The sequence below is a fragment of the Chenopodium quinoa genome, unplaced genomic scaffold, assembly GCF_001683475.1.
Source record: "Chenopodium quinoa cultivar QQ74 unplaced genomic scaffold, ASM168347v1, whole genome shotgun sequence".
NCBI lineage: Eukaryota > Viridiplantae > Streptophyta > Magnoliopsida > Caryophyllales > Amaranthaceae > Chenopodium > Chenopodium quinoa.
The window spans coordinates 5,043,542-5,174,506 of NW_018743850.1; the positions used below are offsets into that span (position 1 = coordinate 5,043,542).

The following is a 130,965-nucleotide window of genomic DNA, read 5'->3' on the forward strand; positions in this document are numbered from 1 at the left end:
CATGTAGGTAATTGTTAGAATCGTCTTAACGATGTGTAGCTTTTAAATATCAACTTTTTATCATTATACCCATAAATAATTAAAGATATGGTTGGTCAAAGTACAACTCAGTTAAATCGGGGGCATTTATTTTGAAACAGAGAAAGAAACTTTATGTTTGGTCAATGGACAACTTTGATTTGACTATTATTAATTTTAATTATCTCAAAGTCAAAATTGTAAAAGTTTGATGTATATTTTGAAATATACATTTAGACAAATCTAATAATATTTAATTAACATAATATCCCTAGTACGTATCTCTACATTAATAGAAAAATATGGTTTAAGTTATACTTACTCCATTTCTTTTTAGTACGTTGACACTAGAAGTGTCCACCATGCGAGTTGTGCGAGCTAGGTTAGGGTTAGATGGGTCGCGGATTGGGGTTTCATGACACACGACATGACACATGTAAGGTAGGGTGGGCCGGGTCGTGGGTTGGGTCGGAGAAGTTAGACACACCAGGGTTAGGTTCGTGGGTTAGACGGGTCATGGGTGGGTCGATCTGGGTTCGTGGGTTAGACGGGTCGTGGGTGGGTTGAGCTGGGTTCGTGGGTTAGACGGGTCGTGGGTGGGTCGAGCTGGGTTCATGGGTTAGGGTAGGTCAAGTTGGGTTAGTGGGTTAGGGTAAGTCGAGGTAGGCTAGGGTGGGTCGAAGCGTGGGTTAGTGGGATTGGTGGGTTTGGGTTGAGCTAGGTTCGTGTGTTAGGGTCGGGTGGGTTCGTGGGTTAGAGTCAGGTGGGCCAAATGGCTAAATGGGTTGTGTGGTGTTTTAATTTTTACAAAATTAACAATGTGATGGCTTGCTCAGTTGCTCTTAAGTAAGATGTCTATGTATCCTTATATCATAAATAAGGAATCAAAGCCAACGTAGTTCTTATATTGTACTTCTTTTGGAATTTGGGGGGAGGGGGGCTTGGACCTATCTTTAGAAAACTAAAATTTAATTTTGCAATTAAATTGTAATTTTCGAAAAATAAGTTGCCTACGTATCCCGAAAGAATTAAAGCCCACGTAGTTCTCGTACCTGATTTAGACTTTTCTAGCCACGCATGTTTGTTGCATCATCATCCCCGGAAGCTACATCATCCGTTGACGACTCCAATATCATCACTAGATCATCTTCATTGTCTTCGTCTTCCTTTAAACCTTGAGTTTTTCCTTCAGCTTGATCACAATCTTTCTTACAAACACAAATTTGAATGCTTAGCTTTCCGGAGTTAAGCGAGATCTTTTTTCATCTAACACTCTTCTACCTGCACTAAAAGCAAACTCGGAAGCAACGGATGAAGCAGGAACTGCAAGTATATCTTTTGCAATTCTCGACAAGTTAGTCTCATGTTGATATGACAATTAATCATTAATAGCAAGTGTTGAAAAAGATGATGATGAGAATGATGTAGATGCTTTGTGTGTTTTTTTTTTTTCATAACTTTATCAAGAAAACCAAATCTAGAATCGGAAGTGCTAGTAGTAGTTGGTGTTGCTAAATCAAAACCATAAATTGATGCATATGATCATAAAGTCTCCCAAAACAGATTTGCATTTGTTAATATATTCACTAACATCATAATCAATACTTAAACTTGTATAATAAAATTCTAAAAGATTTTCCAAACTTTCAGCTTTGACACCGGGGTCAAGAATAGCAGCAATTCCATAAATAATTGGAAATTCACTAAAATAAGTATACCACTTACGTTTCATGCTATCAAGAATGGGACGGAGTCCATCAATCTTCATATGCTCTTCGATGGTGTGAACAACTTTAACACACTCAATTATGACTAAATAAATGTTAGGCTCATAAATATAAGAGAAAATATAAGTTGCATTATCAAAAACATTTAAAATATCACGAACAAAAGAAGCATTAGTCCAATGACTTTCGGTTATTAACTCAGTAGGATCAACACGAGTCTCATTGTAAAGTTGGGTCAAAATGTCACGATACTTTATAGCATCATTCAACAAATTGAAAGTAGAATTCCAACGGGTAGGGGTATCAATAGACCATTGTCTTTTCTTAAAACCTCTCTCTTTACTCATAGCTACGTACTTTCTTCTAACTGACTGAGTAATCCTAATCCATTTTATAACTGTTCTAATTGGGTTTAGCAATGGTTGCAACTCAGCGAGACCCTCTTGAACAGAAAAATTCAAAATATGAGCACAACATCTAACATGCAAGAGACTACCACCCAACAACAAATGCAACTCGGAGTCATTTTTCAAATAGTTAATACACCTTGTGTTTGCGGTTTCATTATCAAGAGACAAAGAAAAAACTTTATTATTCAAGTGAAATTCTTTTAAAAAAACCAAAATACAAACTTTGATGTTAAAACTGGTATGCCTTTCTTCCATAGCTTGAGAACATAGTATACGTTTTTTTAATAAACCAATCATCATCCACCCAATGAGCAGTGATGCAAAGAAAAGGTTCGCCAAAACTAGAAGTCCATGTATCACTTGTAAAACTAACACGACCATCAAAAGTACGAAATAATTCAATCAAACCACTCCTATACTTATTATAAGAAGTTTGTGTATAATGTCTTAGGGTATTTCGGGGGACACGAGTAAATGCAGGTTGTAATGCAACTTCATTAAAATGCTCAACGTTTGCATTTTCACCATAACTAAAAGGGTATTCATTAGAATTAACTAAAGTACTCGATCACTTCATCAATCATTCTATATTTATTATAAATGAAAGGTGTACCTCCGCTGGGTAAATGGTTCATGTATCCACCCAATTGTGTTTGGACGGGCATCCCACCCCTCGAAGGACGGGGGCCATTTTCGAACAAGTCGTGTTTATTTTGCAAATACCGACTCAAGGTTCCGGTTCCATCTCCCATTTTCCAACTACATGACTTGACATTTGCACCTAGCGCCTTGCAAACTAAGCATGTACACGTGAACCTCTTTGGTTGACCGGGTTGCTATCCCGAGGGTGTGACCTCAACTCATTCAAAATGTTTCCACACCCAAGAAAATTGTGCTCGACCTCTACTTTCGCCGCCACCACCTTTCATAAATCAAATTATTGAAATTAATTTTTAAACGCTATTCATGAAAATAAGCTTTTTAATTTTAAATATTTTAATTATAATTATTTAAACGCATTTTTCATGGTAATTATAAATCATAGAAAATTGGCAACTAAACTAACTTTATAATCATTAATAGTAGTTTTTTTAAATACTCATAACAATAAAAATTAAATTAAAAATTACCTTGAGATGAAGGTTGAGATGTTGGTTGCAATGGAGGTGGCATAGTTGAACTCGATGATTGGTGGGAGAAATGTTGTGGTGGAGACGTTTGAATATTTTGCCCATCTCCTAAACCATAATCTCCATATTCATTGACAAATTGGTTTAAATTTTCCGTATTAATTTCATACGAAAAATTTGCACCACCACTCCTTTGGCCACCACTTCGACCACCACTTTGACTCCTTCCCATTCCTCCTCTTGAGCCCCCCCTTTTTTTTATGATTACTAATTATAATACGGAGAAGAACTTTTTTTTTAGAATCTTAAGAATACTAATAAAAATATTAAGGAGATTTTTACAAAAACAAAACTCTATATAACACTAAATAACACTTGAGAATTTGAGAACAATTAAGAATTTTTGAGTAAGAGAGAAAGAAAGCTCGAGTTGTGTGGAAATTTGAGTGAAATGGAATTGGTATTTATAGGAAAAATTGAAGGGATAATCATACACTTAAAAAAATAGCCGGTATAATACAAAAAACTAGCCGTTATTTTTGAAAAATGGTTGTTAGGCTAGGCGGGCCATGCGGGTTGGGTGGGTGGGACGTGCAGGTTAGGTGGGTCGTGCGTGTGGGTGGGCTGAGTTGTGGGCTGTGCGAGTTGGGCATGCAAGGTGGGCTAGGTTGTGCGAGGTTGGGTCGGGTTAGGTGGGTTCACAGGCTAGGTGTGTCGAATTAAATGGATCAAAATGGGTTGTGCGAGTTGGGTCGAATCAAATGGGTTACAACGAGTTGGGTTGAAATGGGTTGTGTCGAAAATTTTGGACCCACGACACAACCTGAGTTAAATTCGAGCTGTGCCGGGTTGAAATCGGGTCGGACCCACTTGACCCACCAGGCATGCGGATTCTGGTGGGCTGGGTCTAACCCGGCCCACTAGCCACCTCTAGTTGACACATTTCTTAAGTCATGTTTGTTAAAGCACAAATCTAACCATAAATATCTTTAGTTACTGATAAGCAAAAATTATAAAAAATTGATATTTTAAAAATATATATCGTGACGAATCTAACAAGGTTCAACATGACTATATTTTTCATTATGTATGAATCACAAAATACAGTCAAAAGGAAGTGTGTGAATTGTGATAAAGTCAAAACGTGTCAACTAAAAAAACGGAGGAAGTACATACGAATATGCAATAGTAAATATGGAACAATTGTAAATAAAATGAAGGAATATAAAGAATTATCGGAATTGGATGCAATCTACAATGATTTTTTTTGAACGAAAAGGTAAGCAAGTAGTTAGGATAGTCTTCTCTCAATATTATACCCTAACTTATCAGAATAAAAATAAAAAAATTTACATATTTAAATGAATCGATTCTTGGTGAGCTTATATAAAATGACCTACAAGCAGAAGCAACGTAGTTTGCCTTTTCTATTACCCTCAAATGTGGCGAAAATTAATAGAAGTGAAATTTCGAAGCAGCTCTTAACGTCTTCTGTCAATACCTGAATTTTCCACGGGTACTAAACTTATATGCCTATGCCAGTTTAAGACCATTACTAAGGGTGGTAGTTTCCCCAATAAGCAAAGTACTCATACCAATATTAAAAGAGCGACTACAAACATTGTTTTCCTTGTAATCTCTTAGAACAATGCTTACAACCCCTGAATCACCTTGAACAGTACTATCAAAATTTATTTTAATAACACGGGGGGGGGGGGGCAAATACTCCTAACTAGGGGTAGGACAAGAAGAATAAATGAGAACAGGAGTATCCAAAGAGCCAAGACAAGAACAAACAGAAATGCCCTTCATGGTAAAATTTTTTAGCACGAGAAAAAATGGTCATTGGAGAAAAAGCAGTTTCTTTAGAAATCATCGAATTCCTAGATTTATGTACTCCACAAAGAGGGAAAAAAAATCTTTTTTTAGGGACATAGTGAAATTACCCTTTGAAACTTTAAAAAGCAAATAAATACCAATAGTTAAAAGGACCTGGCCAAGCCAATGTGTATTAGCATAACATATAGTTGAACCCTCTAATTGGAATGAAGCCAATTGCAATGAATGTGCTTTAGGAACACAATTAGTTCCCATAGACTAACACAAGTTCTTTATGATATTCTATCATATGATCTTTATAAGAAAATTAAAGTGTATCTTTTTGGTAAGGATAGTAAATCAAATTCTTATAAATCAATTATGAGGAGTATCTTACACCATATGCACTCACTTGAGTTAAAACAACTCCCTACACCTACACTATACTTAGTATTGGCCAATATTTCAAAGCTTAAGAGAATATATAAGAGTGATGTCTATTTCTTGAAATGTGAGTAAGAAAAGGAAACATAATGAGTTTTCTAGAGCATACAATAGTGATGTAAATTAAGCCACCAACAACTAGGTTTTAATTAGACCTAACACAACTAATCTTAATGACTTAATCGTTACTTGAAATTAAATAACCTAAAAAATTGACATGATATGAACTAATGCTTTTGAAATTAGATATGATTGAGATTGATTTATAATCCATTGATCCATAATAAATCAATTGACATTACAATCAAAAGTTACTCTACTTGAACTCACTTGTACTACTCAAAGTATAAGACTTAGCATCTAAATCCAATGAATTCAACTATTATATTTAATCTAAGTATTATTCTGCAACTGTTAAAAAAACAAAATTCATCTATTCGATTTCGTTTCTTAAAATGTTAACCAACAAAGCTAGCTAGTCTTTTTTTTTTTTTTTTCTTAAAGAAAAATACACTACGCTAGTTAAGAAAGTATTCTCTCAAAGCTATATTGTACATTATATCAAGAGGAATATATAAATAAAATTTACTGCAGAGTAACTAAAAATAAATTTATATCTTGATGGATTTGACAAAGATGACCACTTGGTGAACATAGTCAAGACCTTTTATGAGCACCCTAAGGAAAACCAACAATGAAGAAAAAGGGGAGGAAAACGAATAAAAAGAAATAGAAAAACAATAAAAGTAGCGTACTTGGGGTTTGGAGAAGATGGTCAAGAACTTGTATGTTGACCAAACAAACAAATATTCAAATAAAAGAATTGGTAATAGCTCTTCTCCCCAGATGGTTAAGAAGGACAATGCCATAAGATTACAGAAAATCTACAAATCTGAAAGTTGGCAATGTCAGTTGCTAGCCTAGAGCTAGCAATTAGCATAATTACACTTAGTACTTTTTTAATATTTTTTTAATCCTAAAGTTCACACATAAGAATACATACAATCAACTAGACTTTAATTATTTTTTATAATATCACACGTACAACTAGTCTTATAGTCAATTATACTAGTAGTCTGGTACGAAACAAAGTGGTAATACTCCGGAGTCCGGAGTACTAAACCTTTAATGTTGCGTAAATAATGTTTTATTTTTATTTTTTATTTTTTATTTTTTTTGGTGTATCATCCGTTTCATCCTTTGCTTTGGGCAAATCCGAATTCAAGGCTCAGTTTTGGATGTTTAAGTTTTAATCCCCTCCCAATTGATGCGGGGGATCGAACAACCTTCCTACCAAGTGTAAATAATGCGTATTAATATACTTCCTTTGTTTTTAGCTGTTTGTCTCATAGGCAAAATGAGTTTTACTTCGTACGCAGTACTAAGGATTGCACTAAGACAATATATTGTCTTTTTAACTTTTACTAGCGTATGCAAGTGAGATTAATGACGAGACATTTTATTATACAGGTAAAAGAAAGTGAGACAATGTTTGAAAAATTTCCCTAAGTGAAATAGCATGGGACATAAATAGGGATGAAAGGGAGTATGTTACACTGCTATATACTTACAGGTATGTAACTTCTGTAATGTTAAAGGTTAACTATGCAATATTCTTCTTACTAAGAATGTATAGTAAAATTATGCATCAATCAATATAACTAATGTAAGGTTTCGACTCTTTATTCAGTTCAGTTCCGCTTAAAAAGAACATGGCGTTAGTGGCAAGGAGGATAAATACATGTTTTTTTGGTGTTTAAAAATTACAAAGGCGGGTAATGAAAATCGATTCCAAGATCTCTTAAAATCGGGAGGGGTGCTCTAACCACTTGAGCTATCCCTCATTCTCTTAGGAGAATACATACATGTACATCATCAATTATTTAAGTAAAAACTTGTGATTAATCCATTAAGGTAAACTTTGGTCTTAATTAAAAGCAATTAATTATGTTGACAGTAGCAGTGGCGGTGGTTAATCATCAAGAGCTCTCTTTTTAATGCAGGCGTGGGTATAAATGCAGGACCTTTGCCATTACTCTTTCTCTTTTCTCTCTCTAGCTTCTCTTCTTTCTCTCTCTACTAAATTTTACATTAACTTTTGCTTAATTTTCTTTTCTTACCAACTAATTATTTTTTCCTGGACTTTTAGTACACAAAATATCAGCTTCTGGGCAATTCAAAAATCATATAAAATCAGAAGAAAAAGAAAGAGGAAGGTGAAATTTTGAAGCCCAAAAAAAAAAAAGAAGCCAAAATTCAATAAAGTTTCTCCAGTAAAAAGCTTCAACGGAGGTCAGAGTACTAAAAGTAGCTCAGAATCTGAAATGGGTATCTTTTATCTTCCCACTTTTAGTTCAATTTCTTTATGATTCAGAGAAAAAAGAGGGGTATTAATTTGCTCTGACTAGGGTTTATGTTAATTTTAATTTTTATTTTCTTCAATTTCTGAGGGTGTTACGAGTGTTTAATATGCTGAAATCAATGAATTGGTACAAATTGACTGCACTTATAGTCTTTTTCTGCAATTTCTGGGTGTTTGAATAGATTCTTATTGAGTATTAATTGGTGAGTACCATTTTTAGTTGCTGTACATGTTTAGTTCAGTCATTGCTTTTATAGAAGTTGTTGTTTGGCTGTTAACATTGTGGTGTTGATCTCAGTACATGAGGTGGGTACACTGGGGTTTCGTTTTAATGATGTTATGTTGCTATTAGACTTGGCAATTCGGGTAAACGAGTCGTGTTTGTGTTTGGTTTCGTGTTTTATTTCGAATAGATAGGTACACTGGGGTTTCGTTTTAATGATGCTATGTTGCTATCACTTCATTGATTGAAGTAGGTAACATGACTTTACTCTTTCCTTCTATTATCTGGTTTTGCTATAACTAGTGCCGTAGCAAGTTTGTCAGTCTACAATAGTAGCATTTCTTTGGGTTCATTGAGCTTATTATGGTCGTTGTGTGTGGTGGTGGGGGACGGGAATCTTTGTCATTGTCTTCTTAAACTTTTTTTTGCTTGTTTTTTAAACTTAATTTCCAAATGGTTCTTTTGTATTGTTTCATTTGATTTTTGAGTTTGAATTTTTGGTGGGTTATTGTTGGCTTTTCAGGTTTCTGATCTTAATTCAATTAGGAAATTGGGTTTCTTGTGAGGGGTTTTTGGTTCTTTCTCCTGCCTGTTTTTGAACTTAGAAGTTAGAATTATTGGGAACAAAATCCGAAAACCTTTAAGGATTAAAAAGGGTAGGGAAGAAGAAAATAGGTCTATTGTTGGTTTGTTTAGGACTGTTGTTGATAGTTTGAAGTTGGTATGGAAATGAATGATAAAGATAAATTGGAAGTTGAGAAGAGGAATGAAGAACCCTTGAGTTACCACCCCCCTGGTATATCAGCTGATTGGCGATATGATATTCCTAATTATGCTAATTCATCAATGGGTTTGGTGTCGAGTGGGAATTCTATGGCTGTTTGTGGAGATGCAGTTGGTCCTTCCTGTTCCTCCGGTTCAATGGTGGATTCATTTAGTCCAACAGTTTGGGAACATTCTGTTAACACAGCGCCCTTAGGCTTCAGCGAAATGAATGTTCATAATGGTGCAGGCGTTTCTGATCCACTATCAATGCTCAAAAGTGGCTTATATTTACCAAGCATGTCAGGGATGTTGCCTCATAGCCTATCTCAGTTTCCTGCAGACTCTGCTTTCATTGAGCGTGCGGCTCGGTTTTCTAGCTTCAGTGGGGGGCATTTTGGAGATATGTTGAATCCTTTAGGCATCCATCAGTCTGATAGTCCTTATGTTCGAGGGGGGGCAATGATGCAAAGTCCACAAGAGGTCTTGCCAGGAAATGCCTATAAGACCTTGGCTGGTGGACATCCTCAAAATCCAGAGGCAAGCTTAGCTGAAACCTCCAAAGATGTTTCCGTGACTCCAGAACGTGGGGCTGTGGAAGGGAATTCGCCCAAAAACGAGACAATGTTAGAAAGGTCCCATGAAGAGGCTAAGCAAGCTGTTTCTATGTCTGGAAATGACTCTGATGAACCTGAGTTTAGTGGTGGTGCTGCCCAAGAGGAAGGGGTACCTTTAACAGCTAAAACTGCGGGTGCAAAGAAAAGAAAAAGGGGTAATCAGGTAACAAAAGCTACTCTATGCTTTAGTTTTTGCTGCTTATTGTCGATTTATATTTTATACGGTATTGATTTGCTTTTCACTTTAGGATGCTGAGGCTGAGCGATCCAATGGAACTCAGCAGCATTCCGATGAAACTAGGAAGAACATTTCAGAAATTCAACAGAAGGGAGAACAGAATTTAACACCAACTGGCAATAAGTCAAATGGAAAACATGTCAAACAGAGTTCTCAGGCTTCTGATTCAGCAAAGGAAGAATATATACATGTGAGAGCACGAAGAGGGCAGGCTACTAACAGTCATAGTCTAGCAGAAAGGGTAAGGATTTTCTTAGTGATTATACTAGTAGGATATTAGTGTCTCTCTATCTTTTTTACTGATGGAATGATGATCAATGATCATTTATCTTGATTATAGGTTAGGAGAGAAAAAATCAGCGAGAGGATGAAATTTCTTCAAGACCTTGTTCCTGGCTGCAGTAAGGTAATTTCTGAACCTACTAATCCCGTGGGTTTCATCTTTTGGAACTCTCAACTAAAGCTCTGTTTTGCAGGTCACGGGTAAAGCAGTTATGCTAGATGAAATAATTAATTACGTACAATCATTACAGCGGCAGGTTGAGGTACAGAATTCCGAATATGATTTATCTTATGATTTTTACCTTGTCTTACTTTCAGTTCTTGGTTGTTTCTGTATACTTCAATGCACCAATGTGTTATGTCTTTGGCTCCAACACTGACCTTTCAGGATATTGTTTTTCTTTCTACTGGTTTGATAAATTTTGTATAATTATTCTAATGCATGAATTTTCCAACTGTCTGCAACTATCTTCACATATATTTCTTCAAACATCATGGCTTATGTTTCTTTTGTTCTGTTTTTTAACCCCAGTTTTTATCAATGAAACTAGCAACAGTTAACCCTAGACTGGACTTCAATATTGAGCGTCTTCTCGCAAAAGATGTGAGTACAATCAAATGCTTTTTAATTGTCTGAATGAAGTGCATTTGTGAACAGACTTATAACAAACCTGGTTTTCCTGATGCTATATGATTTTTTTTTAATTTTACAGCAGATGTTTTCAGCAAGAGCTGGTCCTTCTTCTGGTCTTGCGTATTCTCCAGAGATTCAAATGCCTTACCCTTCCCTTAATCAAACTCAGCCATCCATTATGCCTCCCAGTCTACCTGGCTCTGGAACCTCTTCTGATATACTGAGGAGGGTGATTAGTTCGCAATTATCAAATATGGGAGGAGGGTACAAGGAATCCGCTTTGCAGGTAAGCGTGTTCTATCAAGTGAATGTCTCAATCTGACCCATTTCCAATTCCTGATCTGTCTGAAACAGTGATTCACGCAACGTTAATCCAAACTGTGCCCAATTTTACAAACACAGATATAAGCAAATTGATCCAGAAAATATATCGACATATCATTATATCATTGCTCGTTTTATCATACTGTGATTTGTTAATTGATAACAAATTCAAATATTACCCGACCAAAATAGTACTCCCTCCGCCCGGGATTATCTGCACCAAAGGACGGTTTTGCGGACTCCTAGGCAAAACTTCTTAAGCAAGATTATTGAAAAGTAAGAGGAGAGAGAAGGAATAATTAAACCAAATTAGATTAAAACATACAATTAAACAATGAAGAACAACCACCACTTACGAACACCGAACCACCGCGCCACCCTAAGAACCACCAACACCCCACAAACCACCACCACCAAACCCCCGAAACCCACCACCAAACCCTCGCAACCACCACCAAACCCTCGAAACCCACCACCAACACCCCCGAAACCCACCACCAAACCCCCGAAAGCACTTACAAACCCCCGAAACCCACCACCAAACCCCAGAAACCACCACCAAACCCTCGAAACCCACCGCCAACACCCCCGAAACCACCTACAAACCCTCGAAACCCACCACCAAACCCCCGAAAACCAACACCAAACCCACAAAACCCACCTCCAAACCCACGAAACCCTCCCCCAAACCAACGAAACCCACCGCCAAACCCACGAAACCCACCGCCAAACCCACGAAATCCAGATCTGGAATTTCGCGACGGTGGCTGGGGTAAGGTGATGGAGAATTGGCGACAAATTGCGGTGGTGTTGGTGGTCTGTGCTCGTCTGGGCTGGTGGTAGGGCGGCGAAGGTGGCTGGGGTAAGGTGGGGGATTAGTTGGTAAGTCAATGTCATTAACATATTAAAAACAAAGTTAAGATTTTTAAGTAAGGGTAAGATTGACATTTTGCTGTTAAAAATTTACTAAAAGAGGAAAAAAAAAATTTGTTGCAGATAATAGAGAGCACCCATTTTTAGTAAATGTTGCAGATAATTGCGGGCGGAGGGAGTATATCAAACGACCTAAAATTGAAGCAATTTAACCATCATATGAATACGACCTGGACCAAAGAGTGGCCTGAACCAAACTTGATATTGGATCTGTTTTCCGCCTAAAGATAACACATAGAGCCTCCTTTGAGAAATCTTTTTGGCTGTCAAATTTTTGGTACTAGTTTTGGCCCTTCTAAAGTTGGTTATTAATATGTATGTGATCAAACAGTTACCTAATGCGTGGGATGGCGAGCTTCACAATGTTGTGCAGATGGGTTTTAATGCCAGTTCACCCCTTGACAACCAAGAAACAAGCGGTAAGAATTCTTAACCCTTGGAATTGTTCTACCACTACTGTACTTGTCTGACGTTTCCCTCCAATATCTGCAGGTTCCGCACCAACAGGTCAAATGAAAGCCGAATCTTGATCTCTGTTTTTTAGCAACCTTTTCATCAATATAAACAATTAAATGCTGTTCATAGGAGTTCCCTTGCCCACTCATACCGGAGGGATGCCAGACGTTGAAGGAAAACCGTGATTTGAAGAAGCTTCACCAGCTTATCGCCTCAAGTACAAGTTGTATATTTCTAACAACTCTGTTTCTTGGAGAACAGATTCCATCACAAGCTTTTGATGCTCTATGTACATTAAAATTTGAAGAATATAATAATGCCTTTTAATGGTTTAAGCACAAGTCAGAAGTTGGAGAAGCATAAGGTGAGGCTTACCTTGATGTACAACCTCTAAAATGCCGAAACGTTACAGAAAATCATGTGGCTAGTTATGGGGTTATTGATCCTCTTTTGCTTTGGCATGAGAGGAGGCTCAGGAGGGGGGATTAGTGTTCAAAATTTTTTCTTTCTCATCAATTCATCATATTTAGGTATGGAATGTAAAATATATTTATCTTTCTCCTTGTTAGTGACAGTCGAATGGTGTATTATTTGGTTTTGAAATATAGTAGTCATGCACAGTTAATTTGCTAATCCTACAAGAACCGTGAACTTCAGGAAAAAAAAAAAGAAAAAAAAAAGCAAATTAATACTTCTTTTGTCTTATAATTAGTTGTCATGTCTCATGTATGGAGCTGTCAATTCGGGTAAACGGGTCGGGTCGGGTAAGTGTGGGTCGGGTCATTTCGGTTTAATGTTGTAACCTATGCGGGTCTGGTTCGGGTTGAGTCATACTTGAGTCAAGTAACGTCGGGTCATACATCTTTTTGGGTTTGGGTCGGGTTTAGGTTGGGTTAATAACAGGTCCGGTGAATAATAGGTCGGGTTTAATTCGGGTTTTTACGGGTAAAAACGGGTTAGGATCATTCTCGGGTTCGAGTCAAGTTCGGTTCAAGTCAATAATTTGTGGGTTATAATCAGTCGGGTCATTCTCGGGTTTGAGTCAGGTTCGGTTCAAGTCAATAATTTGCGGGTTATAATCAGGTTTGGTCATTTCCAAGTCAGGTCATTCTCGGGTTCAGTTCAAGTCAATTATTTGCGGGTAACAATCATGTCGGATCATTTACAAGTCGGGTCATTTTCAGGTTCAAGTCGGATTTGGTTCAAGTCAAAACATTACAGGTTATAATCAGGTCGGATCATTTCCAAGTCAGGTAATGTTCGGGTGGGTCTCAAATATTGGGTTAATCTGGGTATCGGGTCATATCAGGTTCGGGTACATTTTTTGGGTCGGTTTGTTAACGGTTCATGTAGTGACATTCACGTTTACTCATTATCAATTACTTCGTTTATTGTAAGAAAAATAATTTCAGATAATCTTAAATTCGAGGTAATAAGTTCTAATAAGTTTAGATAAGATAGGTTTAGTTTAAATTTTTAGAAGATAAGTTCAAACCCTATTCTAATCTATTCACATTGATTCCACTTATTTTAGGGATAACAATTTCAGATAAGTTCATATTCGAGATGACATGTTTAGATAAAATATAATAAGTTCATATAAATTCGGATAAAATAGGTTTAGTTTAGATAAGTTAAAATACAACAATTTTTTTTCTAAACTTATTTTATTTGAAATTATCTAAACTTGTTTATTTTTTATAAGTTCTTATCTGAGTTCATGTTTTTTTTAATGGCATTTTTTTTAAACTTTTAAATGGCATTATTCAAAACATTTAAATAAGATTAAATAGGCAAATGAATAATAAAATTAGAAAAATAAAAGACCAATAAATGCCTTTTAACCGCTCTTGTTCGGGTAAGTCATGATCGGGTCCAGGTAAATTATTTGGGTCAGATTATCATAGGGTCATTGTCATATACTCATGCTCGCATTCAATCGTTATCACGTTCAATTTAATCATTATCCGAAATTATTAATTTTTTTTTAACTTTTTCTTATTTGATTTGATTTTTTTTTATTTTTTATCTTTTTTATATAAAATATAAGATAAAACGAACAAGCCTAAGATCAAACAATATTTGTAAACCATAATTGACTACATTAAGGCACATGCACCTACAAAGTAGTAGTATTCATAAACCATAATTGTTTAATTGAAATATAGAATGAACTTGCACCTAAAAAGTAGTAGTATTCGTAAATCGTAATTACTAAATTTAAATAAAGAATGCACATGTATCCAAAAAGTAGTGGTATTCATAAATTTTATAGGTTTTTTTTGAGACATATAAATTGTAATACATTTGATAATAGAGAATTTTATTGAAAATATTTGAATAAGCTTAAATAGAAAAATATCTCATAGAATTAGGGAAAAAAAAGATATGGCGTAATCCTAAATTGTTAGTTATTTGGAGAAAAATGTAATACTTTAATACTTTATGACTTAATTAGCTAACAAAATAAAAGAAAATAAAAAAAGAAGAGTGATAAGGGGAGCATTATTGGAGTCATTATCACGTTCGATTCAATCATCAGTGATTCACTCTCAATCTCAAATTCTCACTCCCATATTCTACCTTCATTAGAGTGTAGCTCTCCTAATATACTAAAATTCTCAGTCGCAAATCTCGCCATTAGAGTCTAGCTTTCCTAATATACTAAAATTCAAAGATCCACCCTTGGCTATAATTCACCACTGCTCAGCCTCTCCCAGACTCACACAATCCCACTCTCAATCTCGAATTCTCACTCCCATATTCTACCTTCAACAAGGAGTCAAGAAGTGAGTAATCGGTCCAATTTTCAGGTTGGCCTTTTACTCATAAATTATGGATCTAAACATTTAATCTTCCTGATTAATAATTATTCAACATTTTTTTTCGACAATTTATATGTTTAATCTGTTAATTTTTACATTTTAATATTATGCTTAGCATTTTGATTTTAAATAATTTTAGGGATTAAAACGTTTTGGGCAAATTTTTAGATTTAGATATGATAATTTTAGGGGTTTAATCTGTTAATATGTTTTGGTGTTAAAGGGGTCAAACTATCATGGCTGAGGATGAATTTGATTACGCAACTGAAAGAGGTATGGTTCATTCTAATTAATTATAAATTATGCATTTTTATTGATCTTACTCCTAATCTTTGCCTTATTGTTTGGTGTAGTGGGTGACTTTGAGGTTGAGTAAGCATCAATTACACGCATGAGTGTTGGAAATGCTACACCAACACCTGAACCCCATCAATCAATATCTCCAATTCAAGGAAAACAATCTCCTATTTGGCAGAATTTTGAGATTAATGGTGAACATGCTGCATGCAAGTTTTGCAAAAGATTAATCCAAAAACATAGTGGTACGACTGGTACGTCTAATCTAAAGAGACACCTTGATAGGTGCCAACAATATAAAGATTCAGATAAGTCTAATACATCTGAATTTGACCAAAAAGAATACTGTAAGTTATTTGCTAGAGCTATATTGAAGCATGGTTATTCTTTAAGTATTGTTGAACATGAGGAGTTTAGGGAATTGCATACATATTTGAATTCCAAGGTTAGAACTATTTCTAGAAACATAATATTGAAATGGTGCATGACGGAGCATGATGTGTTAAAGCAATTTGTTCGTAATACGTTTAAGGCCTTAACAAGTAAAGTGTCCTTGACTTGTGATGTATGGACAACTTGTACTACTTGTGGTTATTTGTCTCTTACGGCCCATTTTGTGGATAATGACTGAAAATTACGGTCTAAGGTGCTGAACTTTAGGCATTTTCCACCTCCCCATAATGGTCATGAAATTTATAATCTGGTTTTTAGTTTGATCAAAGATTGGGGTATTGAAAGAAAAATTTGTAGTATGACTATTGACAATGCAAGTAATATGGATTCTATGGTTGTGAAACTCCAAATTGAATTGGATGCAATGGCTAAATTACCTCTTGACGGCAAATATTTTCATGTTAGATGCTCTGCCCATATCTTAAACTTAGTTATCAAAGAAGGTTTGAAAGTCATTGATGAATCTGTTGCGAAAGTTTGGGAGAATGTAAAGTATGTTGATTCTTCTGAAGCTAGACTTATAAGGTTTCAGCAGTGTGTTTCTAGTTGTAATTTAGCTACAGGTGTAAAGCTATGGATGGATGTTCCTACTAGATGGAATTCTACTTTCTTAATGCTTCGTCGAGCTCTTGATCTTTTACCGACATTGAAAATGTTCGGTAGGATAGAGAGCAATTATCACTTGGCGCTTACTGCTCATGAATGGGAAATGTAGAAAAAATGTGTGATTTTCTTGAACCCTTTTATGACAATACTAATTTGTTTTTCGGTTCTGAATATCCCACCTCAAATCTTTATGTTCCCAAAATTTGTAAAATTGAGTCACTATTAGTGGCTGCTTCTAAAGGGGATGATCCAAAACTCAAAGAAATGGCAGATCTTATGCGTTGCAAGTTTGATAAATATTGGTCTGATTACTCTGTGCTATTATCTTTTGCTGCAATTCTTGATCCTCGGTTTAAGTTGAAATTTTTGAGACATCTTTTCAAGGATTTGTATGAAGCTCACATGGTTAAAACAAAAGTCCAGGAGGTGTATTATGAATTTGTTCAACAGTTTAACCATTACAAGGATCCTCTTTCTACTTATTCTTCCCAAGGTAGTTCAAATTCAGATGCATATCGTCCACGCAAGACTAGTAGAGTTTATGCGGTAAGATAACGACAAATATTATCATTATTCAATATGTTAATCACTTTTCTGGGTTATTCTGTTTTGATCTTTTTTATTTGTGATTTCATAATTTTGTTGTTGATGTTGCTAGTGGTGACATGGGTAAATCTGAATTAGAATTATACTTAGAATTGCCTTTAAAACCTTGTAATGTTGATGAGGAATTCGATATTTTAGGCTATTGGAAGGAGTAATCAACAACTTTCCCAAGTCTAGGTCGTATAGCTAAAGATATTCTTGCGATACCTATTACTACTGTTGCTTCCGAATCTTCTTTTAGCATGGGTGGTAGAGTTTTAAACAGGTGGAGGAGTTCACTCTTGCACAAACATGTTGAAGCTTTGATAACAACTTGAAATTGGCTGTATGGTTATGCTGAGTTGGAGAAAGATGGGGTTGAGGTGGAGAAGGAGAAGGACGTGGATGATACTTCTGCATAGCTAGATTTGTAAGTTGTATTTGATTTTGTAAAAATGAATGTAATGTTTTTTTAATCACTATAACACTATTATGTCTCTTACTCTCTTATTTGTTTGCTTATCTTTTTGCAGGTGGATGTCACTCACCCTCATTTGCTCACTGGTTTAAGACCTCAAATTAATCAAGCTTGCTGCCTGCTTGAGCCTTACTATCGTTTTCAGCATTTAAGTTTAAACTCTTTACTTAGTTTATATACTTGTTCAATTGTAATCACCTTGTTTTGGTGATGATGAATTGCTATCATTTGGTGATCTAAAATAATTGGAATTGCTATCATTTGAGCTTTTTTTGCTTCACTTACTCTTTCTACAATAAAGTTTCAGATTGAGATTATTTGAATTCATTCAATTACTGGAAGCTGATGATGATTTCAGAAGATTAGGCTTTAGTTGAGAGAGACCATTCTACTTCTTTGAATGGAGCAATCAAAGATCTTGAAAAAAGACTCTTTGCTTATGTTATATCATGAATTTGGGTGAATAAATAAAATTTGCAATTCTTCAGGTTGATATTGATTATTCGAAGTCTTCAATCAGCTTTGCTGTTGATGTGATGCAGGTAATGGGTTCCTCCGTCTGTTCTGTTTTACCAAAGGTAAGACAAGGGGCCAGTTCAAGTTTCTTGTCCTATTTTAGTGAGCTCTTTAATTATATTTGAAATTGCATATTCTGGATGCTAATCATTTACTCCATCTAGTTTCTATTGCAAATGCATGAAAGTTTGGGATGTAGTCTAGCATAAATTATTTAATCTTGTTATGGCTTAGGCAAACTTTCTTTCATGGTATTTATTTCTGGTTTAACTGTCTTTCTTTTTTAGTTCTTTATTGTGTTATGTGCTTCAGCTTACACATGCTTGCGCTTTAGGCTGTCATCGTGGAAGTTTTTTTTTTGAGAAAAAACTCTCGAAAGTTTTCCTTTTAATTTATTGTAATAAGTTTTTCAAACACATTTTGGATGGATGATTTGCAAATAGGTTTGATTGATATGGACATTATGACAAAAATTAGTTCAGTCAAATGTTTGGTTATGGTTAATGATATGGGTCCTCCTATTTTAAGTGCTATCAATGATGGTTTAGATGTTTTATTGCTCTTGCTCTCAAGTTGCTTTGTGCTACATCATTAAATTTTATTGTTTCTATACACGTTCTCATACATTGTTTTTTCATACACATATTTTGGTGCCTAATTTAAGGCCTGTGTTCGTTTCAAGAGAGAAGACATCTTCATAAATTGTAGTTTCTTGTAGAGGAATGGCTTGCTGGAAAATGAAAGCAATTGGAATCAAAATTGGATTAATATGGTTGTGATTTGGAGAAGCAAGAAATTTCCCACCTAGGAGGTTTTTGCCTGTTACTAGGATTTTCCACTCAGGAAATGGCTAATTAGGTTTTGTAAATGTATTAATGGCAGTTGTTGCTGTAGTTACTATTGAGGCCTTGAGGGTATAAGAATGTATAAGAGGTTTCCATGTAGTCAAGCCGAAAGGGCTGTATTTAATGTTTGTGATAAAGATGTGATGTGTCTATATGCTTAGTATTACTTGCGGTCTTCTTTTATTATTGGAATGCTTCATTGTAGCTGAACTATAATTATCAAGTACTTGAATCTAAAACAAATAAATGTTTCTTCTTAATTGATTTTGATGCGTATGTGGAGTGTTTATACTAAATTAAAGAGATGCAGATATGTACATGTATGCTAAGGTTAAGATATGAGACTTGGTATATATATGTACAACAAATATATACTATAATTAACACCTAAATTTGGGGATGATGCTTCTTTCTTTTGCTGGATCGACTTGGTCTCCCTGCATCCAAGACAAAATACTTTGATCAATATTAACATAGAGTAGTTTAGCCTTACGAAGTTTCGACATAACGAGTAGCTTAGAATATATATAGCATATATCTTTATTCAGTATCTGATCTACAATAATAAAGATGTACAAAATAACAAGTCGAGTTGATTTCAGGTCAGGTCAATGACAAATTGGGTTGAATTTGGGTCGGGTCAATAACAAGTCGGGTTGATTTCGGGTCGGGTTAGTGACAGATCGGGTCGGGCTAGTAATAGGTCGGGTTAAATTCGGGTCGGGTTAGGAATAGGTCGGGTTATTAACAGGTCGGGTTAAATTTCGGTTCAGGTCGGGTTCAGTTCAAGTCAATATTTTACAGGTTATATTCGGGTCGGGTCATCTCCAGGTCGGTTCATGTTCGGGTTCGGGTCTCAAATACTCGGGTTAACTCGGGTCTAGGGTTGGTTTCAGGTCGGGTCATATCGGGTTCGGGCCATCATTTTTACCGGGTTTAGACGGGTCGGTTAATAATCGGATTCGGGTAGGTATTTCGGGTCGGGTCAGTTTTTAACAGCTCTACTCATGTATACTATTTTGGTCAGTCTCTAAATGATTATGCAAAATATTTATGGAAAAATGATTTTGTATGGAATTTTTTTTAAGGTAAAACACAATTGTAATAATGATTTTCTTTTGTTTGCTTCAAGAAAATTTTAAAGGGAGAGGAAATTTGATGTAGAAGGAAGAAGATGGATGAGAGGAGAAGAAAATGTGTGCAAGTATGGAGGAAAACGTGACATTCTTTCTAGAAACTAATGAAGTTTAGTTAGGCTATCCGCTACCTAAATGGGCAAAACATAACATTTTTTCTTTTCACAAGAAAATGTTTAATGGGAAAATCATTCTCTGCACCCAACTTCTTTAACTATATTACCATTAAATCTTTCTCTATCTATCTAATTTTTTTTCTTCTAATTAATCCACCGTATAGTCGCATACTAGTAAACCTAAGTATTGTTTTATCATCTAATTTTCACAAGTAATACGCATACTCAAATCTAAGAGGATAATAATTTGAGAACTAAGGGGGTAAAGAAAGCAATACTTTTATTAAATCTAAGTAGCAAAATGCGTTTCAACGTCCAATCTTGTATACACATGGCAAAAATTTATGATCTATACTATTTTTAGTAAGAACATGAATTCATTTACTATATTTTTTCTTTCTTTCTCGTTTTACCTCATGAAATTCTACCATATGAGATGATACTTGGAAATATTATAACAATTTGACATTCTAGCTTCGTCCATGTAGCGATAAGAGCAGGCCTTTTTCTTTAGGATTTGTTTATTATATTTTTTATTTCATTTCAATTCAATTAATACTCTCTAAATTCTAATTATATTTCAGCCCAATAGTTGGCAGCTAGCATATTTTATACTCTCTCCATCCCATAATAATTGGGATGTTGGGGTGGACATGTAGTTTAAGAAAACTATAAGTGGGTTCATTTAAAACATTTGTTTGTTGTATAAAAGATTCTCTTTTGTATTTTATATTGTAAGAAAACAACAAATGGGATAGGAGTGGGATAGGTAAGGAGAGAGAAAATGTAAAAAAATATTTTTTTGTTAGTGGTCCCATTTCATTATTAGTAACGTGTCAAGTATTATTTGACGGACGAAAATGGGAACTGTGTCAAGTATTATGGGACGGAGGGAGTAGGTATTTGTCAAATTAGCTATTAGAAAAACATGTTCACTATTTCACTAATAGAAATTTGATTTTAGCACACCCTTAATTAATTTTGGCACCCCCCTATGTGAGAAGAGCATAGAGAACTGTGCTCTCACATTAAGGTGTGACAAAATTAATTCTCTCACTAATAGTGAGTAGTAAATTATACTAATTCGTACTATTTAAGATATCTGAGATAACTTTTGATAAACACTACTTTACAAACTACACTAGATTATTACTTGCATTATTTTGAATCACAAGTAAAAATATTGGAAGATTTTTCAAAAATCGTTACCGAATATGCCCTTAATATCCGCCCTTAGTGACAATATTATTTATAGCTTTAAGCCCTTTTCTTTACTTGAAACAAATTTTCCCACAAAATTCACAAATCCATAAATATAAAAATACAAATATGAAAACCAAATAATATCTCCCCGCCACATTTAACGGTCAAAATACAATGTCAACAACCTCAAACTACTACTCCTCAATCCTCAAAAAATGTTGCGAAACTCTAAACTTTAAACTTGTAAAAAAGCTTCATTGCTTCATCATCAAAACCCAGATACTTTTCTATCAAACACTCTTATCAGCACATACAATCACTTCGGAAATTTGGTTTATGCACGCCATGTGTTCGATCAAATGCCAAAACCAAACCCCTTTTCTTGGAACATTCTATTGTCAGCTTATTCCAAGGCGGGCCGTCTGGTCGAAATTCTGGATTTCTTTCATTCTATTCCAATTAAAGATGGTATTATATGGAATGCGTTTATTTCAGGGTATGCTAATTGTGGGAAATATAATAGTGCTGTGATGGGTTACAGGACTATGTTAGAGAAGGGTACTATGAACTTAAATAGGATAACGTTTTCAACGATGCTTATATTGTCGTTGAATATGGATTGTGTTGATTTGGGTAGGCAGCTTCATGGGCAAATTGTAAAGTGTGGGTTTCTTTCTTATATGTTTGTGGCTAATCCGTTGGTTGATATGTATTCCAAGTTGGGATTTGTTCGTGATGCACAACGGGTTTTTGAGGAGGCACCTGAGAGGAATTTGGTGATGTATAATACTATGATTGCAGGGCTTTCGCGTCTTGGGATGTTTGATGAGTCGTGGTGTTTGTTGCATAGTATGCCATATAAAGATTCGATTACATGGACAACTATGATTACAGGACTTACCCAGAATGGTTTTGATAGGGCAGCTGTTGTTCTGATGAGAAAGATGCGAGAGGAAGGTTTTGCCATGGACCAGTTTACTTTTGGAAGTGTCTTAGCTGCTTGTGGGAGAATGGGATTCTTGAAAGAAGGGAAAGAACTTCATACTTATATAATACGAACAGGATATCAAGGGAACGTATTTGCTGGCAGTGCTCTCATTGACATGTATTGCAAGTGTAATTGCATACAGTATGCAAGGGCAGTATTCGAGAGAATGACCCACAAGAATACTGTCTCATGGACTGCAATGCTAGTGGGTTATAATCAGAGTGGACTGTCTGAGGAAGCTATTAAAACTTTCCTCGAGATGCAAAAGAATTCAATTGAACCGGATGACATTACATTAGGAAGTGTTGTTAGTTCGTGTGCTGATTTATCTTGTTTGGAAGAGGGTGTTCAATTTCATAATCAAGCTTTATTGTCTGGTTTAATATCCTTTGTTGCTGTTTCTAACGCACTCATTACCTTGTACGGAAGATGTGGAAGTATTGAAGATTCCTTAAAGTTGTTCAACGAGATGAATGTCAGGGATGAAATCACCTGGACTGCATTAATTTCTGGATATGCTCAATTTGGAAAGGCCCGTGAAACAATGCATTTATTTGAGGAAATGCTTTCTCATGGACTTAAGCCTGATGAAGCTACTTTTGTCGGTGTTCTTTCAGCATGTAGCAGAGCAGGTCTAGTAGAAGAAGGAAAACAGTATTTTGACTTGATGGTGAAAAAACATGGTGTAGCTGCAACTCCTGATCACTATACTTGCATGATTGATCTTTTCAGTCGTGCTGGGAGGTTAGAAGAAGCCAAGAGTTTTATTTCTGAGATGCCTTACATCCCTGATGCAATTGCTTGGGGTACAGTCCTGAGTTCATGTAGAGTCTATGGGAACATGGAAATCGCAAATTGGGCTGCCGATTCTCTATTTGAACTAGACCCTCAACACCCTGCAGGTTATGTCTTGCTTTCCAGCCTATATGCTGCTGAAGGGAAATGGGAACATGTAGCTCAGTTGAGGAAGGGAATGAGAGATAGAGGCATAAGGAAAGAGCCTGGTTATAGTTGGATTAAGTTTAAGAATAAAGTACATGTATTCTCTGCTGACGATCAGTCCAGCCCGTATTTGGACCAGATATATGCTGAGATGGAAAAGTTGAACCTGAAGATGATTGAGGAAGGTTATAAACCTGATTTGAGCTCTGTTCTTCATGATGTTGAGGATTCCGAAAAGATGCGAATACTGAAGCATCACAGTGAGAGACTTGCAATTGTTTTCGGCATGATGTTTGTACCGCCTGGCCTCCCCATTAGAGTGGTTAAGAATCTTAGGGTTTGTGGTGATTGCCACACTGCAACAAAGTTCATATCTAAAATTACACAGAGAGAAATACTTGTAAGAGATTCTGTCCGCTTTCATTTATTCAAGAATGGAACTTGTTCGTGTGGAGATTTTTGGTGAACTCTGTTATCAAGTATGATAATGAGGATATTGAGCGCTTTACTTGGTTTCTTACATCTTTATTGTGAAGTCTTTGCACCTGTGGGGACAGTGCAATGAGGAAAAGGTTATATGAACAGCCTAGTTCAGGTAACAGTCGAAGCATTTGCTCATGTAAATGCAGTTTTCTTGAGGCTAAAACAATAGAGGAATGCTTGGGGCTTGTCAGAGATGCATGACTCTGATTGCTTCCATTCAGAGTGGTTTCACAATTAGAGTTTGAGATTTGCTTTCAGCTACGCTGTTACTCATGAGTCTGCTCGCTGAACTGGGATACAACCCTGAATAAGGACTGCAAACATCAGTGGACAAGTGAGCCTTTATCCTTGTTTGTAATTTCAGGTCAATTTTATTTCATGTTTCCATAGGTACTTCTCTAGCGTATGCACATAGGTAGAACATCATTGGACTTTCATACTTCATAATAGTGTTTACAAAAGTACACTTTATAGCTTCATTAATACCCTGTTCTATGAAGGTTACCAACACACATTGTTTTGGCACTGAGATTACTGACATGAATAAACATATAATTCTCTCATCATCAATGAAAGCTGATTCAGTCAGTATCAAGAAAATTGTTCAATTTTGGAATACAATGGAGAATGGACTATATAGTATATATTACGTGTTAATAATTAGTTGTCCAATACTTCTTAGCTGCTGTCAAGTAATAGGTCTGTAAAGTGTCTTTTCCAATCAAGAGTTGAATGAAACATCTCTGCAATTGCTTGATGAGGTTTCATATGCTTCAATTTTTCTCTAGGCGAGCTGTGAGTGTCTTACTAAAAAGTATTGTATAATTTAATGATTTGTACATTGCTTGGACAAATTAAAACTGAGTATTAATCTGTTATTTATAAAATAAGTTGATGATTTGAAAATTCATGTACAGATGAATCTAACAAGATTCCGTGTGACTAGGTTTTTAATCGTAAATAACCAAGGATGGTCAAAGTGAAGGATATGAATAGTGTCAACAGTTATTATGTTACAACCAAAAAAAAAAGGAGAAAAGTGTAACTTAACAAAAACACATCTTAAGTTTAGTGCTAATGGATACTAACAAAACTTGCCTGATGGTATGGCCCTAAGTAACTCGGAAATGAAAAATCTGGCTGTTACTCCATTAATAGCTTGGAGCCTTTTTGAATGAAAAGTAGTTTGATGAAAGAGATCAACTGCATTGTATAAATGTAAATAGGATTCATGGTCTCAGTTCCTTCTTGATTATTTATGAGCCTGTTAAGTCCAAAAGGGAAATAGTTTTATTTACAAGGGAAAATAGAATCCCTTTCTCACAGTGATTTCCTGTATGCATAAAGAACAATAAACATCTAGTTAAGTCTCCCAAGTCTATACAAGTGTTATTTTCAGACTAATATCTATTTTTTTCTTTGTCATTCACGTTATTTCTAGGATCACCGTGTACTTAATCTCTCTAATATTCAAAGTGTCACATTCACCATTGGAAAAATCAAGTGGTAAAGGTGCCAGTGAGACTTGGCATCTTATCTAGGTATCGTAGAATGTTTTCTGCCGTCTGTCTTGTGTATGCATCTCCATGATGGAAGGCAGTCACCACTGTAATATAAAATAACTTATCTTGTGATACAAGAGATAAAGATCTTTGCCCACCTTTCACTAAGAACCTCTCAATCATCCAAAATGCTTTCTGCCACAGAATTTCATTCTTATGATATCGCACTGCTTTTAACACTCGTTGTATCGTATTCATCTCATCCAGTATGTTCACACTCTGTTCCACATCAACGTTATCATCCAGTAATGTCGATAATGCTGATAATGCAGCTTCAGCCACCTGAACATTCTGATGATCCAGGCATAATAAGTCTCTCAACTGCCCCTGCTTCAACTAAGAAAAATGTATCTTTTTTGGAGCAAACACCTTTATGAACTACACAAAGTTCCACTTTGGTCTTCCTTGATGACCCAGAGGCTAAAAACTTGGGTTGGTAGAAAAGATTGAAGAACTTCTTTCGCTTTCTTTGTGATGGAAGAACCTGGGATGGCTTTGAGAGACGTACTGATTGTGCTGAGAGTTTCTCTAATCCTGTAGAAGCTAAGATTTGGACATCATCTTTTGATGTTTCCAATAACAAATCAGTTAAAACTGCAGTGAAATTGTGATTTATTGCCAAAAACAACATCTGAGAATCATATAATGTTGCTGTGAATCTGACTAGTACACCTACTAGCCCCTCCAAGTACATACAGGCATACCTGTTTTGTCTTGTTCCGCTTCTTTGGATTTGACTTATTGAATGCAAGATTTCAGGGATTGTGTTCTTACTGAGCAAAGCCTGATTGAGAGTGAGGTTTTGATGAGGAAGTTTAGCCAGAAATGAGACTGATAGAGCTTGCCTTTCAGTGATCTGACTAGAGTTAGAAGGGCTTCGGATAAGACCCTCAGGTTGGCCATTTAATTTGCAGAGTCTGTCAATTAGTAAATGCCCTATGTGGGATGAGAGTAGAATCAGAAGTTTTATTGCTGCTACTGCAATTTCATCACTTGGGTTGTTGATGAGTTCAATAAGTGTGTAGCTTGCTTCACCTTCCCTGACAGCTGATGTAATTGGGTTATCTGACTTCAAAGATTTTGCCATGCAATAGAGGATTCTGATAAGATTCAAATTCAGATCATCCGGGGTGGAATTTTTTATCATGTAGACGATGTTGAATACGACATAACCTGAAACCATGGTATGGCCTTGACTATTTACAGTCAGATTCTCAAATCCGATCCCAGATTCGAGGATATTTGCTAGTATTGCCGAGGCTTCTTTAAGTGAATCCATCGGTTCACTATATATTTTTTTGGTAAATATTTCTTCAATCATATCTCCCACAATTCCAGCTTCTACTAGTATTTTACCACTGGCAGAGTAAGAGGATATTTGAACAAGAGCTTTAAAGACAGCTTTTCTAGTCAAGGGATTTCCGTTGTGCAGCATTTGGATGAGAACAGGAGTTGTTCTCTCTGCCACATAAGTCTTGCTGTCATCTTCAAGTACTATTTCACCTAGGTAGGTCATCATTTCCAACTTCCTCTCCTCAGATCCTGCTCACAGTTTCAAGATTTTACATGGTTTAGATCATGTTGTCTAAATGCATTAAATACTTCTAGTTGGCTAACTTTGCATAGAAAACTTAAGGGAAATTGGCATGATTTGTGAATGGTAACTCAAAACAATGAGAAGTAAATATTGGGTTTACCTTCAATCAGATTGCTAAGAAGAGGTTCCAAGTATCCTATTTCTGCCATGAACTTAATATTGCTGGGACACCGCTCCATATAATTCAAAATTTGACCTGCTGCTTCTGAAGCAAAGGTGTCTATAGATCTTTTGTATTTTGTTTGAAGCAGAATCAGAATTCCTCCAGTGACACCTCCTATTTTCTCTGAGAGAAAACTAGACTTGGAAAACTCAATTAGGAGTAATAGTGCAGCGTGTCTTATTGGTTGGTAGCTGCTGAACAGCATTCTGATTGTTGCAGATATCGCTGGTGTCTTCGCAATTTGCTCCTGCTCATCCAGTATTATCAGTCAGATGAATAAATTAATAGTCTTGTTAAAAAAAAAATTAAAAAAAAAAAAATTAGCTGCTTTTTGTGCATAAATGCAACTGTTGCCGGACAAAAACTATTAGGCCGAATAAATAAGGATTTATAATATCTGTACCATTTGGTTCATCAGCTTTGGATATCTGTATTTCTTACAGCTGATACATTATTCTCTTGGGTCTTTCTGTTAGCTGATCACTTCTCTGTCCTTTTGCCTCTAATATCTACTTGTTAGCCAAATCTAACATTCATTTTTCCTAAGATATTTCAATTCATATATATGGATAATAAAAGGAAAGTCTTCTTATTAGGGGAGGGTGTGGGAGAGGGAGAGAAGGGTACTAACCTTTGCTTCACCTTGCTCAACTAATAAACGAATCATTCCCAATGTTACGCATCTCACAGTTTTGTCTCTTAACTCCAGAAGCCTGACAAGCAATGGTATTATTCCTATGTTGTACACTTCCTTTATTTTCTTGGGATTTCTTTGGCAGAGGTTCTGCAAATCCTTCAATGCTTCGAGTATCATACTCTCTGTGCTACCTATGGACAAAGCTGCACGTATGACTTTGAGTCGTGCAGAATCATTTCTGTCTTTCCACTCATGTACTATGTTTCTTAATGCTATATTGGGACTCATAGCCCTGCTCTGGAGCTTCTCCCTGGTGATAGGACAGTCAACTTCTTCTGAATTTCCAAATTTTTTGAAATACTCTGTGATAGCCCTCCTCTCGTACTTCAGTCCACTACTTATGGTCACTGGGTCATCCATGACCTGGTTAGTAAGTGGACAAATGAAACTCTTATACATTGGCTCCATATGGGTATCAACTTCTGTCATACTTCTTGATAATCTGTTACTCATGTTTCCAACAATTCGATTGCTGCTTTCACTTGCACTTCTAATGGCTTCCATTATCTGTGGAGATAGATACATGAGAGTTTTCTGAGCAGACTACCATGCTGGTTGAATATAGGTCTGATTCTATTGGCATTAGTTCTACATTTGGGTGATTCTCCAGATACGGTTGATTTGTTTTCTGCTGATTGGGCTTGGTTTCTTGTACTGGACTGATCTCAAAACGAACATTTCTCATCTCCTCTGAGAGTGAGCTGATTGTAATATCTGCATACTCTTCATCCTTAAATGCAGATGGTGGTATTAAACTCAAGTCATGACCCATTTGATTAATAATTTCTTCTAGCTGTTTTATCATGTTCTTCACCTCATCATCCATGATAGTCTGTCCATTTTGTTGAAGTTTCCCTAAGATGCCTTTCGCCATATCACTGCTTTGAGATAGAGATTGTAGTATCTCAGTTTCATTAGCTAGGCTGTTCTCCGAACTCTGAAGCCCCCTAATAGCTGAAGAAGTACGGTAGAAATAGCTTGCGACAGCAAGGAAGTTGTTATGTTCTGGATTTGCACTTGGAATGGATTCTATTATTTCTGAGAGCGATGCCAGTAACTGTTTGCTAATTCTCTTGAAATGCTTTACATCTCCATCACACTGAGGAAACAAGAAAATAGAAAACATTACACTGAATATGTGTGATTTCATTCACCCTTTTTAATTATTTTCTTTGTGAATGTACTGTATGAGTTGATTATAAGGCATTGGTGAGCTTCTCTCTCATCCATCTCTTTCATTGTAAATTTTAGCTGCTATTAATGTATGAACATATTGTGGCTACTAACAGGGAAGGTATATGCTCTTGGGTTGGAATTGGTATGATGTGAATTATGAGGGAAAGTTCGACTTCCTTATTTACAAAACGAAAAATATGTTCAATTCCTTTCCTGGAATTTGTCCAACCAAACGGATAGATCCTTTATGTGTTTTCTTATATTTTATAACTTCTTCTGTTGTGGTCCTATTTCAGCTGTATTTTCTTCTGTTTTCATATTAAGATATCGAAGAAACCCCCCTCCCTTTCCTTTTAGTTTCATTTTTTTGTTCTGCTATTGCCTTGTGCTTAACTTACTGCTGATCTGTCTCATCTCGCATAAATCATGTTCTCACATGATTTCTAAATTTTCTTGCTGCCTAATAATAAGCGAACTTCTTTACAAATTAACATATTTTTATCGACACAGTTATATTGTTTCTTGAATAAAAAATTTGTGTAACAAAAAATTCTAATGCTTTTTTTCTGTGAATAGGAAAATGAAAGAAAGATAAGAGTTCACACAGATATATACACACTACCAACAGAGTAGAGGGGCTTATGTTCTGCTCATTTATATTGCAAAATACTCAATACATTCCTTCATTCTCTACCATATTATTTTCTATGTGATTAATGTTTGTAACATTCTACTTATCCTAACCTTTGTAATTCTGAACCAAGTAATGTGTTTGTGAACTGCAGGATAGTTGAAGGAGCAAACTGCATATATAAATGTAGTAAAAATTAGAGAGAAAAGGACTAACAAAAATTCGTACCATAACTTCATCGGATGTGCTGGTTGACATGGCGTCTGTCAGCTTCCTTTATCGGAGCCTATCTTCTCATTTTTCACTCGGTTCTCTCTTGGAGATGCTTCTTAAGGTGAGAGAGTTGTTCTTGAATTAGTCACCGGTTGTTGTTTACTAAACTAATTACAAAAATCTATTGAGGTAACTTGCTGGCACTCATTTTTACAATTCATTTGACTGAGTCGTATCCTAGTTGAGCAAAGTCTAGGAGCTTACTTGTTTTGTTGGCTGTAAGACTTTTTTCTGATTAATCTCTTATTCTGCACTTTACTGTCATCAAAGATGATTGTAAAATACTAATTGACATCAGGCAAATTCTTATTAATAAACTGAAATATACAATAATAATATGAACCTAGCTTGTTATCTCATATCCTGTTAAAGTTTTCATGCAGTCTCACTGTAAACCTATAATATGCATGTCTCGTTAGCAGCAGTATCCATTCTTTTGCTCTGCAAAATATAGTTGCACTTTTGTTGCGTAATAAACAACTCCCTCTGTTCGTGAAGTAATATCACTATGATTTATCATTATTGATTTCTCATCTCAAGATCTCCCATTAGTATATCTTTACAATTCTTATTTCTTTGCATACGTGGATATTACAGCTTCAGCTTCACAATTAACCCCTTCCATTATTGTTGTGAAAGGTCCTAGGCTCTTACCAAGCTTCGGTCTGTTGTGGGCGTCTCTTCAGGTAAACCGTCAAATTGATCTTTAAATTTCATGAAAACATGGATAGACTTGAATGCTTAAACTGAGTAATGAGACTTGGTAAGCACAGCTTTGACATTTTAAGACTTGTCCTATAAAATTACTGTTGTCATGATAATGATGGTGGACAATATGTTTCCAACTAGATTAGCTCATGTCGATACACGGATATAATAAAAAGAAATTTTAATCATGTACATTTTCAACTCATATTATCACTCAAAATATAAAATCTTTGTATAATATAAACAAAACAACAAAAATTAAAACAATATAATCAAAAGAAAATTCATGTCTACAACAAATTTAGTGGATTTTGTAATTAGACGGCGTAATCACATATATACTAGGGTAATATTTGCTTTCCTTAAGATTAGCTATATGTAACTTAAGATAATGTACTGTACAAAAGTATTTTGTAATCAATATTTAGCTTTTCTAAAATATATATATATATATATATATATATATATATATATATATATATATATATATATATATATATAGAAAATTGGAAGAGGAAAAAAGAAAGGTTTAGGCGGGAAAATATTGAAGAAGAAGCTGACACGTATACAATTTGGAAAAAGGATGATGTCAGCAGTTGTTAGTTTAGTATTATTTATTTATAGATAGATTTGTTAATTAGCAAAAAAAATTTTAATGATCAAGTTGCTACCACCTTGTAAAGATGGCACTGGGTCGGGCTGGCCTGAAGCCCAGCACGAAAAAAGCACGGCACGGTACTATGCGTGTGGGCCATGGGCCGCCTTTATTTGGGAGAAGCTCGATAAGGCACAGCACAACTGGCCCGACACAAAAAAGCGTGCTAAAATCAATGTAATTTTGCTTAGGCATGCAAGCCCGGCACGATGGCAAGTGGGCTTGGGCCGTGCCCGGGCCAACCTTTTGAAAACTTCAGCCCGGCACGGCACGAAACTCATGGGCGAGTCATGGGTCGGCCCTAACTTGCCCCAAAGCATGTGGGCCTGGCACGAGGCACGACCCAGCACGGCCCAAAGTCAACTTTACCACCTTGTTGCATTCAGAAGTAGGAATGCATAAGCATGTTTTAATTATTCAGTGTACCTTATCTAAAAGAGGCCTGTTGTCAAATGAAATGAAACTGAGGTAAGAGGCCTTGTACCTTGGCTTATTATTTTTGCGCTTTATTGGGAACCTCTTTTACACATTCAATCATTAATCATTAGTGTATTAATGGCTTATGTTGTGGACGTCACCTATCTTGGGTAATTTAAATCTTGTGAAATATGTAGTACCCATGCACGACCCAGCACGGCCCAGAGCCAACTTTACCACCTTGTTGCATTCAAAAGCAGGAGTGCATAAGCATGTTTTAATTATCAGTGTACCATATCTAAGAGAGGTCCTGTTGTCAAATGAAATGAAACCGAGGTAAGAGGCCTTGTACCTTGGCTTATTATTTTTGCACTTTATTGGGAACCTCTTTTACACATTCAATCATTAATCTTGTGAATTTTCTTTATTAATGTATTAATGGCTTATGTTGTGGACGTCACCTATCTTGGTTAATGAAATCTTGTGAAATATGCATTATTACGCAAGACTAGAAACTTGGGTTTGATTATTGTTTATGCTATTGATCCTTGTGGGCCAAGGCTATCTATAGACCACACAACTAAATTATTGATGGGGTGTCTAAATATAGTTTTATATTGTTATTTAGATTGAAATTATCTTACAGAGTACTTATTTAAAGCACAATACTCTACTTGAAAAACTCTTCATCCCCATCAAAAAAAATAAGAAAAACTCTTCATCAATTACCTAGAAACATACTTCCTAGTTTTCAACCATGATGTCATAGGTAACTTTAAAAACCCTAATCTAAGAAAAGATAAAAGGATAAAAATTTAAACTGAAACAAATTGGGACTTGACCAATTCAATTGAAAAAGATTGAGTGCAATTAATTTTGTATGTCGAAATTAAAAAATCAAATGAGGGTAGTTCTTGGGAACATAAAACAACAATGTCTTTTACATTTCAGATTCAAATTAAATGGTTAACGTTAACCATTATAGCAACTAGGATATTGAAAATTTGAAACAGATAAGAAAAGAAATACCTAATAATAATATTAGGGAAGAGGTCAAAGTATAAAATTTGAAATTACCTGCTTTCATTTGAAATTAAAACTTGCAGGTCCAATAAATATCCTTTACTAGTTCAACCAGCATTACAAATTTACAACTTGTAACTTCGTTCTTCCGTCCCACGTATGTGAAATATGACTAGTGAAATACGTAATAATTAAATACATAATATGTTAATTATTTTGAGATGAAAGGAGTACATAGGGTATTTTTTTTTTTAAACATAATATTGTCGGCCAAGGTGTTCTTCAAATCATCACACCCATGTTAGATAAAAATTGTTTTGCTTTGACATTGTTTGATTTATTTCAAGTTAAACAATCGACAAAGATGCAAAGAGAATGGATCAAATAAATTCATACTTGTTTATGATGGACAATACAATGTTCACATTTATCCTTTCACTATACAAAAAGTAACACACTTCAAGGGTTGCATCAAATTTGATGTTTAGGAAAACTCGAATATTCTTAATACAGGATACTTCCATGCCAAAAAAATTTGTTCCTACAACATAATTCTACATAGCTCAGAAAATTTCGTATAATTGATCAGAGAGGGAGATAAGAACACTATATACATTAGTAGCACAAATGGCGTATATGAATCTATGCAGACAACAATCCAATTCCATCTATGGATATGGTCGCTCTTTATTCTGTGTAATGTCCCATAAATAAGTAATCACTAATCAGTTACAAAAATGCCTGGCACCTAACGTATCTCTCACCTAAGGTGCTTTTTGCATCACCACCTGTTGCTGCACCCGTTGACACATGAACAGCTGCTGTAAAATCTGCTTACTGCAACTGCCATCAAGTTTCCTTTCCTGTTTTCCATCAAGGAGCTCGCCTTCTCTGTTTCTCTTTTTATTTTAGGCTCAAGATACTTAAAAGCAGGATTCCCAGCAAATAAAACACGGAGGGAACAGCTCTAATCCAAGAGACTAAGTAGATCTGCATCATCATCCAATGTGCAGGCAGATGGTCCAAAGAGACTTCTTTCCTTTCGCCATCTCCATTATCACATGTGCGAGGATAGGAATCCAACACTTTCCTTAGTTAATGAACCAACAAATACCGAGATTTTTTTTTATTGGTCCATCATCATCTTTGTGTTTGATCAGGTGAAGGCTATATACTAAATAAATCAATCATGGACTTCCTGTAGTCAGACTAATTGAAGAAATAAGGAGACTCCAGAACTTCTCGTAAGTCAAAATCTCCACGTTCAGGGAGAGGAGGAAATTGTAATGTTGGGAAAGATTCTTGAAAGCTCTCCAACAACTGCACACATATATCCCTCAAGTTATAAACAGATACATCGATGAAAGCAAATATACTAAAGGTTGGCTGCAATGAGCCAAAGTTCAGGTCCAAGGGGTCCATTTGAAGGAACCGTAGATTTCTAGTTTATCAAGACAATAAAATAATAAATAAAGCCCCTCCAAACGAAAGTTCTTTGCCTTTTCCCACTCAAACTGACCCAAATATATAAAGAAAAAGAAACACAACTTTTATGGGAGACCAAATCTTCATGGATCAAAAGGGTACTCATCATATATAAAAACTTACATTCTCGAGTATAGGTTGTTCATAGAGCTCAACAAACTTCTCCCTTAATATCTGGTTCATTTTGTCAACATCACATGCATGTGTCCAATATGAATCATGAACTCCTACAAAAACAAGTGGACCAAATTCCTTGTTAGAGTGAGATATGCATGAATCCCCTTCAGCCAGAATACGGAAAAGTGGAGCATACAAAACAGACCTGCAAAATTCATACCAGCCTGTTTGCAGGCAATGGCAGTCATCATCATGTGGGAACCATCAAGGGAGTGGACAAAATTTGGAGGAAATGCTGTTCTTTGGCGCTTAGCCATAACCTTGCATAAAATACATAATATAATATCAGCCTTATACGAAAAATAAGCACACAACTGACAGCCTATGAGATGGGGGGAATGGGGGGAGGGGGGATACTGGAATAGGAAAACCTGTGGACTATAACTTTACTTCTATAGAGTAAGGGTTACCTTATCAGTATCACAGCGAAGGGTTAAAACCTGAAGAGAAGTTTTTACCTGCAATCATACCAACTGCATGTTAGGAGGAAAAGACGAACCTTCAGAAACAACTAGTAGTCAAAAGGTCAGGAGCTTAGAATGTTACAAGTCGTCTTCCATGATTACGATAAGGTTGAACAACAGGGAGTCCAAGGGGTGTTGACCATCGCACAGGCTGGTTTTCAGATGCTATGATCTGTTTTACAGGCAAACATAGATAGACTGACAAAATGAGTTTACAAACACTAAATGTCTAAAACACATAACATTGAAAAAAAAAAAAAAAAAAAAAAAAAAAAAAAAAAAAAAAAAAAAAAAAACCCTAAACTAGATATTTAACACAGTATATTACCTCTGCTTCATATTACTCGCAACATTTGCCAAAAATGGCCGCTTCACATTACTCGCAACAAAGTGATTCCTTTCCTTTTTTAGTAAGTTTTTTTGTGTGATTTTACAAAATTACCATTACTTTTTTTTAAACACCCTAATCAAAAAAACTGATTTTATCTTATTAACTTAAACCCTAACATTGATTAACTTAACTATTTCCACCAAAATCAATCCCCTTCCATCTAAATTCATCATCATCCCAGCCACCTTCATCATTCAACCACCTTCATTTTTTTTTTTTTTTTGAAATCATTCAATCACCTTCATCATCCTTCATCTTCTTCCTCATTCCATTAATTTTCTCTCTTCCTTCATCATCAAATTTCTTCATCTTCTTCCTCATCCCCATTATTTCTCTCTCCTCCTCCAACCCCATCCTCAAGGTTTTTCTAGAGGGTTTCGTGGGTTTGCGGGATCGGTGGGTTCGTTGGGTTAGTGGGTGCGCTGGCTTGGTGGGTTCGCTGGCTTGGTGGGTGCGCCGGATCGGTGGGTTCGTTGGGTTAGTGGGTTAGCTGGCTTGGTGGGTTCGCGGGTTCGCTGAATTTGTGGGTTTTCGTGGGTTGGTAGGTTCGCGGGTTTGGTCGGTGTTTTGTGCAGCTGGTGGTGGTTGGTTCGGTGTTTTGTGGCTGGGTTGTGGGTGGTTTCGTTGGTGGTGGTGGTGGGTTGTTTCGGTGCGGGTGGTGGTGGTCGTGAGTGGTTTCGGTGCTGCTAGTGGTGGTGGTGGGTGGTTTCAGTGCTGTTGGTGGTGGTGGTGGGTGGTTTCAGTGCTGTTGGTGGTGGTGGGTTAATTATTTTAATTTTTGTTAAATTTGTTTTTTTTTTTTTGGATTGGATTAATACTCAAGTATATGCTCTTATTTTTCAATAACTACACTTAAGATCTTTAGCCTAGGAGTCCGCGCGCAACATGTTTGTTGCGAGTAATCTAAAGAGGAGGGATTATATAATAATAATAATAATAATAATAATAATAATAATAATAATAATAATAATAATAAAAAGATTAATAAAAGAAAAACTGATTTTTTGTTAAGTAAAAGATTTTTTTTTTCAATAACAGTAATCTAACTTACAGCTCAAAATCTTAATTTGTAGCAGACAGGTAGGTCAGAAAGATAGAAATTACAAACCTTAGCACAGTCACCAAGCCAGCCCATTATGCTACGTGCTGCTTCAAACATTTCTTCTAGTGCAGTCATGGTGGTCTGCTCATGCAAAAGAACAAAAATACAAACAAATAATGTGAATATGGCAATTCAGGTGAAAAAAGAATTCACAGCTAAATACCAGTTTGATTGATCACTGGAAGAATACTACACCAGCATGTAACAATCTCAAGATAGGTGGACTATTATCAACTTTACACAAAAATTGTACATGCAGACTATAGATGATAAACCACAGTAGAATAATTCTCGCCAGAAGGGGAAAGACCAATATTATCGTTCATCAATGCTTTTTACATCCTCTCTACTATTCACTCGCTTAAGTCCTGAATACCTAGTATAGTCCATTTCCTTTTTATTTCGTTTCTATGGCCCAATCACATTGAATTCCCCTTTGTCTTTTTCACCAAGTCTTAACAGAACATTACTCCTTTAACCTTGGTTTGATAGTGGGTGTTTATAGTAATTGTAGCACAATACTTGGGCTTCCACAACTCATGAAGCATATCCTATCTTGCCAGATTTAAAGGTTGAACGAGTGTCTGAATTAGACCAAAATATACATGTATAGGTAACAAGTTGCCCTCCCTTGAATCCTTGATGAAATTTAAAACAAAAGCAACACAAAACAAGCATGCCGTAATTGCATTTACTGACCTTAGCAGCATAGCACGATGCAGCAAACAACTCATTATCATCTACAATGGCATCACGTTCTTTCAGTCTCCTTTTAATTTGATCACGAGCACCAATATAAGTGACACCATACACCGATGTCATTACAGTCTGCTTGACCAGCTTCCTATCCACCTAAGTTTTGGCATCAAATTAGCCAAGTGTTATTCCAGGTTATCAGCTATTCAGATAAAAAGAAAGAGCAGAACATAAAATATAGAAATTATATACAGCATAAACACATTGTCTAAAACTATCATAATCAAACGTAAGATTTACGTATTTGATGTCACAAACAAAGATTCTCAAACCAACTGAACTCTTTGAGCAAAAAGCCCCTTGTCAGAGTCGTTCAAAGTAGGATGAGATACCTGATTTAACAGAAGCTTTGCATGGAATGCATTAGGTTCAATTGAAGGATCTTTCTCAGCATCACCACGCATTATTTCAAAAACTCTGCATGGAAGCAATTGGGTGGCAATTATGAGAAAAATTGGCCATAAATACAGAGTTCCTCACAGCTATGAAGAGTACATATCATTAATCTTGTAGTAAGATGAGATCAGATGCATCACTTATTTCCTTTTAACATCTATAATTAGGAATAGAACCCGAAATGAAGCTAGTTTCTCTACACAAAAAGCACAAGCCATCAATCTAATTTTTGTTGCCTACAGAAAACATGTGATCAACTATTAAAAATGATTTGCCAGCCCAATAGACGGAAAAAAATCCGAATCTTGGAGCTAGATAGAAGTCACAACACTGAACACACAAGTACGACTCAGTGATGTCATGTGCAGTAACACATTCATTTAATTCATTACTAGTATTATAAGCTCACATAACTTAAAAGTCCAATTGATTTTTAGGAGTTATTGGCTTACCGAGCAGCAATCCCAGAATAAACATCAGCTGGTTTACCCCCAGCAACAAGATTCACAGCCTCTGCTCCAAGCTGAACAAATAATGATCATCACATTCATCAGTAAGAAGAAAAATTGCATCAGCGCTCCAGGCATAGCTACTTTGCTATTCCTAGATGTCATATTACTTAGAGATAATTGCCTGTCTCACTAAGTCAGCTAGCCATAATTGGCAGCCGGCTGACTGGAGTCAGGGCACATACAGGATATAGCATAGATGATCTACGTCATAATGCCTATTAGTTTGCTTTCCTTTTGACTATTTTTCCTTCGTGTTTTTCCCTGTTATTTTTTTTTTTTCTTTTTCCAACTATCTTTAGAATAAAAACGTAATAATTAATTTCATACTTATATTACTATAAATTACAAGATTTCGTAATTAAATTCCACCATGATTTTATTGACAGCAGATAAACATTCTTCATCTTCTGTATGATTTAATCTGCTACTTCTAGAGGATTCTCAAGCCTAATTATAAAATGATTGAAGCTTTGATATCTGTACCGTTCAGAGAAAAAAAAAAAAAAAAAAAAAAAAAAAAAAAAAAAAAAAACGTATAAAAAAGCTTCGTAAAAAGTAACGCAAAACATGTACACATAGCTAAGAAAGCAAATCTGGTTTTCACCTGACATGCTAAGAAAGCAAAAACAATTTCTGAATTTCGTCTCATAAATAGCATTCATTCATCTAGGTTCTGTGGAAAATGCATCCATCTTGCCATAAAACAGAACCAGAAAAATAAAAAGTAGACAACGTAACAAGAGGCACATTACCTTGTCTCTTCCGAGGGCAGCGTAATGTTGTAAACCATTACATGAACCATCCTTGCGAAAGATAAAAACCACCACAATAAAGAAAAAAAGGAAGTCAAGTCTCATTCGGTAAAACCTTAAAAGACATTTACAGTAAGGAAGAGATGGATTTTCAGCAAAAATACGCTCCTTAAATGCTTAAAGCAGAATGTTGATTCCAGATGAAATGAAGTACCTGATGGATAGGAATATGAGATAGATAGTCTTCCGGAGACGAGCTTCTTAATGCTTCGGTAAGATTAATGCATGCTGCCAGGCACTGGAAAGGATCTTCTGCAGTTAACCACCAGCGTCTACCTTCCAAAGGCCTATCTGCAGAATCGAAAACATCATCCAGACGATTCTCCGTAAATGCTATCCGACCCTCATATGACAATTTGTCAACACCACCAGCGTATAAATTTGCCACATGTACTTTGAGCCAGTTAAGTCCTGACTTTCCAAGAGGACGTCCCTCTGCAAACTCTAGGATACCCCGACATAAGTCAGAACCAAGATGATTCAAATGAGGGTGCATGGGGTATGCACGGCCTCGGAAATCCAGGTTGTGTGGATAGTAAAATCCCTCCTCATCCTTCATCTTTCTGGCCACCTACTCTTATCACAAAAAAAAAAAAAAAAAAGAGGCATGAATATCCAAGTAACTATCATTATTAAAATTGAGCAGGTGACAAAAGTTTATGCAAAGACAATGACTCACAGCTAGCTTGAGTTCTGTATCACAACGTTGAGAGTGCCTTTCTGCATTATCTTTCTTGACATGTTTAACTTTCCACTTCCATTTCTTAATTTCTTCCGCATCATCTGTATCTGGTTCCTCTGGTAAGGGAATCTGCAACATGATTAACATTAGCAACAAGAAGAACAAACCACCTTTCCCAAAAGCAAACATCTTGATAGACAAACATACATCTTCGCGGTCAACTAAGTCGGCAAGGCAACCTCCACTTGCCCATATCCTGTCTATGATACTAAGCACCTTTTTATTGACCTTCCATTTGGTGTTACCAAGTGTATCAAGAGCCTGAATCACCGTAACAGAAACTAAATTACTTTGTCAACATGAGAAACGTAAAAAAGTTGGACAAAAACTAGGAAGAGCATTCCTTAAATAGCATCAAATAATAAACCAAACCTCAAAAACGGTATATAAATTGTTGTCCCTTGCAACCCTTTTAAGAGCATCTCTTTGTTGTTTAACTCCATGAGTTCGCATAATATAAGACGGAAGATATAGGTATGCTCCTTTGTCATACCTAACAAAGCAAACAAGGTTCAAAATCTATAATCTATAACCTATAATACACATTATAAACATTCCTAAAACAGTATACATGCCACATGGCACCTTTCTCATGCACTAGAAACATGCCACACCATTCACAATGAAATTATTACATACTAATAAAAATGCTTTGTTTAGTATTTGAGCTCATGACCAACCATAGAGGTCTTACCATATTAACCATCTTTAATTTATGCTTTCAAATTTAACTCAAATTAAATTTATCTAGCATTGATTGGGGTGTTTATTTTGTATTCTTTTCCATTAGATCCTCTACAGTTTACTAATACTCATTATGGACTTTATGTATTATAAACTTAAGTAATATACAATATGATATTTAAAGTAATTACCCAAGGCATCGCTCAGGCCACACAACAGTGTAGACTAAGATGTATGTTCCGAGAAGACATGTCAAAGATGCAAATTACATAATCTGAAATTAATCAAACATCCTCTGTACCCTTTCCTCTCCACCCAAAAAAAGCACAAGAAAGCAAAAGATGTTTGGATAGGGACATCAATAATCAATAAAATCATCTATAGGTAGACTTGAGAACAAAACTCCCAAATCTTGCACATGAAAAAAATACAGTACAATGTCAATTAGCTGTTGCCATTATCAGAAAAGTAATGCCAGGAAAGGTTATTTCATGAGATTAAAAGAAGAAAAATGAAAAATCAGAAGGGCTTGCTAATCGAAAAAGGTACAGCACAAAACTAAAAATGCATACCCAGTCCAGTTCAACGGAGGAATCAACATTGGCATATAAGGAATCACCATGTGCCTTGCCTGATTGAACAGTCAAGCAAAAAATCAATACCATTATTCTTGATGAAATCAATGCAAAAAAGGGCAGAATGGCAAGGCAACACTTGGGAGCCAGAATGTACTCACAGTTTTTTCCAAACCCCTGCGGACCAAAGGATCACATTCTATAACTCCATACCTCCTACGGACTCCTTTTCTGCTCAAACCAAAAACAGTAGCTTAATGATTCACCTTTTTTTTTTTTTTTTTTTGGGGGGGGGGGGGGGAATGGGCTGGGGAAGGTACCATGTCGAAAATCTTTTAAACTAAAACTTACAGTGATTCTTTACAAACAGTTTTTTGAGTGTGGATGAATGCAGGGCGAATGTCAGGTGGACCATCTGCTAATTGATCTGCTGGAGGTTGTATATATGCTGTGTCTGCTAGTAGTTGAATTAATTTGCAGCCCACCTATGCACCACAAATAATAGAAACATATGAAAGTCAAATCTTCAACCACGGCCAAGAGTCTGTAGCAGGAATTACAAACCTTTACTTGGTTGTCCTGGCTCCACGGCTTTGAATCATCTTGTCCTCTCACTATTTCTCGAACCTGCTGAAGTTTTTGCTTCTTCATCAAAGTTGTGACCTTCTTTGCAAGCCTCTGTTGTGCTTTTGCTGAATCATCCTCATCATTATTGTTAGCTGCAGGTTTTTTCTTTGATTTTTCCAAGAATTTTCGAATTTTAGCCTGACACAAACATCAAATTGAGTTAGCTAGTTCATATACCCTCCCTCCCTTTAGGCCAACAACGTGTACCAAAATAGCAATTTAGGCTTTGTTCTCTTCACCTTCTTCACATTACTTATCTTGTTACAGTTACACCAGACCAACCAGACCAAAAGAGCAAAAAAACTAAACACCTATTATTTACTATTGCTAACATTATTATGATTAGGATTACCTTTTTGTTGTTTTCTTTATTATCAATCATATTATAGTAATTGTTAGCTACAAAATCACTGTTAGTAATAATTATTTCCTCCATTTCTTTTGGGCTGACACGTTTCCTTAGTCACGTTTGCCAATGCACAGATTCAACCATTAACATCTTTAATTACGGATAAGAAAAAACTATAAAATGTTGACATTTTGAAATATATATCGCGACGAATACATGACTAGATTTTCCATTACGTATAAATCACAAAACACAGTCAAAGGGAAGTGTGTGAATCACCTAAAGTAAAAACGTGTCAAAAAAAAAACGGAGGAAGTATTATTGTTACGAACTCCATAATATTTGATCTTCGTCCACTTTTGTTTGCCCCATTTGAATAATTTAATTTTTGCTTGAACGAAGTTGATGAGAGAAAAAAAACTAAGGGACCTAATGTAGTGAATGTGAGAATAAAGTAGTGGTCCCTTATAGCCATAATATTATGTGTCAAACTCAAAGGGACAAACTAAAAAGGGACTAGGGAAAACATAAAGGATGGACTATGGAGGGAGTACTTCAAGATGAAGCAAGGCTGAATCAAATTTTAGTCAGTTATGTTTATGTTTGTGAGAACCATTGAAGCTTACTCGTGACTTGTATAATAATTTGTATATAAGGTACTTTCTTCCATTAATTGATGCGCTAATGAATTGACCCTAAAATAGCATATCCAAGTTATAAGACCACTCTCAATGATGAGCAAAAAAAAATGCCCAACCACTATCTCTCTACCCACTTTCTCTCTCAACAAATCTGTTTTGCCCACGGGCAAATTTTTTTCACAATTTCTCTCCCAATGGTGAGCAAAAAAAAAAAATGCTTGCCCACTACTCTCTCTCTCTTACTTTTCAATACCCCACCATTACTTTCTCTCTCCTACACAACACTTCTTTATTTATTAATTTCATTTATATTTTAACAATATTACTCCAAATAAATAAAAACTAGTCTAAATTTGTGTAACTTATTTTTTTTTATTTGTGTCGTTTTTATCGTTAAAATAAAGAATATGAAGGATTTATGGTATTTCTGAAATTATACCAAAATATACCAAAATGCATGTCTATTTATAGAGAATTACATTTTATGACCGTTGGTAATTTTAATTTTTTTTTTTTTAATAAATTTTTATTTCAGAATTTGCATTACAAAAAATATAACCATTGCAAATTGTGGGGCCCACCAGAGCACTATTCATCCTTTATTTTGCTCATCTTCATTTATTTTGTCATCTCATGGGCAAAATAACAAATGCCCATGGGCATTTTCACTTTTTCTCACCATTGCAAGACTACTTCTACAAAAATGCCCATGAGCATTTTATTTTGCCCACCATTGTAAGTGCTCTAAGAAAGCCTATAAAAGTCACAACTGCAAAGTTTGCAAATTTTTAATTGTTCAACTATGTAATTAAATTGCGTATAAAGTCCAAGTAATAAATGCCCAAGTTTCCTTTGTCCAATTCTAAAATGATCCCTATGCCTCATTGGCTAGGAGGTTAAAACAAATACCAATTGCTTAAAATATATATCCTAGACTTATGACACGATAACTTCAATGATCCAATTTCTCAACCAATGTGACCAACAATAATCTCAAACAAAGGAGAGCAAAACATTTATTTCAATACTCCTTCCGTTTTCTAAAAGTGTTACATTTGCTTTAATAGGCCGATCTTTTGTGTGTGTGTGTGTATTACACTACCATTTGTGGCAAACCATTTATATTAATATTATATCTCTCTCCTCTCATGGTCCTCATCCTACTTTATATTTTTGTTATTTTTCTCTAATCACATCACTTAGTTTGTAACAAAATATTAACCCCATTATATCTTTTTACAATTTTTTTAATACCCCAACTAACCCACTTAATAACAACCACAATCAAAGCATTAATCCCAAAAATAGGGTCGGCTACATGAATCAAGAATTCATCTCCTATACTCGCCAACCATAATCCTATCCTTATTCCCAATGTCATATGCTCTTGCAAATCCAACTTTTTCATGTCCATCTTAATTCCTTCTATTTAGGTCATCTTTGGTCTTCCACAACTTCTTCTAAGATCCCCTCGATCCCAACCCTCTACTTTCCTTACTAGTGTTTTTTTTTATCTCTACCTAACATGCTGAAACCAACGTAATCGGTTCTACCTTATTTTTATCCAAATGTGTCTACAACTACAACTTTCCTTTTGATATCTTCATTTCTAATCCTATTCTGTAAGATCTAAACACACAAATCTATGCTCCTCCCAACTACCCTACATCTGATTAAAAGAAAGTTATAAATATTATGTGACAATGAATTGTAACATTAAAAAAAATTAGGAAGCATTACTTTTGAAATCATGTTAATCTCACCAAAGAAAAATGACTTATTTATTGAAAGGTTTTGTTTGTCGTATACTTACTCTCATCTTTTTTAGTTGACACATTTTGACTTTTGGCACTATACACAAACTCTACTATGACTAGCTTTTGCGATTTATAATTATGATGAAACATATTCATGTAGGGTCTTGTTAGAATCGTCTCAATGTATATTTCATAATATCAACATTCTATAATTTTTGCTTGTTGATAATTAAATATATTAATCAATAAAACCCGTGCGTTAGCGTGATAAAGGGAATGTGTCATAAAAAAGAATGGAGGAAGCATCATATCTTATTGATATATAATGATTAGAAATTTAGAAGTGTTAAGATAAAGATGATCCGAATAAAAGAGCTACATAGCCCAATACCATAATAATTACATGTATCATCAATCAATGTGATTTTCAGTGAAGAGGCCTGATGTAGCACAACCTTTGGTAAAATTAGCCCTTGATGCGGTTATTATAATATAATACCTCCATTACTAAAAGATGTTAACACTCTAATCATTGTTATTTGTTTTGATTATATTAGGAATCTTAATATTTTATATATCTTATTAGTTTAGAATTTTATCTATTCAGGGTTTATGTTGGTCGAATACCCTATATTAAAGTGTCATTGTATTATTTTTGGGAGTAGAGATTGATTATGTACCAAATTGTAAAACCACGTACTTGTTCCTGTGTCACATATTGATGTAGGGCATGACCGAAAACCAATCTAGTATAACAAACAAAGCACCATCGAACCAATCTCTCACTAGTAGACAGCACGGCTGCCATAATCACAATTCAAGACAGCCAGTAGACAACAGGCTTACTACGTTACTATTGTACAACTAAAGAAGTTTTCCCCATCACTTACATTTCAAATGGTTAACCACATTACACATCCAAACAATTAAAAAGTACTAATCTACAAAGTATAACTTCTATAGTTTTCCTTTTTACTCCATAGATATCCACATTAATTGATTCCCAAACACATTATGAAATAAATAGTACACTAAGAGTTGTAAGCTGGGCATTACCTCCTGTTCAATAGCTTCGCCGATTTGGGTAGCCGCCTGGATCACAGTGGTACTACCATTACCAGTGCCAGTCATCAACAAACCCATCAGCTTATGCATTGTGATAACGGCCATCATATCCGCCGGCAATTCATCGAAACACTCACCATAAAGCGGCCGGTTCCTCCCTACCTTACTCGCCTCCTGATGAGCCTTAATTGCATCCTTCAAAGGCTCAAACCAACCCAAGAACAAAGACTTCATGTAAGGCAAATTAGGGGCAAGCTTCTGCTCACACATATCAGCCAACAACTCCTGATACTCTCTCGCCGCCTCGTTCCACGCTTCAGTCTCCACTTTTATCTGTCTCTTCCTAAGGCCATTGTACCTCCCTGCAGTCATCCCAGCAACCATATTGATCGGCTCCTTCCGCCGTATCGATTGCGGCTTTACTCTCTCTAATTTTTTGATTTCATCAACCAATTCACGGATTTCATCATCTTCTTCAGAAGATGCTGTCACTATCTCTTCTGCCGCAGCAGCAGTTGCATAAGAACAACTCATTGATTGGGCATAAAACCCAGAAATACCAAAAGGGTTTGCATAAAACATGTAATTAGAACCACCCATTTCACTCATTTGACTTAATAACTCACCATTTCGCCCAAAACCCAACATTGGAAACCTGGGATTAACACTATTTTGCCCTAAAATTTGCCTGATTTTTGCTGAATCTTGTGATGATTCCTTCCATCTATAGACATTTGAAGAGGGTTTAAGCTCTCCTGAGTTTCTAATCTTCCTCAAAATCTCAGATTTTGAAGCTTTTTTCCACATCTTTTGACTGTTTTAAAAGATCCAGCAGAAATTTGTAGATATAACTTAATACCCAGAAAAAATTAGAGGAAAAAATAGGAGTTGAAATTGAAATGGGAGAAACAGAGGAAAGAGAAGAAGAAAGGAGAAGGCCGGCGCTAAGACGGATATCCGCCAAAACCCTGCTTAAACCTAAGATTGTAGCACGATTTTGGTTGAATACAACATGTCAAAATCTACATACGAAGTGTTTTTTGTTTCTCTACTACGACAAAATATCCGACCCGATTTTCTCGAGAAGTTGAGAAGTGTGCTGTAAGGCTTGTAACCACATGTATTCGGATCTACGCAAAACGCCTATAAACTAGAATTGTCAGCGTTGGGTATGGGCTGGGCCAATATGAAATTACTAATATTAGCGAGATCTGCCGTGATCCCGTTGTAAGCCTGAAACTCGAGGGGCACAACAATGTGTCAATAAATAATCCGATCCGACTAGACTTGACTTAATGTAAAAGTGACCCGATTCAAAATTCAACCTGTATGGACATAATAATTTCGCATGATTTAAACCCGAACTAGACCCGACCCAAGATCTAATAGTATACGACCCAATTACTCGAATTGACAATTTGTCACCTTTAGTCATATGCTTTTGCATCAACATTGTTTTCGTAAATTGGAAACCCACTCATTTTTAACCAATTGATAAAATGTCTAGAAATTATTAAGGTAATTCTATAACATGACATGGCACGTGGGTTGAGTCATGCATAACATTACATATGAAAGATGTCATGAGCCTAGTATGGCTCAACTTTCCCCTACCTTGTTTCAAGCGTGGCCCATCGATACAACACATGGACCTCCACGATCATACCATTGTGATTAACTTATGTTTTTGAAAGGGAAAAGGACCTCTTTTGACCACATCGATACAAATCCAACAAAACTAACTCGAGACATATCTAATTGAAATTGCCCCACCCTATAAATAGAAATAACTAAAAGTGATATACTAAATATTTAATAGCTACAAATAATAATTGACAATATACTCATATGAATATATATTACATGATGTTGCGCTAGAACCAGCCCTCAATCCCCACGGTTTTTTTTGGTCTAGTATTTACGGGCTAAGAACTTGGGAGTAGAGGGGATGGTAAATGAATCTCTACCCCAAGTACCCTCACTTGGTAGGATTGAATTTCAGACCTCTAGGATCTGAGCTAAGTAATAACTTACCAAGTGAGCCAACAATTTGTTGATAATTGATATCACTAGTTGAAATATTAAATTTGTAATGTAAAAAATAGTATCTAAGTTATACTATACAAAGTACACCATTATTGAGACTGGATGATATTATCACCAAATTTAACAATAATTTTAGTAATATCTTCATAAGCACCGGTACACAATAAATAAAAAAAACACTATAGAGTATAAATCTACCAACACTCTCTTCTTCCTCTATTTCTCACCTGAACTTTCAATTTTATCTCTGTTTTTTTCTCTACATTTTCCCCTCAAATTCGACATCGACCTTGAATCAAGCCTTGATTCAACAATGGCGGACGACTAATCCGAAAACTTCGAACCAAGCCTAGGTTCAAGAATGGTGAACGACTAATCCAAGGGGGGGGGTCGAGGCCACGCTGACCAGGGGAAGGGTCTGGACGCGGCCGACACTGAAGGGCATTGGGGTCAGGTTGGGAGTGGGTGGTGGGGTGATTGGTTGGTGGTTTTCTTTTTCTTTCTTTTTTTTAATATTTTTTATTTATTTAATTTGTTTTACTTTTTGACCAATAAACATGTGACACGTGTCATTAAAAAAATTACTATTCATCAGGTTACTGTTTAATTGGCTTGTTGGAGGAAAACTCATATCAAATGTGGGATTATTAAATATTAATAAAAAGTTGGGATTATTCAAAGTAAATCTTCCAAAGTTGGATTTACTAAAGTGAATTAGTTTTTGGCCCAGGCAATGCTGGAGGTCATTGTTTTATTTTAAAAACATATTAATTATTATTTTTGCAAATATTATTGAACATCAAAATTCATTATTGAAATAACCTAAATTTTACATAACTTTAATTTATTTGGTAAAAAGATTTCATTCTCAGTTGTCATATAAAAATTCCTTAATAATGTAAACATATTTTGTAGTTAATAGAAAAAACCTTTAAAATTGTTATGTATTTTTAGGTTACATATTTTTAATACATATAATCTATATATAAGAATTATAAATGAGTAAATAAAAGAAATTAAAATACTTTTATAATCATATTATTGTTGAAATACACTGGCACACATATAAGTTGACAAATTTAATTTTAGATTTTATGAACCTAAATAACTCTTTTTTTAATATGACTTTTTGTCATAAGTTGTGTCATTGGAGCGGTGGTTAAAGTTTAACTAATGTGTTCAAATAATACTGCTAATAAATTACAATTTTTGTTGAAATATACACATTTATTGTGACAATTAAGATTTTAGAATTTATTAACACGAATAACACATTTAATATGACTTTATTGTCATAAATTGTGTCATTAGATAGGTGGTTAAATTTTTTTATGTATTTGTTAATTTAGATTTCATTTGTAGATGTCGGATAGTTTTTTATTAATGAATTGATTTTTTTAAAAAAAAGGTTAAACTTTAATGAATGTAAGGTCATGTGCATGCCTTGTCATTGAGTTTTAATAATACTAGTTGTGGGAGAGCGCGCGACTCGTCCCCTAATTGGTAAAATTAATTTCGAAGATTTCTAATTGCAATTAAGGGTCTTAATCACAATATGATGTGTGCTTAATTATGCATTTGCATTTATTTAATAATCTTTCTATTAACATTAAAATTGGTGTAATGTTTCTTGTGTCGAAGTTAGACAACATAATACTTGCAAAATAGATAGAATTATGCTTAATATTAATAATTTTATTAAGGTTTCACCACATAATCAAACAAATTTGCAAAGTTTCTAATTTAAGTCACTTATTGGAAAATTAAAATATCCTATTTATTTATTTTTTTCAACAAAAAAAAAAGGAAAGAACCTTAACATTTAAAATTTTGAAAGATTTATAAAATGGTGAAATTCAAATTTTGTTAAAAAAAAAGGATTTGATTATGTACCAACACGTATCAGGCCAATTGACCACATTGGTATAAAAGTTAGTAACTTGGTGACATATTAATATTAAAATTAGCACCGACGACAAATTGGTATAAAAGTTAACAAACAATGACAAATTTGTATAAAAATTAATAGCCGTGACATTTAACCTTTTTTCTATTGCCAGAGCAAGTGCTTAATTATTATTTTAGTTTTAATTTTTGAATTTTTTTTTATTTTTGTTAATACTCATTTAATGACAAATAATTCTCTCCTCAAAGCCCATGCTCCTAAGATTATCGGCAAATCATAATAAAAATATAAATGTAAGCTCAAACAAAAATCTCAAAAATTGAAAAGAAAGATAAATTCATATTATTTAACTGTCTCAAAAGTTGAAATTGACATATATATTAGTTGTAATATTTAAGAAGTTGGGAGCAAATTTATTTGCATAATATTGCATATTGCAAAAAATTGAAAGCTAAATGTGATATCGAATATATATAATCAAAGCTTATCTTGTAATTTTTCTTGATTAATTCTTACTACGCATAATCTTAAATATTCCTCTATATTCTTATATATCCTCCATATTCCCTTCTTTTAAATTTTATTCTTTGGCTTTTATGTTGAATTTTAATAGTGTATATGAATAAAAAAAAAGTACAAAAAAACAATAGATTAAAATTACAAGAATAAGAATAAATCATGTGTACAACACACACTTATTATTCTGGTTAGAAAAGGAGTAAAACGTCGTCATTCGCAAATTTTTATACCAATATGTCATCATTTGTTAACTTTTATACCAATATGTCGCCACATGGTTAACTTTTATACCAATTTGTGGCCACTTGTTAACTTTCATACCAATATGTCGTTGACGCTAATTTTTATACCAATATGTTACAAAGATGCTAATTTTTATACAATATGGTTAATTGACCACACATATCATATTACTTTGGAAAAATTAATTTAAATAATCCAACCTTTGTCCCATTATCCTAAAATAAATCAACCTTTGAATATTTCAGAATAATCCAACCTTTAAATCCCATCTTCCCATATCAACCCAACAGGCTACATGTCATTTTCTTATTGTTTATTTTTTAATTTACATTTTTTTTTTTAAAAAAGCCCACTCCACTTCTTTCTCTCTCCTCTCTCTTTCTCCATGACCACCTCCTTCACTGCCACCTTACCTCCCCTCCCACTTACCCACCAACAACATCACTACAACCACAACAACCACCACGAAACCGACCCCAAATCCCCACCCACCTCCATTTCCGTCACCCCCACCATATAACTGGCCGAAATCCCCACCCACCTTCATTTTCGTCACCCCCGAACGCTTTGACCACCACCAACACCAAATCAGCCACTGCGTACTCCCTTTAACCACCACCAACACCAACATTAAAGCTTTCAAGTGTGAGGTTTTGATGGTAAAATTTAACCATGAAAACTCTAGATTTAGAATTTTCATAGTTAAATTTTACCAAATAAAACCATAATCGAAGTTTTAAAAGGTATATTTCGGTTTTTTTTTTTTTGGGTGATTTAGGGTTCTTATTAGTTTGGGGGTAGTTTGGTGGTGGTGGTTCGTGGTGAGTGGGGATTTGTTTTATTGGTGTCTTAGGCGGGTGGGGGAGAACGATGGGGTTGGGAGGGTTTCTTGCGGAGTGTAAGAGTGAGGTGGTAATGGAGAAAGGTGGAGATGGTGTGGGTGGGAGTTTTTGGTTTGTGTTTATGATGGTTGTGAGGTGGTAATGGAGAAAGGTGGTGTGGCGGTGATAATGGAGGAAGAAGTCAGAAGAGAGAGAAACATGAAGGTGGTCGTAGAGGAAGGATGAAGGAGGTGCTCATGGGGGTGGAACTTTGGGTGGTGGTAATGGAGGAAGATGGTGAGATGGAGGAGAAAGGAAAGGGATAAGCAGTTGTTTAGGTAACTGGTCATTCATTTGGATTCATTATGGGAAGAAGAGGTTGAATTATTCTGGAATAATCTAAATGTTGATTTATTTTGGAGAATGAGGCAAAAGTTGGATTATTTAAAGTAATTTTTTCTATTACTTGTTAGATTATATTAAGTTAAATTAATAGGAAAATAAAATAGGATATTAAAAAAATTAACTGAGACATAAGGTACAATCTTAAGATGGACTATTGGATTATCCCAAAAAGTGTTTCTAAAGGTTACTATCCAAAAGTGATATGATTGGAACATTACATCAAGCTCATCTTTGGCTGTAATTTTCTTTATTAACATTGTGTTGTAATTAAAGGTCAATTATTAATTGTAAAATTTAAGTAGTTCTATTTTTATAATGAATCTTGAATTGCTTGGGTCTTGTTAGTACGGAATGTTATTTCTTTCTTTTGATCAGAAAAGAATTTAAAGTAAACACTACGTAAGAATATATACTACTTTAATTTCTTATTATTTGCAACAAAGAAAAATCATATATCTCTATATAGCATCATTCTATTTCAAATAGTGGGGAACGGTCAATTAGTGAACTCGCTATAGTATTATATAATGTAGCAAGGGATTAACTTGACATGGACGAAGATTTAACAAATAAATATAGGTTATAAAGCTGCATTTTAGTTGTAAATCTAATACAAATGGCTAAATTTAGTTTGAGGACTTTTTTTTTCCTTAATCCGTAATGATTAAAATGGACAGTTTATTCATATTTGTAATGATTTTTTCTAATCACAAATGTCCACATTTTACATGTACTCGCCTAAATTCTTTGATCTCGATCACTAACATTGCTAACTTGGGTACAGTTAGAGGTGGCCAGTGGGCCGGGTTGGACCCAGCCCACCCTAACTCGCACGGCTGGTGGGTCACGTGGGTCCGACCCGGTTTCAATCCGGCACAGCCCGGCACAGCTCGGATTTAATCCGGGTTGTGTCGTGGGTCCAAAATTTTCGACACAACCCATTTCAACCCAGCTCAGTTTAACCCGTTTGATTCGACCCAAATCGCACAACCCGTTTTGACTCATTTAATTCGACACACCTAGCCCGTGAACCCACCTAACCCGACCCACCTGGCACAACCCAGCCCGCACGGCCCACCCGCACGAATGACCCACCCAACCCGCACGAGCCAACCCACCTAACCCGCACGCATGACCCACCCAACCCGCACGCATGACCCACCCAACCCGCACGGCCGGCACAACCCGCACGGCCCGCACAACCCGCACGGCCCGCATAGCCCGCACAATTCGCACGACCCGCACGGCCCGCACGGCCTAACATCCATTTTAAAAAAAAAACGGCTAGTTTTTTGTATCTAACGGCTAGTTTTTTAAGTGTATGATCATCCATTCTATTTTTCCTATAAATACCAATTCCATTTCACTCAAATTTCCACACAAATTCAAGCTTTTGATAGTGCAACTCATATTTTCTCTTATATTTATGAGCCTAACGTTCATTTAGTCATAATTGAGTGTGTTAAAGTTGTTCACACCATCGAAGAGCATATGAAGATTGATGGACTTCGTCCCGTTCTTGATAGCATGAAACGTAAGTGGCATACTTATTTTAGTGAATTTCCAATCATTTATGGAATTGCTGCTATTCTTGACCCCGGTGTCAAAGCTGAAGGTTTGGAAAATCTTTTAGAATTTTATTATACAAGTTTAAGTATCGATTATGATGTTAGTGAATATATTAACAAATGCAAATCTGTTTTGGGAGACCTTTATGATCATTATGCATCTATTTATGGTTTTGATTTGGCAACACCAACTACTACTAGCACTTCCGATTCTAGATTTGGTTTTCTTGATAAAGTTATGAAAAAAAAAAACACAAAGCATCTACATCATTCTCATCATCATCTTCTTCAACACTTGCTATTAATGATTATTTGTCATATCAACATGAGACCAACAACAACTTTCAAATTATAAAATGGTGGCAAGAACATAAAAAAGGTTTTCCTATATTGGCGAGAATTGCAAAAGATATACTTGCAGTTCCCGCTTCATCTGTTGCTTCCGAGTCTGCTTTTAGTGCAGGTAGAAGAGTGTTAGATGAAAAAAGATCTCGCTTAACTCCGGAAAGCATTCAAATTTGTGTTTGTAAGAAAGATTGGGATCAAGCTGAAAGAAGAACTCAAGGTTTAAAGGAAGACGAAGACGATGAAGATGATCCTGTGATGATATTGGAGTCGTCAACGGATGATGCAGCTTCCGGGGATGATGATGCAACAAACATGGGTGGCTAGAAAAGTCTAAATCAGGTACGCTAAGAACTACGTGGGCTTTGATTCTTTCGGGATACGTAGGCAACTTATTTTTCGAAAATTACAATTTAATTGCAAAATTAAATTTTAGTTTTCTAAAGATAGGTCCAAGCCCCCCCCCCCCCAAATTTCAAAAGAAGTACAATATAAGAACTACGCTGGCTTTGATTCCTTATTTTATAATATAAGGATACGTAGGCATCTTAATTAAGAGCAAGCCATCAAATTGTTAATTTTGTAAAAATTAAAACACCACACAACCCACCCGACCCTAACCCACGAACCCACCCGACCCTAACCCACAAACCCACCCGACCCTAACCCACCTAACCCACAAACCCACCCGACCCTAACCCACTAACCCACCCGACCCTAACCCACCTAACCCACAAACCCACCCGACCCTAACCCACTAACCCACCCTTCGACCCACCCTAACTCACTAACCCACCTTGACCCGTCTAACCCACGAACCTAGCTCGACCCACCCATGACCCGTCTAACCCACAAACCCAGCTCGACCCACCCACGATCCGTCTAACCCACAAACCCAGCTCGACCCACCCACGACTCGTCTAACCCACGAACCTAACCCTGGTGTGTCCAACTTCTCCGACCCAACCCACGACCCGGCCCACCCTACCCTACGTGTGTCGTGCCGTGTGTCATGAAACCCCAACCCGCGACCCACCTAACCCTAACCCAGCTCGCACGACTCGCACGGTGGACACCTCTAGGTACAGTTAGGGAAGTCCAAATGCCAGCCAATACCCAAATACCTTCACCTGTACAGTAACCAAGCGAGGAAAGCAAATAAATCCCGAAATCTACATCTTACAAGTATGCAAATACATAAATGTAGTTTATCTTATGAATTAGATCTGGTCTTGAATTAATAACATGATCTTGAATTAGGACCTACCAAAATCAGATCCTAAAACATGAAATATAAATCAATTCCTAACAAATTCAAAACCGTTTTATTAATTTCATAGTGTCGAAGAACTAATCTGGAATTGATTCATTATTTCATATATAAATCTACATCCATTGCTATATTCAGGCTACTTAACCAATTGACTATTTGACTCTATTATAGGCAATCTCTAAACAAATATTATAGCACCTATTATAGCTGTAAATAGGCCGCACTATAATAGATTGTCAATGCTCAATTTAAAATTTTTCTGAGCTACACATAAACCACTACATTTATAGAAAGCTCTCGTGGATGCTAGTCACACTACAAATTAAACCACTGACACTGCCAATACAGCTAGTTTATAAGATAATTATGGCTCATAAACTGCCGTTTCATAACAATCCATCAACCTCTAATACCCAATTCTGGCCAATTTCAACAACCGCCGAGCCATCAACACACTAATACACCAGCTCTTTCTTTTTCCTAGCGCTTGGATGAGTTAGTACATTCCCGAAAATGGCAGGCAATTAAAAAAAACAAAGAGAAGATATAACAGTCAAACAATAAGCTTGATTCTCACAGACAATAATCGCAATTCTCAAACAAAGCTTTATATAGGCATGCCAAATTTCCAAGAAAAGTAAATAACACATAATCCACATCATCATTGCCAAATATAAATTTAGTATCATAGGATTGGAAAAGTTGTACTAAACTACTAAATATTTTTTAAGAGAGAGATGCTTCTAAGAAGCTACAGGTTGTTAATCAGCATCATCTTAAAAATGAATTCCTTACCTAAGCTTACATAAATGATTCTCCGAAGTTCGATTGATGAGGTGGTCCTGAAAATTCTTTTGATGCTCAGTCATGGTAGCATACAATATAATCTCTTTTTTTTTTCCAGGGAGGGATTGTTCAACATCAGCCTTCAATCTGCAAAGGAGAAATGGATGCAATATGGCATGCAGCTTAGCCACCACCTATTACAACATACATACTCAGCAGATCACAAAATAAAAAATAAAAAAAATTCAATTAATCACAAAATAAAGTATATCAAAGTTTACAGCAATTTTTATTTTTATTTTTTTTAAAAAGCTTAAATGCATGCCTGAACCCTCCTTTTCCTTCTACTTCCTCTTTCATATTTTTTCATTGCTACACTTTCCAGACAGAACAAACCTGAAAAAAATTACCTCACCATAAATATTGAACAGCCGAACAATCAAGTAACACAAAATAAAGGCTTGTAATCTCATTAACCTTTTCTCAAAGTCCAAATTTTTTTAATCAATATCACATTTGAGTAGATGAGCAAGCACTTAACACTCAAAAATGATCAAAGTGCAAAATCAACAAGAGCAGCATTAAATGCATAGCATTCAAATTCATCAAGTTTTTTTTATAAATTGCTCAGTCACTAAAACACAAATATATTTATTCAGAAGCACCAGCAATGAATAAAATTAAAAGACAGTTTTCTAACAGAGAAGGGTAAACGCACAAATTCTAACTGACGATAATCAGTGTGGTTCATGCAGCATTAAAAGGCTTCTGCACAGTAATGAAGATATAGACTACAATTTTATAGCCAATATCAAGGAGGCTACTTGATGACATACTACATCTATTGCTTAAATAAAGTGCCTAGTTCTTGAGATATAGCCTTGAGCTAATGCCAGCGTGCAAAAAGCCTCAATACTGAAATAAAACAAATATTAATCCTCTACCAATTGACTCTATTATAGGCCATCTTTATTTTTTTTTTAAAAAAAGCTCATTTCCTAAGAGGAAAAATGTCTTAAGCCACCTCCGAAAGTTTTTTATTTTATTTTTTAAAAGGGACTAATCCCCAGAAAACCTCCAAAAGTGTAAGTCACACAAAAACCGCCAATTTTTGTCCGAAATTCTGCAAGTCACATACTGATACAATAATCGCTTTTAACCATTTTGAGAGTATCATACTACATATAAATAATCTTCAAAAAGACATAATCCCTAATACTATAAGATGACTATTGACAAGTCTTCCCGAACCTGCCTTCAAATTTATAAAAACGACAAAGTAGCCTGAATTTGGCCAAGCAAAGTCTTCAACATACTCCCAATCCACAACAGGGTTTTCTAGACTGAGTAGCTTGTCATGGGATACTCAGTCTATTGTCCCTCACTATTTTATAGGTATATTTTGTTTTGTTTTTGGTTTTTTTTTTTTTTTTAAGGAACTTTTATAGGTATAGTTAATAAAGCAAAATGAATATTTGATTAATTTAAGCAATAACTTGCAAAAGTGAGAAGGGAAAGCAGGACAACCTTATTCTATACTGGGTTGATAATAACATTAGTGCCAATATCATCACTGCACAATGCACACTTCCTTAAAAGCAAAGCTCAGTGGTCTCTATTAACTTTCTACTTTCATCTCAAAAATCAAATACTGATGATTTAACGAATCCTCCTTGCTTAGATCACTTTCTAATTATTTCATTATTAACTAATACGAATAGTTAAACCATATAAAGAAAGGACAAGACCCATAAAATTAAAACATATAAAATTTTTGAGAAAACAAAAGCCTTATGAGAAGCATATTTGTAGGGTAAGGAGGATTTGTCACAGGACTCAATGGTATATCAAGTTTAAAAAAATAAAATAAAATAAAATAAATATAAAAAAATTGAATGCTAGATGTCAAGTAATTAGCATGAATAATAGTCTAATAGTCTTAGAAAGCTACGGAGAAGTCACTATCATTCAACAATCAATACCTAACCAAAGATCATAATGCAAACACAGAGTGCTAGTCGGTCTGCTTAGTCAAATTAAAAGGCAATGATGAAATTACCTATGACCCTTTCCACCATTTTTCCAACTTTTATAACAAAAAACACAGCCAACGCAAAGCAAAAACCACAAGATAAACTACATTCTTCTAATAAAGCAACAATTCAGATAAAAAATGCAACATTAATACCTTAAACAGTTTTATGAGAACATCAAGCAGTTGATAAGGCAGAGCAGCAACAGCACAACAATCCAAAAATAGCACCTGGAAAGATCAGGTCCAATTAACATGAGAATAGAACAGCCAAGATGAATAGGCCAACCAAATCAGCTTAGTTGTTATATATGGTACTACATGAAACAACCTGCTTCGAATAATATAGGCTGCTAAGGCCAATCAGAAACAATCACTTACAAAAAGGACATCAACACACATAATTATAAAACCCCATAAATTAAATCAAAAATCTAGTGCTTAATTATAAAACCCCATAAAATCATTAATTGGATCTTAGTAATAATCGTTTGCATACTCTACACTTTCTCTCTTTGGGACAAACTAGGGATTTTAGTGAAGACTACCAGCCTCATTCAGTCATTCATCCTTTCAGGTTGGAATCCTATTTGAAGCACATTCAGGAGAATAGTGTCTAACAAAACGTTTGTTTGTGGACATCAGACTTCTGCTTAAAAAAAGAGTGAAAATTCAGCAATTACAGCAAAACTAAACAGAAGCAACAGATATATTGAACACAAATCTAAACAATTACTGAGCATAGGTCACTACAACAGTTTAGTTAAGCAACAGTTTCAAAGGGTGGAACGAGAGATCTGCAAAATCTGAAATGTATCATCTAACTTTACACAAACATCAACAACTCGGGTCTACTATAGATATTTTCTCCTTCATTTTCCAAAGTAGGATAAGCAGCAACAAGAGCATCCTGAGCTCCAATATACAGAGAATTATATATCTTCCAGTAGACTTCCCTAACTTTCCTTGCTGGATGGAACAAACCCTGCAGACAGTAGTTCAGTATTGCAGCGGCACCCAATGCAACTCTCATTCCCTCAATGGCTTCTGTAACAGCATTGATAACGTGAGGTGAAGTCTCGAAGATATTGGGCCACACGTAATTCATAAGGTGCACCAAAGCATCTTCACAGCCTAGACCTGCAACACCAAGAGCCATATGTTTCACGGCAGAAGCTGCAGTCTGACGATGAACCAGGTCCCGGTCCATAAGAGCATCTTCAAGGAGAGGAGTCACGGCATAGATATAATCCTTTCCCATTTCACCAATATATTCAAAGAGGAAAGACAGAGATTTGAGGACACCATTCTGCACGTTAAGCTCAGGAACACGGTATTCATTCATAAGAGCTGGCAAAACGGTGAAAGGTGAGCAAGTCTCAGCAACGATTGCAATAGCCACGGTTGTACAAACACGGTTCTGACGTTCTTGCACCTTAAGGTTGTTAAGAAGAGTAGCCAAGACATCCTGAGGTCCAATAGCTTTGGCGATGTACCCAAAGGTGTTGACAGTGGCTCTTCGAATTCCTTTCTTGTGAGCCTTGAGCATCTCCAGAAGCTCAAAGCATATCCTCATCCACTCTCTTGCAGGCACAAACTCTGCTCCACGATCTGCAATACGTCCCACAAGATCAATGCAGTTCTCCTGTACTTTCTCATGCCTGTTCTTTAAAATAGGAGTCAACCTAGGTAGCAGATCTTTGATTGGTGGAGTCATCTTGGTCATACCGATGACGTTAACAATTGCTTTCAGTGCTCCCAAGATTGAACCCAGCACTTCTGGATACTCCTCTCCTAGATACTCGTATAAAACCACACCCAAGTGACCCATAAGCTGCTCCTCTCCACACTGTTTCATAACCACTGCAATTCGGGAGATAAGGTCAGCAGCCTGCTGTCTTACTTTTGCACTCTTGTTATTCAAACGCCACTTAATTGTACCACATATCTGGGGGAGATAAGGTTTGACCCTTTGGCCAAGAGCATTGACCACAGCGCCAAAACCATTAAGCATGACATTGGCATCATCACTTGTCTGCTCTTGAAAGGCGTACAAAATACCATCAATCAGAAGCTCCTCCAAGCGAGATTCAATATCAGATGCCCCCAAGTTTGTCACCACTTTCTCTATTGTCTCCATGACCATACGCCTATACGGTTCACTCTCATCTTTAAGATCCTCCACTATCCTACCAACTATATCAGCAACGCCAACCTTGTTGGCTATCTCTACAGTAGTTTCCACAAGTTGCTTGTAATTTCTTCTGTCAAGAGCCATTCTCCTAACCCAAAAGTTCTTAAAGAACTCAGGAAGGATATCACTTCTAATGTAGTCAGCCTCTACACCCTCAGTGCTAACACACTGCTTAACCACTTTCAGAACAATCTTCTTCATTTCTTCATCTGGTGACTGGAACTCTCGAATAAGAATAAACATAACTTCTTTTGTATAGTAGCTAGCATAAAGAGCATCCATCAAAGGAATGATAAAACCAATGGCCTTCAGGAATGCAGCCAAGACTTTTCCACGGTGTGATCTGATACCTTTCCACAGAGGTTTCAATACAGAGTCAAAACTCTCAATACCATACGGGGCTGAAGCCTCAGCTAGAGCTGCCAGAGAAAGTGCAGTAATTGTTCTGACCTTCTGGTTCTCATCATTAAGACCATGTTCTATGATCTCCACCAAAGATCTTAAGTGTGGCAGAACAGCACAACCAATCAAAATGGCTATCTGTTGGACAATCTTAATACCTGTATGCCTAGCTTGCCATGACTTCTTACTTTGACACACTGCCTTTAAAAATGGCAGCAGAGCAGGTATACCTAGAGCTGAAGCCACAACACTAAAAGCCCTCGCGGTTGTATTCCTGACATACTCATCAATATTATCAATATCCGGTCTCATGGCAGCAATCATAGTGGCCAATCCAGCAGCCTTGCTCAAGTTTGAAATAATCTCCCTCCCCTCAACACGGGCATAGTAGTCTTCATCAATTAAGAGTGGCTCAATAACCACAAGAATTTTGTGCACAAAAGGTCGAACCAACTCATCAAGCTTGTACAGCACCCTGTCAATAACTTTCACAAGAAGATGTCGTTCTTGGTCTTCCAATGTCGGCTGCATAAGCAAAGGCAAAATTTGGTTAAACAATGGACCAGCACCAAATTCTCTTGCTTTGTCAGTGAGTTGCCGCAATGCAGTCTTCCTCTGAGGAGGAGTACCATTTTTCACTTTAAGTAGCAACTTCATGATCTTTCTTTCCTTCTGCTCCTCTGGTGACAGCTCTTCCTCGTTTTCATCATTCAACAACGCCTGAAAATATTGATAATCCTCAGGTTTCATAAATGGCAACCCATTAGCAGGCTCCTTTCCAACATCAAACTGCTGATTCCTGTCTTCAACTGGTATTTGATAAAGTGGAGTCCCTATTGGAGTGGGTGTGGCAAGAAGCTTCCTTGCTGGGGTCCTAATTGGCACATATGAAGCAGGAGGATCCAAGATCTTATATCCTTCAGGTGGGAACATGGAATCAAGCTCTTCATCAGTCAAGGGTCTGTTCCTCTCTTCAATATCCTTCTCCCACTTCATCAAGTTATACTGTTCAGGAGTTACCGGGCCACGCAGATTAATCTGCCCATGAGTAGGTGTAGCCAAATCAACCCCACCAACAGGTGTCACACCAGGGGTCATAGCCGCAGGAGTTGCCCCAGCCATGGGTGTTGCACTCCCCATGGTAGCTGGAGTCTCATCCCACCTTGATCTCTGACGTTTTGGTGTAGGTGTTGCCATACCAGTGATTTTTGGAGTGGCATCCCATGTCGATCCAGCAGGAGTGGCACCAGGAGTGAGCCCACCAGCAGACGGAGTAGAATCAGAATCTTGTTCACGGCCAGGTGTTGGTGTCTCATCCCACCTATTCTTCCGAGCAGATGGTGTAGCATCACCAAGTCTCCCTGGTGTGGGAGTGGCATCCCACCTTCCAATTCCAGGGGTAGAATCGGCTAAATCCCAGTCAGAGGAAGACTTCGCTTTCTTTGCTACGCCCTCATCCCCTTGCTGATCCTGAGATTGATCCCACCTATTTCTCCTCTTCTGAGAAGGCTGAGCTTGAGCAGCAACACCACCACCAGCTCCTTTCTCCTCTTCCAAACTCTTCTTCTGCTCCTCCTCTTCTTTCTTCTTTTTAGCAATCAATCGCAACGTCTCCTCCTTCTCTCTCCTCAACGCCTCCTCCCTCATCACATCAGCATAAGTCCTGACACCAACATCCGGGGTCTTATCCCCCATTGCAAAAGCATCATGCCTCGCAGGAGAAATAACCCGATCAAGCCTCCTCCTTCGATAATCATCCTCACGATCAATAATCCTTTGTGGCTTCCTCAACCCATCATCATAGTCAGCCCCAGCACCAGGCATTTCCTTTAAAAGAGACTTCGGAGCCGTGTAAGAAGCCAATTTCCGAGCCACCTCATTATCCATAGCATCGGCATTATCTTCATCATCATCAACAGGGATTGACTGGACATAATCCTCCCTCCCACTACTCCCATAAAGATCAGTATCATAGGTAAGAGATGAAAGAGAGGCTAGTTCCTGCTCCATCTTCTTCCTCTCCTCCTGAGTTTTCGCTATCTCTGGGTCTATCGACGCCATTTCTCAAATCTAAACTGATAACCCTATTCCTATTCACTTCAGCGGAAATCTATACCAAAAATAAATTAAATATAATGAGTTCAACCAGCATATTTAAACACAAACAATAATCTCAATCAAAGAAAAAAATTCATGCTAATCAAATTCATCGAATCATAAATTCACAGAAAATTGCTAGAAAAGAAACAATTAAGCATACAATCAAGAGATTAAATTGAAATTGCAAATCAGAAAAGCATGAGCAAGAATTAAAAACACGAATCTAAAGAGAGAAATAGATACCTGGGAAAAGAAGACGCAGTGAGCGATAATGGTGAAGAAGTCAGAGAGGGAAAATAAAAAAAGATTTAGGGTTTCGAAAACCCTTAAAAAAAATGAAAAATGAAAGATGTAAACTTTTGGTAATTGTTAGTTATGTGGCGGTTTAATTAGTTGTGTGCTGGGTGGCGCTTTGCACAGCGACAGGTCCATTGCGTCGCGATAGTCCTCATCGAGACGCGTCAGGCCTGTCGCAATACGACAAGAAGTTTTACATAGTTCGGACTTTTAATCTTTTTCCGTTCGTTCGACTCTCTTTTTTCCTTATAAATAGAGGTTGTTTTCCTCGATTCTATATCATCAACAACCATCATCATCAATACACAACCCGAAATTCCTATTCCCATGTTCTTAGCCTAAACACATCTTTGATACATCCCAATCATTCACAATACTTCCTTCGCGTGATTTGAATACTCCAAACCATACGCGACGTTGTCTTCGACCTCGGCGTGAAAGGTTGATATTTATGAGGGTTTGGATCAAAATTCATATTTCAATTCCTAATTAATTTTTTACTTTATTGATTTTACTTTCTTGAAATATACTAACATGTTATTTTATAGCAAGAAATTCGAAGCATCAAAGTAAGTAATTTAATTACTTTTTGAATAGAAATCATGTTATTGATTTTATTATTAGTAACATGCTAGGATCGTTATTAATCTGTTTAGTATCATGCCTAGGATCTTACTACTAGCGATATTTTTATGATGATGATTGCGATCTTTTTATTATGACGAGTATTAAATTAATTATATGTTGTTTGATTATCGATGATTTGTTGCTATTGCTTGATCACACCCCTTTTTGCAGGTTTAAAGGGAATTTTAATTGAAATCACGCCTAATAAGATAATCAATAATTGGATTTAGGTTTAACATGATTTTAATTCAAGTGATCACCAATATTAGATTTAATTGTGCCTTAATAATCAACCAACGTAGATTAAACAGGTTTAAGATTAATTTGATGTATGTATGTTGATCGAAAAGCGCGCATTAATATCAATAAGAATCAAGTAAAGGCCTATGTAGGGCGGGTTTGACCTCTTTAAGGTTAAGTTCGTACCATCATCCCCAAATGTCCAGTTATGGTTCTAGACCACTATGGAGTTAGCAATCTCTGTGATTGTGATTGGGGTGTGACCTTCATAATTGTGAATGGTTTACAAGTTCCTAAAACTTGTTGGTGACTCTTTTTCTCTAGCTTCTTTTCCTTGGAGCGTCGACATGCCTACAAACATGACCCACATGTAGGGAGGAGATGAAAAATTCCCTACAGTAAGTAAAGAATCTGAGTCTTACTTTGATTCTGAATTTGATTTAATTATTTTCTTTTTTTTTTCTTTTGGGAGAATCAACTAAGAAATTTGGGGCTTGAATTTAGGGGGAAGGGAATTGAGAAATGGGTTTGATTGAAGGATATGCCGTGAAGGATAGGCTAGGATTGATATAGGGAAGATGAGGGATAGGGTTTTTACGGTGGTGGAAACTAGATTGGGAGGTTAATTGGGGTGGTTGGGTAGCTCTAGTTGCTAGAGAGAGAGGCTCTCTTTTTAGTTAGAGAAAAATGTCCACTTTTTATTTTCTAGTCCATGTAAATTTAATATAATTAAAACCCCATTAAAGTGATTAATAATTTAACTTTATCTTGGTAGGTATACATTAAAGGAAAAATGTTATACATTACTAACAAGTCCTCATATGTCTAAATTCGATAAGATTATCATATATTACTAATTGATTAGAGTTTACGTTGTAATTGTAAAATGGCAATAAATTTGAAACAAGAATCAGTTTTGTTTATAGTGATACTCTTAAAATGAACCAGAGGATCTGAATACTCAATCTACATCTATACATGGTATATGAAGCTAAGTACAAGCAAAAACAATATAGGACTATTTTAACAAGGATAATAATAAATTAACTTCTATCTATCCTGGGTAACAAGCGCTCCACTGGCAACAAATTCAAATTTCAGGACCTAACAAGATCAATTGAACATCACAAGTTAAAACCGGCCCTCTTTCTCTCTCTCTCGACCCCTCTCTCTCTCTCTCACATGCCAAGAAAACCCTTTTGCCTTGGATTCAACGCCAATAGTTTTTGAATCTTGTACTCGTTCTTCCTTAAGCTGTGGAACAAAAAGCAATTCCCAAATTGAATTAATCCCTTTATAAAAATCCATTAAAAAGTGCAAATAAAAAGAACAAGACAAATTTAAAAAACTAGACACATTAATTCTGAATTAACCATGTGTTTAATACTCATGCCTATATACATTGTTTAAACATCACAACATGCATAAACTTTGTTGAGATCACTTTCGCAAGATTGGGGGAGCGCGCACATCAGACTTACCAAATCAATCTATAGCCAGTCCTACCAAAAAAAGTATAACCTACTTAATGGCTTGAAGGGTATCTGAAAAGAGGAAAGAAACACTAGTCCAATAGAGTTCTTTAACGTGGCCTCTTATTTCGCCTATTACACCTACTTTTGATATTGCCTTTTCTCTTATCTCATATCTATCTTTCTTTCTTTCTTAAAACAAGATCTGAGATCATAAGGCAGAGCAACATAAAAAGAATGAAGAGATCTACAACTACCACAGGGTTGTAATAGCTAAAGCTATGCTTTTGGATAGCTTGCACTAGGCTAAAGAAAGGACTTAAATTGGATGCGTTTACAAAAGGTCTGTTGAACTCAGAAGGGGAAAGTGAAAATTATACATTAAATATTTTTAAAATGACTTCTACAAATTTTAAAAATTGTACGACTATGATTTAAATATAGGATTTTGTATTGAAATTGAAGAATTAGCTCTTCGATTTCAATTCCTTTGTGATGATTTCGTTTTAGAGAGAGAAATCGTGGTTCGATTCAATCAACATGTCCGGTTCTTCTTTGTGAAATGATTTTAATGTTATCTGGCAATTCTCCCAATTGTTAAGGGTACGAATCCCAGACCCTGATCTAGACATGTTCAATGCCTATGCTTGTTATGGAAAGTGGAAACTGCTGCAAGCGCACAACTGTTCCAATGGGAGCACGATTCCCTTGCAGTCTTTGCCGCAAGGAAGACTGCATATAATCCTACAGGTACACTTTTTACTTTTACACTTGACTTATAAACTGATAATGTAGTATCGCAGCACTAATACGCTATTCTACATCTGTTGTTATAATGACACTGAAACACTCTCCAGGAAAACAACACCAGAAATTTATAGCACTAAAAACACTGTGAGTGAATTTCAGTCATGAGCCATTTATGATGATTATTATTGCATACAAGAAGTCGAATCCGGATTTTTCTTTTTATTATTAGGAGTATGCCAGGAATTGCTTTTGGTTGGTCATAGGCCCTGAGACAATGATTGTGTCAGTGCATGATGACCCGAAGTCTTAGTGTGGATGACAAAGGAGCTTACAAGAATGAACTATTGAACTAGCTTGCGCGGAAAAGATATATCTGTTAGTAACGAAGAAAGTGCTAATCTTTTAGTTAACTATTAAGAGGTGTAAATCATGAATCAGTAAGCCTTCCAACAAAGGATTTTGCAGTGGAGATTTGGTGATAGGCCTGCGTTGGCACATAAAATAAAGACTTTCCAACCCAACCATTTTATTCAACGGTTGTAATTGATATTCGATGGTTACAAAATAACACCATACCTGAGAAGCTATTTCAATGGAGGAGAGAAAGCTAAGAAGTTGCTTCAATGGAGAATTCAGAGTGCAAACTTCAATTGAGATCAGATGAGAGTAAAAATTATAGGAGAAGAAAAGTGAGGAGAGAGAGATTGAATGATTCTTCAAAAGCAAAATAAAAGGTTTAGAGGAAAATCGGGAAAGGCCAAGACATCAACTTAGGGCAAACTGTAAAATCAGTAAAAAGGACAGGGGCAGAAACGTCCGTGCACTTGGTTACTTTGATATTGATATTTCCTTTTTTATTTAATCTAACAATCGATGTGTATCTTGTGAATAGTGATCTCTTGGTTACTTTGGTCCCCTCTGGATTTTTTTATAAATTTACTAAAAGCATTTTACTTAATTTAATTTCTTATATAAATATTGTTACAATATATATTTAATGCAGAGAGAAGTGTAGAAGCCCACAACCAATGCTCAAATCAAGGCTTCATCTTAAAATTGTTTGGCAACAGGAGGAGCAACCTGCTTGTTTTATAAAATGAAAGACCTTTGTTGTATTTTTCAATGTGGCTTGGGACAAACAATACTTACACTTGTACTTAACAATCCCCCATAACGCATTAAGAAAGAACGAATATTGAATGTAAAATTACCGAGCAAAACACTTAAGTCTAATTGAAAAATTCAAAGGTTTGAGAATCAATTTAAGTGAGTTTGAGTAAGGGATAAGAAGTAAGGAAAATGGGTTAAAAGGTTTAAGGTTAGGTTATTCGATCGAGATTCTAATAAATGTAATTCAAGTCTATTTTTTGGTCATTTCTCAACTCGGATCAAATTATGCAATATCCATATCTTATTACATTTGTATTAAGATATACTTTTCAAATATGCAATTTAAATATATTTTTATTACGGAATTTATGATATATAAAACTTTTACCGACAAATATTGGCAATCGATGTTCACCTACTTTAATTTCTTGATTTGTTTAGAGGCTAAAAATCGCATATAAAACGGTAAAACATGTTCAAAACTTATTATTTTTCTAATTTGATCTGAAATATATAGGCCATGTTCAATTCACCTTAAAAAAAATATTCAGTAAAAATAATTTCAGTTTAGAAAAAATATGTTCAATTTAGTAAAAATACTTTTATTTCAGTAAAATTAATTTCAATTCAGTTAATATAATTTCAGTTCAGTAAAAATCAGTAACTCTAAAGAAGAAATATAACAGATAATCAGTAAAAATAATTTCAGTTTAGCAAAAATAATTTCAATAGTTCAGCAAAAAATAAGGTGAAGCGAACATGGCCATAATAAGATGTGTAAGGTGAACTAAAAAATTAAGTAAACATAACTTAAATGAGTACAATGACTAAATAAACTATTCATGTATTTATTTTGTTTTTCCTAATTGTAGAGTGGAAGGTATGCATCGGCCACCTTCCTCATTTTATTCATGTGTTTTTTTTTCCAACTTAATTCTTGGGTATACTAAAATCTTCAAGTTCATTATATTGAATGTTTTATGAGATATACCGTAGTAAGAGTGTAAATTTTATTGTCTTTTTTTTCTTTTATCTGATCTTTGTGCTTATAGGATTCGAACACCTCCTCTCCTTATTATCATATCATCTCAAGATACAAAGCTTTAATCCAAAAACGTGAGTGGGAAGTGGTGATACAACACTGCTTTAGGGAAGCCAACAGGGCGGCTGACTGGCTGGTGAATTATGGTGTTGGTTTGTCCCCAAAGCTGGTTATTATGCAGGCGGCCCCGGAGGGTCTTAAGGCGGTTTTATTGGAGGACTGGGGAGGAGTTGCTTTGGCTCGCACTGTATCTGCAGTGGCTGCTTGAAGCAAGGATGTTTAGTTTTTATTTTGTTTTGTTAGTGTGTTTTCTTTTTCTGTTTGTTTTAGTTTCTTTTTGCTTTTCGTGTGCCTTTTATTTATGTTGGTGTGTTTCTTGTTCTCTTTAGGGGCTTGCCCCTCTCCTAAAAAAAAAAATAACAGTACCCGTCAAAAAAACAAAAAAAAAGGGGAAAATTTGTCAAAAATAAGTTAACCTGTATGCAATTTGCTCAAAATAATCTAACTTTTTGATTAACTAAGAATAAGTTAACGTTTAAGGGTTGTTTTCTTTAAATAGGTCAAATGACCTACAACCTACCAAACAAGTCACTTGCTTTCATTTTTTAATTAAAAATTATTTACTTTAATTAGTTGCTAAAAAAAAAGTTTGGAGTAAAAAAAACCACCCCCCTTATTGACCAGCCCCCGCCCCGTCAGCCACCATACGGGGCATCTCCCCCACCTGATCCCTTTCTTTCTCTACCATCCTACCAGCGTGCACTCTCCACTTGACCTCTTAATCATGGATGACCTGTAGAATCTGCCGTCGTGAGAAACGCCGCGAGAAGACTGTTGATTCCAGTTTGACAACAATGAAAATCACCGATTCTTGAATCATGACTATTGGTTTTCAGCCAAATCGCCTCTTCCAAATGAACTAAGAAGGCAATCACAACGAAAGTGGAGTTTCCTCCGCTATCGATGCTGAGTATCCTCGCTTTCTTAGCGGTTCCGCCGTTATTGTTATTACTTGAAAGTCATTGTTGCTCACGCTTGAAGCATATTTTTATTAGGGGTCGTTTGGTTGGGGGGTATTCAACAAAGGGAATAGGAATCGACGGGAATCATTTCCTTTTTTGTTGTTTGTTAGGCCACTTTTCCAATCCCCTTTACCCCCTTCATTCCCCCAAATCCCTCTAACTTCATTCCTTACCCCCCAAGGTATTTCCATTCCATTCCTTGGCCACCACCATACCACCACCCTCCAACCTACCTACATCACCGGAAACCGCACCACCGCGTACCCTTCGCCGCACCTCCCCACCCTTCGCCGGCCATCCCCTCAACTCCCCCACCCCTCACCGGAAAGCAAATTGGTTTTTGGGAGGAGAGGAAGTGCGGCTTCGAGGGTGGTTGGGAAGGGTTTTGAGGGTGTCTGGTGGTTGGAAAGGGTTCTAGGGTTTTTTCGAGGGTAGGGGAAGGTTTTTAGGGGAGGGGAAAGTTGTTTGGGAGGAGAGGAAGTGCGGCGAGGGGTGGGGTAAGTGCGGCGAGGGGTGGGGCATGTGCGGCGAGGGGCGAGGTGGCTGGAGAAGTGGGATAGTGAAGAAAGAGGGGTTTGTGTAGTGGTGGTGGTGGTGGTGGTGTGGTAGTGATGTGATTCCCTTTGATTTTTAAAACAAACAACACACTAAATTTGAGGGATTTTCATTCCTTTCTCTTTCATTCCCTTTGTTCATTCCATTCCGATTACCCCCTGCGAACCAAACGGCCCCTTAGTTTATTGTCATCTTACACAACTCCATTTCCATAAGAGTTTGATACTCATATCTTTTTTCAGAGGAAAGAGAAAAAGTAAGAAGAGAGGGAAGAATTTAGTGAGGGTTAAAGAGGGGGTGGTGGTGGTTTCGATGGTGGAAGGGCTAGTGGTTTCGGGGGTGGGGGTGGGAATGAGTGGTGGGGAAGGGGGGCTGCAGTATGCGGGGAGGTGGGGGAAAGAGAGGCGGGGAAATGGAGTGGTGTGCCACTAGTGTGTGAGGAGGGTGTGCCCGTCGTTGGGGATCCTTCTCCTCTATGATCATGGCCCTTTAAAAGCCTTGGACTTTACACCGTTTTAAGGCGTGTTAGGATTTGAATTCCTGGTTGTTTGGGGGACCTTGAATTAGAGTTGATCCTATCATTAGGTGCTTTTTTTGTAAGAAACTAGTAAGGAGTCGCCAATGAGTTTTAGAAAAACCCATAAACCTCGTTCATGCCTTTCTCTCAAGTAGAGTTCAAGGGATATTTAACATGAATTATAAGTTTATCCATGCCCAAATTGGTCTACGTGTACTAGAAATGAGTTCGGGAGCGAGGGTATTAAAATAACTTTCCTTTTAGGGAGGAATCGCTATTCTAGCCCTAGTGCAACCTCTACTATCTCTTCCTTTTTCACAATTTCATCACCAAACAATATATGCAACGTGATACCTAAAACTAAGTTAATTGATTTTATTTACAAACATTGATCACATAAATATTACATTGCAACGAATGTCGTTATTCTTTGTTATTCAAATTTGTGAAAAGAACAAAAATAAACAAGATTCACCTTGGCTTAAGTGATAAAACAATTAATTGATTATTCCAATTCTAGTCTTATTTAACGGAAGAATACTATGTGAAATTAATTAATTAAAAGTTTGTTTAAAGTGATCAAACAACACTAATTAATTGATTAAAGTTATTTAAACAAGAAAAGAAAAGTGATTTAACTAAGTGCTCAGGAAACTAACTATTCTCCTTTGTTGCTAGATCTCCGTTTTATAAGTTTATGGACTTCTTTCTTCTTCATACCTCCAATGACTTCAAATGGATGGATTAGGGTTGAAGAGTAGTTGGGAAGAGAGGGGAAAAGTAGTATGATCGTAAGAGAACTTGAGAGATTAGGGATTTAAGAATGCTAGGGTTTAAAATTCTGATTTTATGTTGTGATTAGGGTTAAACGAAGACCCCTATTTATAGGCGTAGGAATCTAGGTTTAGGGCTTTAGAGCTGCGGCGTCAGGTGGCACGCGCAACTCTACAAATTGCGCGCGCCTGGCGCGCGCAACTTACAGAGTTGCGCTTGGTGCGGTTTAATAGCCTTATACGAAAACGCGTTTTAAAAACTTCCATAACTTTTGATTACGAAGTTGGATTAAGGCATATAAGATGTCATTGGAAAGCTCTGAATTTATACTTTCCAATGCCGTTGTAATTAGGTTAAAATCTATATATATCAAAACATATGGCCATTTGTGTGCAAGGGTGTGGGTTTAGGGCTCGATTTTGTATTTTGATGATAACTTCTTCGTTTTAACTTGGAATTGGGCTTATAATGTATCGTTGGAAAGCTCTTTTAAATGGCTATCCATCTGTAAAGCTAGGCACCGTGCCATGCCTCCGTGGGCCGTGCCGGCCATGCCGGTCGTGTCATCATGCTGGCACGGTCGTGCCGTGCCGTGCCAGCCATTTCCACAAGTCGGCCCACGGCACGGCACGGCCCACGTGCCTAGCGTGCCGTTTCGTGCCGGCACCCCGTGCCGCCCATTTATTTTTTTTATTATTTTTTCTTTAATATTTGCTTTATTATTTTGTTAAAAAAATATTAATTTTATTATAAAAGTATCGTGCTTGGCTGGCCGTGCCGACGGGCCGGTGTTCGTGCCTTGTTCGTGCTAAATTTCAATATCCTTGTTCACGGCACGGCCCACGGCCCACCAGCCGTTCCACGTGCCGTGTCGTGCAGCTGCCGTGCTCGTGCCGGGCCAGGCCATCTGGCGTGCCGTGCCGGGCAGCCCGCGTGCCAACCAGGCCTATGCCTTACTTTATCCATCTGTATAGGCCTTGCACGGAAATTTGATGGTTGTTTTATCTGATTGGCTCTTCAACAATGTAAGATCCATTTGATCCAATCATTGCATTTGACGCATTTAGGTCCGTTATTAATCAAGATGAAACATGTATGAGCATGTTTTAGGCCTAATTAGTAATTAGACAAGGCTCTAAGATAACTTGGTCTCTTTAACTTACTTCATAATGCATTTCGGAGTCCATAAACACTTCAACTTTGATCTAGCATGAAGAACGGATTTTTGTAACATCATCGCACTTCCCGTTGAAACAAGAGGCCAAAAGTAGATGTCTACACAATGGCTGGTGGGGAGGTGAGGGTAATGAGGGTGGCTAGGGAAGAATGAGAAAAGAGAAATGGTATTTTACTATTTTTAAAAAACGGCTTTTTCTCCATATACCCCTGAGTTTTAACTTAATCTACGAAATCTAACTCTGTAGCTCCAACGAAACAACTCGAATTCCCCTCCTTATGTCTATTTGAAGACATATTGAAATAATTCTTGCCCAATTTGAAGAAATTATCTCTAATTTGAAGAAATTGAACATCGTTTGAGGTTAGGGTTAGAGTTTTGATCGAAATTGTTTCCGAAGAGGAAATTTAAAGGGAAAGGGGTGCGGCACTGGCGCGGGGGAAAAGGGTCTGGTGCCGGCGGTGGGATAGGACGCAACGCAGGGGTGGCTTGGCTTGGGGAATCGTGGGTTTTTTTTTAATTTTTGTTTAATATATTTTAAATTATTTTAATTAATTAATTAAATAATTTAAATAAGAACCAATTAAAGTCTGCCACGTAGCACACTTAACTTGACTGACTAACAGAGTTAACGGAAAAGGGCATGTGGTGACATTTTCATGAAACTGATGGTTATATGGTGAATTTGAAAATTTTCGGTGGTATATAGTGAATTAAGTTAAAACTCAGGAGTATATGGTGAAATAGCCGTAAAAAAAAAAAAAAAAAAAAAAAAAAAAAAAAAAAAAAAATTCCTTTATTGTTTTTTTTTTAATTTTTTTTGGTTAAATTAAAAAAAATTAATAATTAATAACAATAATTTTATTTAAAATTTATAAAAAGAGCCAACCACATTATGACACATGGCATAATTTACCCAAACAATCGGTTACCTTTTAACCCAACAGGTTTTGACTTAATTTGAGAAAATATCATGTAAAAATTAACTTATTTTGAGTTAATCAAAAGCTTGACTTATTTTGAGAAGATCGACTAAAAGTTGGCTTATTCTTGACAAATTTTTCAAAAAAAAAAAAAGTTTCTGTTGAATTGACTACCTTAATATTTTGATGATTGACTTACGTAAAACAAACTCTGACTAATGATGTTTATGAGTCTTGGTTGAACAGAAAGATTCAGGTACACAAATACATGTTGCGGAGTAGGAACAACAGAGTTTGGAAGACTTGATGATGAATGCAAGCTTTCAAGATGTCCTCACAACTCTATATACTTAGTTACTCAGTGTACGAGCTTAAGAAACAAAAGTGTTGGAAGGAATGGAAGGAATTAAGAAGAAACTCGAAGTTCCTGAAGGAACCTGAAGTTCCCGAAGGAACTTGACGATTGACTCAGAAAGTTTTAAACGAAAGTTTTAAAACAGTTTTCATATACCTTAATTTAAGGAAGTGATAAAAAACAGTTTTGAAAAAGATTTAAAAAGATTTTATAAATAAATAAATAATTCATTAATTTAAAAAGATAAGTTTTAAATTAATTAATTATTTATCTTTTAATTAATAAATAAATAATTATCTTTTTTATTAAATAATTATCTTTTTGAATAACTGATTTTTTTGACTTGGTAAATACTGGCTCCTAGTATTAAGGAGAACGTTGAACTTGGGAGTCAAGCTAAGGAAATCATGTTCCTAAATTTCCTCTGCCTACATCCAAACTTCTCAGCCAAAGAGAACGTGGGATTAAGGGGGAAGTGGGAATTTGATGGAAGCTTGAATATTCTCTTTATAAAAATAGATCAACGTGGCTTTTTGAAAGTGTGGAAAAACAATCTTAAGTATTCTGAGCATAGAGTTTCAAAGTGTTTAAAAGAGAAGTTCCTTCCATCCTTAGTCTCTTAAGTTCTTTAGGAAATACTTGTAATCATTGTGTAATTGGGTTTGGGTTGTGAGAGTTGTAAAGTGTGAGACTTGAGAGAGTTGTTTACACTGTACAAGTGATTCGGAGTAGAATCACAAAGTGTGAGAAACTGTGATTGAGGGATCACAGTTGGGTAACTTGAGTTCCTCACGGAACTTGAGTCTAGGCAACGTATTAGTTATTGTAAATCATTTTTACATAGTGAATTTATTCATTGCCTATCTCAGTGTCTTTTCTCTTAGTAGTAGATTTAATTCCGCAAAATTTACCATAGTCTACATACACTACACTTCACCCCCCCTCTTGTAGTATACATTGTTCTATCAATTGGTATCAGAGCAAGGAACTCGGAAAAGCAGGAAGCCCTGTCGAGTCAAGTTCCTGGAGGAACAATGTCGAAGGACGAGAGACTAGCTGAAGGTTATTCTACACAAAGACCTCCACTCTTCAATGGGAAGTACTACGCCTATTGGAAGACGAGGATGGAGATGTTCATAAAGTCCGAGAATTATCAAGTCTGGCGAGCTATCAAGGTAGGAGATTACGAGGTAACAAAGACCAATGCAGAAAACGAGGTAATTCCTAAACCTATTTCTGAATACGATAGAAGCGACTTTGAGAAGAAAGAGATTAATGCTACTGCTAAAAAACTCCTAGTTTGGGGTTTAGGGCCAGATGAACACACTCGTGTTATGGGATGTAAAACGTCAAAAATATGGGATTTACTAGAAATAACCCACGAAGGAACTCATGAAGTTAAACGTTCTAAAATTGATATACTGCTTTCTAAATATGAACGTTTTGAAATGGGTTCAAAAGAAACTATTCAAGAAATGTTTACTCGTTTTAAAAATATTACTAATGAATTAGTTTCTCTTGGTAGAGTTATTCCTATGGATGAACAGGTACGCAAAATTCTAAGGAGTCTTCCTGAAGATGAACGGTGGAGATCCAAAGTGGCAGCTTTGCAGGAATCAAAGGACTTTACAACTTTCAACCTTGAACAACTTGCAGGTTCCTTAATAACTCATGAGCTTCACCTATCAAACAAAAGACAAGAAAGTTCAAAGAGCCGTGGAATTGCTCTAAAGGTTGTCCAACCAAGTGAAGAGGATTCCGAATCTGGAGAGGAAAAAGCTGCCATGCTAGTCAGGAAGCTAAAAAAGTTGTACCGCAACAAAAGGTTTGGTGACCAAAAGAAAAGGAACTTCAAGAAAAACCAATATTCCAAGGAAACTGGAGGATGCCACAAATGTGGGAACACAGACCACTTCATCAAGGAATGCCCTCTCTGGGAATCAGAAAAAGGAAAAGGCAAAATGAAGGAACATGGAAAATCTTATACTCCTAACTTTTCAAAATCTGATTACAGGAAAGCCATGATAGCTGCGTGGGGAGACACAAGTTCCGAGGATGAAGAAGAATCCATGGAAGAAGAGACGGCAAACCTATGTTTGATGGCTAAACACAGTGAGTCTGCTAAAAAGTCAGAGGAGGTAAATCTGGAACCTAAATTTCTGAAATCCTTGTCAAAAGACAAATTAATTTCTTTGCTCATAGAAACATTGGATGAATATAAATAAATATGTCTTAAACTTGGACAAAATGAAAAAGCTCTAGAAATCTATAAGGATCATATGAAATATTTGAATAGTTCAAGAACAGATGTTCAGGGAAGATTCTTTGATTTGCTAGATAGAAACACTATGCTTAAAGAAACACTGGAAAGAGTCAAAAATGAAAATATCATGTTAAATGTTGAATTGACTCAGTATAAATTGTTATGCACTAACATTGATTCTAATAGTGCTCTTCAATTGCCTTTAGTAACCTTTAATGATGATCTTGAAAATTTGAAAAAAGAATTGTAGGTTACTAAAGACAAAAATGAATCCCTTGAAAAGGATTTAGAAAGAGCTAGAAACAACAAAAGTGCAATCCACATGGGAGTTCCAAGGTGGATATCCGAAGCTCAAACCAGAAGGACAGAGGGTTTGGGTTTCAACCACAAAAAGAAGAATAGTGGTAAAAAGAAAAAGTACGTGGAACTCCCTAGTGAGACTGTGTGTTCCTTCTGTGGCAAGTCAGGACACAAAGATACTGATTGCAAAAGAAAGGAACTTAAGTCCACTAAAAATATAGCTTATGTATGGAAAAAGAAAAATGAGTTTGCTGTATCAACAAAGGAACCCATGAAAGATGGGGTTCCTGAATCTAACCCTTAGTTTCTTTTGCAGGTCGTAGTGAGGGGGAACAACCAATGGTACCTCGATAGTGGTTGTTCCAAGCACATGACAGGAGATAAATCAAGATTTCTCTCACTGACGGCCTATACAGGAGGAACAGTGACCTTTGGTGATAACAAGAAAGGCAGCATTGTTGTCGTAGGAAAAGTTGGAAGGTCAAGTTCCTAAGCTATTGATAATGTTTTTTTAGTCGAGGGCCTCAAACACAGCTTATTAAGCATATCACAATTTTGTGATAAAGGAAACTCTGTAAGTTTTGATTCTGAAAAATGTAGCATCATTCAGAATGACACTGGGAAAGTTTTGCTGGAAGGAACTCGGAAAGGAAACACTTATACAGTGGATCTCAATACAGTGGATCTCATTGAGGATGATCCTTTACTGTGGCATAAACGTTTTGGTCATGCAAGTTTCTCTTTGATTGATAAGTTAAGAACAAGGAACTTGGTAGAGGGACTTCCTTCAATCAAGTTCCTATGTGACAAAATTTGTGATGCTTGTGTGAAAGGAAAGCAGGTCAGGACATCTTTTAAATCCAAGAAGATGGTGAGTTCCACGAAACCTTTAGAATTAATTCATATGGATTTGTGTGGTCCTATGAGAATTCAAAGTAGAAGTGGAAAGAAGTATGTCTTAGTAAGTGTTGATGATTATTCTAGATTCACATGGGTAATTTTTATGTCTAGCAAAGATGAGACTTTTGATGAGTTTGTTACATTTTCCAGGAGAATTCAAAAGTCCACCGGTCATCAACTGATACACCTTAGATCCGATCATGGCACTGAATTTGAGAATTTTAAATTTGATGATTTATGCAGGGAACAAGGCTTAAGTCATAATTTCTCAGCTCCAAGAACTCCACAGCAAAATGGAGTTGTGGAAAGGAAGAACAAAACCTTAGAAGACATGGCTCGAACCATGTTAATAGCCAGCGATCTTCCAAGGAACTTCTGGGCAGAAGCCGTGAATACAGCCTGTTATATTATAAATCGTGTCATGCTAAGGCCTATTTTAAATAAGACACCCTATGAACTTATGAAAGGCTGAAAACCGAATATATCTCATCTGAGAGCATTTGGTTGTAAATGTTTTGTGCATAATAATGGTAAAAGGAACATAGGGAAATTCGATGAAAGGAGTGATGAAGCCGTATTTCTTGGATATGCTACTAACAGTAAAGCGTATAGAGTTTACAATAAACGTACTATGTGTGTTGAGGAAAGTGTGCTTGTTATATTTGATGAAACTAATCCACTTCCATGTACACAGGAACATGAGGACTATGACTTTGAAATTGGTCTAGTACGTTCTCAAGAACAAGAAGAAGATGCAATAATTCCAAATAAGCAGCCAACTCGAGTAAATGAAAATCATGAAAATCCGGAGAAGGAACTCGACATACTGACTGAAGTTCCTTCGACAGAACAGCCTCAGATTGAAGAACCTGCCGAGGAACCAATAACACAAGAGGAAATCATTGAAGAAGAAGCAACTGGCTCAGAAAATAAGAATAGTCGAGTTACTATCCAAACCTTCCAGCCCAAACCTTGGAAGCACCAAAAGTCACACCCACTGGACAAAATTATTAGTGACTTATGCAAAGGAACTCAAACTAGATCGCAAATGAGGAACTTCTGTGCCTTCAATGCTTTTCTATCTACTTTGGAACCTCGCAACCATAAAGAAGCCTTAGAAGACCCTGACTGGATTATAGCCATGCAAGAGGAACTTAATGAATTCAAAAGAAATCAGGTATGGCATCTTGAACCTAAGCCACTAGATAAAAAGGTCATAGGTTTAAAATGGGTCTTTCGAAACAAACTTGATGAATATGGTACAATTGTAAGAAATAAGGCTAGGTTGGTTGTAAAGGGATATAACCAACAGGATGGTATTGATTTTGAGGAAACATTTGCTCCTGTTGCTAGACTTGAGGCTATTAGAATTTTAATATCTTTTGCTGCTTTTATGGGTTTTAAACTGTATCAGATGGACGTAAAGTGTGCGTTTTTGAATGGTTTATTAAAAGAAACAGTTTACGTCGATCAACCCCCTGGATTCGAGAATCCAAACTTTCCAAACCATGTTTTTAAACTTGATAAGGCTCTCTACGGGCTAAAACAGGCTCCAAGAGCATGGTACGAAAGACTGTCCAAGTTCCTTTTGGAAAATGATTTTAAACGAGGAAAAATTGATAAAACTTTGTTTTTAAAATCTAAAGGAACTCATCTCTTAGTTGTGCAGATCTATGTTGATGATATTATATTTGGTGCAACTAACGAATCTTTGTGCAAGTACTTTGCTGACTTGATGTGCAGTGAGTTCCAAATGAGCATGATGGGGGAACTCAATTTCTTTTTAGGACTGCAGATCAAACAAACAGAATCAGGAATATTTATACATCAGCAAAAATATGTCAAGGAACTCCTGAAAAAGTATAACCTTGACAGCGCAAAGACTAACCACACTCCTATGGGAACTAACTCTAGGTTAGACGAAGATCCCTCAGGAACTTGTGTGGACCAGACAAAGTACAGAGGTATGATTGGTTCCTTACTATACTTAACTGCAAGTAGACCTGACATTTCTTTTAGTGTTGATCTGTGTGCTAGGTTTCAATCAAACCCCAAAGAATCGCATTTAACAGCCGTCAAGAGAATACTGAGATATCTCAAAGGAACTGACGACTTGAGTTTATTCTACCCAAGAAGTGACACATATGATCTTACTGGGTTTGCCGATGCCGACTATGCTGGGGATTTGGTGAATAGAAAAAGTACATCAGGTATGGTCCAATTCCTAGGATCTTTTTTAGTTTCTTGGAGTTCCAAGAAACAGAATACAGTTGCTCTATCCACAGCAGAAGCAGAATACGTATCAGCTGCTGCATGTTGCTCACAACTGTTGTGGATAAAACAACAATTACGTGATTTTGGCATAGTTCTTGAATGTGTTCCAATATACTGTGATAATACAAGTGCTATTTGCATATCAAAAGATCCAGTACATCATTCACGTGTAAAGCATATTCATGTTAGGCATCATTTTCTAAAAGACAGTGTGGAAAAAGGCTTTATTAAATTAGAATTTGTACAAACTGAATATCAAATTGTTGACATTCTAACAAAGCCTTTGAGTAGAGAAAAATTCGAAAAGATGCGATTGGAACTCGGAATGATAAAGCTGAATTGAGTAGTTCTTCTTGGAACCCCAAGGTATGTCTTAGTGAAACGACTGAGCATTGCTATATATAACCTTGGTGTGAAAAACATAATCTCGAATCTTGCAATGAAAGAGTGCGTAATTCTAATGAGTGTGTGATCATGTGATTATGTTGATGAAGAAGACAAATTAAGCCATATTATTTTCCAAGTTTCTTTGTGAAAAGCTCTGTACAGGTCAACCAATATTTTACTTTGAAGTAACTTATTGGAATTTTTTTTTCTTTCGTAATTTTTAATTTTCTTTATCTTTCAATTTTTATCTTTTTATTAATTTTATCTTATAAATTCAAAACAACAAAAAAGATTTTTTTTATTTTCTCAATTAGATTTATCTTATTTTTTATCTTTATCTTTAATTCTTATTTTATCTTAATCATTGTAAGTAAATCACAAAATCCTTTACCTTACCCCACTAAACTCTCAACCATCATTCATCGAGAATTACATTCTCAAGCCTGAACACATCCTTTAAGAAAAATCATTGTTAAAGCTGAATTTAAAAGTGGTGAATGGGAATGTTTGTTTTGCATCTGATGTGAAAAGTGAGTTTGAAGGGGAACACAGTGAGGGGGAAGGAGAAAAGAGAGAGGAAGATAATGAGAAAAATAAAGAAGAAATTGGTGAGAAAGGAACTAAAAAAGATAGTGACAAAGAGGACGAAGAAGAAAAGAGTGATGGGGCAGTAGAAAAGAAGAGTAGCAAAGGAGAGAAAACAGAAGGTGAATCAGAGGAAGCAGGAGAAAAAGAAAAAGAGAAAGACACAATAGAAAAAGAGAGTGAGAGTGAGGAGGAAGAGGATGATCAAGAGGAATTAATGAAAGAGTTGCTTAAGAAAATTAGGGACTCTGTCAAACACACTGCCCCTGTAACAGGCAGAAGAAGGAGAAGTATCAGACTTGCTACATCTAAACCCAGAACCCTGCGATCTGAGCCTGTTATTGTAGAGTTGGATGATGATTCAACCAAAGTTTCTGAAGGAACTTCCATCCAAGTTCCTCAGGGTCCCTCCTCATCTGTTCCAGAAGAAACTCCATCACCACCTCCAATTCCATCCCCTGCTCACCAAACCACACCTTCTCCACCTGCTTCCCAGCCTTATACTTCTGGTTTCGGATTCACTGCTTTTAGCTCTGGTCCAAGTTCCTTGCAAATCCAGGAGGAACTTCAGCTTTTGTCCACTACACTTACACAGAGTATAACTAACCTTTCTTCTAAAGTGGATAACCTGGCTACTAAAGTTGAGGGGCTGCAAACTCAGATGCTTTCTCTAGAAGATAAAGTAAACGCTCATATGGACTCCTCGACTCAGGAACTCAAAGCTAAGGTGAAGCAAAGTTGTTACAAAATCATTCTTGATGCAATCAAGGATGTTCCCTTACCATGAAGCTACTACCATCTCCTATCCTTTGCCAAACACACCTACCCCACTGTTTCTTGTGATTTATGAACAATGTTCTTATTGTTTAGTTTTCTTTAGTTTATTTTGGATTTTTTGGTTGTTTTACACATTTCGTTTTGTTTTGACTCGGTTTGTGTTAAACTGGCTAAGTTTGTCTTTGAATTTGATATTCTCATTCTGGTTGCATACGAACTGTGTGAGCATGCTTAATCGTTCATGAATTCAGATTTACTACTCCCTCCGTAGTTTAGTACTATATATAGCATGCTCTTTCTATCATTTTGATAATGTCAAAAGGGGGAAGAGAAGAACAAACTCAGAAAGCCGGACTCAAACCGATTCCCTTCAAGTCTTCATCATTTAAGTAAAGGTATAAATTTCATAATTTATTAATTTCATGAATGATGCAGACTTCTTACTACTTAGTTTATATTACCGTTTTGTTTATTTAATTAGTTTGCTTTGTTAATGGTTACGATAATTGCCTGGATGTTTATTTTGTTTAACCGAGTTTGTTTTTGTTTGTCATCATCAAAAAGGGGGAATATTGTTGAATTGACTACCTTAATATTTTGATGATTGACTTACGTAAAACAAACTCTGACTAATGATGTTTATGAGTCTTGGTTGAACAGAAAGATTCAGGTACACAAATACATGTTGCGGAGTAGGAACAACAGAGTTTGGAAGACTTGATGATGAATGCAAGCTTTCAAGATGTCCTCACAACTCTATATACTTAGTTACTCAGTGTACGAGCTTAAGAAACAAAAGTGTTGGAAGGAATGGAAGGAATTAAGAAGAAACTCGAAGTTCCTGAAGGAACCTGAAGTTCCCGAAGGAACTTGACGATTGACTCAGAAAGTTTTAAACGAAAGTTTTAAAACAGTTTTCATATCCCTTAATTTAAGGAAGTGATAAAAAACAGTTTTGAAAAAGATTTAAAAATATTTTATAAATAAATAAATAATTCATTAATTTAAAAAGATAAGTTTTAAATTAATTAATTATTTATCTTTTAATTAATAAATAAATAATTATCTTTTTTATTAAATAATTATCTTTTTGAATAACTGATTTTTTTGACTTGGTAAATACTGGCTCCTAGTATTAAGGAGAACGTTGAACTTGGGAGTCAAGCTAAGGAAATCATGTTCCTAAATTTCCTCTGCCTACATCCAAACTTCTCAGCCAAAGAGAACGTGGGATTAAGGGGGAAGTGGGAATTTGATGGAAGCTTGAATATTCTCTTTATAAAAATAGATCAACGTGGCTTTTTGAAAGTGTGGAAAAACAATCTTAAGTATTCTGAGCATAGAGTTTCAAAGTGTTTAAAAGAGAAGTTCCTTCCATCCTTAGTCTCTTAAGTTCTTTAGGAAATACTTGTAATCATTGTGTAATTGGGTTTGGGTTGTGAGAGTTGTAAAGTGTGAGACTTGAGAGAGTTGTTTACACTGTACAAGTGATTCGGAGTAGAATCACAAAGTGTGAGAAACTGTGATTGAGGGATCACAGTTGGGTAACTTGAGTTCCTCACGGAACTTGAGTCTAGGCAACGTATTAGTGATTGTAAATCATTTTTACATAGTGAATTTATTCATTGCCTATCTCAGTGTCTTTTCTCTTAGTAGTAGATTTAATTCCACAAAATTTACCATAGTCTACATACACTACAATTCACCCCCCTGTTGTAGTATACATTGTTTTATCAGTTTCATCAATTAAGTATATGATTATTATTATTTTATTTATTTTTTTTAAAGAATTACCTTACACGGAGTATAACATTTCCAAATAATTATCTTATATATTTTATTTTAAAAGAAATTATCTTATATATGCAATTTGGGTTGTTAGCAACTTAGCATTACCTTAAAATGTTCGTCAAAAAAAAAAAATCCTTAAAATGTTATAATGCTAGAATGAGAAATGAGAAAACCACTAATCCCTTAACACATCATCTTGGTTTAAAATTTAAATTCTCTCCTCTTTTTATTCTTAACTTTCTCATATTTTGACAATGACATGTGTTAGGATATTATTAGCTTTCTTATTTCTCATTCTACCAAATCCCTATATAGTAACGTCAACTGACATATATGTACTTTAGGTCACGGTAATATTAAAAGTCACACAAGTCTTAATAAAGGTCACTATGTTAAATTAGGGTCAACATGTTCAATATAACGGCAGTTAAGCGTGTATGAATCTCATATCCACAATAATATTATTGTGAAACAAACCCACACAATTTTTTTCTTACATAAGATTCATCAGTGATCACCCACTAAAAAAAATAATAATAAAAAAAAGCACATTTATAATGTATTTAGGTGAGTGATAAGTCGTGTTTTGTGTATATTATTTGGCTTATTTTTAGTTAGTTTTGTTAGTTTAGTTGAGTATTTGAGTCCGTTTTGGCGTATTTTGCTTTAGTTTGGATAATTCGATGCTTTTATGGGTAGTTGTGTTGTTTTTGATGAATTTCAGAAATAATGGAACTAATTTGGATGAGTTATGGATCCATGAAGTAAGCCGAGGCCCACGAACCTTCACGAAGCTTGATGATTGAAGAAAGGACGATTTAGGGCTTTTTAGAGCTAGGCACGGCTGTGCCTAGCTGAGGCACGTCCGTGCCTCCAAGTCAGTATACTCATCAAATTGCTTCGACATTAGGCAAGTCCGTGCCTAGCAGGAGGCACGTCCGTGCCTATAGCCGTATTCAAAGACCAGCGCAGGCACGTCCGTGTCAAGCACCAGGCACGTCCGTGCTTGGAAGTCAGAAGCTACCCAAGTTTATGCACGCAGGTAGGCACGTCCGTGCCTCCTGGGATTCTTGTGCGCCAAGCCTTTTGCCGATTTTCTTATCTTTTCTAGGCTTGTATTTATACTAAGTGGTGTTTTATTATTTGATTAGGTTTTATTCTAGTATTTTTTTACATTGGGAAGAACTGGCTCTCCATTATTATTATTTTCCAAGTTTTTGGTAATCAAGATTCAAGATTCAAGCTTTCTACTTTCAATTTTATTCAAGATTTGGTATTTATTTTTCATCCTTTGTTATTTAATTATGTTTTCATTATTTATTATTGTCTTTGTTCCTTTAATCATGTGTGAGTAGATTCTTTAATCCAAGATCTAGGGGAGCCCAATTATAATTGATGCATGAATTAAATCTTTAAATTCTTTAATAACTTTAACAATTAAATTGCTATATTGATTGTGATTATGCCAATGCTAGGTTAGACGTAACTATAGTATTGCGATTATTCCATTGTTTTTATCACAGCGAGAGTTGGGTATAAACGGATTTGAGTAAATTAATTTAGGGTTTGATTCATATCACGAGAGTAGTTATGTTTGACAATCGGGAAGTTAGAGTAATGTGTTTAATGTCTTTAATATGCATGATACCATGAGAATAGGATTGATTGTATGTTAGGGAAGCCATTGATACTCGAGAGAGATCCTTGGTATTTATTAGGGTTTACTTTTCCCCGTTCGATTGAAATCGTATGTTAAGGGTAAAATGACAATTGCATCGATAATAATTGTGGTGAAACTAGATCTTGGATGTTTTAAGTACTTGATTTAATCATCTCATTTAGTTTATTTTCGAATTCTTCTCATACTTAGTTCCTTAGATAATTGATTGTAATTGATTCTTGCTTAGTAGAAATTCGAGTCTATTTAATTATTTCTGAACCTTAGTCTCTTGGGATCCGACCCTTACTTGCCAGTCTACATTAGTATTTGTCTGTTAGGTTATTTTTTATAGGTACGCGACACGCCTACCAAATTTTGGCGCCGTTGACGGGGACTAACGGTTTCATTAGATTATTTGTGATTAATTTTTGCTAGGCTTATTTCGTTGCTTCGGCTATTTTCTCTTGTGTTTTTGATACTCTTTATCTAGTTTTCTTGTTGCATGCCCACACGAAGCTCAGGTTCGGAAGATCTAGTACCTTTTGATTCTGAAATCGAAGCAACCGCAAGAAGACGGGTAGGTAGAAGAAGAAGGAGAAATCAAACCAATAGAAACATGGTAGACCAACCAACGAAATCCCTCTGGGAGTACGGTATTCCTGATACGACTACCGGAGTCCTTTCAAGCATCATAAGACCACCAGTCACGGCTCAACACTTCGAGCTCAAGCCACAGTTCATACAGTTCATCTCCAATGATTCATTCGCAGGGCTACCACATGATTGCCCCATAAGTCATATAGATAGCTTTTTGGAGAAATGTGATACTATGAAGTTGAATGTTGTTACAGATGATGCAATCAGACTACGCCTTTTCCCCTTCTCATTTCGAGACAGGGCAAAGGAGTGGTTAAGAGATGAAGGCACTGGCTCGTTCGATACATGGGACAAGTTAGTGAAGGCCTTCCTAGTGAAGTTTTTAGGGAATGAGAAGACTGCAAGATTGAGGAATGACCTACAAACTTTTAGGCAGTCAGATACTGAGTCTCTCTATGAGGCATGGAGGAGATTTAAAAGATTGCAGAGACAATGCCCTCACCATAGCATTCCAGATTGAATTTTGATGCAGACCTTTTACAATGGCATGACTCATGAGTTCCGTATTTACATAGATGCTGCGTCGGGAGGTTCTCTCTTGACAAAGAACCCCACTGAAGCTAGGGAGCTCATAGAGAAGATGGCGGCCAATGATAACTATCATCCTGGAGGCCGAAACATTGTGAATAGGGAGGTAAACTTGATGTTGATGCTTTAACTATGCTAACTAGTTCTGTACAGGCACTAACAAGCAGGTTTAGTAAGTTCCAAGCAGGAACTTCTAACACCCCACAGGAGTTGTGTCAGTTATGTAATGTGCAGGGTCATGTTGCTCTAGATTGCCCACAGATTTCGCAGAATACAGAAGAGATGTCAATCGAGCAAGCTAATGCTTTCTACTCCTCTAACCCAAAGAGGCCTTATGACCCTTATTCCAACACCTACAATGAAGGATGGAAACACCATCCTAACTTCTCATACAAAAATTCCCAAGCACAACAAAACCCTCCACCACCACCTCCACCCAACACCTACAACCAACCACCACCTGGTTTCCAACAGAAAACACCCAATGCCCACCAACCAATGCAACAACAACCTCAGAAATCAAGCCTAGAGGTGACATTAGAGAGCTTTATAACCGCAACAAACAGTGCCATCCAACATCAAAATAGCTCTATCCAACAGTTGCAGGCTCAGGGTAAACTTATGGAGAATCAGATAAACCAATTGGCCAACCAATTTAGCCAAGCCCTAAAGACTCCAGGAACCTTCCCGGGCCAGACTAAACAATCTCAAAAAGGCCAAATGAATGTCGTCACCCTGAGGAGTGGAAAGCAGTTGGAAGATCCTCCTACCAAGGAGCCATCAAGAGAGGTCATTAAAGAAGTGGGTGCAAGTGAGAAGGAAGTAAAGGATGCTAGGGTCGAGGAAGCATCAAAGGAAGCACCACCAAAGCCACCTGCTCCATATATGCCTAAGGTTCCTTTTCCTCAAAGATTAGCACAAGCTAAACTTGAGAAAAAGTTCAGTAAGTTTCTCGATGTTCTTAAAAAGCTTCATATTAATATTCCATTCCTAGATGTCATATCTGAGATGCCTTCTTATGCATAATTTTTAAAAGATATGCTATCTAACAAGAGGAAATTAGAAGAGAATACTACAGTTGCTTTGAATGCAGAGTGCAGTGCTATTTTGCAGAACACTCTCCCTAAGAAATTAGGAGATCCAGGTAGCTATTCAATTCCAGTGAAGCTTGGAGATATTGAGATCAATAGGGCACTATGTGATCTAGGTGCAAGTGTGAGCCTCATGCCACTGTCTATATGCAAGAAGCTGCAGATGGGCGAACTCAAACCCACACGCATATCTCTGCAACTTGCAGACAGGTCAGTGAAGTTTCCTTTGGGTGTACTTGAGGATGTACCCCTTCGAGTAGGTAAGTTTTTCATTCCATGTGATTTTGTTGTGATGGAGATGGATAAGGATGTGAATGTTCCTATCATACTAGGTAGACCTTTCTTAGCTACTGTAGGTGCAATTATAGACATGAAGAAAGGTAAGATTACTTTTGAAGTAGGTGATGAGAAATTGGAATACTCACTTTTGAATGTTATGGGTGCTCCTTCTATGGGAGACACTGTTTGTCAGGTTGATGTGCTCGATGAGCTGCAGAATGAGCAACTTCCCTTGAATCAGAATGATGATGCTCTTGAACAAGTGCTATTAGGGAAGGAAGATGATAATGGAGATTGGCAGTCTAAGGAGTATACCAGGTTACTTGATGAAGCAAAGGCCGATCCAAATCAGAACCCGATCAGAGAGACATTGGAAGTAATGAGTATTGGGGAGAGTTCTAAGCATCCCGAGGTAGAGTTGAAACCCCTCCCCTCTAACTTAAAATATGCATATCTTGGTCCAAATAATTCATATCACATTATTGTCAATGCTGAACTCAAGGACACAAAATTGGAGCAATTGCTCAACGTTCTGAAAACATATAAAAGTGTCATTGGGTACACCATTGATGATATCAAGGGCATTAATCCTTATTTCTGTATGCATAAGATCATTCTTGAAAACGATCATGCCTCTTCTGTAGAACCTCAGAGAAGACTTAATCCTAATATGATAGAGGTAGTTAAAAAAGAGGTTCTGAAATTTCTTGCTGCAGGTATAATCTACCCTATCTCTGATAGTAAGTGGGTTAGCCCTGTACAAGTAGTACCAAAGAAGGGAGGTATGACCGTTGTCAAGAATGACAAGGGTGAGCCAGTCGCCACTAGAACTGTCACAGGATGGCGGTATAGATTATAGAAAGTTGAATAAGGCCACCCTGAAGGATCACTTCCCCTTACCTTTTATTGATCAGATGCTTGAAAGGTTGGCAAAGCATTCCTTTTTCTGTTACTTGGATGGATATTCAGGTTTCTTTCAAATTCCCATCCGTCCCTGTGACCAGGAAAAGACTACTTTCACATGTCCATATGGCACCTTTGCATATCGTAGGATGCCATTTGGATTATGTAATGCTCCTGCCACCTTTCAGCGATGTATGATGGCAATTTTCTCAGGACTCATAGAAAACTCTATGGAAGTATTTATGGATGATTTCTCTGTCTTTGGAACATCTTTCGATGTATGTCTTGAAAATTTGAAAAAAGTGCTCCAAAGATGTAAAGAAGTTAATCTAATCTTAAACTGGGAGAAATGCCATTTTATGGTACAACAGGGAATTGTCTTAGGTCATGTCGTGTCTAATAAGGGTATTGAGGTTGATAGAGCTAAAATAGAGGTCATAGAGCGCTTACCACCTCCTAACTCTGTAAAAGGAGTTCGAAGTTTCCTTGGTCACGCAGGTTTTTATCGGCGTTTTATTAAGGATTTTTCGAAAATTGCTAGACCTTTAAATGAGCTATTGGCCAAGGACGTCCCTTTTGTCTTTTCTGATGCTTGTCTTGAAGCTTTTAACAGGTTGAAGGAAGCTTTAATCACTGCTCCAGTCATGCAACCCCCAGATTGGAGTCTGCCGTTTGAAATCATGTGCGATGCTAGTGATTATGCGGTAGGAGCTGTGTTGGGGCAAAGGAAGGAGAAGAAGCTCCATGCCATATACTATGCTAGCAAGACTTTGAGCTATGCTCAAATGAATTATGCCACAACTGAAAAAGAAATGCTAGCAGTTATATATGCTATTGACAAGTTTCATTCTTATTTGGTAGGTTCTAAAGTCATCATACATACAGATCATGCAACATTGAGGTTCTTGATGACCAAAACACATGCCAAGCCTAGGTTTATTCGATGGATTCTACAGCTACAGGATTATGACATCGAAATCAGAGATACCAAAGGGATAGAGAACGTTGTTGCAGACCATCTTTCCCGTCTTTTCCTTGACCCTGAGGATGGAGATGATACTCCTTTTGATGATTCTTTTCCTGCTGAACATTTACTAGCTTTATTACAGACTGAATCCCCTTGGTTTGCTGACTTAGCTAATTTTCTCTCAACAGGTACTATGCCTCATGGCTACTCTTCTCAACAAAGGAAGAAATTCTTTTCTGAGGCAAATAGATACCACTAGGACGATCCCTTCCTTTACAAAGAATGCGCGGACACCATGATCCGTAGATGCGTTCCAGAAACCGAGGTAAGTAATATTATCTCACATTGTCATGACTTACCCTGTGGTGGACATGCAGGCCCCTCGAAGACAATTGCAAAGATTTTGCAATGTGGATTTTATTGGCCTACGATGTTCAAGGATACCTATGCCTATGTCAAAGCATGTGATAGATGTCAACGGACGGGCACAATTTCTAAGAAGAACGAGATGCCACTTAACAACATACTCGAGGTCGAGTTGTTTGATGCGTGCGGGATAGATTTCATGGGTCCGTTTCCCTCTTCTCATGGCAACCGTTACATATTGCTAGCTGTTGATTATGTTTCAAAGTGGGTGGAAGAAATAGCCACTCCAACCAATGATGCTCGGGCGATAAGTAAGTTTTTCAAGAGAGTTATTTTCCCTCGTTTTGGTTTACCACGTGTTTTGATCAGTGACAGGGGAACACATTTCACGGAGCATCGGTTTGAAGCAATGTTGAAATAATATGGAGTACAACACAGACTTGGCATTGGCTATCACCCACAAACTAGTGGCCAAGTTGAAGTGTCCAACCGAGAAATCAAATCTATCTTGGAGAAAACGGTTGCAAGGACAAGGAAGGATTGATCAGTTAAGATTGATGGTGCGCTATGGGCATACCGAACGGCCTTCAAAACGCCTATTGGTACTATATAGACTTGTGTATGGAAAGGCGTGCCACTTACCAGTCGATCTAGAACACCGAGCTTTTTGGGCTATTAAAAGTTTAAATTTCTATGCTCAAGCAGCAGGAGAAAAGAGATTATTACAATTAAATGAGCTAGATGAGCTCCGCCTTGAAGCCTATGAAAGTTCAAAGTTGTACAAAGAAAAGACCAAAAGGTGGCATGATAAGGGTCTTGTGAGAAGGGAGTTCAAAGATGGGGATCGAGTCCTTCTTTTCAACTCTAGGTTGAAATTATTCCCTGGTAAGCTTCGGTCTAGGTGGTCGGGACCGTTCAAGATTAGGAAAGTTTTCCCCTATGGCACTATTGAGTTGGATAACACAAGAGGGGAACCCTTCAAAGTCAATGGACAAAGAGTGAAGCACTACCGAGTCGGTGATCCCATCGATGAGGGGGTGGATATCACACTCTCGTCCCCAAGCTCCTGAGAAGCACTACGGTCGAGCTAAAGACCTTATAAACAAGCGCTAAATGGGAGGCAACCCATTCTTGAGTTTTCACTTTTCTTTCTTCATTATTTTTATCATTTATTCTTGATTCTTTGGTTTAGATCTTATGTTTAATTATTTTGTTTGTTTCGTCTTTTAAACAGGTGAAAAGTGGGTGAAAAGAAAAGAAAATAAGGAGGAAAGTATCAAAAAGAAACAAAAAGAGGAGAATTAGCCTGCGCAAGGAGGCACGTCCGTGCCTCTAAGGCAGAATGTTGAGGAAGTTTGAGTTCTGAAGAGGCACGTCCGTGCCTAGGGCCTTCGTAAAAATAAAAAATAAAAAAAAAAAACTGAATAATTAGGCACGTCCGTGCCTCTGAGGCAGAAAGTTCAGATTTCAGACTTTTGAAGAGGCACGTCCGTGCCTCCCTCGAAAATAAGGAGGACACGGGCATGCCTATTTCCTTCATTCCCAAACTCTCACCTCTCAATTTTCAAACTCAGGAGCTTCCCTCTCCTCTCTTTCTACCCCAATTTCGGCCACCCTCTTCAATTTCTCACCTTATTTCACAAAATCTCACAACAATCTTCAAGTTTTCAATCTTTCTACTCCAATCATACACTCCACTACCATAAAAAATCAATCCAAACCCCAATTTCTTGCAAATTTTCGAAGAACCCTAGGTTGAAAATCAATTTGGGGGTTTTTTATTGAAGGCTTTTTGGAGCAATTGGGAAGCAAGGAAAGGATTCTAAGGTGCTATTTGCAACTATTGTGGATCAATTGCGGGTATTAAACACCCACCACACCTTGGGTACCCTCTTTTCTTACACTTTCTCTCTCTAGATTTTTATGCTTAATTTGCTACGAATTGCTCATAGAAATTGTTTGAGTTAGTTAGTTGTGTTTGGTTTGTTTGCTCGTTCTGATTATTGTGATTAAGAGTTGGTGTAGTGTAGTGGTGAAACTAATTTTGCACTTTGTTGATAATTGTGAGTTTGTGACATAGGTGGTTGATTAATTGGTTGTTTCTTTGTGCTTGAATTACATATTTCATTGTGAAACCGTCAATTATGGCCTCCTCCTCAAACCCAAGAAGAAACCGCCCTAGAAACACCTCCTCTAAGGGCTCAAGAACCCAACCCCCTCCACAACCACTTGCCCACATTCCCCCTATTGACACTTTTGGGATTAATTTCGGGGCCAATGAGGAATACATGAAAAATTTTCTAAGAATTAGAACCCGATCACTAGTCCCAAGAGGATTCTTTGACCGAGAAGCCATGGCCACCCTAGGTATGGGGGATGAAGTCCAACGAATTTTTAGCCGGTTAGGATGGAATGGTTTCCTTGAAAAGCATGCCAACACTTACTCTAACCTCACTTATGAGTTCCTATCTACCATAGAGGTCCGCCGTAGACCCGACGAACATACACCTAGGGACGTTTCATTTAATTGTTTTGGTGAACGTCATACCCTCACGGTGAGGGAAGTCAACGTGTTGTTGGGTTTCCCCACCTTTGGAAAACTAGGTAGACCAAACTACGATAGGCTAGATGGCTATAGTGACCTTCACATGTGGCGAGACTTAACCGGACTAGACAACTATGACCCTAGTCATTCTAAATCCACGTGCATTATCCATCCGGCCATCCGACTTATTTGTAGACTCTTCTCCTGGACTTTGTTTGCTAGATTAAACACGGGGGGAGTCTGTTCGGCCAAGGAACTCTACTTTTTATGGCATTTACTAGCCCACCCTAACCCCGGTGACCATGAGGATGTGATTAACCCCGGGGCTTGGTTTATAGACCACTTGTATAATGTGGCCATGGGGACTGGGGATATTGCCATAGGGGGCATGCTTTCTTTACTTGTTAGTGGTTATGCGCATGATTTTTCAGATCTAGAGGAGTACAGGGTTGCAGGTCCCACCACACTGAGCTTTCAGAGTTTCCAGCAGATGATATGGGTGAAGAGACGCCTTCGGAACTAAGGCTACGAGTGGCTAGTCGGTCGTCCTACTCTACCACAACCGGTCCCCTATGCTTGGCATGGGAGACTTGAGGAGGGATGTCATGCTTGGCATGGGAGACTTGAGGAGGGATGTCAGTGACACGCAGAGGGCGGTCACGAACCTATCGATGTCCCATAATAGCATGGCGACGACTTTTGGTGACCTGCGAGATCAACTCGCCACCTTCCAGGCCGAGTTCTATGACATCGGGGGCATGATGCGACAACACTTTCAGGGCGGTCTTAGAACTAACCCGAGGTATGGCTTTCCCCCCACCCCTCCTGATCAGTAGGTTGTTTCCCTTTCCCCTTGTTCATTTAACACTGTTATATGCATACATTGAGAACAATGTATGGTTTTGCTTGGGGAGGATTTGCTTTTCACCTTGTATATATTAGATTTATTTCAGTTTTTGGATAGTTTATTTCTTTCTAGTGTCGAATAATATGCCATTGCATGACTATGCTTCTCTGATTATAATCACATATGTGTGCTTTTTGAAAAAAGAGTTTTTGAAAACCCATTCATTGATGTGCTTGGATTTGAGTTGGTTTGTGGCCAGGATGGTCTGCCCGCTCTACTTATGTGAATAGTTTGTGTACCCGGTGAGAGTCTTGAGCCTTATTTAACCGATTTCACTCTACCTCAGTCATGTTTCTTCTTGTGTGATTAGATTGTCCTTCATATAATCGAATTCTTGGTCTTGCTTTTTGACTATTTGAGACTTTATGATGCATGTCGTGAAAAGATGATTGAAATTTCCTTGTAGAAATTAGAGCCTCCACATTTTAGGCCTTCATGTTTTTATTTATTTTTATTTTACATTCACCCGTAGGTTGAACCAATTTGAGCCATATTAACCCCTTCTTGATACCCTACATTTAAAGCTTTAGAGCTATCTTTCTAGGTTTATTTTGAAGGTGTTTTATATTTGCAAAGCCCTATGAGTGTGAATGATGTTGAAAACAATGAAAAAAAAAAAAGAAAGAAAACAAATAGAAAAGAAGGGAGATTATGAGAAAGAAAAGAAAAAAAAATAAGAAAAGAAATATGGTCTTAAAGGCCTTTCAAAAAATCGAGAAGTCTTCCATTTTATTTTTATTTAATCCCTTCCTCTTTGTGTGAAAAAAAAGGGGAAGGAAAGAATAAAGGGCTATGTTTATAATTGTATGGAGTTGGAGGAAATAAGGTTGGATTGAACCCGACATTTGAATGTGTAGTGGGATTAGGATTTGTTTTATTTTGAGCACCACATTCCCAAAATACGTCGTCCAATCCTTATTTACCGAGCTTACCTAATATGGATTTCATGATTTTCGTGTTTGCATCAATCACTAAAAGTGGAGAAAGTCACATTGCAAGCCTAGAGAGGCCGGTTGTGTGAAGTTGATATGCATGCTATGCTTAGGTTGAGTGGCTTCGTATTTCACCCCGAAAACACATGAGTGTTATTGTTTTTATTTTTCACAACTAAAGTGAGAACTATTCATGTCTGTGTGAGTAGGTATGGGGAGATGTGTGGTAAGATTGGTTGTCAAGTCCAAGTATATGAGATGAATGGTGGTTTTTGTGCATATTGACCCTTGATTTCGTTTTTTATCGTGGTTTTGAACTTGATGGCACATTGTGATTGTTTGAGGAGTTGTCATTCTCCTCCCTTGTGATTCATGGTTAAATACTTGAGGACAAGCATTAGTTTAGCTTGGGGGAGTTTGATAAGTCGTGTTTTGTGTATATTATTTGGCTTATTTTTAGTTAGTTTTGTTAGTTTAGTTGAGTATTTGAGTCCGTTTTGGCGTATTTTGCTTTAGTTTGGATAATTCGATGCTTTTATGGGTAGTTGTGTTGTTTTTGATGAATTTTAGGAATAATGAAACTAATTTGGATGAGTTATTAATCCATGAAGTAAGCCAAGGCCCACGAACCTTCACGAAGCTTGATGATTGAAGAAAGGACGATTAAGGGCTTTTTGGAGCTAGGCACGGCCGTGCCTAGCTGAGGCACGTCCGTGCCTCCAAGTCAGTATACTCATCAAATTGCTTCGACATTAGGCACGTCCGTGCCTAGCAGGAGGCACGTCCGTGCCTATAGCCGTATTCAAAGACCAGCGCAGGCACGTCCGTGTCTAGCACCAGGCATGTCCGTGCCTGGAAGTCAGAAGCTACCCAAGTTTATGCACGCAGGTAGGCACGTCCGATTTTATCTCGAATTTGCTATAGCTAGAGGAGTGGAGACCCAGATTGTATCTCGAATTCCCACTAATTTATTGTAAGTTGTATGACTTTGTCTGATAATAATAATAATGATAATAATAATAATAATAATAATAATAATAATAATAATAATAATAATAATAATAATAATAATAATAATAATAATAATAATAATAATAATAATAATAATATTATTATTATTATTATTATTATTATTATTATTATTAATATTATTATTATTATTATTATTATTATTATATCTCAAAAACAGACAAAGGCATACAACCTACAAAAAATTAGTGGAAGTCGAGATACAATTTGGGCCCCTACTCCTCTAGCTATAGCATATCCTATCCTAGTAAATATATGAGCAGCAGCACGTGCCCCTTGCATCGTCGAGAACTTCTGAACCCGCTTCAGCAATGCAACAACCTCCTTCTCTAATTCCCCAAGCGAAGAAAAGTAGAAGGGAATGAAACCATATCCAATTGTCTGACAACTAGATTCGTACTTGACCCGCTTCCGATGAGCCGCATCAGCCACAACCCGTCCTAGAACAAAGTCCAATAGCCCAAACTATGTCAAAGGAGAAGTCTCTGTCAAGTCAACACTGACATCGCGACCACGATCCCAGGAATAAAGTAACAAATCTGCAGGTCTGAGGGTCCTGTCGTTCCCTCCAGACAACCCCATGTCAACCTCCTTTCTCACTGAAATCCCAGATTGATAGCAAACATCAACAAAGGTATCCCGAACAACATTATGCCAATGCTTAATACCATGCCGATCCTTAATACCAACCATACCAACACACGACACCGCGTGATCATCGAAAATATCCCCTTAAAAAACCCTTGAACAAGCAAAGCACGACGTTGAGACAAAGAAAAATGGAACACCCAACCGGTAGCAAAACACACATTGGTAAGTCTTTACGTTCATCGTCTGACCCAACCCTAAAATAGGGACCGCCCGAAGCCAAGCAGAGGTGTGATCTCCCTACTGCGATTTCCACAAGGATGATTGTCGAGGAGATAAAGAAAAGGTCTATTCTGCAAAAGTGGTAACCTTTGTGAAATATATATTTCTTCCAATTCCTACAAGAGTTTCGAGGCAGCGACCTCACTAGGATGACTCAAAATGTCAGACTCCACCGTTTGATTAAACAGACTCAATACATCTTTAAAGGCTCGACCAAGACCAAGCCCGTTTGATAAAGTTGACTGTTGGATGTTGGTTGTTTTATATAAAAATGACCTTAAGGGCATTGACATATTTTATTATTTTTGTAATACACATTGCAAATAGTAATAGTAATAGTAATAGTAATGGTAATAATAATAATAATAATAATAATTATTATTATTATTATTATTATTATTATTATTATTATTATTATTTGTGTAATATGAATATATTAATTAATAGATTCATCATTTTAATATTGTTACAAAATTACCTTATTAAAATATATTAATCAATTAAAGGAATAAAATATGATGTATTAAAGATATGACATATAGAGTAAACTTTCTTACAATGTATTATCGCATTATAATATATGAGAAACTAGGTTAGGTTCCGTGTCATGCATGGTGATTTAAAATATATATTATTAGTTCAACACTATATTTAATTATAAAAATTATCTAATTGCAAAATAAGATGAAAAATTCATAATTACAAAAAAAAAAAAAAAAAAAAAATTATATTACACTAAAGAAATAGTGGGAGTATTACATGCACGGCTAATAAAAATTATTATGGATTACAACACAAAAATATATGTAGGATAATATTATTGCATAGTATTAGATTAAACAAAAAAACAATATTTTTGTTGAATGTGTATAAATGAAATATAATTACCAAATAGTAAGGAAATATTATTGAAGAGTATTATATATTATCTAAGAAGCTTTGGCAAAAACAAAAAAAAATATTTTGGCGGGAAATTTTTTTAAAAGGAGATGACACATGTTATTCTTGGTTTTACCTTTAATATAACATATAGTTATATTTATAGTTATAGAATTCTATGTTGAAATAAATTTGAAGCAATATAACGTAAAGAAGTTTTTTTTTTTTTTTTTTTTTTAAATTTCGTACTATAAATTAAACCATTTTATTGTAATATATCAGAATAAAAAAAAAATCATTTTAAGCAAACAATATTTAAATTAGTACTAAGAATCTTTAATTGCTATTATAATTTGTAAATTAAATATATATAATTTTATTGTCTTAAATAAGTTGTCGATCAAAAAGTTATAAAAAGAAAAATAGATTTTGAATATATTTTTTTTTTTGGAAATTGGTTTTTGGAGGGAAAAACCGACACCAGAAATGTCATTTTCTGGTGTCATATATATATATATATATATATATATATATATATATATATATATATATATATATATATATATATATATATATATATATATATATATATTATTATGGAGTAATAGCTATAAAGGAATATATTTATTATAAAAGATATGTATAAAAGATTTGGAATAATATTATGATAGTTACTTTATATTAAAATTCCCAAAGAAGATTTTAGCAAAAAGGAAAGGAGTGTTTTTAGAGGGAAAAATCCTACACCGGAAATTGACACATGTCATTCTTAGTATATGTTTTAATATTATGTTATTAATGATTTGCTTTAATATTTGTACAACAATACACCTATCTATTTCTTCTGTACATAATGGAGAAAGCTCACATCCAATTCAAGAAATGAAAGCTCAACTTCAATGGAGAAAGCTATGAAAGAGGGAAAGCTCACAAATCCTTTAGGGGCTAACCATGCCCTGAATTACTCCATTATTCTAAGGGTTTTCGTTAATGTCAGTGTCGATTCACAGGAGGAGGATGAAGATGAAAATGGTGGTCGCTGGTTGGCTTATAGGAAGAAGAGGAGGTGGTGGTTGGTTCGCAGGTAAGAGATGAAGGTGGTGGTTGGTTTCTGGTTTGGATCAAAGGAGGGAGGGGATGAAGAAAGAAGATCAGATGGTGGTATGGTATTCACAGGCGGAAGAAGGAGATGAAGGAAGAAGGAGGAGGATGGATTTACAAATTTGCCCTTCACTTTATTGCGAAAGTGACCATTTTGACCCTTTATCAAGCAATTCAACTAGGTCTGCCTCCCTCCTCTCCTCTCCTCCCCGGGTTTTTGTTCTCTTGGTCTAATGTCATTCTATCTAGACTTGTGTTTTTAGTTATAGTAGGTCATAAATGTTGTTGCTAGAATAAAGCAATGTGGGTTTAAAACGAACAAACCCAAAATAAGTCTTTTAGGTCAAAGCTCAAGCCTAGTTCAAAAGACAAGCTACGACTCTACGACCTTAAAAAGTTAAAAGCCCACACGATTTCATTAGTTTTTTGTATATGAATCATACTTAAACCAAATATCTAATTTGAATTGAGGTTCTCATATATATAACTTGAATTGAGGTTCTTTTTTTCATTAGTTTTTCAATTTTTAGCTTTCTTCGTATTTTATACGTTTTGTAAAGTTAAACAATACAATATAATACTTAAAGTAACAACTTGGGATATTGCCTGGACTACACGCTGGTTATTAAATAAAGAAAAAGACTACTTTACCCACCATCAATAATGTAAGCCAAAGTAGTTTCTTAACCCCCCTTATCTGATCAATAATCCAAGTTGTATTTTTTTTTTGGTTTTTTATTTTTTTCTTTTTCTAGTTGTCCTTTTAATGAATGTAAATCAAGTAATTTTGTCCTACCATCTAAACAACCAATAAAATCCTTTCTCTGTTTTTTAATTGAATCGGTAAGCGTGAAATGATAAATGATGCAATTTAAAAAAAAACGAAGAAGTATTAGATTTTAGGAACAAATATTATTGTACTTCGAATCAACAAATTTCACTTATATTACTCATAAATTATTTTAAAAAATACCTACTACTTAGCAATAAATTAAAAAAATAAAATTACATAAAACATCGTACCGGTCAAAGTGAGTCGACGAAGGGTATATGAGTAAATCATACAAGTACTTACATAAATTAATCATTTTTCTTTTATATAAAACCTCATAGTCCATAAGTTTTCTTTCACTTTTTATAAAGTCTAATGTATTAATAATCTTAACGTTGGGGTACAAATTAAATTTCAAGTTAAGTTATTATGATTAAATATAAATTTTCTTTTGGCAAGTTCATTAACATAATTTGTAATGAAGATTACTAAATACCGTGTGGCATGCAATTTAAGCTAGTTTTTTACTGTTTTGTATAAAAGTTTAATAATATTGTAGCCATAATTTTGTAACACAAATTATATGGGATTTTTTTTCTAGCTTGTCTAGCTATTTTGTTATAACTTTTGATATACTAACTTTCTAAAACACAAACGGATGACTCTAAAATTTACTAATTGCAGTCATTTAAGTTTATATTTTGCAAATTGTAGCTATTTAAAAAAAAATTACAAATTGCATCCCAAAAGTACTGATAACTTGTTAATTTCTACCGAATTCAAATTTTTCCTCGACCTACGTGCCAAAAAATGTTCCATTAAGATTTTAGGGATCAATTTAGGTCTTAAGGGTCAAAATTGAGCTCGAAATTGAAAAAAAAAAACGTAAGTACCTCGTTTTTGCGGCAAAAAAATAGTTGCACACAAATCAATACAATTTTTAATATGCAAAACGAGAAATATATGTTTTTGCTAATTCTGGATTATTAAAGGCTAAAATGATTCCTAAAACCTTAATGAATATTTTTTGACACTCAAATCAAGGAAAGAATTAGATTGGACGGCAATTAACAAGTTATCACGTAATATTTTTGGACAACAATTTGTAATTTTTTTTCTAAATGGCTACAATTTGCAAAATATAAACTTTAAATAGCAGCAAATTTTTCCCATTTTTTCTTAAAAAAAAAAAAGAATTTCAATGAAATAGGTTATCACATTTACATTTACTTTTGTATCCTCCAATTTCCTCCCAATGGAAACTCCCTCAAGCAAATCATATTCCAGAAAACAAACTAACATATTCAGAAATTACTAAATGATGAATTCATTTTCATTGCAAACACACATTAGGCTTTCGTAGACAATCATATAATAATAATAATAATAATAATAATAATAATAATAATAATAATAATAAGATTTTCTAAATATTAGCTCTATCCTAGCTTATTAAAAATCTTCTGACCAAGAAAAGGACTAATTATCGATTCCCTCAAAAAGTTGACGAAAATGCACCGTACTCTGCCAAGTCTATCTCTTCCTCTTCCATACAATTCCATGGACGATTTCTCCCCACAAATTGAGTAAAACATCTGAGGCAAAAATGTTATATCTACCAAAAATGACTACTATCATCAATCTTGCCATGGATCATTCTCTGTAATGACTTCAGAGGGTTCAACCACTTGGCCATCTGTAGCTTCTTCAGCTGTCGCACCAGTTTCTGATGAATTGTCTTCCGTTGAGCCTTCTGCATTTTCATCCAATCTTCCCCATCTCCCTCCAAGGGCCATTGTCATCATCTCATAGATCTTGTTTCCTAAGTCCGAAGGACTGTCAGGCTGTAAACAACATACGTAGTACATAGCACGTTAAAACTAATCACAAGAAAATACGAACTGAATGTCAACTTGTAGGAGCTTGTAACTCACCGTGAATCCACTGGATACAAGGGCTGTTTCATATAAGAGGTCAACCGCTCTTATGGCATCACTGCTGTCTGGTGCATTCTTGCAGGCAGCCTATAAACACCAAAATAAAATAAACAATTAGTCAACCACTTTGAATCATCCTTAAAAGATTGCCCAATTTCCTCTTTTGTTAATATTATCCACACCATTCCTCTACTTTATTTACTACCCCACATATAACTAACAAATATACCAACCTACCCAATACAACTCTTTAACAAATGTGAAGAAAATGGGATGAGGGAATATTTAATGGAGTAACAGTTTTGCCGAATATGATATTTCATATTTGTAGAAGCCATTACAATACAAACATAAGATCAAAGATATGCACTTGTCAAGCAAAAAATTAGGGTATACTTTATTTCAGGCCATCTAATTTCAACAGATGGATATATCAAAGTCTTGTGAATTTATGATTGCAATTGCACTTGTGAGGAACTTCAAGAACAGATGATTCAGCTTGTGATAAAGCATCCAACTTAACAAGCGGTACATACTACATGTAGTTTAGTAAGGTTTTCCTCTAAGATTATTCTCTAAAATTGGCTCCAGAACCACCCACCTCTCTACTTTTTCACAATTTGTAATTTATTACCTATGAGCCATTTTTCTACGTCTGTAACACTTATTAAAAGATTTGAGAAACATAGGACTTTATTTTTCATCATTGTTAATTAGAGCTAAAAATATACGTAGTATATCAAACTTACATAAAGGTCTTTCACAATGGGGTGATCAGGATTGATCTCTAATATTCTCCGGCCCCTCATGAACTCCAAGCTTGAAGTGTCTCCAAGAGTTTGTGCCTTCATCAACCTAAAAAAGTGCAGTATACGCAATCAAGTTCATAACACATAAAATTGCCAAACTTCAAAATAATAAGACACAACATAATTAGCATACCTTTCCATGTTTGCTGACCACCCAAACTTCCCAGAAACAAGCACACAAGGAGATGAGGCAAGACGTTTTGAGACTTGGACCTTTGCAACCTTATCACCAAGTTGTTGCTTCATCCAATCACACAGAAGATTAAACTCTTGTTTAGTCTCCCGTTCCTTTACTTCATCCTCATCACCTGAGAAAAAATTATTTCAGGTTAGAAAGTTCTTCGATCATGTTTAATAGATAATATTCCCATACAGGTAAGCTGGAAAAAGCAGACTAACCAAGTTCCAGGTCTTCCTTGCTGATATCAACAAACTTTTTCTCTTTGTAAGTCTGCAAGTTCTGGATGGCGACCTCATCTATAGGCTCAATCAAGAACAGAACCTGTAACAAATCGCCAATGAGAACATTGGTACACCAGTTTAGAAACATCAAACAATCATTGATAAAATCAAGTGGAAAAAACTTCCATCTAATAAGCTAAGCTGGGAGATTGGGTTAATCTACAGAAAATGCAAATGAAGCTATAAAAATACATATAGGTCAGTTCATCCAGAGATTTGATATCTAATAGCCCATAGTTAATTTAAAAAACACAACATACCTCAATATCCTTTTGCATCAACTTCTCCAAGAACGGAGCACTCTTTGCACTTTTAAGGCTGTCTGTTGCCAAGTAGTAGATAGCATTTTGGTTCTCACCCATGTTTTCAACATAATCATCTAAGCTTATCAAGTCTTCCTTGCTTTTTGATGAGTAGAACCGCAAAAGAGGTGTAAGGCGCTTGTGGTTTCCAGTGTCCTCGATACAACCCAATTTTAGAAACTTACCAAAGTTCTCCCAAAATTTTTTGTAGTCCTAAAGCAAATTCACATTATCTCAGTTTTAGAGAAAGTCTTCAGTAGAGGATAATGCAATCAGACTATTAGAGTTTAACAAACCTCTTTATTTTCACTCTCTGATAATTCTTGCACCATGTCAAATGTCTTTCTTACTAGTCTTTTTCTCATGATTCTTACCTGCATCACAGTAGGATCAAGTTCAGATCAATGATCATACATCAACTCCAAATATTAATTAAATAATACAATCATATAAAGAAACCAGCAAGATCAACCAAAAAAAATGGAAAAATTATGAAGTAGGCCTTACAATTCTGCTTTCTTGAAGAATTTCTCGAGAAACATTTAGAGGAAGATCATTAGAATCCACCACACCCTTCACAAAACTCAAATATCGAGGGAACTGCACAGAAATAAAGGTGGCAGTAAAAAATAAGTACTTGTCCAAATTGCTAGCATGAATGTTATCCTTGAAAACTATGTAGAGTCAAATATTTTGAGCAGATATTCAACCTACTAATACTTCTGAACAAGATCAGACCTAATAAAGTATTAGATTAAATCTCTTTATAGGCATCTAGTTCACCTAGAACGATGGTTAAGACAAGATGTAACTACAATGTCTGATGTATGGGACATCTTGTCATGCAAACTAACTCAATAAAGTGCTCATAGCAGGAAGCAACCACAAAGAATCATTCGCCTCACAATTCAACTGCATAAAGTTTGGCAGAGAAGGCCAAAAATCAAATAGAATGTCTTAAAGATGGCTTTATGGCAGACGGACCCCTCAAGATCATCATTACACAGCTACGCTTTGATGTTCAATGATAAGACAGGGGAGGGGGGGGGAATTGCAGGTAATAATCTAACTACTCCCTTTATCCTCGTAATTACCTTGTATACAAATTTAGACAACCCCTAAATAAATGTGTAGCTACCTTAAATGAAATTTTTAAGGTCACCCAGCTCAATTAACCCATGTGGCGTAGGCCCCAACACTTACTATCTCACTCTCTTTCTTACGTCTCGTGATGTAGGGCCCTCGTTAAATCTTTCTCCTTCAGTCATATTTTCAATACTTACTTTTTCACTATCTAATGAAAAAAAAATTATCTAACTATCTACTCTTAATATGCATGCCCATTCTAGCTATGCCTAAGAGGATAGTAATATGCACACGGAAGGAGTATCTTCTAACTTATATTCCAAGGTCATCATCACTTGTAGTTGCTTCTACAACTTGTTAGTTGTTACTGATCAATAACTTCATTTTTAACCCTGAACTTTATCCCTGAAACATAGTAGTTGCATGTTCATGATAAATCTCTCATCAAACATGAGCCCCATCCTGTCCGTTGCACTTATTAGAACATTTTCAGCTTTCTAATTTGATATATTTGTATACAAAAAAATTACAGCTGATAGATTTCGTTTTTTTTAAGGGAAATTTTTTTTAAAAAAAAAAAAAACAAAACAAAACTCATAGAAGTGACAGAACTGTCACTCTGCCTGAGAAATCTACATAAATTCAAGTGCCACATATAGCATGAACAGAAGGACATAGTGCCCACCTAATTGTATAATTTGCAAGTCACACTTGCTTAGTTAGCTTAAGGGAATATCTGAGAAAGGCAAGAAATAAAGAAACAAGGGGGGAGTACAAACCAGTTCACCATCAAAATCATCTGAAATGAAGACACGTTTTACATACAGCCGTATGTTCTTTGTCTTAGGACTTATAACATCTTCGTTATTCATAGGTGCCATCCCAGGGATAAAGAGAACACTCCGGAACTCCACTTCTCCCTGCATTATATTCAATCATGTCAGGAAGTATAACAATGGCCAATTCTGTATCAATTAAAGGCAAAAACAAGAAAAAGCTAGAGATGTATCATACCTCTGTCGTGAAGTGAGTATATGTAAGTGGGTCCAAGAATTCATTGAAAGTCTTCTTGTAGAATTCATAGTACTCATCTTTTGGGACATCTTTAGCACTTCGCATCTGAGACATAAATTTGAAATGCATCATGTTCAGCAATTTCTCATAGTACACTCAGAAAGCAAGAGTCGATGATGCGACAATTGTAGATGGCATTTCAATGAAAAGAGGAAAGCACTCACCCATATGGGCTTAGTCTCATTTGTCAACTCCCAGTCCCAGTATTTTTCAGTGACAGTCTTCGTTTTCTTCTTTCCATCCTGGAAATACAATAAAATTAACGCAAAATGCCACTACTCTAACATACATCAACTTCAAGAGCAGAATGAAATCTACCTCTGGTTTCTCTTCTCCCTCTTTTGGTTCGTCTTCTTCCTCCACCTGCAAGATCAACGAAAGTTCACATCATGTTAAACATCAAACAAATTTTTAAATGGTAGGGGTGTGTCTGTGCAAGTTCTTTGGACAAAATACATGCATGTAATCAAGTCAGATACACACTGGAAGTGGTAAGAAAGTTCAACGTTGGTGTTCAATAACCCTCTTATTTTTTTACCTTTTCAACAACCCAATAAGATACTGGAATCCAAAAATCTAAATCATCCAAAATACTTCTATGCAATAAATTTTTTATTAATTAAAGTATGACATTCAGTGATCTCATGGACTACGTTATTTACAACCCTTGTCCAAACCTGTCACCTCAAACCCCAAACGGAAAAAAAAGTTAAAAAAAATGCTAGATTTCGAAAGCCTCAATTGTGATACATACCCAAAAGCATGGTATGTATATTATAGTGCAAATGTTCAAAATGAGTTAATTAAGTTAGATTAGATCGATTGTCATACCTAAAATCCATTGGATTCAGGATAATACAATTCAGTCAAATCAATTACACCACTGCCAAAAGGTGGCAAAGAGAGAAATCAAATCCAAAACTTTTCAACCTTCACATTTCAAATCATTAGATGATAGACCATGTACAAAAGCTACAACAGAAAATCAAGCAAACTCAAGGAGTTCAATCTGTTGTGAAAATCAAACATAACAAGCACTTGTATTATACAAGTATCATTTATATGTTTCTCATAAACTTAAAATAGAAATTACTACATGTAAAAGGAAAAACATGTTACCTCCACAGTTCTTGATTTTTCTTGCCATGTGTAGATGGGAAATGAAACAAATTGTGAATAGTTCTTCACCAAATTCTGGATTCTGGCAGGGTCTGAGAATTCATACTTGTCATCAGGCTGAAAGGAAATCGGAAAATGAAAAAAGAATTAGCAGGTATATGAGCAAGAAAACACTCAAGTTTCCTCACGACACACAAGCTAGTAAGCAACTAAACAAATGAGCTTATGCAACTTAATAGGGATTATTAAGCCATACAAAAGGCATATTAAAAATGTGCTTCTAGCTTGAACAAAAATGATTTATCCAGCCAATATGCAGATTGCAGAAATCGTAGAAGCAAATGTAAACAGCACACACATCAAAGTTCCCACAAACATGAAAGAATTTTGAACCCCGGAAGAAATTACTGTAAGTAACAACATATGGAATAAGCAAGTATAAAATATATATACCCTTAGGTACAGTGTGATTTCCGTTCCACGTTTCAGGATCTTTTCCGGGTCAGTTTCTTCCCTGATTACATATGAGCTACTGTCAGCTGCTGCTTCCCAGATATACTGCTTATCAGACCTTGGGCTCTTTGTAGACACGACAACCTGATGAGAGGTGCAAATTCTAGTTTAAAAATCTGTCTCCTTTATTAACTCCATAGTCAAAGTAACAACAAAATAAAGTTTACACAATCTCAGTACCCTGTCTGCAACCAGAAAGGCAGAATAAAATCCAACACCAAATTGTCCAATTAAACCGTTGTCAGCACCAAGATCTTGGTTTTCCTGCACATAAACAGGATTACAGGAATTTCAGAGATAAAGCTTGTGAAAAGCCCAGTAAATTTTTTATGTTTTCATGCACAGACTACTTTAATGAAAACATACAACTATATCAGAAGAAAGGTTTCGAGTACCTTCAATGCTTTTAAGAACTTGGAAGTGCCACTCTGTGCAATAGTTCCCAAACAATCAACAAGCTCCTCTTTTGTCATTCCAATACCAGTATCCCTAAAGATTGAGATACATACAAACTCAGAATTCAGTAATTAATGAAATTGCAGCATATTGACGGAATGAATGCATACCTAATCGTGATGGTCCCATTATCTGGATCAGGTTTGATGCGTATTTCAAGCTCTCCTGCTTCCCCGAGTAGAGAGGGATCGGTCACACTTGAAAATCTTAGCTTGTCCAACGCATCACTTGCATTACTGAATAGAAAAATCAATACTAATCAGCTGATATTGATCCCTTTTTTTTTTCTCCTTCCTACGCTATGCAATATCAAACACACTCCATTATGTCAATATATGCAAATGCATGTTTAGAGGAACCAAAGTTCAACTGATAAAGCAACTACAACGTCCTGAAAATGAATTCATTAAGGTTTAATTAACTCTTTGCTTTCTTGTCAAATTTTATAAACACAACTGCCCTGAAGACTTCCTAAAGCCGAGCCTAAAGCAAACTGCGGAGTTAATGATAACAAGATAACATCGAAGCCACCATAGCACGACTTGCTGGCTCGTTAAAACCTTCAAGTTCTATTGCTTTACAATAGTGCACAATTTACAAACTCCAATTACATGTCAAATGAAAAAATAGTAACTTTAAAGTCACTCTTTGCAAGTGAAAGAAACAAACCTAACAAGTTCTCGAAGAAACACTTCCTTGTGACTGTATAAACTGTGAACAATCAAATCCAGCAACCTACTCACCTGCAATCAAAACCACAGCAATTACACTCAAACTTATTGGAAACCCTCCAATAAACTCATCGATTGAACTAAATTCTCCTAGTTTTGAATCATATCAAATTATCAAATCCAATAACAATTACCCAACAACAAAATCCACTCAATTAACCAAATAAACAATAAATAAAACGATACATGCATCGAAACATTAATAACACCGATCAACGCGTAATAGAAAACCCACCTCAGCCTGGTACTCAAACTTCTCACCCTCAGCCTCAGGAGCCTCTTGTTCAGCAACAGCAGCATCACAACGAACAGATAATTTATTAGGTTTTCCCTGAAACTTCTTCCCAATGGTAAACTTTGGGCAATTTCTAGGTAGTTTATTATGTGGGCAAAAACTACTGCTCAAATTCAAAACTTTGTTATGGGTGTTTTTGAGGGTGAAAGAAGAAGCAGATGGAAGTGAAGCTAAAGATGCAGAAGCCATAGTTCGGCTAAGAACAGGTGCCATTGAAGAGGAGGAGAGAGAGATAGGAGGGATTTTGAATGAAGATAAGTGAGAAATGAAGAGTGAAAGCCCCTCTTTTAGGCTTTCAGTTGAAAGGGTTTAAGGGAGAGAGTAGAGGGTTCTAGAAAATGAAGGAGGAAATTAGAAATGGAGTTTTGTGGCTAAATATGGGAAATGGGTGTAGTAGTTCTTTGGATTGTTGCGTGTGGGATATTGTAAATTTGTAAGGCGTAGATGATTCTCACATCATTATCTTATCGTTTACTGTATTTATTTTATTTTTTATTTGAGAAATTCTTAATGGTAACCCCAACTTGTGTAACACTTAAATGGTCATTTTTTTTTTTATCAATTATACAAAATGACCCTAATTTAAGTGTCGCGTCACGTTGGAAAATAAATAGGTATTATTGTGACACATATGATGCTAAGCAAGCGCTTTTTAGATAGATTTTTTAAGATAAAATTGTTGTATAAAGTTTTATTATCGATAAATTGTAATATTCATATATTCAAAATTAATCATAACTTTAAATAAATATCATATAACTCTGTTCTATTTCCATCATCAAATTCGTTTTAAGAAATTCTTTAAAATAAGATCCATTTATAATATATTTAATCACAAACTTTTATATGTAGCTGGTCAAACCGTATCACCAACTATTACAAGATCATAATTACTTCGTTATTGCTAATGTAAGGGGTGAGCAAATCGGGTACCCGGTCAAAATTTTAGGACACGGACCCGAAATTGGTTGAAACTGGGTCCTAAAATTCGGAATTGGAATTGGAACCACTTTTACAAGGTCCTAAAATTTAGGAATTGGAATTAGAACCGCCGGGTACCGATTTCGGTTCCGGGTACCCACTTATGTGCATAATTGTTAAAACTTAATACAAATAATACTTTTTTTTAATCCATTTTCATTTTTAGCGTTTAATACTATATTTATATATGCATGAAGCTATATTTTATATGTTAGATATCAATATTTTTTTTTTATTATTTTACTAACTAGATTCATTCATCATATTTTTGTTTTCAAAATATATTTAATTTAATATATATTGGCTAACCGGGTACCCAACCGGTTCCAGGGCCAAAAAAAATGAGAATTGGAATTGGTTGCAACCGGTTCCTTAATTTATTACCCGGAATTGAAACCACTAGGTACAATTTCGGTTTCGGACCCGACAGTTCCTAATCGGTTCCAGTTCCAATTTATGGTACCCGGAATTTTTGCTCACCCCTAACTGCTATAGGGGTAACTTGGTCAATGTTACAGTGGTTACTCAATCAGTGTTATAGATAGGGGTTACTTAGTCAGTGTTAGAGCTTACTCAGTTAGTTTTACAGGGGTTACTCGATCAGTTTTATAGGGGTTACTTTGTCCGGCCAGATGGTGTGGTTAGCCGCATACAAAATGCATTGTTATTTAATTTATTTTTAAAAAATATTAGAGAATCAGTAAAAATGAGTTTTAATTAGTAAAAACAATTTTAGTTTGGTAAAAATACTTTCAGTTTAGTGAAAATAATTGAAGTTCAATAAAATAAATTTCTAGTCAATAATAACATAGATATCTATTTACAAACAAAACTATACAAAGTACACTCCATATGATATCGTATGTCCAAATATCCTACATTATCAAAACGAATTATTTGACCATATTTAACATGCAAGTAAAAATGTTATCTTAAAATTTTATCAACCATCTAGGCATCGCCCGGGCACAAAACTAGTATATATATAAAGGGAGTTTTTTCCCAAATTTTTATAGAGCCACGTAGGATTTTAATTTTTAAAAAATTATTAGAGCGCAACGCAGGATTAATATTTTTAAAACGCTACAATCGGATTATGCCACGTAAGATTAGTTTTTTTAAAGCGCTATGTAAGATTATAATAAAAAATAAACGCCACGTGAGATTAATATTTTTAAAACGCTACAATAGGATTATGCCACGTAAGATTTGTTTTTTTTAAAAGCGCTACGTATGAATATAATAATAAATAAAAATTTATCAGAGTGTCACATAGGAAAATGTTATATTTTAGCCAATGAAAAAAAGAATTACAATTTATTTTAGATCTAAAATTTTATAATAATTATAAAAATAAAATCAACTCGTTTTCTGTGTGGCAGGTCATATCGTGTGGCGGCTGAGACACACCAAAACACTGACCGAGTAACCTTGATCGTCCAAGTAACCCCTGATTGATTAAGTAACCTTTAACCCACCGAGTAACCCCTAATCAAATAATCCCGACCACACAGTGTGACCAGTCATATATGAAACTTTGTGAAATAAAATATTATCTTTTTATATTAGGAATTTTTATCTAAATATGAAAAACAAAATTAAATAATTCATTTTATAGTAAAAGATTCAAGTAGTAAACAAGCGAATATCACAAAGATTATCAGATAAATATATATTTAGTAAAATATTTTGTTTGAAAAAATACAAACAAACCGTTCATCGCACGGGCTTCATCTAGTTTATCTTATTAATGACATTAATGAGTCTTATTTGGTTAAAAAATTAAACCATGGTTAGAATTTTTTTTAAAAAAAAAAAAAAAGAAAAACCAAATAAAAAAAAAATAATTAAACCACCCAACACCTTCACCATCACCCTCTCCCAGCCGCCGCCACTTCCTCACCCTCACCCAGTCGCCGCCACCAACCCCTCATCCCGACCTGACACCCCCACCAGATCTACGACCCTCCCTCTCTCTCTCCTTTGACTCACGACCCACACTAGGGTCACTCGCCACACCTCCATCTTTCTCCTTTGATGAGGCACCCGGATTCGAACCACCCTCCCCCAAACCAATCCCGAAATAGAATCCCTCCTAACCCGAAATCGAAACCACCACCTACAATCGAAACCGGGTCGGGGTTCGAAATGGTGTAGGGTGGTGGGTTTCGGTGTTGTCAGAGGACAGCGAGGGAGGACAGGCTGTGGTCAGGGGAAAAGAGAGTCGGGGAGGGTTTGTGGGCCCTAAATTAGGGTTGCTTGAAGGGGGGATGCTTGAATTAGGGTTGCCAGCAGTGAAGGGGGGAGGGGGTGGCAGTGGTTGGTAAGTTAGGAGGTGGTGTTGTAATACCCCGTATTTTATACATATTTTAACTTAAATAAGTATTTCTTAAAGTATTTAAATAAGTTGAAATTAATTATTTATGATGTTTTACTAAATTAAAGTGTTTTAGTTTTAAATTAAAGGTCCAATTTATTTAATTTAATAATTTTGGAAATACTTTATTTTATAATTTAAAATCATTGGGACATATAATTTTATAAAAAGGTAATTTTTAAAGTCAATGGTATTTAAGGAATGTCAAAATGTTAGTTTGAATAGGAAAATGATCATTAAGGGTAAAAAGGGAATTTAAGTCTAGGAGGGTTTTAAAAAGGGAGTATAAATACCCATCACATGGTCAAATTAAACTTTACCCAAAGTGGAGAATACCCAAGGTAACACTCTCTTTCTCCCTCCTCTTATTTTCTCTTTCTCTCTCTTATTTTCCCTTTCCCCTTTATTTTTATTTTGTTTTATCACCACCCACACACCACCACCAGCCGGCCACCACCACAGCCACCACCGGCCGGCTGCCACCACCACCATCACTCGCCGGCAACGGCGGGCGCAGTAGCAGCCCGACCTTGGTGGTCGTGCGCCCCTTTCGAAAAAAAACTTCTCCTTTTGATTTTTAATTAAATTCACCCTTGATCTAATTATTGTTTTTGGGTTTTGTGATGATTTTTAAGATGTTTGATTTTAAGTATGATGTATATAAATTTTCAGATTTGGTTTTGAATTAAAAAGCCCAAAATTACAAACCCTAGGTTTCTAAGTTTTATGTATATTGATGGAAATTGTTTATGGGTGAATTAAATTATTGAAATAAGTTTTAAAACACAATTACAACAATTTTAGATGATTTAATAAAGCTGGAATTTTTGTATATAAGCTACAATTAAGTTTTTTGAAAGGATTTTTTATTACCCATTAATTGGGAATAAAAGTAAGGGTTTTAAATTAAATTTCAGCTTATTTTAAAGGATTTATGAGTGATTTAAGGAGTGTATATATTGCTGAAAATTTGTGTCAAATGGTATTAATGCCTCTTTGTAATTTTGGATTGTAGGAGATTCCAAGTGAGCGTTTTGAGATCATATTCAAGGTACATTCGCGTACTTGGTAATTATTTGAATATGTAGAAGCATGCTAGGCTTTGATAAATTAATTCCAAGTAGTATCATGATAGGTATTGGTTGGAATTTGTTGTATGGTTGGTGTTAGAGAATGATTTGTGATGTATGAATTAATTATGATGAGTTGGTGATTGGAATTAAATATGTTGGCATGTTGGATATGAACCACACTTTTATTATTATCATGATGGAAAGCATGTTTAATTAAACTAAATGTTTAATTTGGTTTGAAATATGAAAAGGAAATTTTATTATGGTTCATATAATTTTTTATTGATGCTTTAAGCATGAGAATTGAGCTATCAAGTGTCTTAGTACACAGGAATAAATTATATTGCGGTGCCTATGTGCACTTAAGATGTTTCTAACACCGAGGGGTAGGATTTGCGGCACATAATGTGTTAAAGTGTCTTTGACATCGAGGTAGATTAAAAAGGGTTCAACTATTAAAAGTTATGTGGTCACTAATTATTCAAGAATTTAAATTGGTATGTTTGATTGCTTGAATGATTATAATGTTGGATTGTGTTATGGTTGAGAGTCATCACCAAATCTAATAATATGTAAACAATGTAAAGTGAAAGAGATTACGCACCAAAACTCTGGGAACGTATATACCTTGAGTATGAACATATGGGGGGTGTTATGCGATTTTATATTTGACCATAACTTCTACTGGGAGTATTATTATTATTATTATTATTATTATTATTATTATTATTATTATTATTATTATTATTATTATTATTATTATGCGCAAGACGTCCGTCACTTAGGGGTGAGCATGGATCAGATATCCGAAACCCAGTTTTGGATCGGATATCCGTATTTGAAAATTCCCATATCTGATATCCGTATATCCGAAACTTTTCGGATATCCGATATCCGGATATCCAAAAATTTTGGATCGGATAGCTCGGATATCCAATATCCGACCTATTTAATGGCATTTTTTTCGCTGAATGAAAATTAATATGGAGTACTACTGTTTCAAAAAAAAAAAATTAATACTACATCAATTCTCTAAAAAATATTAATTCATTGCTACTTGAATCAGAAGAAGATTAAATAGACTAGAACTTAAAAAATATCCAACAAATAATTTTTGCAAATTACAAGCAAAGAAATTTTTTACAAACCCAAGTACAAAACAAAGATATTTGACACAAATCTATAAACTAATTGTCACAAAAAACAAAACAAAGAAATTTTAATTGTTATTGAGAAGAATAGCCATTGTTGGTGTTACGGGTTCGGAGCTCAAGCTAGCAATAGATGCATATGGTTACAGTTGTTGTTGCGGTTGTTGATGGACGGTGGTTAGAGGAGGGCGTTGCGAGGACCGTTGGTGAACCAGCCGTGAGCCGTGAGAATTGAAGGAGGAAGCCGTTCAGGTGGTTTGGTGGGGTTGCATATATTGAAGGAGGAGAGTAGAGCATGAAAGAGGAGAGAGAAGATATTGAGAGGAGGATGAAGGGGACGGTGAGTGGGTGAGGATGACAGAGAGGAGAGAGAGAGGGGGCGGTGGGTTAGGACTTAGGAGTTTTATTTTGAGGGTCAGGGTCAACAGTTTAGTTATTTGGGCCTTTGGGGGTATTTGGGCCTTAGGTGTATTTAAGGTTTGCTACTTTGCTGGTTTGGGGTATTTTTCCGGATATAGGATCATTTCAGATATTTTGATATCCGAAATCCAAAATTTCGATATCCGATATCCAAAATTTTCGGATCGGATCGGATATCCGATCCGAAAATGTTTTCTGATCGATTATCCTAAATTTTCGGATCGGATGCGGATCGCATTTCGGATAATTAGATAGTTTTGCTTAGCCCAACCGTCACTTCATGTGACATTTGCCTACCCGGTTAGCTCCCGGTGTAGTTTACCTCAATTTATTTGTAGCTCCCGGTGTAGTTGTGTGATGATAGGATGAAAACATGTTAGTGTGTTTTATTACGCTTATGTAATCAGCATTGCTAATTGTGTGTTGTATGTTTGTTTGATCTTGTCTTTACCTTGGCCCTACGACAACCCATTTTAATGGCGAGTAGTGGGGACAAGTAGAGAGAAGCTTTTCAGGTGATGAAGCATCTTCATGATGGGCATGAGTGAAGAGCGAATCATGCTTATTTTCCATAGGAATATGATGTGTTTTAATTGCTTTGAATATTATTTATTGTATTATGTTCATGAGACTAACGTAAAGGTTTTCAGTATTGTTTGGTTTTTAGGGCCTGCAATGGTTTCAAGTTGTAGGTTGACTTTGTTTGACTTTGTTTAACTTTGGTTTGACTTTACTTTCATTTGGTTTGACTTTTAAGTTGACTTGTTTTGAATGGTTTAAAGAAAGTCTTCCGCTATGTGTCTTTGATATTTGCCTTAACTGTTTTCACGGTGGTGGTAATATCTTAGAATTTCCTATTTCGTATTTTTAAAAGGGTAAAATAGGTATTTTAAAGGAAAAGAATTTCTAAGGTGTTATAGGTATTTTAAATGTGTTATATGTATATACACACACACACACACACTTACATATATATATATGAATGTATGTATATATGTATGTACGTATGTATGTATATATATATATATATATATATATATATATATATATATATATATATATATATATATATATAACAGACACCAGGAATGACACGTGTCATTTTCTGGTGCTGTTTTTTCCCTCCAAAATCCCCTTCCCCCTTTTTTTTAATTTTTTTTTAGCCAATGCCATTAGTTACCTATTATAAGTTATAAACAAAACATTCACCAAATCATATCATAGAATTGTGATTATTTTGATTCATATACTTTTCATTTTTGTAATTAATATTTTCCATTCTAGCTATGTAATTTTAAACTACTATCTAATGTAATTTTAAATAAATATAGAGTTTCCAAATGTGTAACATACAAACCTAAAGTAAAATTAAATTAACTTAGATTAAAAAAAATACATCTAAACGTTAAAAAAATATTTTCCAAGCAAAATTTATGTTAAATTATAATAATAATAATAATAACAATAATAATAATAATAATTAAAGATTTTGGTGAATACGACGGGTAAAATATATATACTTCGTATAAGATTGTAGTTATTGAAGCAGAAGGTATGACAAGAAAATTTTAATTATTTTTTCTACGGGAGATAGAAAATGAAGGAATCTGCTTCTCTTATATAATTATGTCATGTAGAGCAATATTTATTTATTTTTCAATTAATAAATTGAAATTATAAAAAATACTAATAACTTACAATACTATTCAAATTACATTCCTTTATTTTTGTATCCACTATTAGTAAATAAGCCCTTATTACTAATTGAATTATCTTTGTTTTTTTTCTTCCTAAGGCATTAATTATTAATAAGTTGATTTATAAACCGTGCATCGCACGGGCACTATGCTAGTGTATGTGTTTGTGTGTGTGTGTGTGTATGTGTGTGTGTGTGTGTGGAATTGCTAGAATGAGAATGAGAATGAGAATATGAGAAAACCACCGCACTTAAAAGTTGGCACATGTCCCACTTCCTAATTTTTTTTAAAAACAAATATTCCCTTCTTATGTACTTTGTACTTTATAGGGACACGTAGCAATTTTTCAGTGGTTTTCTCATATTCTCATTTCTCATTCTAGCAAATTCTCTCTCTCTCTCTCTCTCTATATATATATATATATGTATATTTATATATGTATATGTATATATATATATATATATATATATATATATATATATATATGTGTGTGTGTGTGTGTGTAGAATTGAGATCATGTGAGAACCAAGGTGAATAATAGGAACTAGGAACCAGTCTCACCCTTTAATCGCGCTCCATCTGATGGCTCACATTTCACCCGCTTTCATTAATGGCATTTTCGTAATTTCGCGGATTGTCAAACTTTTTTTCTAGTTTTTTAACTTTTAAGGCAATTTTATTTACTTTATGATTGATTTCATTTACTTTTACTAACTTTTCATTTACTTTTTAGAAATGAAACATGAAATCACTTTGTAAAGTTGAAATATTAAGAAAGTTCCATTAATGACACGGAAAGCATGTGACTATACTTGAATTTAGAAAGGATTCCCAATTCATGGTTACTTGGGGCGTTTTGTGAAAGTAAAGATCGAGGTTTAAGCCAATTCCTTTATGAGTCTTATTCCTTATAGTCACAACTGTGAAGCAAACTTCAAGCACAATCGTGAAGCAAACTTCATGATTCGCTTTTTGCTTTCATACTTTCTATTTAGAGCTCAATTACATCGAGCCTCGCGTCGGGTCTAATGCTAGCATAAATAACAGGAAAGACTATTTTTAAAATTTTTAATACAATTTTTTTTAAAAAAAATTATTGATCAAACCCAGTATGATTGAAACAATAGGTGTTAACCTTTCCTAATTCAATTCATATAAATAAATACCTTAATTATGTAAATTATTAGTGAGAAATGTTTCAGAGTAGTAAAATTGTACTGTACTATATATTGGTGAATTCTAACTTAAGATATTAGTATATTAGTATAAATAAAATAAATGAAAAGTTGGCAAAGCTATTAATATATAGATTTAAAGGTGGAGGTGTATATAATTGAATTGAAGATCACACATTTTCATATTTTAAGGAGTTATTTCGTTAGTATTGTCTGTCAATTGAACTTAATTGGCCTGCAGGGGGAGGGGGTTTAATAAGAGATACTACAAGCAGGTTGTGCAATGCATATTCACTGAAGTTAGGGAGTTGCGTTGCCTTTAAAGCAGAAGTGTTGGAAATAGAATACGGCTTGGAACTAGCAAAGAGGATGGGAATCAAGAAGCTTCAAATACAACTAGATAATCAAGCGGTGGTGCAAATTTTAAATAGTACTGATGGTTATAATGGGGAATGCATACATGATATAGAGCATTGCAGGAAGCTAATTGCTAGGCAAGAATGGACAGTGGAGGTGAAGCACGTGTATAGAGAAGCAAATCAAGCCGCGGATTGATTAGCCAATCAAGGAGTCCAGCAGAACAACAAATTTGAGTTGATTCAAGTCCCCCCTTTAGCTTTAGGGCGTATTTTACATAATGACGTAGTAGGAGTGATAAGTGTCATTTATGTCACTATTTGTTTTTGGAGTTTCTAGTTAGTTTTTCATTGTTTTGATATCTTTTTACTTGGTTTTAATAAGGTTTTATTTCATTTGTCGTGTTTGCATGTGAAATGTCATTGTTGATCAATTTTGGCTTTTCTTGGATATTTTTGGTTGCTTCTTGCATTAGATTCAACTTTATTGGTTTATTCTTATGTTTAGGAACACTTGGATAAGTTCATTGCTCAAGATTGAAGAAATATAAAACATAAAAGAACAAGTAATGAAGAAACACTAATAAAAAATTGAAAAAGGCACCCCCCCTTTTGCCACCGGTTCTTGAAAACCGGTGGGAAAAGTTTTGTTTTATAAAAAAAAAAAGAGGGAAAATGGATTTGCCACCGGTTCTAACCAAACCGGTGGGAAAAGTATGTTTTTCGCACCGGTTCTAACAAAACCGGTGGGAAAAGTGTTATGAAATAAAATAAAAACCGCTTATATTCTTCTTTCTTTCTCCTTCAATTCCTCGATCTTTCCTCCTCTCTCGTCTGCGCTACCTCTCTCTCCTCTCCCTCTCCTCCATTAAAACGAACCTCTCTGTACTCCTTCCTCTCTCTGTACTCCTTCATATCTTTCTCGCCGTACTCCTTCCTCTCTCCCTCGTCCATTTAAGCGTTTCTCGTTGTACTCTTTCCTCTCTCTCTCCTCCATTTAAGCGTACTCAAAATTCTCCATTGAAGGGGCTTATGAGCTTTCTCTCCTCCATTGAAGCAGTCTCTAAGGTTAGATGCTTCTTTTTCTTTAATCATCTAATATTAATTTTGACAATCTAGTGTTAATCGTGTATTTAATTGTCAGTATATACTCAATTTAGGGTTATTCGAAGTTGGAAAATTGAACTATTGGTTATACAAAGTCAAAGAATTTAACGTAATTTTTGGAGTCTAGTTTGATAATTGAGTCAATTTTGGTTGCTAATTTGTGAATTTTAGTTTATTTATTTTATTTTATAGGAAAAACACAAATTCACAAATTCTGGGGGTGGGGGAATGGTTTCAGGGGTAGAGTTTCGAGTCTACGGCGGTTTCGGGTCAGGGAAAGGGGTGGGGGTTTCTAGTGGGGAAAGGGATGGGAGTTAGGGTGGTTTCGGGTTAAGGAATTCAAGTTTTGGGCGGTTTCGTTGGTGGGGCTGGGGCGGGGGATCTATTGCGCTTATCTGGCTCTGGAAGGAGGGTGGTTTTGGTGGTGGTGCAGGGGGAGGGGGTGGCTGTCGGGGCTAGGTTGGGGATTAGATTGTTTAGTATTGGCTTTGAGTTCATCCAGGCTATATTCAAGATTCAGCCTATTGTTTATTCCAAAGATGGGAAAAGAATTTTGTTGGACATTGGCAATATAACGTTTGGTTGGTAAGACTTGGAGTCCAAAACTTTTGATGCATTAGAACCTCATGGATTTCCAAGGGGGGCTGTGGCAATGGGGTGTTTTTTGGGCAGCCTTGTTTCGATTAAAGATAAGCTGCATTCCGAAAGGGAAACCTTGCCAATGATTACGAAAAAGTAAGCATAGTTTCGATTATCTTGTTTTTTTTCCTTGCTGCCAAATCCCAATTAGCATAAGAGTTTGAATCCCGTTTGCTTAAATGCATTTTTGTATTGTTCTGTGACCTGTTTGGTTTATGCAAGGGAAATAACTATTAATCATCTAGTAAAATACTATTGATTTGTAAGAGATGCATATTACTCTTTGCTAATTGTCATAGTACGCGTTTAGATTAATGTTGTTTAGGTCATTCCTAATCTATTGTACCTTGTGGGCTCATTTCCACATTATATTTTAATTGCTCTTATTCGGGATATTACTTTTGTCTGAATTTCTATTAGAAGCTTATGAAGTAGAGGCCATGATTGACATTTCCCTAGTCACACCAAAGTATTGTTTAATCTATTGTCTGAATGTTGCTTCAATCTTAATTCTGTAATAATTTTATCTGAAGTATATTCAGACGCTCTTATAACTTCACTTTACTCCCGCCATTTGGTTTCTTTTGCTTCTAAAATACTCCATATTTAGCGATTTTGCATCTATTATAGTACTTCATATTATATTAAACGTTGTTATTATCTTGTAAGGACCATGTTGTATGTAATTTTAGTTATGAAAGGGTCTTCTTTTTTTCTTCAGAAGTACTGTTGATGATGTTCAAGCTGAGGCTACTACCCCTAATTGAAGATTCTATTGCTGGGACTTTGTCTGAATTTTGTGTAAAGTAAGTATCAAGCCATCTATTTTAATTTAATTTTGCTGGTCTTATGCGTATATATATATATATATAACATTTTTAGTTTCATCCATGTTTATTTGAATAATAAAGAGGCGTAGGAAGGTTTATATAGATTGAACCAAACACATATTTCCGACCTTGATTTGCATTATGTTATTATCGATCCTTCAAACTAGGTGATCATGTAGGATTATTCATAGGATTACATGAACTTTCGCTCGTTCAAAAATCTAATAATCGTCTATATTCTTTTTTGTTGGCCTTTGCTGAATTTTTTGACCTAAGAGATTCCTGTATGAGCATGATACTTTACAAATTCTTGGGCGCAGGGTTCTACTTTTTTATGCGATTATGTATAATCGATGCTTCTTTTATTAGTGTCATTAGCTAATGATTTTGAGCTTCAAAGAATCATTTCTCTCCCCCTCCTCTTAAAAAAGATACAGGGAAAGATATGGAGACTTGGGATGGGGACAACATAGGACAAAATTGATAATTGTTAGGATTGGATAAGAGTCCAAAGTCATAATTTGCTAAAAATAAGGCTTTGTTATTTATTCTTACTTAAACAATGCTTACTATGTTTAATTGGTATACACTTCATGCTTAATCATGGTTTTTTTTTTTCACACTTTCTGTATTCATGTTATAGGTATAGATTTGTGCTACTGTTCCTCTGAATTCAGTTTTGCATTATAAGTTGACTAAGCACTACTTAAATTGATCAGGTTTTACATGCATAGAAACTTCGGCATGAAAGTTTGTGCTGCCTTGGTTGCCATTAGTTGTTGGAGGGGACAACATGGCTTCCATGAGAAACATCATTGATAGGGAGTACAGTGTGAGGGTGGGGGGAGCATCTAAGTCCTCATTATTTGGTGATTGCGTCTGCCTCCTTTCCATGTTCCCTCTTGATGCTGTGCACGGTTCTCTAATTGCTAGTGTAACACCCTGTATGATGCATATAGATTAGACAGACCATTAAAGTGGTGATCCTTGTTGATGCCCTTTACTTCTCTCAAATAGTCTGAGAGGATCGTTGGGTCTTGCCAACCATTTGTCAAAAGTCATTAGAGTCTTGGGCTCGTGGCTTACAAGTCACAATGGGCAGTTGCTTTGTAAATACCTGGGTTTTAACATCTATAGACACGTGGAGTTAGGCTAACACATAAATTACCGTGCTCTTGTGCAATAACCTTCTCTTTGAAAATATTTAAATTGATCTATTGGACTGATGTTGGCTGAACAGAAATTCTTATACTTCGTATTACAATTACTACTACTAATAATAATAATAAAAGATCAATCACCTTTTTATGCATGATTTTTAATGTTTCAAGGTGAAACTACTGATATGAACAGAACTCTGATTGCACTTTACTTGGTTGGCCAGGGTGCATATGGTCCTGTGTACAAAGCTCAGATGTCAACTGGTGAAATAGTTGTTGTGAAGGTGCTGGCAACTGATTCAAAGCAAGGGGAGCGAGAATTTGAAACAGAGGTAATGTCATATTTTAATCAGTGCAGCTTCTTAGCGGCAATATAATCTATACCAAGGTTCATCCTTAGATGTCCTGTGTGGTAGACAAGTTGCTGTCTCTTTTTATGCTGTAGTTATTGTGCTGATTGATTCTTGATCTCACCTTCTTTTATTGCATGCTCTTGTTTCTCAGGTTAAGCTGTTAGGAAGGTTGCATCACAGGAACCTCTTGAATTTGCTTGGATATTGTACAGAGAAGGGAAAAAACATGCTTATATATGCGTATATGAGCAATGGCAGCCTAGCTTCCCATTTATACTGTCAGACAGCATATGTTAGTGTTTATATGTCCAAAAATATATATGTTAGTGTTTATATGTCCATTTTGTTTTAATTTTTTAAAGTGTAATATTACAAGTTATTGAGGCAAATATATGTGTTTTATGCATATTATGATTATATATAAGTATTTGGTACAATTTAAGTGAAAAAAATGCAAAAAAAAAAAAAAAAAAAATTTAATTTTTTGGGGCACTTTTGCCACTGGGTCAGTGTGAAAATCGGTGGGAAATGTTATAGTTTTGCCACCGGTTCACTTGAAAACCGGTGGGAAAAGTACTCCAGCTATAAGATAAATCACATGTTTTTGCCACCGGTTCACTCCAAAACCAGTGGGAAAAGTGATTTTTGCCACCGGTTTTGAACCGGTGCTTTGGGGATTTAGCACCCCCCAAATCAAGAACGATTAAAAACCGGTGGGGAATGTGTGGTTTGAACCGGTGGGGATTGAGGTTTTTCGCCTAGTGAAATATGCACTTGATTTGCAAAGATCGAACTTCAAACGCCTATATCTTTTGATCCGGAAAACATTTCTGAGTGATTTTAATTGGAGATGAAAGATTATCTCAAGAGCTTTCCAACGACAGGTCATGTGCTCAATTCCGATGTAAAACGAGGATGTTCGTTTGAAATCGAGCAGTTTTGTCAAGCGCGAAGGAGCTGGCGCGCAGTCTAAGAGGAGCGCCCGCTCCAAACTTTCTGGAACGATTCTACTTCTCACTGTTGCAGCTAAGAGCGCCCGTGCACTGAATTTGGAGCGCCCGCTCCTATACGTGCTGCTCGACTTTTTACGGAGCTTCCTAGGCAATTTAGTAAGGGATATAAATAGCTTTTTTGCTCATTTTAAAGGGAGGATTTTTCATTATTTCAGTAGTGTTTTTTAGGATAGTTTTAGGTTTTTAGAGAGAGAAACTCTCAAATTTTGGAGAGAGAAAGTGAGAAACACAATGGTTTTCATGGATTTTGGATAATCAAAGGAGGAATTTGATGATTTGAAGATCTCCATTTTATATCAATGAGCATTTCTTACTCTCTCTTCTCTTTATGCTTTATTTAACTGCTTTCATCATGTTTGAGTAGTTTCCCTTCTACTAGGTGTTGAGTGAAGCTTTGTGATGATTAATTGAGTTATTTGAGATAAATTTGATGATGATTGTGTGATTAAATTGATTGAATTGATGATGGCATGTTGTTTGCTTTAGATTGGATTGATCTCCCATGATAGCAAACTTAATTGCATATTGGTACTAGTTTGACAAGGGATTGTGAATTAGAATTGATATATTTGATTGCATTTTGGGTAAATATCTTCTATGCACCTAGTCAATGAGGGATCTAGGCTAGGATTTTGAGAGATTACTTTTGAGTGTAGTTAATTCCCATTTAATTCTTTCTTTGCACGATTGATTATCAAATGGATTCTCATTACTTATTAATTGTTCAAAGTGGATCTTTTCCCCTAGTATACTTTATCATACCTTGTTCTTTATATGTGTTTTAGTGTAGTTGTAGTGTCCTCTATCCATAAACCAACTTCGGCGTAGCTTAAGTATTAGATCAAGAACAATCTAGCATTACCGTTCCTTGTGGTTCGACTCCGAACTTACCACTAGACTTGTTTAGGGGTTAGTTTTAGGATTTATAAATTTATTTGACCGTTAGGAGGTTATTCAACGACCTAATTTCCCCGCGTTCAAAATGGCGCCGTTGCCGAGGAACGGTGTCAATGCTTGATTGTTTTTTATTGCTTGAATCTAGGTCTTTGTGTATACTTTTGTTTTTTTATTTTTTTTTTGTTTGTTTCATTGTTTTTGTTAAAAAAAAATGGCATGTTTCTCATTTCCTCAATATGATAATGAGCCTTTTTGTGACTATTTCAATAGACTTGAGGGATTTGTAGATCATAATTGTTGTAGTCTTTGGGAGGCTTGTGAGATTTGTTATTTTGGTTTGAATGAGCAAACTAAGGATATTGTTGAAAGCATGTATAATGGGGAATTTAGAGAATTATCAATTGATGATGCTTGGGTTTTTTATGTATGGTTTGCTAGGGATGTTTATAATAGGGGTAATCATGTTTCTAATATTGATGTGCAATGTGTCGATTCTTCTATTGTTAGCTTGAATTCCCATGACTTGTCACATGACCCCATTAGTGAACCTAGAACAAATGATTTCAACTCTATTTCCCCTATTGTTCATGATGATGAGGTGCATTCCAATGTTGATGAGCATGGTGTGTTTCAATATTTTTCATTATTTAGCATGCCTTCTTGTGATGTACCTTTTTCTCCCAATAATGAATCTTATATGCTTGATTGTGTCCCCTCTCCCCATGATGATGATTATACTCATCCTTCTAATGTTGATGCTTACAATCTTGGTTGTGATCCTTCTCCCCTAGTTAACCCTCAATTTTCTTCATCTTGTGAGTCTCCGATTGATTATTTTGAATCCCTTATTAGGTGTGTTGAGCTTGATTCTACTTTTGGGCCAAGTAAGAAGTTGTTTTTAAATTCTATGAGAAGTCAATTGGAGATGATGAATAGGAGTGAAAAGCGTATTAAGAAGGTAATAAGGAGAAAGGAAGAACTAGAAAGCCAATTGTCATCTTTGTTGCATGATCTTGAATATTTCAAATCCCATGTGTGTATTGAAGAAGATGATGATGTTTTTGTGCAATCAAAAGAGTGTGAGGAAGACAATAGTGAACTTTTGAGTGAAGGAAAGAGAGTTGAGAATGAATTAAATGATGATTTTATGAATCCAAACCCCTTTTCTTATTTTGATGAAGTGCATGTTTGTGATTCTTCTATTCATGAGTATTTAGACTCATTTGAGGTTATGTCCCATTATTTTGTGAGGTTCAAATGAAAAACCATAGCCTTTTGAGTGAGTTCATTGAGAATGCTTTATGGGAAAGAGATGAGTTTGAGATGAATTTGCATCCATTCATGCATGGTTTTGAGATCTTGGGCTTTGAGATTTCTAAGGGAAATGTTGTTTATTGTCGTGATAGGGAAGATGAGGTTGTTTCTCTTGGAGATTGGTTGTTTGAGGGAGATGTAGATCATGAGTGTTCTTCTTTTGAGAATTCAATGAATAATTTTCATTCACTTATTAGTGATGTGAGGCAAGGTGGTGAAAAAGAGATCATTTGCGAGACCATTTCTCATATCCCCCACCTCATCATATTTCGTTTTCAAGAAAATTTGATCATATTCCCTCCTATCCCATGTCACTCCCTTCTTTTCTCAAAGAGCCTATTGGGGACCCTCCTTCTATTTGTGATATTCAAGCTCCCCACTCATCGATTATTGAGGAAAAGGGTGATTTTGCCACCAAAAAACATTTTGAGGAGAGTTTGCCTTACTTTTTCTTCTTCTTCTTCTTCTTCTTCTTCTTCTTCTTCTTCTTCTTCTTCTTCTTCTTCTTCTTCTTCTTCTTCTTCTTCTTCTTCTTCTTCTTCTTCTTCTTCTTCTTCTTCTTCTTCTTCTTCTTCTTCTTCTTCTTCTTCTTCTTCTTCTTCTTCTTCTTCTTCTTCTTCTTCTTCTTCTTCTTCTTTTGTTGAATTTCCTTTTGATTGTTCTTCTTTTTCTTGGTATCTCTCTCCTCATTTGCGTGCACTATCCTTGTTGCACGTCATCTTCCCGTCATTTTCCTACCTTCTTTCTTATGAAATGTGTAGTAGTGCATTTGACAAGCTCTTGCGATCGTTGCAATATTATTTACTAGAGCGGTCAAGCTTGGATATTAAGCAAGCATTTCTCGAGAAGTGACCCGTGTTTTATTGCTTTCATTCTCTTTTCTTTTTAGAATAGGTTTTGAATCACGGAAATATTTTTGTGCTTTGTGCTAGGTACATAACTTGATATATTCTTATGCATTGGTTTAGATCAAGAATCAATGAAATTTGACTCCACTTTTGCTAGCACATGGAAAACAAGATTCAATTTTAGAGGTAGTCGACTTTAAGAAGGTTTAATTGGGTCATTTGCGGGTATTTACACCTATTTAATATCCGGTAATATCCTTCCTTTCTCTTCCTCTAATGATTTGTGGGTTGTTGGACATATGTTGGTTGGTTGAATGACTTTCTTTCTTTTTTCCTCCCATGGATACTTTGGCTTAAAGTTTGAGCATGTTACCTCATTCAAGCTTGGGGGAGGGTATTCTATCATGTTTTTGATTCATATATATTCCATGCACATTTGTATATGCATTTCCATTTTCTATATTTTGAAAATTCCAAAAAGATTTTATTTCTATCAAGGCAAATTTGCAATGTGTTTTGTTTTGTTCTTACTTTGGACATAATACGCTTGGACTTGTATTCTTGAATGTATTTCTTCATAAATTTTAGAGGTGTGCACGGTTTGAGAATGTGTTAGGTTGGCTCTAGGATATGGTATGCTAAGGTAGTTGGTTAAGAACTTTGGGACCATGAAGCCCTAGTTCATTTGCTTATGGTAAGATGAAGTTGCTCTCTATAGTGGATATGAAGCCAAGAGTGAGTTATTGCTATCCCTAGTGAGGTATAATTATTCAAGCCTTCATCATACTTTGTTGAGCGGCATATTTAGATCCTTGGCTATTGCATTCTCATATCTAGAACTTGACTTTTAGCTCCCAAGATCGCGACTGAGCCACTTTAGAGGATGACAAAGGGATTTTTCGGGGTTCTTATATTTCTTTATATAGGATAGATTTTCTATTTTTGGATTTGGTTTGCATTTGCCCCTCTTGCTAGCCCTTTTGAGCCATATACCTTCTTTTCATTAGCCACAATACAAGCCTTGAAGCCTTGGTTTCACTTTCTACCTTTAGCTAGTTTTGTGAAGCAATTTAGTTTTCAAGCTTGTTTTATTGTTTATGGTGCAAGTTTAGAACTATGAGTTTATTTGCAAAGCAAGTATGTGTTGTATATAAGTTTGTGCATAAAAGAAAATGCATTTTGAGAAATATCCATCCAAATTAAAAAGAGGCAAGGACATTAAATGAAAAAAGGAAAAGCTTGAAAAAAAAACAATCGAAAAAAAAGTAAAAGAAGAACGAAAAGCACAAAAAGATTTTGTTATAACTGTTTTTTTCCCCTATTTTTGTTATTTTGTGTTAAATAAGCTTGGGGGAAATTTATTTTATGAGCATAGTTGGTACTTTTGTTTTGGATTCGTTTGGATCTTGTGGAAAAAGTTCCACCCGGGCTTCACATGTAGGTTTACCACCAATTTCAAAAGTTTTTCACACCTTTACTCTCCTAGCCTGTATATTACAACCTTAAAAGTCCTTTTGATCCTAGAGGGTTAAGTCATTTAATGGTGGCGGGAAATAGGAATAAAGCCTATAGAGCGAGTTTGCATAGCCAAGAGTTGGGTAACCTTCTCATGTTTTGAATTTCTTACTTATTTTCCGGTTCCTTCGTGGAATCATGAGAAAATAACTTGAAAGTGGATTTGAAACTTGTAAAGAGGACGTGGTTTGATTGGTTGGAACAAAAAGTGGAATGTGTTTCCGTTAGTTCTCTATGCTTAGCATATGTTATGTTTCAATTAACCTTGGACATCTTAGAACGTGCATACCTTTATTTTTTAGAAAGATTGACATTCTTTAGTGTTTGTTCCATCATAAAAGTCCACTCAAGAACGCTTGTAACCTCTCTTTTACTTCGATTTATTTTATTTATTTATTTATTGCTTTGCCTTGATTTTTGTCAAGAGTTATGGGTTGAACTCTTAGGATACCCTTACGAGAGCATACTCGTCCTCTAGAGCGATCTAAGGGGTTTAAAGTGCTTTATGCATACACTAAATGTATTCGTGATTCCTACGAAAGTGAGTTAGTGTATATTTTTTCTCTTCTAGTTTTATTTGTTTAAGTAAAATACATCGTTTTCCCTTGTGTTTGTTTTGTTTTGCTCGAGGACGACCAAAACTTAAGCTTGGGGGAATTAGATAAGTATCATTTATGTCACTATTTTTTTAGGAGTTTCTAGTTAGTTTTTCATTGTTTTTACTTGGTTTTAATAAGGTTTTATTTCATTTGTCGTGTTTGCATGTGAAATGTCATTGTTGATCAATTTTGGCTTTTCTTGGATATTTTTGGTTGCTTCTTGCATTAGATTAAACTTTATTGTTTTATTCTTATGTTTAGGAACACTTGAATAAGTTCATTTCTCAAGATTGAAGAATTATAAAACATAAAAGAACAAGTAATGAAGAAATATGCACTTGATTTGCAATGATCGAACTTCAAACGCCTATATCTTTTAGTCCGGAAAACATTTCTGAGTGATTCTAATTGGAGATGAAATCTTATCTCAAGAGCTTTCCAACGACAAGTCATATGCTCAATTTCGATGTAAAACGAGGATGTTCGTTTCAAATCGAGCAGTTTTGTCAAGCGCGAAGGAGCTGGCGCGCAGTCTAAGAGGAGCGCCCACTCCAAACTTTCTGGAACGATTCTACTTCTCACTGTTGCAGCTAAGAGCGCCCGTGCACTGAATTTGGAGCGCCCGCTCCTATACGTGCTGCTCGACTTTTTGCGGAGCTTCCTAGGCAATTTAGTAAGGGATATAAATAGCTTTTTTGCTCATTTTAAAGGGAGGATTTTTCATTATTTCAGTAGTGTTTTTTAGGATAGTTTTAGGTTTTTAGAGAGAGAAACTCTCAAATTTTGGAGAGAAAAAGTGAGAAACACAATGGTTTTCATGGATTTTGGATAATCAAAGGAGGAATTTGATGATTTGAAGATCTCCATTTTATATCAATGAGCATTTCTTACTCTCTCTTCTCTTTATGCTTTATTTAACTGCTTTCATCATGTTTGAGTAGTTTCCCTTCTACTAGGTGTTGAGTGAAGCTTTGTGATGATTAATTAAGTTATTTGAGATAAATTTGATGATGATTGTGTGATTAAATTGATTGAATTGATGATGGCATATTGTTTGCTTTAGATTGGATTGATCTCCCATGATAGCAAACTTAATTGCATATTGGTACTAGTTTGACAAGGGATTGTGAATTAGAATTGATATATTTGATTGCATTTTGGGTAAATATCTTCTATGCACCTAGTCAATAAGGGATCTAGGCTAGGAGTTTGAGAGATTACTTTTGAGTGTAGTTAATTCCCATTTAATTCTTTCTTTGCACGATTGATTATCAAATGGATTCTCATTACTTATTAATTGTTCAAAGTGGATCTTTTCCCCTAGTATACTTTATCATACCTTGTTCTTTATATGTGTTTTAGTGTAGTTGTAGTGTCCTCTATCCATAAACCGTTCCTTGTGGTTCGACTCCGAACTTACCACCAAACTTGTTTAGGGTTAGTTTTAGGATTTACAAATTTATTTGACCGTTAGGAGGTTAGTCAACGACCTAATTTCCCCGCGTTCAAGGAGTGGCGATGCCACGTTTTATCCCCCCTTAGTTCGGTTTAGTTTTTTGTTTTTCCCCGGGGCATAGCCCCTCGTGTGCACCAAAAAAAAAATGGACTTAATTGGCTTATTTATTAATTGCTTCATGTGGTGATTTCGTAGTTTGACTTGATTTTGAGCTTAAAATTTCTTGTGAATAATATATCGATATACTACACACAACATTTGCACGTTTTTCTTAGTAATGTTTCTTTGATCTTTCATTTTTGACGTAAATTGTGCTCCTTATTTTTCTTATTTTTACATTGTTTTTCGTAAGTAAATCAAAGTTATATAAGCAACATGTTAATAGTCTTATTTGTTATACATTTTACAAGAGATTCTTATTCAAGTCCTCATATATAATATACATCTTGTAAGAGCTTGTTATATGCTAGCTTTGTGACAATTTACACCTAGCTTTCTTGATAATTCTAACTTATGGTTCCGCACGACACATATATAAAGCCCAACACATTGAGGTTGTACTTTATATTATGTAACTTGGTGTTCAAGGAATTAAATTAGTCATTTCCCTTCATCTCTATTCAAACTTTTTTTGTCTCAGATTGTCTAATTATAGACTCTCTTGTTTCAGAGAACTATTGATGCTGAACTCTATTCTAGCCCGATTGCTCTTGGAATCTCTTACTTAATTCATCAAATACTTCTTCACTTTAGGTAAGAAATTCCTCTTTCACATTTGTTCATAATAAAAACATATATAACATATGTCTTCTCAACTTTTGCGGTTTCATATTTTTTTTAGGGTTCTATAATCCAAACTTGTGTTTAGTTGAAATTTGTTCATCAATCCTTCGTTATCGTGGTATTTCCTTTGCATGTATTTTCCTATAAATTAACCCTCATATACAAGTTGAATTGCACTACCTAATATTTCATATGCATGAAATTTATTGAGTATTCTAAGGAACCTCCCTTGAATGTAAGTGACGATCAATGCCATGTATGAAATGTAAAATGGTTAGTCGGTAAAGAGTAAATGAAGTCAAAAGACACATATTGTTTAAAGGGTTTTATTAGTCGTATAAGATCATATATTTTCATTTATAGGATATGCTTGATTGTATGTTTGATACTCATGGTTGGTTTAATAGTCAAGGATTTTTTGTACACTTTGAGGAATTCAAAGGAGATGGAAAAAAGACAATGCATGGTAATATTAACTTAGAAAGATTAGGTGTATGGAGTTTTTGCACAACCAAAATAATTACAAAAGCATCTAAGGAAGCTCCCTTGAAGCTAAGTGAATATCGATGCCAACATTGCCATGTAAGAAATGTAAAATGGTTAGTTGAATTTTGGAAGTTTTGTCAACAACTACCAATTTAAGCCTCTGTTTTGAAAACAACTACCTTTTAATATTTTTTTTTAAAACAACTACCTTAAACTTGTAAAAAGTTGGAGTAGCATTACCACACTTAAATTTCCGACAAGAATCTCCGGTGAGTGGGTCCCACTTTCTACCTTTCCCTCTAATTTTTGTTTCTCACTCCTCTCTACATATCTGCTAATGTTCGTTTTCCAATTGAACAAAATTTCCTAATTTTTTTCCTCCAAATTTCTTCCTTTTTTCACCAATTGAGCAAGAGGAATAATTCTGGAACATTACATCAGGTAAGTTGAGAATTTTATATGCTAATTAGGGTTCTTAATGACTCGAAATTGGGGAAATTAAGGTTTCGCAATTTTTTGCTTTTTGGGTAAATTGAATGGATTTATCGACATTAGGGTTTATTAATTGGTTGTTATCCATGTATTTTTAGGATTGTTGCGAATTGAATCATGTCCAATTCATCCTATGAATCAGCTCGTCCTTTTCTTGGCAAGTGTTATTGTGGAATCCCCCCCAAAGTGGAGACTTCTTGGACCAGCACCAATCCTGGAAGGAGGTTTGTTGCCTGTAAGTTTTACAATGCCTATACTGGTAGGCGTGGATGCAATTTTTTGAATGGATTGATGTAGAGATTGTGGAATGGCAAAGGGTCATTACCAACCAGCTTGTGTTAGAGAAGAAGTTGATGAAGGCAAGAATTGCTAATTTGAAGCAAGAGGTTTGTTTGCTACAAGATCAAAAACCTAGATTGGTTGAGCAAAATGAAAAATTCAGCAAGAAATTGAAGGGTTCATCCTTGGAATTGAAGAAAAGGGAAGGTAGTTGGGTCTGGAATAAAAGAGGGGTAATTAGGTAATTTCGTATGGTCAATTTGGAGGGAAAGGTAGAAAGTGGGACCCACTCACCGGAGATTCTTGCCGAAAATTTAAGAGTGGTAGTGCTACTCTAACTTTTTACGAGTTTGTGGTAGTTGTTTTAAAAAAAAAGTTTAAAAGGTAGTTGTTTTCAAAACACAGGCTTAAATTGGTAGTTGTTGACAAAATTTCCTTGAATTTTTTTGCTTGAGATTGTTTAATTATAACCTTTCTCTTATTTCAGAGAACTATTGATAGTTGTTGGAGTCTCTTACTTAATTCATCGGTTATTCTTCACTTTCTCTTTCTCTGTAAGAAATTCGGCTTTCACATTATTTGACTTTCACATCTGTTCTTAGAAGCATATATAAGATATATGTTCTGAACTTTTGTAATTTCATATTCTTTAATAATTGTGTAACCAGTTTGTGCTAAGTTTAATTTGTTCATCAATTTTTCTTTATCATGTATTTTCCTTTGCATGTATTTTATTCAAGGATTTTCCTGATAACTATTAAGCTTATACAAGTTGGATTGCACTACCTGATATTTCATATGCATGAAATTTGTTGAGTTTGCTAAGGAACTTCCCTTGAAGCTAAGGGAAAATTGATGCCGTGTAAGAAATGTAAAGTGGTTAGATTGTCGCGAGTAAATGAAGTCGATTAAGTCAATTGACACATATTGTTTATAGGATTTTATTAGTTATATAAGTATTTTCATGGTAAAGGGATATGTTTTAAGGTAAGTTTGATAGTGATGACTAGATAGAAAGAATAGGTGTATGAAATTTTTACACAACCAAAATAATTACTCGAAAAAGCAACTAATTGTTCTTGTTGCATTATATGTTTATCAAATTACTCTAACGATTTTGAAATAATTTATTTTTCCTTCATATGTATCACATTTGAGTTTTCCATGCCTTTCTAGTTCCATAATCTATAAGACTAATGAACAATATTTAGGCACCAATATTTAGACATTGAATTTGTAACTGATGAACAAGGAGATATGTCTCACATGATAGGCATAAGATTGTAAAAATTAAGATATTTGAAGTAGCCATTATATTATTTTCACAAATACATTATCTTTTTTTTTTATATAACTTCATTATAATTTCTACTCCATTGTAAGTTATCACTTCAAAAATATTTAATATAAATTTTCTCTTATGTATTCAAACTTTATTGTCTAACTCGAGAATTTTTTATGGTTTCAGCAGTTGATGCAGAATTGGTTTGTCGGATTTTTTCTGCAATAGTAATACTTTCCTTTTTCATTTGTGTTCTCGAAATCATGGATATGATATATCTACTGAAATTTTGCGATTTTATCTTTTGTCTTATGAATTAATTCTGTATTACCAGCTTGTGTTTAGT

General features: G+C 35.7%; 7 protein-coding genes across 9 annotated transcripts; 3 read left to right on the plus strand and 4 right to left on the minus strand.

Moving 5' to 3' along the window:
• Positions 1-7,565: 7,565 nt before the first annotated feature.
• On the plus strand, positions 7,566-13,081 carry LOC110686047 (transcription factor bHLH49-like). 3 transcript variants are annotated; one of them, XM_021862619.1, is made up of 10 exons: positions 7,566-7,875; positions 8,656-9,674; positions 9,760-9,990; positions 10,090-10,155; positions 10,226-10,294; positions 10,564-10,635; positions 10,748-10,951; positions 12,254-12,341; positions 12,415-12,429; positions 12,508-13,081. In XM_021862619.1, the coding sequence occupies exons 2-10, from the start codon at positions 8,856-8,858 to the stop codon at positions 12,561-12,563; spliced, it is 1,620 nt and encodes a 539-aa protein (XP_021718311.1). In that variant the 5' UTR covers positions 7,566-7,875; positions 8,656-8,855; the 3' UTR covers positions 12,564-13,081. The 3 variants fall into 3 exon arrangements, with proteins under 3 accessions (XP_021718311.1, XP_021718309.1, XP_021718310.1); XM_021862617.1 differs by having other exon boundaries at positions 7,570-7,875; positions 10,745-10,951; XM_021862618.1 differs by having other exon boundaries at positions 7,570-7,839; positions 10,745-10,951.
• An 8,255-nt stretch (positions 13,082-21,336) lies between these two features.
• Positions 21,337-24,394, plus strand: LOC110686048 (putative pentatricopeptide repeat-containing protein At1g68930). Its single transcript, XM_021862620.1, is given in 2 exon segments — positions 21,337-21,709; positions 21,712-24,394. Coding segments are annotated over 2 exon segments (2,220 nt in total). The 5' UTR covers positions 21,337-21,612; the 3' UTR covers positions 23,835-24,394.
• Positions 24,395-24,845: 451 nt separating this feature from the next.
• Positions 24,846-30,006, minus strand: LOC110686049 (putative U-box domain-containing protein 42). The gene is given in 6 exon segments (XM_021862622.1): positions 24,846-25,720; positions 25,722-26,955; positions 27,111-27,420; positions 27,805-28,387; positions 28,389-28,969; positions 29,906-30,006. Coding segments are annotated over 6 exon segments (3,108 nt in total). The 5' UTR covers positions 29,936-30,006; the 3' UTR covers positions 24,846-25,350.
• A 3,123-nt stretch (positions 30,007-33,129) lies between these two features.
• On the minus strand, positions 33,130-46,307 carry LOC110686050 (DNA-directed RNA polymerase 1B, mitochondrial-like). The gene is made up of 19 exons (XM_021862623.1): positions 45,280-46,307; positions 41,414-41,614; positions 41,201-41,334; positions 41,011-41,080; positions 40,847-40,905; positions 39,963-40,083; positions 39,738-39,851; positions 39,528-39,659; positions 39,003-39,419; positions 38,789-38,839; positions 37,977-38,047; positions 37,461-37,545; positions 37,072-37,224; positions 36,379-36,453; positions 34,962-35,051; positions 34,826-34,873; positions 34,561-34,675; positions 34,362-34,465; positions 33,130-34,073 (listed from the first exon to the last, which is right to left on the minus strand). The coding sequence occupies exons 1-19, from the start codon at positions 46,093-46,095 to the stop codon at positions 33,963-33,965; spliced, it is 2,967 nt and encodes a 988-aa protein (XP_021718315.1). The 5' UTR covers positions 46,096-46,307; the 3' UTR covers positions 33,130-33,962.
• An 11,616-nt stretch (positions 46,308-57,923) lies between these two features.
• On the minus strand, positions 57,924-62,308 carry LOC110686051 (splicing factor 3B subunit 1-like). The gene is made up of 2 exons (XM_021862624.1): positions 62,172-62,308; positions 57,924-61,938 (listed from the first exon to the last, which is right to left on the minus strand). The coding sequence occupies exon 2, from the start codon at positions 61,887-61,889 to the stop codon at positions 58,059-58,061; it is 3,831 nt and encodes a 1,276-aa protein (XP_021718316.1). The 5' UTR covers positions 61,890-61,938; positions 62,172-62,308; the 3' UTR covers positions 57,924-58,058.
• Positions 62,309-84,870: 22,562 nt separating this feature from the next.
• LOC110685696 (mediator of RNA polymerase II transcription subunit 15-like) lies at positions 84,871-85,937 on the plus strand. The gene is made up of 2 exons (XM_021862223.1): positions 84,871-85,017; positions 85,065-85,937. Exons 1-2 carry the CDS (start codon positions 84,871-84,873, stop codon positions 85,935-85,937), a joined length of 1,020 nt encoding a protein of 339 aa, XP_021717915.1.
• A 12,980-nt stretch (positions 85,938-98,917) lies between these two features.
• Positions 98,918-106,718, minus strand: LOC110686052 (heat shock protein 90-5, chloroplastic-like). Its single transcript, XM_021862625.1, has 19 exons — positions 106,277-106,718; positions 105,980-106,053; positions 105,421-105,546; positions 105,250-105,343; positions 105,035-105,118; positions 104,795-104,938; positions 104,342-104,458; positions 103,541-103,585; positions 103,387-103,464; positions 103,163-103,267; positions 102,928-103,068; positions 101,570-101,662; positions 101,359-101,436; positions 101,021-101,275; positions 100,698-100,800; positions 100,432-100,606; positions 100,239-100,344; positions 99,487-99,576; positions 98,918-99,396 (listed from the first exon to the last, which is right to left on the minus strand). Exons 1-19 carry the CDS (start codon positions 106,547-106,549, stop codon positions 99,190-99,192), a joined length of 2,388 nt encoding a protein of 795 aa, XP_021718317.1. The 5' UTR covers positions 106,550-106,718; the 3' UTR covers positions 98,918-99,189.
• Positions 106,719-130,965: the final 24,247 nt, after the last annotated feature.

Coding starts and splice junctions, on each gene's coding strand:
- LOC110686047 (XM_021862617.1), top strand. CDS start 8,856: ATGGAAATGAATGATAAAGATAAATTGGAAGTTGAGAAGAGGAATGAA. Junction 9,991..10,089: donor GTCATAGTCTAGCAGAAAGG/GTAAGGATTTTC, acceptor TCTTGATTATAG/GTTAGGAGAGAAAAAATCAG. Junction 10,295..10,563: donor CATTACAGCGGCAGGTTGAG/GTACAGAATTCC, acceptor TTTTAACCCCAG/TTTTTATCAATGAAACTAGC.
- LOC110686050 (XM_021862623.1), bottom strand. CDS start 46,095: ATGTGGAAAAAAGCTTCAAAATCTGAGATTTTGAGGAAGATTAGAAAC. Junction 34,874..34,961: donor GTAATCATGGAAGACGACTT/GTAACATTCTAA, acceptor GTATGATTGCAG/GTAAAAACTTCTCTTCAGGT. Junction 34,466..34,560: donor GGCTGGTATGAATTTTGCAG/GTCTGTTTTGTA, acceptor TTGTTTTTGTAG/GAGTTCATGATTCATATTGG.
- LOC110686051 (XM_021862624.1), bottom strand. CDS start 61,889: ATGGCGTCGATAGACCCAGAGATAGCGAAAACTCAGGAGGAGAGGAAG.
- LOC110685696 (XM_021862223.1), top strand. CDS start 84,871: ATGACTCATGAGTTCCGTATTTACATAGATGCTGCGTCGGGAGGTTCT. Junction 85,018..85,064: donor GAAACATTGTGAATAGGGAG/GTAAACTTGATG, acceptor AGTTCTGTACAG/GCACTAACAAGCAGGTTTAG.
- LOC110686052 (XM_021862625.1), bottom strand. CDS start 106,549: ATGGCACCTGTTCTTAGCCGAACTATGGCTTCTGCATCTTTAGCTTCA. Junction 103,586..104,341: donor AAAAATCAAGAACTGTGGAG/GTAACATGTTTT, acceptor TTGATCTTGCAG/GTGGAGGAAGAAGACGAACC. Junction 100,801..101,020: donor TGATGCAAAAGGATATTGAG/GTATGTTGTGTT, acceptor GATTTGTTACAG/GTTCTGTTCTTGATTGAGCC.